Raw genomic sequence first — 144179 nt, 5'->3', positions numbered from 1 at the left:
GGAAGGGGATGCAGGCAGCCCTGATGAGAATTGATAGGCAGGGGCCAGTTGGTAGGGAAGAAGGGTTCCCCACTTCTGAGGGCTAGGGGAAGAGAATGGGGGGGCAGAAGGGTGGGACCAGAAAAAGATGAGGGAGGGTGGATAAATTTTTAAAAATTTAAATCACACACACACACACACACACACACACACACACACACACACGAAAGAAAGTAAAGCAAGTCCCCTGGCAGTGTGCCTCTGTCACGCAGGCTCCCCGGCCCTTCTGCCTTCAGCCATGAAGCAGTGGGCTCTCTCCAGAAGCAGACAAGATGCTGTCAGCCTGCTCCCAACTCCCCAGGCTGCAGAAGTGTGGGCCGAAGCTACTGCTTTGTTTACAAATTATAATTGTATTTATTCTCAGAAAAGCTAAGCAACCGTACAGAAGTCCCTCCCTACCCTAGGCTGCAGCCCAGTGAGGCATCATCGGCACTTGGATCTGAAGACTCTTTTTCTGCTGCTGCTGGTTCTGAAGGTTACCCTGATCTCACATTCACCTCATTCCTGAGGGGAGACTCAGGGCTCGGGGCATCACTCCTGACTAGCTCTTTGACCAACACTGAGCCAGTGAAGAACAATCATTCTAGCTCTTGTCTGCACTGCACTGTGGTGCTTCTCCAGCAGAGTGTAGGAGGAGGAAAGGTGAATGTGCCCTCTAGTTTCACTCTGAAACACTCTGCCCAAAACCAACTCAGCGGTAGAAAAGGTTTATTTTGGCTTCTGTGTTAGAGTCCATCACTGAGGGAAGTCAGGACAGGCACTTAGGCAGGAACTTGAAACAGGAACACTGCTTGCTGGCTTGCTCACCAGCTCACTCTTACATAATCCAGAACTACTTACTTGCCTAGGGATGGTGCTGCCCACAGTGGGCTGGACTCTCCTACATCAGTTAATATTCAAGACAGTCCCCCTTCTCCCAGACATGCCCACAGGCCAACCCGATCTAGGCAATTCCTCAACTGAGGCCTTCCTATCAAATGACCATAGCTGTGTCAAGTTGACCATTAAAGCTAACTAGGATGGAGAGCAATTTGGGATTTCTTTTTAATGGCCCTTCAGGTACCTGGATATTAAAATAATAGCATCTGTAGCTGGGTGGTGGTGGCCCACACCTTTAATCCCAGCACTTGGGAGGCAGAGGCAGGCGAATTGTTGTGAGTTCAAGGCCAGCCTGGTCTACAAAGCAAGTCCAGGATAGTCAAGGCTACACAGAGAAACCCTGTCTCAAAACACAAACAAACAAAAAATAATAATAGCATCTGTTACCACTGTCACACAGACTTTTTCTCTTAATACCAGGTGTTCATGGGAAGCTGCTGGTGTGTCTCCTTTGGCAGTGTACAGTGTGGCCAAGAAGACAGACTGTCAGAGTAAGACATCCACACTTGTGGTTGGGGACACCGTGTCTCTCAAGCCGTAGGCATGAGGTGAAGCACTGGCAGAAGTGGCTGAGGATCTGAGTGAGATGACGAACTCTCCACCCAGTGCTGTTGTGCAGACAATAACATTTGGAGAAACTACTGGACGCATAAACTTTGTGATGCTGTAAAAACAGAGCTAAACTTGGAGCCGCCTTTTCAGAAGCGATCAGCCTGCCAGACCCAAGGCTTTTCAAAATATTAGGCTATCTGTTCCCCCAACAGGTAGCCAAACCTGCCTGGATGGATGACACATAATCTCTGAACAGGACACTGTTGATTAAATATGTCGTTGTGTATAGGTCAGGGATCTTGCTCCAATAATGGGACATGAAGATTTTTGTTTTGGGACTGGGTGAGCCTTTCCTCAAAGCCCTGCCCCTTCCCCTCCATGGTACCTCGTGGGTATCTTAGCACCAAGGCAATACTTTGAGGTAACACCCGTGTGACCTCTCCCATTTCCTCCTCCACCCTCTCCCCTCTCCCCTGGCTGTGCCTGCCTCCTGTGGTCCTCAGGCCTCCTGACTCTGCTTTCCATGGCCACTACTGGGCATCCTGCTTTCTCCCCGCCCCTCCTCAAGCACCCCAGGAAACAGCTTCTAACACTCTGAGAGTCACTTGAGGAATTAACTTTCCTCCCAAGCTCTCTATTCTCTTTCCCCCTAATATTTTTCTATTGTAATACTAATGGTGGCAGGGGTGTGTGTGTGTGTGTGTGTATGTGTGTGTGTGTGTATGTGTGTATGTGTGTGTGTGTCCGTGTTCAAAGCTGTGTCCAGGACAGGCCTGGCTTGCAGTGAAAGCCCATCAAGAAGTTTGCTGAATAAACAAGGAGCAAAAAGATGGATGAGCAGACAGATGGTGCTGTGTGCTGTGGTGAGGTGAACTGAGACCCACACTCAGTGGAGCCTTGAGAACTATTCCACCGACCTAGTCAGGAAGGAGTCCATCTCCTCAGTTCAGGAATGGCGTCTGACTTCGAATGGAAGGGCCAGTGCCTGCTCAAACGAGGCAACGCTCTCCTCACAGGCCACAGGCTGCCTTCTGAAAAACAAAACAAAACAAAACAAAACAAAACACATCCTGCTGACAAGACAGCTTCTCTTTCAGAGATCTCTGAGGAAAGCAGCAATGGTTCCTTCATAGGAGAGGAAATTTGGGGCTTCTGCTTGGCCCTGTGTCTCTTGTTCCATAACTCTGTATGTCAGGGTCAAGATGAGACCGGCTGGTCGGCAAGTGTGTCTGCCCATTCGGGAACCCTGGAGGTCGCTACAGAGTGGAGGCCCTGTGATCTGAACTGGTACAGGTGCCATCAGCCCTACCGGACTGCAGCTCACCGCGGCAGATAGACCATCTGAGCCCTGGGGGGGGGGGGGGGGCGGGGGGAAGCAGGCACCGCTTCAAACAAAGGCTCTGTGTATAGGTGAAGTGTGAAGACTGGGTGGGAGGGAGAGCAGGGCTCTTCACTGCGCTAACTCTAATCCACTTTGGGACATTAGACAGGAGGTTTCTACATTCTGTGGAGCAGGGCTTTGCCTACGGCCATACCACCCTGAACTCACCGGATCTCGTCTGGTCTTGTAAGGAAAGCAGGGTCGGGCCTGGTCAGTACATGGAGCGGAGGGCTTCAACTTTCTCCTCACAATGCCTTGTCCCCAAAGAGAGTTATACACAAGTAAACAGGTAAATAAGATAGGTGCACAAATCGAACATTTACTGATAATGACTCAGAGAGAAATTTGTTTTAAAGCAATTCTTCGGCATACATACGGCTTTATCTTTTATTAAAGATTAAAGCAAATCTGCGTAGCAATGGGGCGATGTGTGTGTGTGCTCGGTTTTTACATACAAAGTTGACCTTGGCTGAATACCTGGTGCTGCAGTGTGTTCGTACAGCAGCTGCGACATTTTTCAAACTCAATCTATATTTAAGTCATTGATATTTTGATTTTATATTCACCAGTGCTAAGCACACTCCTCTGCATAGATGATGTGTGATACAAAATGCAGAAATATAGGCCCGTTCAGATATTGTTGGAACTTTTTTGTTGTTGTTGTTCTGAGGGATCTCATTATACCACCATGACTGGCCTGACCTGGAACCTAGGCTACCTAGAACACTGCCAGACCTAGTTTACTTAATTGTTTTAATGAAACTTAAGTCAGCAACTCAAACAGCAAATTTTAAAAATCAAACATTCTAATACAAGACAGTCCAAAAATATGTACTAATTTGATACTTCCATGCTAAAGAACGATGGCAGGAAAAATATTAATAGTAGCCTTTGCTTTCCATAGTGAAACCATCGGGTTTCTATGAGAGCAGAAAGGGCTGGAGAGGTGGCTCAGCGATTAAAGGCTAGGCTCACAACCAAAAATATAAGAGAGCAGAAAACATTGTGTGTACAGGAAAAGCTTGGCAGCTCATCACCAACTGTCACAGCTTGCCAGTGCTGGGCCACTGAGCCGCTGCCTTGGTTCCTGTTCCGCTGCTGGGATTGATTACATACCCTACAAAGGCAGCACAGACATGGCCACTTGGGCTCGCAGTTTGAGATGACAGTCCACCATTGCTGGGAAGTCACAGCAGCTGGTCACATTGCATCCACAGACAAGAAACAGCAAGCAGCAGGTGTGTGGGTGCCACTGCTCAGCCCATTTTCTCTGCTTTGTACAACCCCCTCCCCAGGGAATGGTCCCAGCACACCAGATCTATTGCAATAGATCAATTCGTGGACTGGTGATAACCCCCCGGAGGTGCGCTCAGAGGCCCATCTCCCGGGTGGGCTAGGCTTAGTGAGGTTGACAGCACTAGTCATCGCAGACACCCACTCATCCTGATGCCTGTTGTGGGTATCTGTCTGGTAGTTAAAGGCTCGTCTTCTTCTGTCCTGGGAACCTGCCCAACTGTACTAGAATTCAAGAAGCCACCTCCATGGCTGAATCTCCTATTATCACATGTGGATGACAAAGGAGTACCAAAAACAACAACAAACAAACAAACAAACAAAAAAACCAAACCAAAACAAAACAAAAAAAACTTTCAAGGATACTTGTGCTCCCCCCAATAGTGACTCATGCGCACATGTGAGCAAATGCACATGTGTGTGCATGCATAGTGCCTTGACTTTGACATGTGACATTATCGGGGCTGTGGATTTGGCTTAGGTCGTGATTATACAATCCACACCATTAAACTGCATCAGCCCTTTTCAGCAATGCTGGCCCTGCAGCTAAGAAATATATTTCTTGTTATTTTCATAAATAATGTAAGTGATTATTGGAGCTTATTTCTAGGAAAGCTCTCTGGCTGTATGATTGCGAGCTGTCTTCGAGAGCTGTTTCCTGGGACCACTTCCTGTACTGGTTACTATTTAATGGAAGAAATTGTTAGCTAGGTGAGTCAGAGGTGGCAACTGCAGGAAGCGGCTGCTACCTTCCCGGCTAGAACAAAGGAAGATTGGAATAATTCCAGCTTAGAATCCCAGAAGAGGGGACCCTTGATGCTGAACCTCACACCTCTGCAAGCTCATGCTGCTCAGCTGATCGGAGTGTCACTGACCTTGCAGAAGGGACCCAGTGAGGCTGGGGACGTCCACTCAGACCTGAGCTGGACTGCAGCCTCACAACAGTACAAGAGGAGCTCCGGGATCTTTGCCCCAGCAGCAGCACTGAGCCAGGCCATAGTCTTGCTCTGTATAGACTCAGCCAAAGGTCTGAGAATTTGGGGGTTCCCTCTCTGCAGCTCCTTCCTCATTCACGTCCCCTCCTCCCCTAATGTCCTGTTACCTCAACTCTAAACTCTGAGCTCTTCCTCTCCTGTCCAGCCAGAACTCTTGGGCCTACCTGGCCTACCTCTCTGAACTGTGGCCTGGGACAGATGCCTAGAGAGAAAGCTGTGTGCCTCCTTGCCCTGATGCAGCCTTGTCCAGTGCCCATCTCAACATTTTACTCAACTTTCCAGCCAGAAGAAGACTCCTCTGTGCTTCTTCTGTTCTGCTGCTCAGCATCTGAACGCCTGTCTTTGCAGAAGTCAGCATCTTGCTGTGCTCGGTGTATACGCTGTATCACTATATATGCCATCAAAGCCAATCCTGTCCCTTGATACACACCCCACATCTGGAAAGCACCTCTTCCTGTACTCTGGAGTGGTCCACTAGGGGTCCTGAAAACAAAGAAAGGCCTTCCAGGAGCCGCCTAATGTTGGGCTATTCGTGAGAGGCCTCTCTTGCTTGGGCTCCCCTGGGATAGGGATGAATAAACATGAATGCATGTGCCCACTTCGAGGCATTAATTGGTCTTCCCTTGTGTTTGTGCCCAGGCCCTGTGTGTGGCAGAAAGTCACACTCATTCTTGCTGCTTACTCACTACTCAGCTGTTCACTCACTCTGAGCAGACTGCTCTGTGCTTGGACAACGATGAGCCATTGGAGAGCATGGAGTTACCAGAAGGTTGGCTCTGAAAGGTTCTGTACGGTTTATTGCTTTTGTTTCCAAGTCCTGCTTTGTTGCATGAATATCGTTTCTCCTTTACATCATTAACTGGTCCATCCCTGGCCACCCCCACCCCCCCCCCGCCCTCTCTCAGCATTATCTACATTCACATGAGCATGTGCCATTACACAGATGTACACGTTATAATGGTCATCTCACTCAGCAATACACTATGAACATCTTTGCATTTCCAAGGGCCTACATCTTGTTCATTTTAATGTCTGCCTAGTCCTCTACTGTTAGATGGACCACAACTACTCAATCATTGCCTGTCCATGGGCAGTTAGATTGTTTCCAAGTCTTTGATACAGTGGCCAACTCCAGTGAAACTTCAAATGGAGCTATTCTTTTCTTTCTTTCTTTCTTTCTTTCTTTCTTTCTTTCTTTCTGTTAAACCATGTCTTATTTATTTAATCATTTATTTTTATTTTATGTGCATTGGTCGTTTGCCTGTATGTGTGTCTGTGTGAAGATGTTGAATCCTGGAGTTATAGACTGTTGTGAGCTGCCATGTGATTGCTGGGAATTGAACTTGGGTCCTCTGAAAAGATCAGTCAGTGTTCTTAACTGCTGAGCCATCTCTCTAGCCCAAGAGCAATTATTTTCTTAGGAAAGAGTCACAGATAGGATCAGGGGGTCAAGAGGTGTGAAGAGGTTAAGAGGCCATTCCAGGAAAAGGCAAGGGTCTTGGCCAAAGCTGAATGGAATCTTAGTACTGAGCATGCACTGAGAGCTTTCCCAAGGTTCTCTTTATTCCTCACTGTCCCCCGCCCTCGTGCCCCATTCCCCAAGGCTCCTGACAATCTCTGCTCCACGTGGCCCATTTTAAGGTAAGTGCTAGGATGGATCGGCTAGGATGATACAGCTCTGCTCTGCACACCACGTCAAGTGGCCTCCACGGGGGCTTCTCTCCAGGACAAGGACCTCCCCTAGAAAACTGCAAATGGGGCAGGAACTGGGCTAAGAAAGGAAATGGGATGTGGCTCGTGAGGTGCGCAGCAGCTTGTCCCAGGCACCCAGAGGCTTTCGCCATCTCCAGGCAGAAGCCAACAATATACAGGAGAGGGAACTCGGAGCAGTAGGTGACTGGTTGGTAAGTTCTTCTCTCCTTCAGGTGTATTCCCCCAGCCACACAACAACATCCAGCCACAGGGCTCCCTTTGTCAGGGATGACGTGCACACGGCATAGCTGGGAGTCTGCATGCATCACCCATAGCCAGACCCTCTCAACATGCTTTACCAGCCGTAGCATAGGTACACTGACCTGTGGGTTCTGGGACCCCACTCCAGCATTCTTAGTAGCCAAAGGACAGAACACAAGTGGTTATACAATTCCCCTGTGTGTGTCTGAGTACTGTGCACAAAGTGTAACAGTCATACAAAGTCCAAAATGCATCACTATATCTAGTTACTTCAAGGCCCTTGTCAACCATAAGATGCATGGCACGCCTTTGAGTTCGAGGCCAGCCTGGTCTACAGGGTGAGCTCCAGGACAGCCAGGGCTGTTATATAGAAAAACCCTGTCTGAGAGAACACAGCCTTTTCATCTATGTTCCCATTGTTTAGGTGAGAGACTGGATTTTCAAGATAATAAAAGGCAAGAAACCTGAAATTCTATAGGTAGAAAAAACTCAAGTCTTGTATGACAGTCGGCAGTGCCATGTCTATGGGTGTTTTATATGAGGGGACTGTGCTATGTGCTCACCCATGGTTGTACGGGCAGAGAAAATCCTTGAAAACATACCCTGACAGTTGGAGTGGCCTCTGGAAGCACAGAGCTGGGGAGCTGGAAGGAAATTTTATCCATCCATTTGTCAAATCTAAAATTTTAAACTAGAGATTCCCTTTACCAAACAAAACTGAAAAGACAGCAAACTGAAATAGGCATCCTGGTGGGAGGGTTGAAAGTCATAGCATTTGGGGCCAGCAGACAAGTTGCCCTTAGGACCAGGAGCAGTATTTCGCATCTTACTCAGTGTTGGGGGGAGACTGGGGTAGAAATCTACACCCTGCCTGCCGCCTTACCCACTTCATGAAGACTCTGACCCTAGAGCAAACAGAACTGTAGATACTTAAGAACCTGCTGTTGCAGCTGTTTGAACATGTATCTGAGTCCAGGGCCAGGTGGGTGGATTGTTTGAACTGGAGAGGAGGGTGAAGTGAGGATTCTCAGAGAACAGGAGTCCCACATGGGATTCGAGAGTCACCGAGACAGAGCACCGGGATCCTGGGTATTCAGTGAGACCCCAACTAAGGTCCTCAGGGGGCCTCCATCCACAAAGGGTGAGACTTTTGGAAACTTGAGCTCTGGAAAGATTATGGGACCATAGAGGTTGATCTGATTTACAGTACACATAATTTGAAGAGTCCTGATGTAAGGAGTGAACAGGAAACTATCAGCCTAACCACTCTTAACACCATACTGCAAGCCTCCCTGGTGCCCTAAACTGATCACTGTCCAAAACATCAGTGTCTATGGATGTCCAGAAAAGCTAGCCTACTTTGCCTGTGTGTGGGATTGACCTGGCCAGGGGTTTTCAGAGAACAGTTCATCTATTCTGTCTAGAAAGGATAGTGTGTGGGGGGGGAGAGAACAGGGGGCAGGGGGATGGAGCGGGGGAGCTCAGGGTGGTAAGAGTGATGGTTGGACAGTCCCCAGGATGCTGTCATGTAGTCTGTGAGCTGGGAGAGGAGGTCTGAGCCAAGTGCCCAAGTTAGTGCTTCAAGAAAGACACCTGGGGGCTCTTTTTCCCAGCCCTCAAATAATACTTGGTATTGGGTTATTCTCCTGTCCCTCCAGATAGTCCCTGGAAATGTGCTCAAACCAGGATTCTGGTGGGTCATTGGAAACGGGGCAGGAAGTCCAGCATACAGGGAAATGATGCTTTGTAATCCAGTCAAGGGCTGAAGTAAGCTGAGTAACACGGAAAAGTCACCATGGCTTTCTCCTAGTCCAGGCTTGTGCTGGCTGGGGGTACTCCTGGGTAGTAGCTCCTGGCTTCCCCTGTGGTACTACTGAACCAGGCCCATCAGCGGAGCCATTGTTGATGCCCCCTCTGCTTAGAATGCTTGTTGTCTGTCCGAGGCACGGGTACAGTCCTGTCTTTCCATCTTACAGTTCTGTCACTGTTTTTACAATCTGCCTTCTCAGCAGTTGGTTCACAGGCAGTTCCCTTTGTCGGAGACAGGTAGCACTAATGGTACCACACAGGATGCAGAAGAAATGCTGACCAGGTCCCCCCCCCCCTGCCGCCCCAGCTTCCCAGTGCTGATAGGCCTGGGTAATTTTTCCCCAGAGTGGCATATTTTTTTCCCTAGGAGAAAGGCCCCTTCCGGGCATGTGGCTCAAAGCTGCTGCTGTGCAGAGAAGACCCAGACCCCAAAAAAGCTAGGGGTTCATCCAAGATGTCCACGAAAGGCTGCTACCTCCCAGATCCCAACCCCTTGTCCAGCACTTTTTCAAAACTGTTCTTGATAACACTAAGTCAGGCAGATGGTGGTTGCTATGGTTACCAGAGTACAAGCAGATGGCAGATGGAAAATGGACACCCATAATTAACCCCAAATTACCAAATGACAAGGAAATGTGCCAGCCCCTCCACTCTGACCTATGGGCTCTGAGACATGTTCTGGGCTCAGAGGCCCTTGGGGGCAAAGGGAACAATTTGGAAGCTGCTTTCCAGGCCTTCATTAGTGGCAGACCTCGGCACTCCTGAGTTCAGCTGCCCTTTGCACCAGGCTCTGTGTCACCCACTCAGACCTGAGGATGTCACCTTGTCACCTTGTCCTCACAGGCCCATGTGGCCCTTGTTCTTGTGTCTCAGGGAGATGTGGGTATTAAAGCTTCTGTCCCCAGCTGTGGTACTACTGGAGTGGTGAAGTCTTCAGGAGGCGGGGCTGAACTAGAGGAAGTACCTGGGCATGCATGCCTTTGGAGTTGGGGGGGAGGGGGATCATGTCCCAGGAACTATCTCTATTCCCCCATCTGCTTCCTGGTGGCCATTAGGTGGACAGCTTCCTTACACTCTGTGGTTTCTGTCATGCCACAGACCTGAGCCACAGACCCAGCCAGCCACGGACTGACTCAGGATACCTGTGTGCATTCTGAAGCGGCCACAGCTGAGACTGAAGCTTGGCACTAGATACACAGCATAGATAGAACTTGATGTGGGTTTCCTGTCTCCGTGCCCATCATATCATCTCTCCTGCCTCTGGCAGACACTGGGCACTCTGCTGCCACACTTGAGTAGCGTGAAGACTGGAGTTGTCTGTCTGGCTAGGGTTAGGGGCATCACCGGGAGGTGAGGTGTGGGATGTCCCCGCCTCATGAAGAATACAGCTCAAATAACTGGCCTGAGACTGGCACTTCAGAACCATCAGCTGGCAAGGTTGGCCTGCGGCTGGCTCCTGAGGACCATCTCCAGAAGTGAGGAAAGTGGCTGTGGTCCATGCTTGAGTTGACATTCCATCACCATGAAGTACCTGCGGTGACCGCAACAGATGGCTTTGTTTTAGCTCATGGGTCTGGGGGTTCCCATCCAGAATCTTACAGCTCCATTTCTCTTTTAGCCCCAGAGAAGAACAGCACAGTTTGACAGCGGGGTGGGGGGAGAGCACACTGCTCACCTCCCAAGCCAGAAAGCAGAAAAGAGACTAGGACCTTATGATCACACTTCTGGTGACCTCTTGCTGGCCTCTGCTTCCTGAAGGAGCTGCTCTTCCCATCCCCCCCCCCCTCCATAACACCATCCTGGGAACTCAGCACCAGCACCTGAGCTTTAGGGGCCACTTTGGTTCTTAATTCAGTACCCGTGTGATCAGCCCCCACTAAAAAACCCTAGCACCAGGCCTCTCATGAGCATCCCAATTAGACAGCATTTCACAGTTGTGTCTCCACCCATGGCTGTGCCCTGTGTAGTTCCCCCCAGGAGCTGGTGCCTGGCTCCCCTAGCTGACTTTCCCTCTCTGTTGGGTTTGCTCTGTACCCTTGACTTGACATTGGTCGTGATTGTATGACTATACCCTGCAGGCTGTGAGGCCCTCCCCTAGCAAACCGTGTGACTTGACATTGGTCATGACTGTGTGACTGTACCCTGCAGGCTGTGAGGCCCTCCCCTAGCAAACGGTATGCCTGGGAACCCTTCACACGATCTCTAAAGAACTACTGTCTTCTTCTAGGATGGAGCTGCCAAAAAACCAGTTGTCTCCATTTTAAAATAGCATGGGAGCCAAGCGTGGTGGCACACACCTGTAATCCCAGCACTTGGGAGGCAGAGGCAGGCGGATCGCTGTGAGTTCAAGGCCAGCCTGGTCTACAAAGTGAATCCAGGACAGCCAAGGCTACACAGAGAAACCCTGTCTCGAAAAACCAAAAAAATAAAAATAAAAATAAATAAAATAGCATGGGATGGTGTGAATTTGAGTCCCTGTTCCTCCAGGCCTTTTGCCTTTCTAAGCTTTAGTCTCCTGCACTGTAAAACGGGAGTTAAAACACCTACCTTTTGGGGCTGATGTGAGGGTACAGAGGAGTCCTCCTGGGGGAAAGGCAAGATGGTGTTGGGATAAAGGTTAAGTAGAGTTTGATCTCTACCACCTGAAGGAGGAGAGCCTGTCTCCGCCTCCATTGAGGTTGGCCTACCTGGGTAGCGCCCCTACTAGCATTGGATAAGATGGCTGGAAAGGAAGGCACTGACAGCTGTAGACAGCCCACAGATGTGCCTTAGCTGCAGCATTATAACTATGGCCGTGATTGTTACTGACTGTGCAGAGCTGTTATGGATAAGAGTGCAAATTTAATGCCAGATTTATTCAAATTAAAAGAAGAGGACCTGCAACCCGCAGCCTGAGGAAATCCTTCAAGGCCACAGCACTGGCCAAAGGTGTGTACTAGTCCACCATGAGTCTGCGCACCAGAATGAGTCATGCAGCATGCAAATTTATAGATAAATAAGTGCACTGGGAAAGGTCGCTTTAACTCTTTTGTAAAAAGAAATGACATCTCCTGCCATGAAAGCAGTGCCAAAGACAGCCTTCCCTAGACAGCCCTTCTTAATTGTAGTTATTGAAAGAGGGAGCGGGAGACCCAAGGAGAGCACGCAGGAAATGTGATTTACTGGTTTATTCATTTAGGCTTGAAAGGGAGTGATGAAGTCTCATTTAAGATTTATGATTTTACTTGAAGGAAAGTGAAGCACGCTGACAGAGCGCCCCTCTGGAACCTATTGAAGGCCCTGGAATTGAGGGAAGGGGTGCACGTATGACTGACTGTACCACAGCCGGTTGAGGGCAGGCTTGCTGGTGGAAGCATCCGTGTGGCTGAGGAGGTGCTGGCAGGAGGATGTGACTGAATCAGCCCCTCTTTGTGGTGGCAGAAGGGGCATCTGCCAGACAACCCTGTTGTGCGGGTCCCTGGCTGCAGGGTGTGTTAGAAGTTTGGGGGCTCTTTCAGGTCATGTTGGATATGGGGGCTTCACTGGAGCGCAGGCTGCACCCCAGTGTGGCTTTGGACATCCCTTTAGAGAGCAGTCATGTGGGCAGAGGTGAAAGCGTGGCTGATTGGCAGGGGAAGGTGGCCTGGCGTGGGCCAGGCAGTCTGAACTCGGTGGAGAGCCGTCGAGCCAAGGGCTGCAGCCCTGGCATCATCAGGTGACTGTGAGACAGACAGGAAGCAGCTCCAGTGACAATGTGCTTACCACAGAGCCCCTCCCCCAGGGGCCCAGAGCTCTCCATTCTTGGAGGTGGGCTAATGAGGCTGGATGCAGATGTCACATGCTCAGGCACTGGGTTGACAAGGTCTGCCTCTCACTGTGCCTGGAGGGGCCACACCAATCTCCTTTCTGTTTCAGCTCAGCAGTTAGGAGCCCTGGCTGGTCTTCCAGAAGACCTGGGTTTGATTCCAGCACCCACAGGGCAACCCACACCATCTGTAATTCTTCTTTGTGGCCTCCCGCCGCTGAACCCTGCAGTGTGATCAGCCATGTCCCTCTCTGGTCTCACTCCTTTTGTTCTCTTATTTTATTGCCACTGCATCCTAGTGGGTACAGGCGCTTCCACACTGTCTGGTTTGCTGGCCCCAGAATGGAGGTGTTTCTCTTTTTATGTGCTGTGTTTTCTTCATCTGGCTGTCTGTCTGCCACACCTGTCCCTGACTTGTGCTCACGTGTCATGCTACCACAGTAATTGCTTTCTCCTTCTGTGGCTGGTCCACTCTACAGCCCGGGGAAAGCAGAGGTCTTCTCCCACAAGTCACCAGGGAAGAGGCGAGAGCTGATAGTTTTGCTCAGGGTCAGAAACACTCCATCTATCAGGGAAACTCAGTAAGCAAGAAGGTAAACAACTCACAATAGCTTCAGGAAGTTCCTGAAACTGACCAGACTCACTGGACCCCAGCTCCACAGAAACCATGCACGGCAGCATGGGCCTCTCATCCCACCACTCTGGAAGTGCTGTTGGGTGCGGGGAGAGGATAAAGCCAGCGATGACTGAAGTCTTTGCTTTATTCACAGGCCTCATTGGGTTCAGCCCTAGGCAGGACCACGCTTCTTATCTTCACACCTTTGGGTTCTTGGTTAATCCTAGTCTATTTGCTCTTTAGGTTGTTAGCAATTTTTCTCCCAAACTTCGTGTTTGGCCTGGGATAATTTCACACATCCAGTCCCCTTCCTCTCAGTCAGTGCATTCAGCTATAAGGTTCTCTCTCTCTCAGCCTAAGCCTGGGAACGTGACCCAGACAAGCTTGGGAAAGTGACCCAGAAAGAATTGAAGGCCAGTTTCAGTTTCTGAGATCAAGGTGGCCAACCGAGATAAACAATTTCAACTAAGGTAAACAATTCTCAGAAAAATACCATCTGGAAATTCTCTGGAAACTCCCCAATACCCCTCCCTGACAAGAATAGCCCCCAAGACCAATGACCCCCGCAATAGCCAATAACATTTAGACAAGGACTCTTAGCGACCACCAGAGCCAATCCTAACATAGGGCACGCAGCCCCTCCTAACCTTTGCGGTTTTAGCCTTTAAGAGCAGCCTGTAACAGGGACTCGGGGTGCCTCCCTCCCGAGTGAGTGCTGAGGCCCCCTGATGCGCGTCAGCAATAAACCTTGTGCTTTTGCATCAATACTGTGGTCCTCGACTGGTCTCTCGCGACGACCCCTACCCGAGTGGACTCTAGGGTCCAACACAGCCATGGGAGAAGGCCAGGGGACAGTGCCTCATCTTCATCACACAGCTCTGAGCATCGCTCTGCACAGCCACGTCAGCTGCCGCTTTGCCAGCTCTCCCAGCCCTCGAGAGAGCTGGGTCTGTGCTCCTCACTGTTGGTACCACAGCTGCGCTTTCTCCTAAGGACTGAGTGAAGCACTGAATGTCCATGCTTCCCCACAGTGAGCCAGGCCGACTGCCCAGGCCCAGTGGATTTTACTGCTGTGGTAGAGTGTTTAGTTTTCTGTAGCAGTTCTCTGAGCCCAGAGTCACCGTGTCTCAACAAGGAGGAGTGCGATAGATAGGAACGCCTGATATGGATCTCTGGCTGTTGGCTTGCACTCACCCTCGCATGCCTGTGTTCCTGACGTGGACTCACATATATAAACCAGTCCTTATGCCTTAAGTAACATGTAATTTAAATTGGATAAATAACACATGAGGCTAGGTAGAGCATTGCAATGGGCTTTACTGTTGGGTCTCGGCCTTCAGTTATGCTATGGAGAAACCATGGGCACAAACGACAAGATGGCAGCTGTGAAGGAGCAAAGGCCCTCAGCAGCTCCAGACAACAGAACTCTGCGAAGCACCTCTTACCTGCCCTGGACTCTAGAGGCTTCCAAAGCTGACATTTGCTCCTAGATGGAGGCAGAACAGCAAGGCTCATTTGGTTTCATTAGCAAGAGCATGAACATACCATCAACCTGTCTTTAAAAAAAAAAAAAAAAAAAAAAAAAAAAGTGTGTGCCGATGCAGCAGGAAGACGTGACATCATTGAATGGCGTCTACACGGTGACATCATTGAATGGCGTCTACATGCACTTTCACATATATTGACATGTAGACAGGAGCCCATCTATGAACACCCAAAATGGTAACATATAAACAACTAGGAAGTTAATGGGAAGAGAGATGCTGTGCTGGTGTTTTCTGTTAGTGACACTGACGGTCACTCCTATATTGGGACAACCCCCTGAGCCAAAAAGATGGCCGCTGCTAGAGATAAGGTCATCAGGAAGCCCTGACAGCTGGACCCACAGGCGCTTTGCCCACTTGCCCTGGTCAAGCTATGAGTGACGGTCAAACGTAGGCACGGAAAGAGCATCCTTCCAGGTCTGGAGGCTATGGTCCAGGTCTAGGTAAGTCTCTCTCCCCATCCTCGCTCCCCTTCTCCCCTCCCCACCCAAGGCCTTCCTCCATGGCAAGTAGTTTTCTCTAACCTTGTTCTTCAGTGGCGTGTCGCTTACGTGGCAGCCTCTGATCCCTGCCATCTCCAGCTGGACCCTCAGCAGCCTCAGTGCCTCCACTTAAGGTCCCACACAGGAAGTGCCTTGTACTGAGAGGGAGTCACTCAGATGACCAATGTCCAACCCACAAAACAGCCAAACCCCACCAAGACGCACAGCCCTGCTTCGAAACTCAGCCCTCCCCAGCAGTGTCTGCCTTGCTCTCAAGCAAAGACCACAGATGCTGCCATGTCAGGCGGGTGACCTCCTGGTCCTCAACCTGAGGATTTCTCTGCCTTCCAGTTTGCAAGCGTCCTCAGAAGCACTTCGCATGCTTAGGTCACTCCGCTGGGATCACATCCAGGTGCTCTCGCTGCTCCCTGCATCTTCTCATCCCAGGGAGGAGGAAGGCACACAACAGTGCTGCAACCCTGGTTCCAATGTCTGAGCCTCACACTCTGCCTCGTCGCCTCAGATATTCCACAGCCTTCATGGTTTCACTGGTGAGAGTGAGTAAGTGGGGTGCCATATTCTGCACTTTGACATCCGGATATGGAAGTGAAGAAACCCTTACTTCCTGTCTCGTCCTCTGTGCACCATTAGGCAGAAGCACTGGGCTTTAGAGTGGGCACCACCAAAACTCGTAGGTGAATAGTGGGTAAGTACTCAATAAACATAAATAAACAGCCGGGCGGTGGTGGCGCATGACTTTAATCCCAGCACTTGGGAGGCAGAGGCTGGGGGATTGTTGTGAGTTCCAGGCCAGCCTGGTCTACAAAGTTAGTCCAGGACAGCCAAGACTGTTACACAGAGAAACCTTGTCTCAAAAAGAAATAAAGCCATTTCACATTTGTTCAAGTTTCCTATCTTTGTTATGTGCTATATTATTCTCCTATTTAAAAATTTTTAAATATCCAAAATAAAAATAGCCCTTTTTTCATAATTCTTGGGGTCAGAATTCCAAAATGAGGGGCCTGGAGAAATGGTTCAGAGATTAAGAGCACCGGTTGCCCTTCCAGAGGTGCTGAGTTCAATTCCCAGCAACCACATGATGGCTCATGGCCATCTATAATGAGATCTGATGCCCTTCTCTGGTGTGTAGGCAGAACACTATACACAATAAATAAATAAATCTAAAAAAAAAAAAAAAAAAAGAAGGCATGCAATGGTGGCACACGCCTTTAATCCCAGCACTCGGGAGGCAGAGGCAGGTGGATCGCTGTGAGTTCAAGGCCAGCCTGGTCTACAAAGCGAGTCTAGGACAGCCAAGGCTACACAGAGAAACTCTGTCTCGAAAAAACAAAAACAAACAAACAAACAAAAAAAGAAGTGACACAAGTCTAGGGAAATGAATCTTACAGTTACCTGGGAGCTGATCACTCCCAACGCATGCATGAACCAAACCTGGAAGTACGCCTGACATACACGTACATCAACCGGAAATGAGTTATTTTAAGATGAAGAAAGGTATTTCTTCTTCATTATTTTTAACCTTTGCATCTGCATGCGTGTGAACCTGGGTGCAGGTGTCTAAGGAAGCCAGAGAAGTTGAAGTCCCTGGAGCTGGAGTTACAGGCAGCTGTGAGCCACCCAACATGGGTGCTAGGAATTCGTCTCTGGTCCTCTAGAAGAGCAGTACATGCTCTTAATTGCTGGGCCATGTCTTCTGCACAAAAGGTCATATTTCAATTATGAGGTAATATATTAATAGACATATAGAAAAAGATTTTGCGTGGCTTCCAAAACAGAAGGCTTCAAGGTCCACTGATCATTTGAGGGGTCAAAGCATTGCAAAGTTCCTGAGTTCAATTCCCAGCAACCACATTGTGGCTCACAACCATCTGTAATGTCATCTGACGCCCTCTTCTGGCCTGTTGGTGTACAGGCAAATAGAGCACTAATATACATAAAATAAATAAATAAATCATGTCATGTCATGTCAAAAAAAAAACCATGTTCAAATCAGTATAAAATATGATTATTTGACCTCAATTCTACCCTAACCCTAACCCTCACCTACTGACTCTAATCCTGACACTAATTCATTACCCTAACCCTAAATTTCTATAAAGCTAACTCTAACCTCAAAACTAACCCACAACCCTGTAGATAACTTCATGCAATCCACTTCGTTGTTTCTCTGTTTAACCCAAACCCTAAACCCTAATCCTATCATTAACCTCCAAACCTAACCTTCTAACTCCAACCCCAAGCTTAATCCAACTCTAACCCTAACAGCTCTCCCTTAACAACTGTAACCTAGGATTTTGTCAAGAGTACAAGAGTTTAGATCACGCAAATACTTTCAGGTTGATAACTATCACATAGAAAGCAGCTGGAAGACCTGATGGCAGCTTATCTCCAAACACTTCTCCTTTTTCAAAACCTTGTTTCGGGCACGTTTGTGTGTGTGTCTGTATGTGTGTCTCTGTGTCTGTATGTGTGTCTCTGTGTCTGTATGTGTGTCTCTGTGTGTATCTGTGTGTGTGTGTCTGTGTCTGTATGTGTGTCTCTGTGTGTGTGTGTCTGTGTCTGTGTGTGTGTCTGTCTATGTGTGTCTGTGTCTCTGTGTGCGTGTGTATCTGTCGTCTGTGTGTGTCTGTGTCTGTATGTGTGTCTCTGTGTCTGTATGTGTGTCTCTGTGTGTATCTGTGTGTCTGTGTCTGTGTCTGTATGTGTGTCTCTGTGTGTGTGTCTGTGTCTGTGTGTGTGTCTGTGTCTATGTGTGTCTGTGTCTCTGTGTGCGTGTGTATCTGTCTGTGTGTGTGTGTGTGTCTGTATGTGTGTCTCTGTGTGTATCTGTCTATGTGTGTGTGTCTGTGTCTATGTGTATGTGTGTATCTGTCTGTGTGTGTGTCTGTGTCTGTATGTGTGTCTGTGTGTGTGTGTGTGTGTGTGTGTGTGTGTGTGTGTGTGTGTGTGTGCCTTTCCTGAATAGTAGCCTGTCTAGGGAACACACATCTTGGCTCAGTTTTCTGTGTTGCTTCTGGATCACCTTTCTCTGCCTTTCCCACGAGACCCTCTTCTCTCCCACTGAGTCTCGGGATTGATTACCCTGCGAGTGTGAGAAGGCCCAGCAGAATGCGTGACCAATCCCCCATATGCCGTTTCCTAGGCCATTGATGAAGTTCCTTCTGACCCAGGGACAGGATAAGTATGCTGTGCTTTCCTGTGAGACCTCTACAGGTCCTGTGGTGTTCCCCTGACACATCCACACTTTTGCATGGGAGAGAACAAGTTTTTCTTGTCTTCGGTGTCACTATCATCAGTGGCTCATATAATCCCAAAGGTAAAAGCTTGGCAATGTCACAGGAGAAATAGCTGAAAAATACATTAGAGGTGTATAGGAAGCAAAGGCCAAATAATAACAAATCAAACCATTTCAAGCACACAGACACACACACACAAAAAAAAAAAAACCACTGAAAACAAGCAAAACAGATTTTTGAAAATGGCTGTAGAGATCTGAAAGCAAGCAGACAAACAACACCAAATGTCTAGACCAAAATGAGTTCAAAGCCAACAGACTAGATACATTAAACGAAATACTTTGAAAGCAGACAAATGTGTGTGTGTGTGTGTGTGTGTGTGTGTGTGTGTGTGTGTAGGGTCTTTGTTAACCAGCTCAGAATGCACAAATGGACATCAGACCAAACCAACAGAGACCTGAATCCCAAGAAGAACTCACCAGCACTCCATCTGCGGGAGCGACAGAAGATGGTCTAGACTCAGTGGATCCATTCCTGGCTTCCGTTCTCCTGGTTCCACCGGTGAAAAGTGGATAGTTCTGTAAACCCCATCTTGTGGCATCATAATTGTCAATGCAAAAACCACTGCTCTCATTGTAAAGAGCCCCCAGATCTTAGCACAACTGACTCCATGATGGCCATACCACCCAGGTTGTAGCACCATCAGAACTCGGGGAGGCAGAGGCAGGAGAATCTCTGTGAGTTCGAGGTCAGCCTGGTCTACAGAGTGAGTTCCAGGACAGCCAGGACTGCACAGAGAAACCCTGTCTCGGGGTGTGGGCGTGGCGGAGTGGGAGGGAAATAGTATCACCAGCCATAACAAAAACAAAAACCTAATCCATCTAAGTCCGTAGTTCTGGGAATGTCTCTAAGTGTACTAACCTTGCTTTTGGCTTTTGCAGTTCTCCGTCTGCCTGACTGTTCTTGTTAACTGAAGCAAGTCAATTCAGAATGTGGTTTTTGTGCTTAAGAGCTCATCTTGAGAAAGGCTGGGGCTGCACTGAGATCCCAACCACAATCTAGTTACCTGCTGGCTAATAAAGACTTCCTATTTTTTAAGGCCATGTCTAAGCAGTCTTCTCTGGCGGATACCCCACAACACTCATCTTAAAAGGGAATAAGAGATAGTTTGATCTGGAGCCATTTTGAGTGGCCACAGCCTGGGAGCATGGATTCCGTGTTCCCACACGCATTTATCTAAGAGAGGGGGGTCCCTATTTTTCTTTGGTAGGCATTGAGCCAATATTCAGAAACCCAATTCATAATTGTTGCATACAGTGAACACAGGGGGGCGCAAACTCCCCTCAAATCTGGAAAGAGGACAAAGAAGCACAGCAACATCGATTGTTTCTCATCAACACATTCTCCTTCCTTCCTTCCTTCCTTCCTTCCTTCCTTCCTTCCTTCCTTCCTTCCCTCTTCCTCTTCTTTTCCAGTTCCCTAAATTTCCTATACACTATATACTTTCTGTAACTTTTAAGCAAGCCCTAAGAGTGACATCCTGCCTAAGAAAGAAAGAAAGAAAAAAAAGAAAGAAAGAAAGAAAGAAAGAAAAAGATAGTAATAGCAATTTTGTTGTTGCTGCTGATGCTTATTTGTTTCTTGAGACAGGGTTTCTTCGTGTAGCCCTGGCTGTCCTGGAACTTGCTCTGTAAACCAAGCTGGCCTCTAACTCAGAGATCCACCTGCCTCTGCCTCCCAAGTAAGATAATTAAAAGCCTTCACCACCACTGCCTGGCTATAATGGCAAATTTTAAACACCATACCAGATGCCTGGTGTGTAGGAAAGTCACTGACCTTGAAGGAAAATGGTGTTACCCCATTATGACGGCCTCATATTCATCCAGGAAGAAACTGCTGCAATGTGTTTTGGGGTTTTTTTGTTTGTTTGGTTTGTTTTGGTTTGGTTTGGTTTGGTTTTGGTTTTTCGAGACAGGGTTTCTCTGTGTAGCCTTGGCTGTCCTGGCCCACTTTGTAGACCAGGCTGGCCTCGAACTCACAGCGATCCACCTGCCCCTGCCTTCCCGAGTGCTGGGATTATAGGTGTGCGCCACCACACCCAGCTGCTTTTTTTTTTTAACTGTTTTAATTGGATTTTACAGAAACCTGATTGAAGTACATAAGCACTGTAATAAATTCTACAAAATGTACATACAATACACATTTTTTGCACTAAATATGCTTTAATATCAACTGCTACATATTGACCTAAATCATGTCTTCTAGAAGAGACAGTAAGAAAACTAGTTTGGGGGCGGGGGCGTCTTTTTGTTTTCTGGTTTGGGTTTTGTTTGTTTATTTGTTTGTTTTTTGAGACAGGGTTTCTTTCTTTCTTTTGTTGTTTGTTTTGTTTTGTTTTTTGAGACAAGGTTTCTCTGTGTATCCCTAGCTGTCCTAAACTTGCTTTGTAGACCAGGCTGGCCTCGAACTCACAGCGATCCACCTGCCTCTGCCTCCCGAGTGCTGGGATTAAAGGTGCACGCCACCATGCTCAGCAAAAAACTAGTTGTAAACAGGTTCAAAATGAGGATTTCTGGTTAACACGGAGGAGTGCCTTGGTTGGACAAGCCCTTCTGCACTGGGCGTTTCTGTTCTCGCTGCTCACTAACACAGCCACTGAGCCTCAGTTCTGCCTGTCACAGGCAGACTGCAGGGTCTTGGTAGTTAAATCAGACATCTGGGAAGATACAAACTTTGAGGACATGATGGTACATGGAAAGTACAACTTTCAAATTCAAAATGTCCTGCGCTTGGAAGATACCCAAGCTGTAGGCACTTGAGGTTTTTAACGGAGCCCTCTCCAGGAAGCCAGCTCGGTGTATCCAGGCATTGCCTGCATCTGTGGAGACTTCCAGCTCTGCACCTCACTCTGCACGTCACTCTTCCCAGGCTCCGTCATTAGGAGGCAAGAGGCTACAGCACAGGAGCCATGCCTTCTTCCTAGGCTGCTTCATCTTCTTCAAGAATTGATGAGAAGTCATGCACACACATAAGAATATCCACACTATGGGCTGGAGAGATGGCTCAGAGGTTAAGAGCACTGGCGGATCTTCCAAAGGTCCTGAGTTCAATTCCCAGCAGCCACATGGTGGCTCACAATCACCTGTAATGAGATCTGGTGCCCTTTTCTGGTGTCCAGAAACACATGCTGGCAGAACACTGTATACATAATAAATAAAAAAATCTTTAAAGAGAGCCAGGTGTGGTGGCACACACCTTAAAAAAAAAAAAAAAAAAAAAGAATATCCATACCAACATGTGGTCTAAAATGGCTTTAATGTACCTAACATTGTGCTATGGAGAACCTTGTTTCTCCCACGAATACAGCTTGGGACTCTGTGGATTAAGAGGTATTTTCTGCATAGACTGAGGCAGTGTTAGAGATCTCACACCATCCGAGGACTTCCCTCAATGCAGGACTTTACACGACATCCCTTGAGGGTCTTCAGCAGACTTTAGCAAGGAGAGGAGTGTGCAGTTTACACATAGAAACAACACCTGTGCAGCTGAGGGCTTTCTCTGGAATCTTCAGCCTCTCTTCCAGGGCACTCACTGCTGCTAAGTGAGTTAGTATCTTCACCTTCAGCACAGATTCAAGGGGAAAAATAACTTGCTGGGTTCCATTTTCATAACATTTCTGTAGCAGTTTCTTAACAGAACAATATCAAATAGGTCCATTTTAAGACAGGTGTGATGGAGCATGTCTTTAATCCCAGCACTCAGGAGGGCAGAGGCAGAGGCAGAGGCAGACAGATCTCTATGAGTTCGAGGCCAGCCTGGTCTACAAAGTCCAGGACAGCCAGGGCTACACAGAGAAGCCCTGTCTTGAAAAAACAAAAACAAAAAACAAAAAAAAAAGGGGGGGGAAGGGGATGGCGCTGGAGAGATGGCTCAGAGGTTAAGAGTACTGGTGGATCTTCCAGAGGTCCTGAGTTCGATTCCCAGCAACTACATGGTGGTTTACAACCATCTATAATGAGATCTGGTGCTCTCTTCTGGTGGGTAGGCGCATATTAAGTATACATATTAAGTAAATAAATCTTTAAAAAAAAGAAAAAGAAAAATCAAAAAAAGAATGTGAGTTTATACATATCCCTAATAATGTAAAATGCCAGACCCTGTAGAACAGCATGTGTCACCGAATGGGATCTGGTCACTTTCAGGCAGCCCAAAGGGGCTCATATACAGTTGGTTTCCCCGACAGCCCAGGGAGCATCATAGTAATAACGCTGATGTGTGAACACAGCAAGAACAGTGGTGAAATGTCACTTTAAATTCACCAGTGAAACCCAGAACAAAGGCTTGCTTCCTCAACCCAGCTGTGAGTCAGCTTCCCTGTCTACAACCAGACATCAACATCAGAACATCAGGCCTAGCTACCCTGAAGACTGGTCCAGAGAACAGTCTCCAAAGCTCTTCTGAGCCACGATCAAACCTCAGAAAGCAGAAAACAGAGCAGGATTGATGCATCTTTGACCCAAGGCACTGTGATTATGGGGAGCAGAGGGGATAGTCCTCCACGGGGGTTTGGATCGACAGGAAGAAAACCTGCAAGACACAGAGGGCTCAGAAGACAACAGCTCTGTGGGCACACATTTGGGAGCCATGGAACAAACTGCTAAAATAATATTAAGCCAGGCGTGGTGGTGCACGCCTTTAATCCTAGCACTGGGGAGGCAGAGGCAAGGTGGATCGCTGTGGGTTCGAGGCCAGCCTGGTCTACAAAGCAAGTCCAGGACAGCCAAGGCTACACAGAGAAACCCTGTCTTGAAAAAAAAAAAAATCAAATCAAACTTCTTAAAACGTAAGCAACGCCCCCCCCACCCCACCCCCCAGTATCCTGGACAGGCAATCTGAAGTCTGTGGAACAATGTTCATCTATGTAGCTGAGCCATGCTTGCTGAGAGACCAGCATAAACACGGTGGCAGCTGCTAAGGAGGAGGAAGCAAGCTTGAGGCCAAAGGAGAATGGAAAAGGGACCAAGTGTGACGTGGGTTTCTTTATTTCACAAGAGTGGCGTTTTCGTGGACCTGAATGAGGAAGTGTGGCACCCCACCCCAGCTGCAGTACAGTAACCCATCAGCTCTCCTTTTTTTTTTTTTTTTTAATAGAAATTCTGCAAAGAACTGTTGGATGTCCCTAACAACGGTGCCTTTACTAGCGCCTATCTTCAGACAGCCTTTTAAGTTCAAGACACTGTATTCACAGACCAGCTCCGTCTGATGGACTGGACTCGTGCTGCTAAGGGTGTGGTCAGGTTATGCTTACTCGTGTTCTCATAAGCCAAGGGTGTATCTTACTGATCTTGGACAGGAACAGGACAGCTCTCCATACATTTTCATACAGTCTTGACCGGTTCACAGCCTGCTGCGACAGTTCAGGGGCCGATAGGTGGCAGCACGGTTCTTTACAAACTGCTTAGCTTGGAGCTCCTAAAGTCTGTACTTGGTTTCAGCTGTTTCCTTGCTGCTGTTGTTGGTGTAGTTGGTTGTTTGTGGGTTTTGTTTGTTCGTATGTTTATTTTTTGTTTTTCGACACAGAGTTTCTCTGTGTATCCTTGGCTGTCCTGGACTCGCACTGTAGACCAGGCTGGCCTCGAACTCAGAGGGATCTCACTTTAGGTCCTGAACACACCCTTTCCTCCTCTCCTCCCCGCCCCCTTCTCCCTCCCCGCTTCTTCTCAAAAAAGAAGACCCCCCTCCTTGAGGGTGGACTCGCTTTGTAGACCAGGCTGGCCTTGAACTCACAGTGATCCACCTGCCTCTGCCTCCTGAGTGCTGGGATTAAAGGCATGAGCCACCACTGCCCGGCTAGCCAGGTGGTAGTGGTGGCACACACCATTAATCCCAGCGCTTGGGAGGCAGAAGCAGGTGGATCTCTGAGCTGGGATTAAAGGCATGAGCCACCACTGCCCGGCTAGCCAGGTGGTAGTGGTGGTGCACACCATTAATCCCAGCGCTTGGGAGGCAGAAGCAGGTGGATCTCTGAGTTCAAGGTCAGCCTGGTCTACAGAGTGAGTTCCAAGACAGCCATAGCTACACAGAGAAACCCTGTCTTGAAGGGGGGGGGGAACGGAATGCAAAATATTTCCTGACAAATAGAAGGTAAATTTTTGCAATAAGCATATGCCTACTCTTTTGGGTTACACTGCATTTTTAAGAGCCCTACCCTGATCCTGAGACGAGGTTCCAGGGGAGATGATTGAGCAGCGTGTAGCCTGGTTTCACGTTGAGATCCTTGCTCCACTTGAACCTGAGTTTTGTGCAGGGTGATAAGTATGGATCTATTTGCGTTTTCTACATGCAGATATCCAGTTTAGCCAGCACTGTTTGTTGATGAGGCTGTCTTTTTTCCAGTGTGCATTTCTGGCTTCTTTATTAAAAAAAAAAAATCACGCTGGGCAGCGGTTGCGCACGTCTTTAATCCCAGCACTCAGGAGGCAGAGGCAGGTGGATCTCTGTAAATTCAAGGCCAACCTGGTCTACAAAGTGAGTCCAGAACAGCCAAGGCTACACAGAGAGACCCTGTCTCAAAAAACAAACAAACAAAAACACGTATCGCTAGGTGTGTAGATGTATGTCTCGGTTTTCAATTTGATTCCATTCATCAACATGTCTGCTTTTATGCCAATACCATGTGGTTTTCGTTACTATAGCTAGGAGGTACAACTTGAAATTTTGCATTCAACAGTTCTTTTATTGTACAAGATTGTTTTGTCTATCCTGGATCTGTTTGTTGGTTTGTTTCAGATTCATTTATTTATTTATTTTTATATACATGAGTGCTCTATCTGCATGTACACCTGCAGGCCAGAAGAGGGCACAAGATCAAATTATAGCTGGCTGTGAGCCACCAAGTGGTTGCTGAGAATTGAACTCAAGACCTCTGGGAGAGCAGACAGTGCTCTTACCACTGAGCTCTCCAGCACCCTATCCTGAGGTTTTTGTTTTTCTGTATAAAGTTGAAAACTGTCCTTTTAAGGTCTGTGAAGAATTTTGTTGTAATTTTGATAGGGATTGCATTGAATCTATAGGTTGATTTTGGTAGGGAAAATATACATATATTACATATAATATATGTATTTGTAATATATATATATATAGTGTGTGTGTGTGTGTGTGTGTGTGTGTGTGTGTGTGTGTGTCTGTGTGTAAAATTACTCTTTGGCTTTTTTTTTTTGGTTTTTCGAGACAGGGTCTCTCTGTGTTAGCCTTGGCTGTCCTGGACTCATTCTGTAGACCAGGCTGGCCTCGAACTCACAGCGATCCACCGGCCTCTGCCTCCCGAGTGCTGGGATTAAAGGCGTGCCACCATGCCCGGCTTACTTTTGGCTTTATGTGTAAAATCATTCTACTGATTGTCTCTTTGGCTTTGTAGAAGCTTTCTAATGCTCTGAGTTCCAGCTTCAGAAAGTCCCTTCTCACATCTTTGCTCTGTAGGGTTCTGCTATATTTTCTTCTAATACTTTTCAGCATCTCAAGTTTCACATTCAGGTTTGATTCATCTAGATTTGCTTTTTGTGCCAGGTGATACATGCACGTCCAATTTAGTGTTTCTCTACTAGGGACCCTAGTTTTCACAGCACCACAAATGGCGGTCTTTTATGTATACAGCATTCTTGTAATGCCTGTAGGCCAGAAGAGGGCACCAGATCTCATTATAGATGGTTGTGAGCCACCACGTGGTTTCTGGGAATTGAACTCAGGACCTTTGGAAGAACAGCCAGAGCTTTTAACCTCTGAGCCATCTCTCAACTCCCTATTTTAACTTTTACCATGACAATTGAAATGCTTACCAGTTTGCTAAGGAACTGATAGGTCACTCAGTGACAAAGTGATATGTTTGTGATGGTTGAGATTTATATTAATTTATTTTGCTTTTATTTATTTATTTGTTTGTCTGTCTTGCTTTTGAGGCAGCGTCTCATGTGGTCCCAGTTAGCCTTGAACTCCTGTATCTCCACCTACCAAGTGCCACAGGTACTGAGAGCAGATGCACATTCCACCACGACCAGCTTAGAATGATTTTAAATGTTGCCTTTGTTTTTTCAGGACAGGGTTTCTCTATGTAGTCTTGGCTATCCTGGATTTGCTTTGTAGAACAAGTTGGCCTTGAACTCACAGAGATCCACTTTCCTCTGCCTCCTCGAGTGCTGTGATTACCGGCACGTGCCACTGTGCCCGACTTTTTTTTTTTTTTAAATCTTATCTGTGATGGGTATTTACCTGTAACGTATATGCAACGTATTACCATGATACTATATCTCTATTTTGATACAATGTATTAAAAATAGAGGTGTAAAGGGGACATAAAAATGAGTAAAAATTCAGGCATGGTGGTGCACTCCTTTAATCCTAGCACTCACTCGGGAGGCAGAGGCAGGGGGATCTCTGTGAGTTCGAGGCCAGCCGGGTCTACAAAGTGAGTCCAGGACAACCAGGGATACACAGAGAAACCCTGTCTCAAAAAACCAAAAATAAATAAAATATAATAAAAAGAGTAAAAATAGAATTTTCATACCTTTGTCTCCCACCCCAGTGAATTATCTGATAAATAGCTACTGGCTGACAGACGCACAACTTGCTTCCACAAGGTCAACTGGAAGCCGGATTCTCCAGTGTCGGGTCACTAAGTGTATTTGGTCCCGATTTAACCATTTGATAGATCTTGTCAAAAGTAAATAGCTTTATTTTTAAAGAAGAGGACAGTTCTGTGCTTGATGACTTAAGAGGCTTTATTTCTGGTGGAACCAACTTTTTTGAGCATGCTAAATGCTATATTTTTCCCTAATAAAAAGAGACTGCTGGTGAAACTGAAGTATAAGGAAGTGACAATAAAGCTGCAGTGCACAGCTGAGTCACATCCAAGGTCTGGTAAGGAGCAGGAGGTGGCATCACTTGGTGCCATGCCACAGGTGGGGAGCATCAGCGTGGACCTTTGCAACAAAGTTACGACTTGTGATAGTAACAAGTACTGCAGTGGCACTCCGTGTGGTTCTCCACTCTGGCGTTTCCCAGGACGGTGGCCTGGCAGGAAGACAAACAGATAGGTAGGTAGACAGACACAATTGCAAAATGTCAAATAAGATAGTAGCCAGCATAATTTAATAAATGTCTGGTATTTTTACATTTTCACTTTCAGGAGATGTATTCACTCTTAACAGTGAAATTCAGTTGCGAAATAAGCTATGGTTTTTTATTTAGCTCTGTTTCTCTCTCTCTCTCTCTCTCTCTCTCTCTCTCTCTCTCTCTCTCTCTCTCTCTCTCAAAAACCTATTTCAGTATTTCTTAGGCAAAGCACACAGTCATTAAACTATATCCTCTACCCTTAAAAAAAAAATAGCTATTTATGGTATTCCGCCCCTACCTCTTAAGAATCAAACCTCAGGCAGGGGCGGTGGTGCACGCCTTTATTCCCAGCACTCAGGAGGCAGAGGCAGACGGATCACTGTGAGTTTGAGGCCAGCCTGGTCTACAAAGTGAGTCCAGGACAGCCAAGTCTACACAGAGAAACCCTGCCTTGAAAAAAACAAACAAACAAACAAACAAAAACCAACCAAACAAACAAGCAACAAAAAAGCAAAGAATATTCTTTCACATGTTCCTCATGTTATTTGGAAACTTTGTTTTGTTTTGTATTTTGCTTGTTTGTTTTGTTTTGTTTTTACTCTTATTCTTTTGAGACATATTAAACTAGCCCAGCTAACCCACGTGAAGACTAGGTAGCTCTTCCCTTTTCCACTTTTTAGTGTGTGTGTGTGTGTGTGTGTGTGTGTAGGGGGTGGTCAGAGGACACTTTGAAGGAATCTGTTGTCTCCTTCCACCATTTGGGTCTTGGGGATCTAACTCAGATCACTAGGCTTGTCGGCAAACTCTGCTACCCACTGAGCCATCTCACCAGCTCCAACCAGGTAGGCGTAGATCACACAGAATGCCTTCACCCCTGAATGAGGAGGTTACAGGCATGCACCACTACATCCAGATGCTTTATTTTAGAATATATTAATTGCATATATTTATGGGGTATAGTTTGATAATTTTATTTTATTGTTATTTTTTTTTCCAGACAGGGTTTCTCTGTGTAGCCTTGGCTGTCCTAGACTCCCTTTGTAGACCTGGTTGGCCTCGAACTCACAGCGATCCGCCTGCCTCTGCCTCCCGAGTGCTGGGATTATAGGCGTGCGCCGCCACTGCCCAGCATAGTTTGATAATTTGATACCCACATACAAAATATTATGATCAAACCAGGGTGATAGCCCGGTTTCATTCCTCTAACATATTGTATCATTTCTTCGTGCTGCCAACCTTTGAACTCTTCCAGTTCTCCGCAGTCCATGTAATAAATTGTGGCAAGCTGTCACTGCCGAGCTGCACGGCAAAACTTGAAAACTTGCTTTGCCTATGTTACGTTTTGTTATCCTCATCAAACCTCCCTTTGTGCGCCTCCCACTGGCTTCTTAGACTGTGGCAACCACTGTTCTCTCTGTTTCCGTGTCATTGACATTTTCCATTTCGTTTATTTTTCTAATTAGAGAGGACAAATACACCTGTTGTTGGCACAAAGGAGCAACAAATAAGGTCACTAGGCAGCTTGACTGGTAAGCCCTGCGAGTACCGACTGTTTCCGGATGGGCTGCTGGGAAGCGCTTACCTTAGTGAACGCTTTGGCCACACAGCACGTGGCCTCCGAGGTGATATTCTTGGGGACCAGCATCGTCCTCTTGGACCTTGCCGGCGTGGGGTATGCCCTGGAGAAGCAGCAGCCCATACATTGATAGATGGGGGCCCCCAGCTTAGAGAAGTATTTGTTTTCCTTGAGTTTGCATTCCGGGCAGCCTAGCCAGTGGAAGAGAGGAGGAGGAGATCACCCAGAAAGGACTCAGAGACAAACCAACTCTTTCCTGAGTACAACCTGAATAAATGCTTCTTGCATTGGCAACAACAACAAAAAGGAAATAAATATTTTTGTCTACATGTTAGTTTTCACGTATAGTATTTCTTTATAATTGTTGTAGCTATGGTCACAGAGAAACCACTTTTGCATATCTACATAGGTAGTTTGTTGTAGTGGATTCCCACTTTCCCAGCACACAAAAGCTTGACAGATATAAATGACACATTCCTTTGAAAGGAAAGTTTTTCTGGAGGCAAGTCTGCTATTGTTTTCCTCATAGAAACTCCAAATATTGGCAGAAAAAAAAAATCATTGGAATTAAGAAAGCGCGGTGAGCATAGATAGCCTGATACTACAAAAGGCATCTGTGCTTAGAATTTCATATTCAAATATTGCCATTTAGCAAGAGAAAAACCATAACAAATAATAATTCCCAATTTCAAAGCTGATGGTTATGTCAGTTACTGTAAGAGCTGGGTCAAACGATATAGGAAAGCTAATTTAATGTACAAAACTGATTTTTGTTTTCCTCACTTGTTAACTGATATAAAAATTTATATGCAAGAACAATGTTAAATTTTTCTGACATCTGGAAGAAATGTGAAAAACAAGCGAGCTGAGTACAGATGTTTTTCTCCTTTAAAACTCAGATATGGGAGCCCGGCGGGGTGGCGCATGCCTTTAATCCCAGCACTGTGGAGGCAGAGGCAGGCGGATCGCTGTGAGTTAGAGGCCAGCCTGGTCTACAAAGTGAGTCCAGGATGGCCAAGGCTCCACAGAGAAACCCTGTCTCCAAAAAAAAAAAAACCAAAAAACAAAAACTCAGATATGGAATAATAAGGAATGTACTTCAGATGACCATGCCAGGACACTGCTAAAATAAATGTGGAATATAACATTTCCATTGTATATTTTCTGAACCTAATTTAATTTTGTATTCACAGTCTACAGGTGTCCGGATATGTATCCAGAAGTGAATGTTTATCACATGTGAAAGGTACTAGAAATTAATTAAGGATTGCTGATGCACATCTATTAAAAAACAAACAAACAAACAAACAAACAAACATGTTTTTCTTTTTGTTGCAAGCCGAAGTTTGGCCACATACCCTGAATAAGAAAGTCTCCATCCGGAAGAGAATGAAGAATATGCAGGAACACGGACAACATGACCAGAATGACAGCTGTGTATTTTCTGTCGTAATCCATAGCTCCCCTGCAAACCACACATGCCAAAAGCAAAACAAACAAACAAACAAACACAGTCTAATGTTAGCTCATCAGTCATAACACACACCCGTGGTTTCAGGACGATTGTTCTTTCAGCTGCCAGTGCTGGCTTCAGTCATGCTAAGTAAGTGCTCTACCACTGAGCTATTTCTCTTGTACCATCAGCCAGCCAATTTAACATTATTGTTCATAATAGTCATTAATGCCGTGCCCCCTCTGCTTTCAGCTCCCACCACAGCCTGAACATACATAAACCATGTAAATAAAAGCACCAGATCCCTTTAGGAAAGAGGAGGGCCATTTCTTTCTTTCTTTCTTTCTTTCTTTCTTTCTTTCTTTCTTTCTTTCCTTCCTTCCTTCCCTCCTTCCTCCTCCTCCTTCTTCTTCCTCTTCTTCTTCTTTTTGGTTTTTTTTGAGGCAGGGTTTCTCTGTGTAACCCTTGTTGCTGGGACTCACTTTGTAGACCAGGCTGGCCTCGAACTCACAGAGATCCACCTGTCTCTCTCTCTCTCTCCCAAGTGCTGTGTGCCACCACCACCTGGCTTACCTCCCCATTTCTGACATAACAACTCTGTCTCTCTGTCTCTGTCTCTGTCTCACTGTCTGTCTGTCTCTCTCTCTCTGTCTCTCTGTCTCTCTCTCTCTCTCTCTGTCTCTTTCTCTCTATCTCTCTCTGTCTCTGTCGCCCTTCCTCCCTCCCTCTCTCCCTCCTTCCTTCCCTCCCACCTTGAGCGGTGAGTTCTCAGCAATCCTTCAGCCTCCCCAGTGTAGTTAATGGTATGAATATGTAAATTAAAACAGTAATCACCAGAAGAAATATAATTGAAGAAATGCCAAGTACTGGTCTGAAAACATGAACGTGTATAAGAGAGACATCACCAGTGGAAATGTTAAGAGAGTACAGGCACTCTGGAAAATAGCTTGTGAGCTTTTCTTGTTTTTCAGTTGGGGTTTGGGATGGGGTGTATACTTTTTTTTTTTTTTTTTTTTTTCCGAGACAGGGTCTCTCTGTGTATCCTTGGCTGTCCTGGACTCACTTTGTAGACCAGGCTGGCCTCGAACTCACAGTGATCTGCCTGCCTGCTGGGATTAAAGGTGTGCACCATCATCGCCAGGCTGGGTGTGTACTTTTCTTGGGTTTTTTCTGTTTGGTTGTTTGGTTGGCTTCTGTTTTTTGTTTGGTTGTTTGTTTTCAGTAAATAGGGTTCACGTAAGCCAGAGTGTCCTAAAATTCACACTGTAACTGAGGATGACCTTGAACTTCTGATTCTGCCTCATCTCCTTAGCACTAGCATTCCTGGTATGTGCTAACTCACACAACTTTGCATGTCATTACTTCTACCGTGTGTGTGTGTGTGTGTGTGTGTGTGTGTGTGTATGTATGTATGTATATATGTATGTATGTTTGTATGTGTATTTAACTACAGGTAACCACTGTTCTAAGTCAGTTATTCTTGACTTAAGTGGGAAGACACTAGAAAGTTTCAGTGGGTCTGTGAGAGGGAAACAATTAGCAACAATCCCACGTGTTCTTTGCATTATCCCTACAGCCCCTGATGTGATTCTGACCCACAAGTACATCAGACCCAGGGGCCTTCCTCAGCCAGACACCAGAGGGATTTTAAAAAGCATCAAGCCGTGCCACTTTCGTCACTGGTGTTTTCTGTTTAGGACACGGTCATCTGTTTGCTGGTGGCATGAAATCCCAATCCCAGGACTTCGGGAGGCTGAGGCAAGGGGACCATCACATTTCTATGCCAGCCTGTTCTAAAGAGCAAGGCTCTGTGTCCCCACAAAATCAAGACACCCATCACGTTATACGCTGACTTTTCCTTTCCAGCTTTTTGTTTCTGTTTATTTTGTTTTCGGACACAGGGTCTTGCTTTGTGCTGTAGCCCTCTGACTTCAGCCTCTCAAACGCTGGGATCATTGGCATGTGCTACCATGCTCAGCTTATTGCTGCTGTTTAAAGGAACCATTTTGAAACTTAAAAACAAAAACAAAAAACCTTCCTGCTGGGCGTGGTGGCGCTCGCCTTTAATCCCAGCACTGGGGTGGGGGTGGGGGCAGAAGCAGGTGGATCGTTGTGAGTTCGAGGCCAGCCTGGTCTACAAAGTGAGTCCAGGACAGTTAAGGCTACACAGCGAAACCCTGTCTCAAAAACAAAAACAAACGAACAAAAGAGCACTGGCTGCTCTTCCAAAGGTCCTGAGTTCAATTCCCAACAGCCACATGGTGGCTCATAACTATCTATAATGAGATCTTGTGTCCTTTTCAGACAAAACACTGTATACATAATAAATAAATAAATCTTAAAAAACAAAAACAAAACCCAACGTCTCCAAGATGGCCGGGTAGAAAAGGAGGTCTCTTGGTCCGGCCCGGGTGTCAGATCCCCAGAGAGTGTTAGCCTGTTAGCCACGGACTGCTTATGTAGTGCATGGACTCTACAGCGGCGAGAACGCCCAGGACCAGCTTTGCATACGACCTGGAGCAGGCACCGGAAGCCCAGTACAAGTACATTGTGATAGACCCCATCCATATCTGAGAAGAGCCAGCACACTGGATCATTGAGGGCGATTGCCTGCACAGGACTGAGGTGTCGGTGGGCACTGCCTGCCTCTCCACCGCATTGGCGCTGCCCCTGGATTACTCGCATTACATCTCCCTGCCTGCTGACCTGCTGAGCATAGCCTGCTGTACCCGTTATGAGATCTGGCAGTTTGACGCTTGCTGCAAGTACCAGGTGAAGTATGACGCCTATAAACTACCCCACCCCTTGCCTCCACACATGCGCGCTTCCTCCACACCAGGTGGTGCTGCTTCGGAAGAACGACATGCACAGAAAGGGAATGCTCAGCACAGGAGCCCTGGCTGCCCTGGTGTGCTGTGTAAAGGTTTATAACTGCAGGAGGGTGGGACACGGAGCAGAACCACGGGGCCCACAGGGCTCAGGTCCCTACAGCAACACTGTGGGTTTTCTCCGTGAGGCAACAGCACCTGGGAAAGTATTTGGTTTAATATTTGTTATTTTAAAAGAAAAAAATAACAGATCATGGGTATGCCAGGGGTTATTCAGCTCACTACACTAAGAGGTCTATTTCCATAACCCAGGAGTGGGTCCCAGGCTGTGGAAGTCTGACTGGGCGGTGGAAGATGGCTGGGAGCCAACGCTACTTTCTGAGGGGTGTGAACTCCCTGTGGGGGTGTCTTAAGTATACTGCTTAGGGCCGGGCGTGGTGGCGCACGCCTTTAATCCCAGCACTTGGGAGGCAGAGGCAGGTGGATCGCTGTGAGTTCGAGACCAGCCTGGTCTACAAAGTGAGTCTAGGACAGCCAAAGCTATCACAGAGAAACCTTGTCTCGAAAAACCAAAAAAAAAAAAAAAAAAAAAAAAAAAAAAAAGTATACTGCTTAATTATGCCATTCAGAAGCCGATTAGAAGGTATTGATCATTAAAGTTATGAGAAAAAAAAAAAAAGTTCAAGGGACAGCCAGATGGCTCACGAGCACTTGGGCACTTGGGGCTAAAGCTTGACATCCTGAGTTCCATCGCTAAAACCCACACAGAGGTAAAAAGAGAAAACTGACTTCAAAAAGTTGTCCTCTGGTTTCCACACACACACCTTGTCATGCACATGCCGAACACACACACATACAAAATAATAATAATAATAATAATAATAATAATAATAATAATAATAATAATAATAATAGTAGTAGTAGTAGTAGCAGTAGCAGTAGTAGTAGTAGTAGCAATACTAAATGACAAATATTTTGAATAATTTAATTAGTATTAAATCAGAGAATTTTGCCATCTGTAATATCAGCACTCAAGAGCTGAGGTATGAGTTCAAGGCCAGCCTGGGCTAGAGAATGAGACCTTGCTCCAAAAAAAAAAAAAAAAAAAAAATTAAGAAAAATAGTTTTCAACTAACATTTATTTATTTTGTGTGGTAGAGCATGATTATACCACCCTGTATAAACACAGAGGTTAGAGGGGAATCTCTGGCAGTCAGTTCTCTCTTTCCATCAAGCAGGTTCCATGGATCAAGGTCAGGTAGTCAGGCTTTGATGGCCAACACCCTTCTTGATGTGCTGAGCCACCTTCCTGGCCCCAAAGTAATTATTCGTTTTGTCTTGGTCTTACCCCCCCCCATCCTACCCCACCCCCCTACCCCACCCCCCGCCCCCAGCCCGAGACAGAGTTTCTTTGTATAGCCTTGGCTGTCCTGGACTCACTTTGTAGATGAGGCTGGCCTAGAACTCACAGAGCTCTGCCAGCCTCTGCCTCCCCAGTGCTGGGATGAAAGGCATGCGCCACCACACCTGGCAGTCTTTGGTTTTGAGATAAGGTCTTGGTTTGTAGCTTGGGCTGGCTACATGATAATGGAAGTACATTACCACAGTCAGATGTATATCAAGCGATTATCTTGTGTGTGTGTGTGTGTGTGTGTGTGTGTGTGTGTGTGTGTGTGTGTGTACCCTGTTGTCTCTGTGTGCACCAATACTTGCAGGTGACCTCAAAGTCCAGAAGAGGGTGTCACATTCCCTAGAAAGAGCCTACCCTGAATCCTTTGCAAGAGCAGTAAGTGCTCTTTACTGCTGAGCCATTGCACTAATTCCTCAAGTAATTACTTAAGAGAAATCTTCAGAAACTTAAAAGGATTCTCTTGTCTTCAGGCTGGAGAGATGGCTCAGAGGTTAAGAGCACTGGATGTTCTTCCAAAGATCCTGAGTTCAATTCCCAGCAACCACATGGTGGCTCACAACCATCTGTAATGAGATATGGTGAGATACTGACATGCAGGCACACTTGAGGGCAGACTACTGTGTAAATAACAAATAAATCTTTAAAAAATATTTCACTCTACCTGTAACCCTAGCATATGAAAGGTAGAGAAAAGATTATCAGGAGTCCAAGGCTGTCTGGCTGTGTGGCAAGTTCCAGTCTAGTCTGAACAACATTAACTAATCTGTGTCCAAAAACCAAATTTCTCTTTTAATGTTAAATATATTGAAACAAAAAGTCATATCGAAGCCGGGCGTGGTGTTGCACACCTTTAATCCCAGCACTCGGGAGGCAGAGGCAGGCAGATCGCTGTGAGTTCGAGGCCAGCCTGGTCTACAAAGTGAGTCCAGGACAGCCAAGGCTACATAGAGAAACCCTGTTTGGAAAACCAAACAAAGAGTCTTACTGAGATGCAATAGCTCTTTTGCATACCCAACTCACTCTTCACTGCCTTTAGGTCTGCCACCCCTCACTGGTACCTAAATCCTATTTGAGCAAGAAGAACAAGAATGCTCATTTTATTTTCTACTTTCAGTTTACCAACCAATCACTAGTTCAATAATGCTAACACAAATAAAACTACAACCATTCCTTAGTATCTGTGTGGGGTTGGTTCCCAGGGCCTCCTCTGATACCAAATCATTGGATGTTCAAGAAGCTTCTACAACAACATATCTGTACACAACCTATACACCTCTTCCTTTGTACTTTATCTCTTGATTACTGACAACGTTTAAAAGAATGAAAGTGTTATGTAAATGCCTGCTATACTTTATTGCTCAAGGAATAACTGAATTGACAAATTTTAACTTCTTTTGAATTTGAGGGTGGTTGGATCCGAGAATGTGTAGTACTCACACAATATGCCAATTAGAAGGTAGCTGGGGAAAAGTTTCCAAAAGCTCATCAGAACCACCCGCTCAGACTTCGAAAGTAATTTATTTCTACAAGGTCATCATTAGTGACTGGCAAATGCTACCAATTATCATTTTTATAGAATTTTATGAAAAAGAAAATTAAAATGCTCAAGTTCCAGCGATATAATTAAAAATACTAAATAATTTATTCCAAATATATTAGAAGGTGTGGTTAGTTTACTGAGCACGTGAGCTTTTTTGTTGATAGCTAATTTGAAAGGTCAGTTACACATCATCTAAAATGACAATAAATAGTATCAGCCTACTTATATAATGTCTACTTGCTCTGTCTGGTCTCTGAAAGCCACTCAAAATGAATGCCCTTCCAATGTCATGCAATGGTCCTTGAGAAAGCATTTCAGATTTTGACAGGCACTCCAACATCTTGTTTTTCTGGCTTCTGCCAGGTAGGATCTTGTTTAGCTTATGATCATATACTACAATTTTACAGACCTCCTCCCAGCTCAAGCATGAGCGCCCTAAAGAAAACTAATGAATGCCTAATTCTTTTCCTACTAAAAGTTATGCAGAAAAGTCCTCCCTGTGGCCTCAAGTATTTTTACTCCTTAAGTAAAATCCCCCAAATGACTTCATCCCATTACCTTCTTCTGGGCGTTTTTGAGGGATGTGTTGTGGGCAGTTGACTGCAGATCTGGAGAGGAACTGTAGCTCTGTCTCCTGGCCGCTCAGTAACTGCATTTCGCCAAGGCTCCCTCTGTCCTTTATACCAGCAGAGTGATTCACAGGGCACGTTCCCACCTGCACCTGAGCCCAGGGATCAACAGGAAAGTCTGCCCAGTGACTGGATGGCACTTCACATAATTACTATGACATCAATTTGACCTTATCATGTTGCACTCCTCAGATAAGTTTTGTTTTTAGCCATTTTCAGGTAGCGGTGACCTCAAGGACAGCTTATGAGAAGAGAACATTTGGTTGTTTTCTACGTAATTTTACTGAGACTTACACAAAACATCCTGAAAGTTGACACTTTTAAAATAAATAGGGCTCTAAGAGTAACACATTTAATTAGCTAAGTGCCTACTATTTTCATAAAGCAGGAGGAAGGCACTCTCAGGATTACATTATTACAACAGGAAATAGAAAGACAAAGCAATTGCTTCAATTTTTAAAATTGGATTTAATAAAGATATATATGGAAAGGGATGAGGTGACCCTGAGAAGGACTGACTAGTACTCAGTACACATGTTGGGTGTGTGTGTGTGTGTGTGTGTGTGTGTGTGTGTGTGTGTGTGTATGCGCTGTACAGTCCCATAAAGCAGCCTAAGAATTATTTTTTAATTAATTTATTTATTGTATATGAGTATTTTATCTGCAGAAGAGGGCATCAGATCTCATTATAGATGGTTATGAACCACCATGTGGTTGCTCTGGAAAAGCAGGTGGCGCTCTTAACCACTGAGCCATCTCTCCAGCTCAGCAGCCTAAGAATTATTTAAAAACAAAACAGTTTTTATCAGGGGGCTAGAGAGGTGGCTCAGTGGTTAAGAACATGTACTGAGGGCTGGAGAGATGGCTCAGAGGTTAAGAACACTGACTGCTCTCCCAGAGGTCCTGAGTTCAACTCCCAGCAACCACATGGTAGCTCACAACCATCTATAATGAGGTCTGATGCCCTCTTCTGGCTTGCCAGTGTACGTGCAGGCAGAGCACTGTATACATAATTATAAATAAATAAATCTTAAAAAAAAAAAAAAGAGAGAGAACATGTACTGATCTTTCAGAGGACCCCAATTTCATGCCAGATTGAGAGGCTCACATATAACTCTAGCAACATGAGGGGTCAACATGCATGACTGCCACAGGCACCTGCACTCACGCACGTTACCCAAAGACATTACATAATTTAAATTTTTTTTTAAAAAATTAAATTTTGGGAACAAAATAAGTGAAGCCACTGGGCAGTGGTGGCTTTAATGCCAGCATTTGGGAGGCAGAGGCAGGCAAATCACTGTGAGTTCAAGGCCAGCCTGGTCTACAAAGTGAGTCGGGGACAGCTGAGACTGCACAAAGAAAACCCTGTCTCAAAAAAAAGTGAGTCCAGGATAGTCAATGCTACACAGAGAAACCCTGTCTTGAAAAACCAAAAAAAAAAAAAACAAAACAAAACAAAACAAAAACAAAAAACTAGCAAAACTTCATTTTACTTTGTTGAATGGATTCAGAATCTTAGAATTTATTTTAAAATTAACTTTTGAAACCCAGTCTATAAATAAATAAATAAATAATACAAATACACTTAACTGTGTGTGCGTGTGTGTGCGCGCACGCGTGTGTGTATGTGTGTATGACAAGTTCCACTGTGTGTGTGGAGGTCAGAGAATAACTTTGTGAAGTCAGGTCTTCCACTTTCTGTAGGTCCTGACTTTGGGGCATCGAGCTCAGGTTGTCCTGTTTGTGGGGCAGGTACTTTTAAACTCACTGAGCCATCTCACCAGCCCAAGGCTGTGTTTCTTAGTGGTGTCATAGAAAAGAAGTCCAAACAAAACCAGGCCAAAGCCAAGATATCTTATTAAGAAAGGATCCCAGCTTCGGATTGAGGCAGGGCAAGCACAGAGAATAAAAAGCTTAGCAACCTGGATCCACTTAGCTCAGGTTACATACATGTTCCTCTTCTAACTGTGATTTTTGTCAACACATAGCCCTCACCTACACGTACTGGACAGGTGCATCTCTATCCTAAGAATGCACCTAGCACCCCAGGCCTCCAGCCTCTGAATAATTTAGTAAGTTTATATGCCTCTGACAACTATCAACGGCACCCCTTCCATGGCCAGTTCCTATTCCAACAAATTCCCAGACACACACAGATGTATCAGGAACTTACTGCTGCTGTGATAGCACCATGACCAAACGCAGCTTGAAGGAAGAGTTTATTTTGTCCTATGGCCCCAGAGGAAGAGTCCATGACTGTATGGACAAAATTAATACCATATTCTGTATGTAATTTATATTCTACAATTAATGCCATGGTCTGTGAGAAAGTTGTCCTCCAGGTGATTCCACTACTTCCTGCATTCTGGGAAAGAGCACGCACTGCCATAAACTAAACCTGCCCGCACTCTCCAGAAGATACAATTAACACCCAATAATCTGGAGATTCAGCCTCCTGGACCCCACCTGCTGGAAGGTCTGCATTCTGGAGACTCACAACTTTCCCTGGAGACCCGGTCCCCATCCAGCCTGCCTAAAGGACTGCATTCCTGAGACTCACGACCTACCCACCCCTCGCCCCCTGCCATGGTATGGTTTGGTCCTTGCTTCCCTGTGACCCCAACCCCTAATCACAGTTTTTCCTTATAAACCCATTGCCCTTGAAGCTCCGGTATCACTCTCCTATCCTGCTGCGTCAGGAAGGACGGTGATCCGAAGCTCTGAGCCCGTAATACAGGGCCCTGTGTTTGTTGCATCGGTATCGAGTCCTGGTGGTCTTTTTTGGGGGGAGGTGGTCTCGCGATCTGAATGATCTCCACATAACATGGCAAGAAAGGCGCACAGCAGCAGCAGCAGCCAGCCTGCACCTGAAGACAGCTGAACACACTTTAACACACATGAAGGAAGCAGAAAGAGTGCACTAGATTGTGGAGAGAGGCTACAGATTCTCAAAGCTTACCCTCAGCCAGGAGCTCTCTTCAGTGAGGTTCCATATCCTAAAACTTCCAAAATCTCTCCAGGTAACATGGCCGACGGAGGAAAAGGCGTTAGAACCCATGAGCTTATGAAGGGCATTAATCTCCTGAATAGCCATGAACAACTGTATTCCACGTCCCGCCTTCAAAATCTTATGGCTATACCAGAATTGCAGAATGAATTTAGTCCAACTTCAAAAGCTCTCATAGGCTTTCACATTCTCCACCCTGTTCAAAAGTCCCAAGTTCAAACTTGCTTTTGAGGCTCAAAGCAACTTCTTACCTATGGCTGCCTATTAAAAAAAACAAAAAAAAAAAACAAAAATTATATACTGTTAGATATAAGTTTGAGGTCACAAAGAAAAGACCCTGTGGCCAGGTGTGGTGGTACACGCCTTTAATCCTAGCACTTGGGAGACAGAGGCAGCGGATCTCTGTGAGTTCGAGGCCAGCCTGGTCTACAAGGCAAGTCCAGGACAGCAAGGCTACAAGAGAAACCTTTTCTCATAGGAACCAAAAAAAGAAAAAGAAAAATAGTGACAGCTCTGAGTAACAATCACAATAACCACAACAACCTGATCTACAAAGTAAGTCCAGGACAGACAGGGCTACCAGAGAAACCCTGTCTCGAAAAAGAAAAAAACAAAACAAAACAAAAACAAAATTGAGGTCATGGCCTGGAGGGATGAGTCATTAAATAAGAGTGCTTCCTGCTCTTGCAGAGGACCTGGATCAGTTCCTAACATCCCTGTCAGGCACCTCACTAGCACCTGAAGCTTCATCTTCAGGGAATCCTGCCACTTCCAGTCTCTGGACAACTGCACACCTCTCTCTTGTCTGTCTGTCTCTGTCTCTGTCTCCCTTTTTTCCCCTCCCTCCGTCTGTCCGTCCCTCCCTCTCCCTGCCCCTCCCCTGCCCCCCTCTGAGAAAGATGTTATCCTTTAACATGAACTACAGTGTAAGAGGCAGTGTCAAACAGAAGCTGGAGAGATGGCGCGGCAGTCAAGGGCATTTGCTGCTCTGGCAGAGGAATGAAGTTCCAGAATATATCAAACTGAGCAGCTATCCTGTCTTTGGAAAACACTTGTGAGCCAGGCGTGGTACACGCCTTTAGTCCCAGCACTTGGGAGGCAGAGGGAGGTGGATCATTGTGAGTTCGAGGCCAGCCTGGTCTAAAAAACAAAAAACAACACACACACACACACACACACACACACACACACACTAAAACAAAACAAAAAGCAACAGAATAATTGAGTACTTGGGGATCACCACAACATAAAGAACTGTATTTGAAGAGTCACAACATTAGGGAGATTGAGAACCAACTGGTCTAAAAGATTCAGGTAAATCAACAAAATCTGATTTTCTAAAATGAGAAGAGAGACCTGTGCATGTCTAAGTTTATTTCATCCCAACATTACTATTTTTATTTTTAAAAACCCAAATGCTACAACACTGATATTATATATTCCTGATGAGACAAATGATGTCAAATTAGAATTTAGACTATAAGGCTGGGAGTGTAGCTCCTACTTAGTAGAGCATGTGCACAGGGCAAACAGGATGGGCAGAGCAAAGAGGGTAGAAGGAAAGGAAAAAATATTTCCCATATTTCCCTTTGCTTCTTTGGAGAAATGCTGCACATCACTTCAAAGACACTTTATAGAGCCTGTTTCCAAGGCTGTTTTGCTTTATTTTATGATTACGTTCATTTTGGTTAAGAAGGTACAGCAACAAGAGTATGGTTGGTTGACAGATCCTTAGTACTGCACACAGTACGTGTGATGGGGAAGAGCTGTAGGGAAAGTAATAAAATCATTTTCTGTCAGTGGGTTTGTAATCAAGCATGGGCTACAAAGTGAGCCGACCTCAAAAAAACTCCAGGATTCATTCTTTTTAATTTTCCTTTAAATAATTGTTACTCCTCGTTTTCCATTTGGCTTTTTCTTCATAAGGAAAAAAAGAAAAAGAATCTAGATATATAACAAAAATCTATCTTCCCTCTCTTTCACCCCATGAAAGAAAAAATCTAAGGACTAAAAATGTCTTCTTTGAAAAAGTGTCATGCGGTTTTTTGTTTTTTTTTTTTTTTTTTTTTTTTTGTTGTTGTTTGTTTTTGTTTTTTTAGCAGATGGGTCTCAGCATAGACCCCATACTTTTTCTTGTGTCCACTCTAGACAGACGCTAATCCTTCACGTCCACAAGGCTGCGGGTCCGTGCGTCTGGGTGCAGCTCAGATCTTTGGAGGAAGGTCAGGTCCTGCCGGGTCAGCATCCCAGCCGGCCGGGCCTCCGCTGCGCCTCCGGGCGGGCTCCGGGAGGCCGCGCGCCCTGCGGGCGACAGTCTCGGGAGCCCCACGGCCACCGGGCCACTCCACCCTGCGGCAGCTAGAGTCTCTCCGAGGTGCAGACGCAGCTGGGGAGCAGCGAGACCGCGGCCGGAGCCAGGCGACCTGCGCTACCCGCGCGCAGCAGGCACCATAGGTCTTCAGGCCTGCAGTCTAGGAATTCCTGGAGTGTGTGTGTGTGCATGTGTGTTGGCTAGACCAGGGAAGCAGCCCGCAGACCCCGGCAAGCTGGCTCGGCCATGGGAAGCAGGACGGACCCTTCCGCCCAAGTGCCGGAAGTGTAACTGGTGGCGCCTAGGGTGTCGCTCTTGGGAGTCTCTCTTGTTACATCACGCCCTTAAACAGCATTGCTGGGTCGAAATACTGTAGCGCTTCCCCCCAGAAACCTGGCCTTGAACCTGCTGTGTAGCGGAGGGTGACTTAACGCTCCTAATCTTTTTGCTTCCATCTCTTGAGTGGTGAGCCTATTGGCCTCTGCAACCAAACCCAGAAATCTACATGCATTTTCATAGAAGACCACTTGTTACATTGTAGGTATTGCAAGTGCCAGTTACTCTTCAAGCATGAAACTGTCTCTTCAAGATGGATACTTTTTATCCTGCTCTAATTTTCTCACAGCAGCTACTGCCTGCTAAATTTTGAGTGCTAATACTGCTCACCCCTTTCCGGAAATGACATCTTTTTGCATACATAAACTGAGGAAGGGATGCAGAACTAGGGAGAAAGGAGTTATAAGGGCTAAAGTTAACCTGGAAGCCCCACCTGCCAAAGGACAGATAAAGCTGCCTGGAGTGCTGGGGGCGGCTGTTCATGTTAGATAACAAGTCACATGTTTTCACTTCTGTAAACAAGCTTGGTTGCCCCAACAGCACAAAATGTGCTTGGCCATGTGTAGGCAGAAGATAGGCTGGCCAGGAAGAGCCTCAGGATGTGTGCCCCGTGGGTGCTGGAAGTTGAAACTGGCTCCTCTGGAAAAGTAGTCAGTGCTCTTAGCCAGAGTCTATCTCTCCAGCCCTGAAACCCAGCATCTTTAGCTATAAGGGAATCACGGCCTGAAAACGAGAATGATATTTTTAGGTAATCCCTCCTCCCCCATTACCAGGGTCTCAGGCATGCGCTCCACCGCTGATCTACACTCCAGCCCTAAGTAATCATTTAAAATCCCTCATTCAGCCGGGCGTGGTGGTGGCGCATGCCTTTAATCCCAGCACTCAGGAGGCAGAGGCAGGCGGATCTCTATGAGTTCGAGGCCAGCCTGGTCTACAAAGCAAGTCCAGGACAGCCAGGGCTACAAGAGAAACCCTGTCTTGAACCCCCCCCCTCAAAAAAAAGAAAAAGAAAAAAGGAAAACCACCATCACCACTACTAAATAAATAAATATCTGTCATTCAAGCATATTTTACTTTGGCATATCCCTCCCAGCACACACACATTTTTTTCCTTCCAGTACAAGAATTAGGAGAAAAAAAAAAAAAGAATTCCCCTCATCTTTGATATCTTACAGTCCTTGGAGTTACTGTTGAGTTGACTAATCACATATTTTTATATTTTTTTTTCCACTGGAATCCTACAACTTGACTTCGATACCTGAAATATACAACCTGGGCAAGCAAACTGCAAAGTTAAAATCATCATCAAGGAGGGTACAGTGTCTACAGGCACCAAGCAAAGACAAGACAGCTGCCTTCCTTTTGTTTTTTCAAGTCTTTTGAACTGTTAAAACCTAAAGGGGAAATCCTCTCGCCTTCAGTGTGCTCCCCGGGGCTCTTGCATAAGTAAACATTAGAAGAACAGATGTTGGCCAGGCGCGGTGGCCCAAGGCTCTACTAGGGAGGCAGAGACAGGTGGATCTCTGTGAGTTAGAGGCCAGCCTGGTCTACAGAGTGAGTCCAGTAAAGCCAAGGCTATACAGAAAAACCCTGTCTCGAAAAACAAAAAAACAGGAGAGAGAGAGAGAGAGAAAGAGAGAACACAGTATTTAAAGAACCTTTTCCACTTATTGTCCTTCTGCCCCCACCACCCCAGTACTAGAATTGCAGATTTATGGCACATCTGGCTTTATTATGTTTCCTGAAAAGGACACTGTACATATTAGAAATTGTTTTTTGTTCTTGGTTTTTTTTTTTGTTTGTTTGTTTTGTTTTGTTTTTGAGACAGGGTATTACAATGCAGTGCAGACTGTATTGGACCAGGAGACCCTCAGCTTTAGCTTCCTGTCAGGCAGAATTTGTTTTGTTTTTGTTTTTGGTTTTTCAAGACAGGGTCTCTCTGTGTAGTCTTGACTGTCCTGGACTCACTTTGTAGTCCAGGCTGGCCTTGAACCCACAGTGATCCGCCTGCCTCTGCCTCCCAAGTGCTTGTGTTTTGTTTTTTATGAGAAAAGGTTTCACTGTTACACAGAGCCCTGGCTGTCCTGGACTCTTTCTGTAGACCAGGTTGGCTTCGAACTCAGAGATCGGTCTGCCTCTGCCTCCTGAGTGCTGGGAATAAACATATGCGCCACCATGTCTGGTTCACCAGGCTGAATTTTTACTTTAGATAATTATACTTAGAAAAACACCAGTCAGAACATAATAGTAAAAAGACTATCTCAGCCAGGCGTGGTGGCGCACGCCTGTAATACTAACACTCAGGAGGCAGAGGCAGGCGGATCGCTGTGAGTTCGAGCGCAGTTGGCTGTCTTGGACTCGCTTTGTAGACCAGGCTGGCCTCAAACTCAGAGATTTGCCTTCCTTAGCCTCCCAAGTGCTGGGATTAAAGGCCTGTGCCACCACCGCCTGGCTACTATTGGTTTCTTTGTTTCTTTTGTAAAAGATTCAGTTTAAGATAGACTTCTTGCCTCTCTTCTTTCTTTCTTTTTTTTTTTTCAAGACAGGGTTTCTCTGTGTAGCCTTGGCTGTCCTGGACTCACTTTGTAGACCATGCTGGCCTCGAATTTACAGAGATCAGCCGGCCTCTGCCTCCGGGCTGTGGGTTTTGTTTGTTTGTTTGTTTTTGCTTGCCTGAAACTGGCTATGTAGCACAGCTGAATTTCTGACACTCCGGCTTCTACCTGGGCAGTGCTGAGGTTAAACAGCCAGCTGCGTGTCTTTTGCCTGGTTTATGCAGTACGGTGGACTGGCTGCTCCTTACCAAACACGTGTCTTGCTATTAGCTTATGAAATTTATGGTTAAGCATTTTGATTTTCCGAGCCCAACCACCCGACCTTTGAAATTTTGTTTCTTTTAGGGACTCATATGTCATGGGCTGGAGGAGAAAATACTATGTAGCCAACGATGAACTTTTGAACCTCCCGCCTCCGCACCCACGCCTCCACCAAGTGCTCCTGAGATTCCGACGGTGCACACAACACAGAGCCCTCTTCTACAATCCTAACGTCTTCCAGAATAAAATACGGTTTCGAAGGCCACTGGTTTGCAGCACCAAGGGTGGAGGAGAGGATGCTATTGGTATTTACTTATTGACATTCGTGTTTTTTTCACTTCAGCATCCTTAATAGTGTCTTTTCCTTGACCTACTTTCAAGAACCTGCATTAGGTGTTGATTCTTGTAGCCGTCTTAAACTATGGCGAAACAGATTTATTTTTAGAAAAGCTTTTGCGCCTTGAAAACACCACCACCACCAACCCCTCGGAGCTTGGCCAACTCATCATTTCGGTCTGTTCGAATCCTCGCCAAACTATTATTCTCTTGTGTTCGCTTAGCGGGTTTTCCAGAATGAGAACCAAACCTCGTTCTCTTCTGACCCGATTGTTTGCTTTGTGGCCTCCAACACCTAGGGTGCTTGCTTCCAGGGGGCGACATTCTTGGGAAGGTTGCAGAGACCCAGGGCGAGCACCCCGGCACGCTCAGCTGTGCACTCGTCCCCGGGACCGCGGGCGCTGGCGAAGCCTCAGCTCGCCGCAGCACCCCGGCCACCGGGGCCTTTTGTACGTGCGCCCAGGCGTGCCAGCGCGCCCGGCACGTGACCCCGCCGAACGTGGCATTGTGTTATCACGTGACCCAGGTGCGTACGCGACGGAGCGGGCTGCGAAGATGGCGGACGACGAGGCCGAGCAGGAGCGCCTGAGCGGCGGCGGCGGCGGAGGCGGCGGCGGCGGCGGCTGCGCGGCGGAGCTGCGGCGCCTGGGCGAGCGGCTGCAGGAGCTGGAGCGGCGGCTGTGCGAGAGCCGGGAGCCCGCGGTGGAGGCCGCCGCCGCCTACTGCCGGCAGCTGTGCCAGGTGAGCCCCTCCCCCCTCCGCGGGGCCTCGGCGCCGGAGCGCGGGCGGTCCGCGCCTTTGTGTTCCGCGGCCCCGGGGCTGGGCCGGACGGCCTCGGGCGGGATCCGTGCACGCTCCCCTCCCCCGCCCCTCCGCCCCTCCCGGGAGCTGCGCCGCGAGCACGGGGGCTGGCGGTCGCGCGGCGGGCCCCGGGTCCTGGCCGGTGCGCGCAGTCGCCCAGCCTTTGTTGCTGGGTTAGGCTCCGACCGGAGGGTCTTTGTTGATGTTTCCGAGCCAATCCCGCCGGACCTGCGAGCTGGGAGTGGCGGCGTACGCCGCTGCGGCCGTTGCTGGTGGCTGCTCGCTGGTGCAGAGGAGCTGTCACCGTTCCATGGTCGGCTGTCCCCTGGGGGCGGCTTTTCCAGTGCGGGTTTCTCCTTTACGTTCCGCAAGAGTGGGATTTCCGGCCCCCCGCACCCCCCACCCTTCAACCCCCACCCCCACATTTCTTGGGTTCTTTTCCTGTTGGGTGTCTTAGTTGACAAGGGATTGGTGCGTGGGTCAGTCTCAGACCTTTCCATTCTTTTTCTTGCCCAAGGACGTTGCTTTTCAGCAGCATGTTCTAACTAGGGTTTTGGATGTTAGTAGCAATTCGCTTATGATAGAAATCAGAGTTTGAGTCCACAGGTCTTAACCACGACTCCCCAGTTAACGTGTGAAACTCCCAAGGCGCTGCTGCTTGCTATGGAGAAAATTGATAACATTGCCTAGTTGAGGAGGAAATGGGCGTGTTTTTTTTTTTTTTTTTTTTAAACCTTAAGGGTGAACCTAATGGATGTGTCATTGTTGAGGTTTTTGTTTTAGAAACACTGAGGTTTGAACAATGGTGGAACATTTTAAGATTTCAGAGTTGCACTTTCACTTGCTAGTCTCCAGATTCTGAAATCTATCTTCCTAGTGTATCTGATCGCATACAGTAGAATCTCTTGCTGTATGCACTTTATGTCCATGTTTTATTTGGTGGTTGTTCATTTAAAAAGAATTTTCTAGGATCTAGGGTGACTTGTCAGAAAGTTCATCAGGCACAGTGTCATAGGTCTGGAGGCAACCTAATAGAGTCATTGTTTTAAACCTTAGTAGTAAACACTTTTTGAAATTTGCTATTTCCTCTGCCCTGAAAGTACCCACTCATCCTTATTTGATCCTTATATTGAAAAACTCATATTAAACCCGAGAAATTATTTTAGTATAACCTACAAATAAGAAGGCTTTCATTTATAAGTGGAATCCACTTTTTGGGATTTGTTTGTTAAGTGGAGCCCACTTTGGGGGGGAGGTGATGTTTGTTTTGACAGTCTTACTGTGTAATCCTGGCTGGCATTGAATTTTGGGTAGTCCTACCTCTCCATCCCAAGTGCTGGGCTTACAGAATTGTACCACCACAGCCTTTTAACCTGTGGGGGAAAATAATAAAGTCTACTTTAGTTTGGGAGAATTTCTTAGTAGAGCCCAGCGATGGTTTTAAGGATTCATAATACTGGGGAAAAGTGAAGTCTCAAGCAATAAAGACTATGGGGCTCTTTTTCTTTTTGGTAATTGATATAAAAGTATCAGTGTGTGTGTGTGTGTGTGTGTGTGTGTGTGTGTGTGTGTGTGTGTAAAATGGTACTAGGGATTTAGCTGAGGGCATCTAGTGTGCTAGGTAACATCACCGGTTTTTAAGTTACTCTTTTTTACTTTTTTGGCTTTTCAAGACAAGGTTTCTTTGTCTAGGAACTCACTCTGTAGGCCAGGCTGGCCTTGAACTCAGAGATCTCCCAGATTCTGCCTCTTCCAGTCAGTGCTGGGATGAAAGGCATGCACCACCACTGCCCAGCCTTAAAGGTACTTTTTATTTTATTTTACGGCTTTTCAAGGCAGGGTTTCTCTGTGTAGCCTTGGCTATCCTAGACTCTCTTTGCAGACCAATTTTCTGTATTGGTTTTATTAAGTGATAAATCTTTTGTTTTGTTTTGTTTTTTTATTTTTTGAGACAGGGTTTCTCTGTGTAGCCTTGGCCATCCTGGACTCACTTTGTAGACCAGGCTGGCCTCGAACTCACAGCGATCCGCCTGCCTCTGCCTCCCGAGTGCTGGGATTAAAGGCGTGCGCCACCATTCCTGGCTTGATAAATCTTAAAGTACATAAATCATTTATTATTTTGCCAACAAAAATCAAATAATAACAAAATAATTGCTAGTGGTTTGCAAAAATCCAAAATTATAATAATAATAAATTATAATTCATATTGAGGACAGTTTTATGTAGCTTCAAACTCAGTGGAAGATGACCTTAAATCTTTGCTTTTCCTGTCACCGTCTCACCAGTACTGGATTACAAGTGTGTCCCATGATACTGGGTTTTATCCCAGGGTCAAACCTCGTGTCTCCGGGTGCTAGGCATGTACCATAAAGGCTGATTTGTGCTCCCCACCCCCAAATGATTAAGTATAAAAGTGACCTATTGAATTGGTGCACAGCTCTAATCCTGAATTTGAGGGGCTGAGGCAGGCAGGTGGGATTTGAGGCCACGTAGGGCTACACAGTGATGAGTTCCAGATTATAGCTAAGGCAGAAGAGAGGGCTGGCGGCTGGGCTCCAACTCAGATGTGTCTGGACATCTACCTTAGTTAGCATGGGATTTAACGTTAGAAGTAGGAGAAGCTAGAAACTGCGTGTTGTTTTCTAAATCTGGATCACAATTCTACCTTATCTACATCTTACTCCTGTAGAACTGGGCTGTTCACATGGTTCAAAAAAGGCAGGATAATTAAACTTCTCTCAGTCACTGGATCTCAGAGCTAATACTCTGTCAGCATTGAGGCTCATTGTTGTAAAGTTCTCACTTTTTGTTTATTTATTTAGAGATTGTTCTGTTAAGTGTGTGTGTGTGTGTGTGTGTGTGTGTGTGTGTGTGTGACTGTGCATGTGCCACAGCACTCAGAGGGGAGGTGAGCTTGTAGGAGTCAGTTCTCTCCTACCTTGTGAGTTCTTGTGAGATCAAACTCAGCCTTTTACTGGCTGAGCCATCTTGCTAGTCCTATTTTTATTTATATATTATTTAAAAATACTTTTAAAGGCCTCTCTTTACCTTACATGTATTTGCTTTGCCTGCGTTTATGTGTGTGTATCAGTGTGTGTCCGATGCCCTCAGAAGCCTGAGGAAAGTGTTAAATCCTTTGGATTTTCCGAGGGTCTCTTATGGCCAGCTGAGTAACAATCCAAGGGAGGCAGGAAATTATTTTGGTTCAGCAGGACTAAATAGCTGGTATTGGTTTAAACTTTGGGACTGACTCCAAGTAGTTTATTTTAGACATATTTAAGCACAGCACAGTTTTATGAAAAGTTTCCTGGTGGTGCTCAGTTTAATTCCATGTATACAGTAAAGTTTAAGATGAGGTTGCATTTAAACTCTTTGTACATAGGACACCTTTCGTAAAGATAGGCTCTATAGATTGGCAAGCTCACTGGAGGACTCTGGGAAGGCGGGCAGGCGTGGTGATGCATTCTTTTAATCTCAGCGCTTGGGAGGCAGAGGCAGGCTTATCTCTGTGAGTTTGAGTACAGCCTGGTCTACAAAGTGAGTTAACAGGGGAGGATTTGGTGTGGTCTTGGTACACAGATAGTGCAAAGATCACCTGACATTACCCCTCTTCCTTCTGGGTAGGTGACAGGTTGTGTATGCAGCATCTCTTCCACTGAAGGACCAACCCTGTGTGTTTAACACTCCTTCCCTTGGTGCTTGTCTGTGATGATAAGGACCTACAGGACCTGAGTTGCAGACAGTTGTTAACCCGTATGTGGTTGCTGGGAGTCTACCACAGGCCTTCACGAGCAACAGGAGTCCATTTCTGCAGCCATGTTGTAATCTTTAAGTTGCTGTTGTTGTTGTAGTATGTTTGTGTGTGCGTGTGTATGATGGTCAGGCGACTGCCTTCAAGATTGGACTGTACCTCCCAGTGGGATCTAGGATCAGTTTCATATCATCAGGTTGGTACGGCAAGAAGCATCTTTACCTGTAGAGCAATACTGACAGCCCTACATTCTAAGCTAAGCCAGGTCCTCACATTCTAGAATCTGAGGCAAGAAGATTGACACTAGGCCAGCCTGGTGAACCTGTCTCAGAACAACAACAAAACCTAGTAATGAAGCCGGGCGTGGTGGCGCACGCCTTTAATCCCAGCGCTCGGGAGGCAGAGGCAGGCGGATCGCTGTGAGTTCCAGGCCAGCCTGGTCTACAAAGTGAGTCCAGGACAGCCAAGGCTACACAGAGAAACTCTGTCTTGAAAACCAAAACCAAAACCAAAACCAAACCCCAATAATAAAATGCAATTACCATTTTTCCTTTTCTTTTCCCTTTCTCTTTTTTTCTTCCTTTTCCTTTCATCTTTAAACAAACAAACCTTTAATCCCAGCACTGGGGAGGCAGAGGCAGGCAGATCGATGTCAGTTCGAGGCCAGCCTGGTCTACAAAGTGAGTCCAGGACAGTCAAGGCTACACAGAGAAACTCTGTTTCGGAAAACAAAACAACAACAAAAAAATAAAAATGTACTCAGGCTGGCCTTGATCTTCCTGTCTCTGCCTGCTCTAAGTGCTGGAATGTACATAGGTACCAGCATGGTTGGCTTTCTTTCTGTCTTGACTCTAAGTAATTGCACATGTGTTTGGGACAGTATGTTACTGTTGTGCTTGTGTGCATTCTGTAATGATTGAGTCGGGGTAATTGACAGCTCTATTCAAAACACCAATAATTTCTTTGTGATGAAGCTATTCTATATTTCTGATTCTAGCTAGCTATCTTTCAAAAACACTTAGACAATTCCTGTTACTCTAACATGTAATGGAGCATTCTATTCCTAATTGTAACTTTGCAGTATTAAAAAAAATATTTATTTATTATTATGTATACAGTGCTATGCGTGCATGTATGTCTGCGTGCCGGAAGAGGGCACTAGATCTCATTATAGGTGGTTGTGAGCCACTGTGTGGGTGCGGAAATTGAACTCAGGACCTCTGGAAGAGCAGACAGTGCTCTTAACTGCTGAGCCATCTCTCCAGCCCCAACTTTGCACTATTAAATACGTTCTGTTTGTCCTCTCTTTCCCCAGTCTCTGGTTCCACAGTTCTGATTCTGTATGCCTGAAGTTATTTTATGTTTCCGCGTTGGGTGTGTTTAACTGAACTTCATGTCTCTAGTCAGCCCATGTTTTTGCATTATCATCCAGCTGAATTCCCAGCGTTCTCATTGTGGATTTACTTGTTATTTTCCTGATAATTACTGAAGCTCAGATTTTTTTTGTCGTTGTGTTTTTTGTTTGTTTGTTTTCAGTGTTTTGAGACAGGGTTTCTCTATGTAACAGAACCCTGGCTGCCCCGGACTGTTTTGTAGACTCAGCTGGCCTCGAGATCCACCTGTCTCTGCCTGCCAAGTGGAAGGATTAAAGGTGTCGCTACACCCAGCTTCAGGATTTTTTGTTTTTAATATGCATCCTTCTGAGAAGATTCTGGGTTCTTTGTTTGTTTTTTGACCATTTATTTTTAATTCTTTTTAAAAAACTTACTTAATTTTACTTTATGTGCATTGGTATGAGGGTGTCAGATCCCCTGGAACTAGAGTTACAGACAATTAGTTGCGAGCGGCCATGTGGTTGCTGGGAATTGAACCCAGGTCCTTTAGGAAGAACAGACAGTGCTCTTAACCACTGAGCCATCTCTCCACCCCCTTTTTGATCATTTATGAGTTAGATTATTTTTAGTTGTTGTTTTTTCTTTTTTTTTTTCTTTTTTGTTTGAATTGCTTATATTCTGGATCTGAACCCCTTGTTAGAAGTATAGCTTGTAAACCTCTTCCCTCTTCATCCAGCAGGCTCTTCATCTTGTTCCTCTCCTGTACAGAAGGTCTGCAAAGGCTCTTAGCTCACTGGATCACCAGGCACCTAATTTTGCTTTTAGGTTATATCCAAAATGGCCTTGCCCAGTCTTGTTGTTGTTGTCGTTGTCGTCGTTGTTGTTGTTGTTGTTCTTCTTCTTCTTCAAGGCAGGGTTTCTCTGGACTCACTTTGTAGACCAGGCTGGCCTCGAACTCACAGCAATCTGCCTGCCTCTGCCTCCTGAGTGCTGGGATTAAAGGTGTGCACCACCACGCCCGGCTTTGCCCAGTCTTTTTTATACTGAAATCTTTAATCGGTTTTGAGTTCTTTCGTATATAGTGAGAGTAAGGAGCCGGCTTGGCTTTTCTCCTTACGGATGTTGGATTGCCCTGCTTCCTGTGCTGAAGACAGTGTTCTTTCCTAGGGTCTTTTTTTCTCCTTACGGATGTTGGGTTGCCCTGCTTCCTGTGCTGAAGACAGTGTTCTTTCCTAGGGTCTTTTTTTCTCCTTACGGATGTTGGGTTACCCTGCTTCCTGTGCTGAAGACAGTGTTCTTTCCTAGGGTCTTTTTTTCTCCTTACGGATGTTGGGTTGCCCTGCTTCCTGTGCTGAAGACAGTGTTCTTTCCTAGGGTCTTTTTTTCTCCTTACGGATGTTGGGTTGCCCTGCTTCCTGTGCTGAAGACAGTGTTCTTTCCTAGGGTCTTTTTTTCTCCTTACGGATGTTGGATTGCCCTGCTTCCTGTGCTGAAGACAGTGTTCTTTCCTAGGGTCTTTTTTTGACTCCTTATAGAACATCAGTTAACTGTAGATGTGAGAGCTAAAAGTGAATTTGTTTAAATTTTGAATTCTTAGCTCAGTGGGAGGTGGGCTGGGGAATACAGAGAACACACAGCTGAGGCCTTGCTTGTGACCCCTAGTTGACCTGGAAGGCCCTGGCCACTGTGCCATTCTCCCTGCTGTGCAGGTGTGGAGAGGCAGACCCTCAAGGTTCACTTGCTGGGAGGACCGCAGAGTAGTGGACTGTGGGCAAATGAGAGCCTGTTGCAGATATTTATGTTTCCTGTTTTTTGAAAGTTAGCTTAAAATAATTTTTATGCAACTGTATAATTTAATTATATTACATATTTTTCTTAACACTGCCTTACAATGAGATCATGAGATTTCCAGGCATAATCTCTTGATGTTGTTTTTGCATAATTTTTCTAGTTACTAACGTAAAACGCTGTCTAGATGGTTCCTTTTGAGTGCTTTGCTCTGCTGAGCTAGTACAGACTGTACTCTTGCTGATTGCTTATATTATGGGTCAGGTGACAATGGGTATGCTTCCTTGTTTCAAGTACTTACAGTCTCTGAAAGACAGATAAGTGATTTTAAATGCGATTTGTATTTTTAATTTCTTTCTTTCTTTTTTTTCTTTTTTCTTTTCTTTTTTGGTTTTTCGAGACAGGGTTTTTCTGCGTAGCCTTGGCTGTCCCGGACTCACTTTGTAGACCAGGCTGGCCTTGAACTCACAGTGATCTACCTGCTTCTGCCTCCTGAGTGTTGGGATTAAAGGAGTGCATGCCCATGCATGGCCTGTATTTTTAATTTCTAAGATGAATACAGTATAATGGAAAGTTATTTGCTTGGAAATTTAAATAGAAACATTCCAGCAGGGTTCTTAAAGGCACTTTAAGATAATTATTCCCAAAAAAGAAGCGAATTTAGTAGTTCAGCGGCGGTTTGTCTGTGTATGTTTGCTAACAACAGTGCATCACTGAGCTACAACCCCTCCTAACCTCTGTTTTAAAGGTTGAATTGGAGTTTTAAATTTGTGTCATTCAAATACACACACACACACACACCGTTTTCCTCATTCTAATGACTTGGGCTTTGTTTTTATTTTTTGTTTTGCTGAGACAGGGTTTCTCTTGTGTATCCCTGGCTGTCCTATACTCACTTTGTAGACCAGGCTGACCTTAAACTCACAGCGATCCACCTGCCTCTGCCAGCTTAAATAAGCACTTAAAAAAAAGATTTATTATTATGTATACAGTGTTCTACCTGCATGTACACCTGCAGCTTAGAAGGGGCATCAGATCACATTATGTTGTGAGCCACCATGTGGTTGCTGAGAATTGCTCTCAGGACCTCTGGAAGAGCCACTTCATTGTGACTGTCAGATGTCAGGACATTGTGTACCATTAAATAACAAAATACTCAGAATTGAAACTAGGGCCTCCTGCCATCTAAGCCAGCATTCTACCGCTGAGCCATGTCCCTAGTCCTTTCCTTTTGTATTTTAAAAAATTAATTAATTTATTATTATGTATTCAGTGCTCTGTCTGCGTGTACACCTACCTGCTTGCCAGAAGAGGGCATCAGATCACATTACAGATGGTGTGAGCCACCATGTAGTTGCTGGGAATTGAACTCAGGACCTCTGGAAGAGCAGTCAGCGCTCTTAACCTCTGAGCCATCTCTCCAGTTCTCTCCTTTTGTCTTTTGTGAGAAAGTCTTGCTAAATCGGCCTCTGGGGCCTAGAACTGTGCTTGCTTTCTTTTAAAGATTACCTCCGTGGGGTGTGGGGTGGGTAGAGAGCAGGCGTGCGTGCAGAGCTTGAGGACAGCTTGTGATAGGAGTCTCCTTTTGCCCTGTGGCTTCCAGTAGTGAACTAAGGTGTCAGGCTTGAAAGTAAGCTCCTTTACCACTGGACTAGACCTTGAACTTTTAATCCTGTTTCACACCCTTCACCCAACTCCCCAGCAACTGTGGTTTCAAACCTGTGTCACCAGGCCTACCAAAGATTCGTTTTATCATTAGCTCGCTGTTTTTTATTGAAAACGTCTACTATGTATGTAAGTATCGCAAAGGACTACCTGAAGTATGAAATAAGCTGTACCAACAGCAACAAAACTGCCTTGTGATGCATTTCTCAGGATGGATTCTTGTTATTAAGCAACACATGATTGTGCATGGAAATGGATAACACAAATATTCAGACCCCAAAAGATACATAAAAACTTGATCTTTCAGTTTGTCTCCTTCGTGTGTGTGTGTGTGTGTGTGTGTGTGTGTGTGTGTGTGTGTGATGTACACACATGTATCTGTTCATTTTTGTGCAGATCTTCGTTAAAGGTAACACACTCTGCCTTGTGCCTTGCTTTTGTTTCTGTTGTTTTGCTGTGCTTGCAAGCACTTTACCACTGAGCTACCCCCAGCCTTGTGTTGTTTTCTGTGTCTTCATTTCACTCAGAAACTATATTGTCTAGATAATTTCATAGCAAATCATATAAGTCTTTGGGTTTGTGTTTTAAAACTACACAGGAATTGGGTATAATGATTAACCTTTGTAGTCTCAACACTCAGTGTAAACTATGATGTGAAATCCTGCCCCCCAACTCCCCCCCCCAAAAAAAAAAACCCAAAGAGCCGGGCGTGGTGGCACACGCCTTTAATCCCAGCACTCAGGAGGCAGAGGCTGGCAGATCTCTGAGTTTGAGGGCAAACTGGCCTACAAAGTGAGTTCAAGACAGCCAGGGCTACACAGGGAAACCCTGTCTCAAACCCACCGCCAAACAAGAACAACAAAACAAAAACAAAAATCTCAACAACAAACAACAAAACTCTGCCTGATAATTGTGGCCTGGGATTGTGTCTAATTAGGTAATTATTGGTAGATATTTTGGAGACTAAGCTATTACTTATTAAATTTGTTTTGATTATTTCTGTGTGTTTGGGTGTTCTGCGTGCATGTGTGTATGTGTATCGCGTGCTTCCCTGGTACCTGTGGAGCCCGGAAGAGAGCACTGGACTCCTGGGATGTAACTCAGTTGCAGAGTACTTAACTAGCAGGACCAAAGCTTTACTCTGTAATTTCTAGAAATGTAAGGGCAACATGTTTGAAACTGCATAAGCATGTTCCTTAAAAAGCCAGCCTAATTTTGATGATTAGAGGCTGTTTCAATTCGAAGAACACATTAAATCAGAATATAAGATGGCTTCCTTCTTAATTAGTGATAATTACTTTAGGTATTGAGGGAGTAATAGGCCATTTAAATTTTAAAAACTTAAATAATGCTCATGGGAAATGCTTTAAATGTTCATAATTAGTGTGGTTTTGCATGCTGAAGACATTGAGTCCCACTTTCTATGTTATTTTTTACATTCTTTAAGTTTGTTTGTACCTTTGTGACCTCTTTCTTTAGTCTTCCTCTTACCCGATGAACATACACAGCAAATTGAGCTACTATTGATACTTTCAAGGGATATTTGACTGTTTAAGATGTTTTGAGAGAGATTTTAGAGACTAACTGTGGTGGCGCAGGCCTTTAATCCCAGCACAGGGGAGGCAAAGGCAAGTGGATCCCTGAGTTTGAGGCCAACCTAGGCTACAAAGCAAGTCCAGGACAGCCAAGGCTATGCAGAGAAACCCTGTCTTGGAGAGATTCCCTGCATTCTCATCCATGCTTTTATCTTGTCTTGCCTGGTTGGTCTGTTCTCACCTTCCCTCCTTCCTGCCCTCTATCCCCTGCCGCAGCTCAGCCCTGGCGCTCAGCTCTCTGCTCTGCCCCAAAGCTACATTCCAGTCTGAACCAGTCAGTAGCAGAACAACACCCGATTCATTTCTGTGTTGCTGCTACCCACTTTGACAGAAAGCACTCTTCCTGGAAACATCCTCATCGACAGAGCCAGGACAGCCTGTCATAGCAAAATACCACACCCCTCACTTTACAGCCATTTGCACTGCTACTCCTCAAGTCAAGAAGCCACAGGCAGCCGTGTGCTGCAGCCCACAACTTTTTAAAAAAAATTTTTTATTAATTTATTCTTGTTACATCTCAATGTTTATCCCATCCCTTGTATCCTCCCATTCTTCCCGCCCCCCCCCATTTTCCTATTATTCCCCTCCCCTATGACTGTTCCTGAGGGGGATTACCTCCCCCTGTATATGCTCATAGGGTATCAAGTCTCTTCTTGGCAACCTGCTGTCCTTCCTCTGAGTGCCACCAGGTCTCCCCCTCCAGGGGACATGGTCAAATGTGAGGCACCAGAGTATGTGAGAAAGTCATATCCCATTCTCCACTCAAGTGTGGAGACTGTTCTGACTGTTGGCTAGATCTGTGTAGGGGCTTAAAGTTTACCGCCTGTATTGTCCTTGGCTGGTGCCTTAGTTTGAGCGGGACCCCTGGGCCCCAGCTCACAACTTTTAATCCTAGCACTTAGGAGGCAGAGGTAGGCAGATCTCTGTAGGCCAGCCTGATCTATAGAGCTAGTTCAAGGACAGCCAGGACTACACAGATAAACTCTGGGGGTGGAGTGGGGCGTGGAGAAGAAGCCACAGGCACAGGTCTTGTGATGGCTAATATTGTCAACTTGTAGAATCACCAGTGAAATAAATAAATACCTGCAGGGCTTATCTTGATTAGGTGGGAAGACCTGCTTGTCAGTTCATTTTATCCCAGCAGAAGAAACAAAGATTTCTCATGTGATGATGTGAAGGTTGTGAGGTGTAAGGCCAGCTTTAAGAAATACCAAGTGAAATTTAGAAGCTGACCATATATGGTACTTGGAAACACTGGCTGCTTTGAGGCAAGAGTAGTTACCATCTCTCCATCCCCAGTAAAGGACGGTAGTTTGTGTGACTCTATGGAAGAGGAGAACCATCTGTGTGCATATGCACACAAACTCCCAAAACAGAGTTGTGAAGGTCAGCCTCTGGTTTATGGTACAGCCGTGTTGTTAGGCGCTTGATAGGTTTAACATTGACAAAATCTGGGAAAGCCAAGTGGAAATGTCTGGAGATGAAGGCAACGTAGAATGCGTTGGAGGTCAACCTCGTGTCAGCTCTGATACTCTATCAGAAGTAAAACTGGCTATAATAGTTTGGGGAGACCCTGAAGGGAAATGTGGGTGGAGGCTCTTCTATCTATCATAGAACCAGACAGTTTTCTGGTTATGATTCTGAAAGCGAGAAGTTTGATGGAGAACTGCATTTTGGATTAGTGTGTTGCTGATTATATGTGATATGTAATGGAAGATGAAAAAGCACTTATAAGAAATAGTTCAGCATATAAAACAAGTAACTCCTGACGTGGAGGCGATGTAAGGACATTCTGTGCTGCCCGTCAAGGGAGTCCGGTCTGTGAGACGCCTAAAAGAGAAGTTAAAAGAAGTGCAGCTCTCTCCAAACGTGTCTTTCCCAAAAGAAGTATTGGGTAGCTCAAAGAAGGCAAGTGTCCTAGAATGCAGGAATGGGCTACTGGGAGCTAAACCAATTCCCATGAATTTTCTTCAGATAAAAATAATAAATCCAGGCCAAGTGTGATGGTGCACGCCTGTAATCCCAGCACTCTGGAGGCAGAGGCAGACGGATCACTGTGAGTTTGAGGCCAGCCTGGTCTACAAAGGGAGTCCAGGACAGCCAAGGCTACACAGAGAAACCTTGTCTGGAACAACAAAACAAGAAGCAAAAAAAAGATAAATCATTGGTCAAGCCGACATGGGGAAGAAAGGGAGGAAGTAGTTTATGGCTAGGCATAGTGGCGCATCCTTGGAGGTTGAGGCAGAAGGGCTAGTAACCCTAAAGACCCTTTTTACATATTTATAGCAACTTGTAATTAATGGTTTTGTGAAACTTTCCCACCTAAGTTTCTTTGTTGTTGTTGTTGGACCTAGATACAGTGAGCTAAAATGAATTATATTGTCTTTATTCACAAAAGCAAATACCGTTCCACATCACCGTGCCCTATACATGATATTTGTAGTTCATGGAACCCAGCCTTAATGTTAAGGAGAGGAAACTACCATGGTGCTTTTTCCTCACTTTAGTAGGTTTACAGTTATGCAGAATGGTTCTTAGTCATCAACGCCTAAAATTGTCAATGAGATATGAAATGAAATATTTCCATAACAGTTAATGTCTATTATGTTTTAGTGGGACCAGCCAGAAAGCAAAAACCAGTTAGTCTAAACTGACAGCCATACTTCAGCTCTTGAGGGTTGGGATCACAGGTGTGTGTCACTACACCCTTCTTGACATGCCTTTTTTTGTTTTTTTGTTTTGTTTTTTGAGACAGGGTTTCTGTGTGTAGCCTTGGCTATCCTGGACTTGCTTTGTAGATCAGGCTGGCCTTGAACTCACAGTGATCCGCCTGCCTCTTTTGCCTCCCGAGTGCTGGGATTACAGGTGTGCGCTACCACGCCCAGCCCTTTGACATGTCTTAGTAGTTCTCAGAGACAATAAAAATGAGAATATGTGTGTTTGTCTGTCCTTTTTTTTTTTTAAAGATAGGGTTTTGTTGTTGTTGTTTTGGTTTGTATATAGCTTTTTGTCCTGGAACCACTCTATAGATCAGGCTGACCCCGAACTCACAAATCCTCCTGCATGTGCCTGTGCCTGTACCTCCTGAGTGCTGGGATTGGATTAAAGGCGTGCACCACCACAGCCTTGCCAGCATGGCCTCCTTTGTGTTACTCTGTCATTGTCCTCTCTACTTAAGCCCTGACATTCCCCCCTTTCTTCCTTTATAGCACTTCCTTTCTCTGCTGCCCCTCTTTCCTTCCCCCTTTCCCAATGGTCTCTTTCTACTCTTCTGGCCTCTACATTTCCTTCAGGTATATTCCCTGAAACCTAACGATTAAGAGCTAGGATAGAGCTATGAGAGCGATCAGGTGACATTTGTCTTTCTGGGTCTGAGTTATGTCACTCAGTATATTGTATATTATTTTCCAGTGATATCTATTTATCAGCAGATTTCATTTTTCTTTACAGCTGAATAGAGTTTCATTGTGTACGTATGCCGCATTTTTATTACCCATTCATCAGTTGCTGGACACCTAGGCTCCTTCTCCAACTCACACTGTCTGTGCTATCATGCAAGCTGCCAAGAGAAAAAAGGTCTCACCAGTCCTGCCCAGCTATAGATCCTGGGGACTACTCAACTGCCTGGCAAGGTATGCCCAATAGTGCAATAGTGGCAGTAATATCTTGGGGTAACCAACAGATATCTGCTTGGACTTAAGGCCTGCTGAGTGATACACTTGGAACTGTACATGTACCCAAGACCAGCTCGAGAGGAGAACTTACTACTACCATTTACTTACGTTGATAAAGTACCGCTTTAATAAACTGCCTTCTAAGTACACACCTTGACACACGTAGATAATGGCACATCTCATATATCTAGAAGCTTCTTTTTTGTAAGAGATAAAGACTTATTACAGAAAACCTCCTAATAGGTGCACAACTGGAAGATCTATAAAAGTCTCTTAACTGTCTTAAGTACTAAAATTATGTATTAGCCTCTTGGTTTTGTTTTTTTTTTCTTTTGGTTTTTTTTGAGACTGAGTTTCTCTGTGTAGCCCTGGCTGTCCTGGACTCCCTTTGTAGACCAGGCTGGCCTCGAATTCATATCAATCTGCCTGCCTCTGCCTCCCAAGTGCTAGGATTAAAGGCGTGCGCCAGCACGCGCTATCTTCTGTGTTTTAACTTAAAGTCTCATAGATTTAAAAAACAAGAAGCGGCCGGATGTGGTGGCACATGCCTTTAATCCCAGCATTGGGGAGGCAAAGGCAGGCGGATCTTTGTGAGGTGAAGGCCAACTTGGTTTACAAAGCGAGTCTAGGACAGCCAGGGCTGTTACATAGAGAAAACTTGTCTGGAAAAATCAAAACTAAACCAACCAACCAAACAAACAAACATAAACTGAAAGTCAGTATCATTCTCACAATAAACATAGTGTATTCATAGGTAAATAAGTATTTCAGGAAAAAGATAAGAGAACAGAGCTAACAGTAGTTTGCAGCTGTTAACCCAAAAGTGAGATGATTAAACATTAAAAAAAATTTTTTTTTGTTGGAGACAAGCCTTGAACTTAGTTCATAATCTTGTTTCTATATCCTAAGTGCTTACCTGGTACAAACACTTAAAAATTTTTTTATTTAATGTACATTTGTGTTGTTGTTGTTGTTGTTGTGTGTGTGTGTGGGAAGATGGGGAGAGATCTCCTGGAACTGGAGTTAAAGACAGTTGTGAGCTGTGAGTTGTGGCAATATGGGTACTGGGAATTGAACCCAGGTCTTTTGGAAGAGCAGCCAGTGCTCTTAACCACTGAACCATCTATCCAGTCCCTGCTGTAAATATTTTTAAATTCTTTTATTAAAATTAGCTGTTAGAATGGCAGTTTTGTCTTCATTTAACCTTTTTAATATTATGATCAGAATTTAAGTTTAATACATGAGTAGGCTATTAACATTGATTATTTTGGGAAGTTTACTTTGTTTTAAAGCAAATGAAATATATGATTTATACATGAACTTAATAAGGAGCTTTTAAACATACTATTGGTGCTATAACTAAGGTATGGGGTATTTCCCTAGCATGTGTAAAGCCTTGGATTTAATCCCCAGTATAACAAAGAGAAAACTAGTTGTGGTTGTTTGAAGGAGCATGGCTCTTATGGGCCCCTGTGTCTGAGTACTTGGTCCTAAGTGGAAGTGTCGAGGAAGGATTTAGGAGGTGTGGACTCACTCTTGGTTTGAGGTTTCAACTGACTCAGGCTGTTTTGAAGTAGCTCTCTACTTTCTTGTTTGTGGTTCCTGTTGCTATGCCTTCTCTCTGCCATCATGGACTCTAATCCTCTCTTACCATAAGCAAAATTAAATTAATGCTTCCTTTATAAGATGCATTGATCGTGGAATTTTAATAGAACAGTAGAAAATAAGCCAAGATAGTACTCTGTCAGACTGATAATCTAGGAATCAAAGCATGAAATCATGTCTTTTGACAGGTGCTTTTCCACCAAGGTGTAACCCCTGCTCTTTATGAGTGCTCTATTTGCATGTACACCTGCAGGCCAGAAGAGGGCACCAAATCTCAGTATAGATGATTGTGAGCCACCATGTAGTTGCTGGGAATTGAACTCAGGATCTCTGGAAGAGCAGCCAGTGCTCTTAGCCACTGAGCCATCTCTTCAGCGTGCTGCTTTTATTTTTGAGACAGGGTCTCTCCGTGTAACTTGCTTGTCCAGGACTTCCTTTGTAGACCAGGCTGGCCTTGAGCTCAGAGATTCGCTTGCCTCTGTCTCCCGAGTGCTGGGATTAAAGGAGGGAGGGTGCAACCGTGCCTGGCTTCCCTGCTCTTATTTTAAAACAACAATTTTGTTACTTCTAAATTTGAAAAAAAAAAAAAAAAAAAAGGTGATGCTCTATGGCACCGTGAGTTCCCGTATGTTTGTAGGTCCAGTTTCCCTCTTTTCCTTCTTTGTGTGATAGAATCTTACTTCATAGCCCAACTAAGCTGGAACCCACTGTGTAATCCACAGAGCCTCAAATCCTGAAAAATTCTTCTTTAGCCACCATGTCTGGAAATCTTTCTGGTTTTTTTGAGATAGGGTTTCTCTGTGTAGCCATTGACTGTCCTGGACTTGCTTTGTAGACCAGACTGGCCTTGAACTCACAGCGACCCACCTACCTGCCTTTGTTTCCCTAGTGCTGGGATTAAAAGTGTGCACCACCACACTTGGCTAATGTGTGGCTTTTTAAGTGCACACACCCACCCCACCATCACCTCCTCCTCCGTTTATTTGTTTATTTATTTTTTTGTGCGTGTGTGTTTAATTGTCTGTATGTGCACTACATGCATTCAGGTGCTAGTGGAGGCCAGAAGAGGGCATCAGACCCCTAGAACTGGAATTAGGGGTGCTTGTGAACCCACTTGGTGTGGGTTCTGGGAACCAAACCAGAATCCTCTGCAAGGGCAGAAAGTTTTCTTTCTGGTTTTTCCAGACAGGGTTTCACTGTGTATCCTTGGCTGTCCTGGACTTGCTTTGTAGACCAGGCTGGCCTCGAACTCACAGAGATCCGCCTGCCTCTGCCTCCCTAGTGCTGGGATTAAAGGTGTGCCCCAGCACTGCCTGTTTTAGAAAGTACTTTCAACCATTAAGCTCCTTATTAGATTATTATTACTACTATTATTGTTGTTTTAAACAAGAGTGTCATGTAGTCCAGGCTCTAGCTCACTATGTAGCAGACGATGGCTTTGAACTCCTGTTTCTCCTGCATCCACCAGTGTGTGTGTGTGTGTGTGTGTGTGCGCGCGCGCGCATGTTACTACACCCAGTTTTCCATATTTTGTGTATATGTTTATCTGTATGTGTATTCAGACTATAGATTGATATTGGATGTCTTCAGTTACTTACCTACCTTTTTTTTTTTTTTTTTTTTTTTTTGACATTTCAGAAAGATTTTATTTCCAAATTAAGACTTGTAAGAAACAGAGCCATGTGCCCCCCCTTGCTTCTAGCTTCTGGCTGAGACTGAAAAGTCTGGTACAACAAGCCATACTGAACTCATTTAGAAACAGTCACAAGAACAAAAAGCAACCATAAAGACCTCAGGGAGGAAAGAAAAGAGCGTGGGTCTTTGACAACATCTCTGCTGCTGCTACACAGGCACCGGATCACCTAGAATCTTAAATGGAACTTACAAATTGTTCAGTGGCTTCTTAGATCCTCCCCGGAGCTTAACTACAAATCTGATTCCATGATTTCCATGAACAGGACAACACCAGAATGTGGCCACCGTTCAGTGACACATTCTCTCACGCCTAAGACAAAGCGTTCATTAGACTGTTCTTAAATTATATGGTGTTAAGCTTTATCATTTGCCATGAAGTTCATAGCACAGTTTAATTATCCATTTCCATGGGAGGACATTAAGTTCAGTTACCACCAAGACAGGACAGTCTTTGGTTATGTAGAAACAGGTAAGTGTAAACTGGCACCATTCTCAACAGTTTTTTTTTTTTTTTTTTTTTTTTTTTTTTTTAAGATTTATTTATTATGTATACAGTGCTCTGCTTGCATTACACCTGCCTGCCAGAAGAGGGCATCAGATCACTGATGGTTGTGAGCCACCATGTGGTTGCTGGGACTTGAACTCAGGACCTCCAGAGGAGCAGTCAGTGCTTAACCCCTGAGTCCCTCAACATACTTTTTTTGTAACCTGTGTAGTAGGTATTACCAAATAGAATGTAACAGGACCAGTAATCAACACTGTAACACTTACACTGCATCAAAGAAGAATGGTTTTATACACACACACACACACACACACACACACACACACACACACACATTCTTATAGCTGGATTCTAGATTATTCTAATAAATTTAATATACTACACTGCTCCGCTTATAAACTGATCAGTAATGAAAGATATGTATGCACATGTAAAGTTTATATATATATATATACACACACACGTGGTGTGTGCGCATAATATTTAGTATACACACTAGATCACAGTAACCTCAACTAGGTGGCTTCGGGGAAACACAGGTGGAATATGAGACACAGACTAAAACATGTAATAAGGACTTGGTTGGTTAAGATTTAAATTTGAGCACACTGTATTATTTAGTACATCTCTAGCCATATGAATTTCTCTGTGACTTTTAGGACTCAGGTTTATATAATCAACTTAAACCCAATGAAAAAGAAAACAATTGAACCAGCAATGGTTCAAATCGCTTTTTTTTTTCCTGGAAAAAAAATTAAACAAAATTCCAACGTACTTGTTACAAAGACATTTAAAATATCTTAAAATAGTAGTACTTTAAACTTTTAATTTTTGTACCCTCATAATATAGAACCAAAGATAGAAAACATTCAATATTGAATTCTAAAATGAATATTTATGAAATATAACTAATAAGCAATAATTAAAAGCTAGCCATAACTCTATGCTTTAAAAGAAAGATTTGTTTTATGTGTATGAATTTCCCCTACGTGTATGTATGTAAACCATGTACACGCCCTGTGCCCTCAAGTCAAAAGCATCACATCCATCCTCTGAACTGGAGTGATGGATAGCTGTGAGCCATCCTGTAGGTGCTGGGAACTGAATCTAGGTCTTCTGTAATAGCAGACCCATGCTCTTAACAGGTGAGCCGTCTCTTCTACTTAATGTTTCAAAGAGATAAAAAAGAGCTGTAGCTGAGGCAGATAGCTTCTGAGTGTAATACCAGCACACAGAAGGCTGAGGCAGGATCACAGACTCCAGCTAGTCTGGAGTCCAATGACCCTGTCTCCAAAGTAAATAAAAGGAAGTGAAGCCAGGCGGTGGTGGCGCACACCTTTAATCTCAGCACTCAGGAGGCAGAGACAGATGGATTGCTGTGAGTTCGAGGCCAGCCTGGTCTACAAAGCAAATCCAGATCAGCCAAGGCTACACAGAGAAACCCTGTATGGAAAACAAACAAACAAACAAACAAAAAAACAAAAACAAAAAAACAAAAAAGAAAGAAAGAAAGAAAATGAGAGAGAGGGCAGGGAGGTGGTAGCCAATGCTAAAAATCTGAAATCCTTAAGTTATGTAAGGCTTTCAAAGACAACCATGCTATTGCTTCCTTTTTACTGTAGTCAATTGAAATATTCTAACACAGGATAAACTCCCAGATAAACAGAAATCACTAGGATAAACAAACAGATATGTAATTTTACTGACATATATTGGTCAAATTGCTTTCCCAAAGTGGTTTCTCATTTCATCAAAGCTTGAGGTCATCTTTCTAGCAAAAAGCGGTCTATACTGAAGGGTGACCTTGCACTTCTGCCTCCACTTCCTGAGTGCATGCTGAGTGCTGCGGATCAAATGCAGCTCCCCCATGACAGTGAGCTCTACACCAGCTGAGCTGTGTGTCCACCCCTATATCTCCTTTGCTGACAATTGGAAAGTTTGTTTAATATTATCAAATTTACCTTTTGTTCATTACCAACTTTTTGGTTTGCTGTTGTTGAGACAGATTGTGCTATGCTGCCCAGGCTGGGTTCAAATTCCCTATCACCCTGCCACAGAGTAGCTGGAATGACAGCTCATATTGAATATCACTGCATCTAGATCCATCACCAGCTTTATACTTACCTGGGTTGCTAAGTCTCCACTAGCAACAGTCTCAGACTCCAACACCTTTGTTCAAAACTTTACTGTGTATGTGAGCAAGCATATACAGAGTCAGGTATTGCCTTTTACATGGTTTGCTTTGCCTTAATTCTGTATTTTTCTATTTTAAGTTAGCTAGACAATTTAACAACTGGTGATGTATTTATGGGAAAAAAAAGTTTGCCTATCCCATATAAGGTTTTGACTTTGCTCTGTACCATAAATACAATAAAATAATTTCAAATAATTTAAAGTATTAAATTTATAATTTTGGCATATGAGTGTATAATTTTAATTATTACCCATTTGTTTACCCATTCACACTAGTGGTAAGGATAAGGAAGTTTTGTTTTGTTTTGGTTTTGGTTTTTCGAAACAGGGTTTCTCTTTAGTCCTGACTGTCCTGGACCAGGCTAGCCTCGAACTCACAGAGATCCACCTCCATCCTTCACAGGCGTGCACCACCATGCCCAGCTAACAGCTTTCTTATCCATCCAACCACACCACTGTTGGACTAAGACTTCTTCTCTATTAGCCTACCCCACGCCCCAGTCTCTGCCTCTGAAGTGTGGCCATGATTAAAACCCCTTTCCTGGTTTTTACCATTTGGTCTTTGGGACTGGTGTACCTGCTTTTTGGAGCCCCCCAGAGTCAAAACTCTAGCCTAGGACACTAGTAACAGTTCCAGTCATATTTACCAAGTACTTTGGACTTTCCTTGTGATTTTCATTTTAAAGATTTATTTATTTTATTTTGTGTGTATTTTGCCTGATATATGTATGTATGTGTACCATATGCACACAGTGGTACTGGAGTTACAGATGGTTGTGAGCTGCCCTGTGGGTGCCGAGAACCAAACCTAGGTCTTCCTCAAGAGCAGCTTTGCTCTTAACTGATGAGCCATCTATCTGTTTTGAACTTAGCTCATAGCTCAGTTTTAGCTCCTCTGTCGTCTATGCCAGTGTCACATTGTCTTAGTTCCTGCCTGTAGCTATCAATTGATTCTTGGTATCTGTTTACGTCAAGTGTTCTTACTTGGCTCTTCAAAATTGTTTTAACTTGTTTGTGTGGAATTAACAAGCAGCTGTCAAATTCTGTTTTTAAAAAAAATCCCAGGAGAGTTTCATTAGCAATACTTTGAATTTTTTGTTTTGTTTTGTTTTCTTGATTTTGTTTTTTGTTTTTTTATGTTCAATTATTACAGTTCATCTGGTAGGAAGATACTCTAATGATTCTCTTCTGTTCTCTTCAGTAATAACAGGAAAGACTATGACTTGAGTTTCATACCTGGGCTGGAGAGATGGCTCAGCAGTTAAGAACACTGTCTGCTCTTCAAGAGGTTCTGAGTTCAATTCCTGACAACTACATATTGATTGACTCAACCATCTAGACTGGGATCTGATGTCCTCTTCTGGTGTGCAGGTGTACATGCAGACAGAGCACTCATATACATAAAATAAATCTTTAAAAAAGTATCATACCTATTAAAAAGTTGTTATTTAGTGTATGAATATTGCAGTAAATATGCTAGCTTGTGAAAGTGGACATTACAAGTGAAGTGTGTATCAGAGGAATGCAGTTTAAGTTTGATGGTAGAAGGAGTGCTTTGAAATGGATCCAAAAATGTATGGACAAGTATCTTAATTACTTCTCTAATGCCATGAATAAACACAGTCACTAAGACAGTTTATAATGTAAAGCATTTAATTGGAGCCTTGCTCACAGAGGGTGAGTCCATCAGCATCATTGTGTGGACCATGGCAGCAGGCAGGCATGGCGCTGTAGCAGTAGCTGAGAGTTCACATCTGATGTCAGGGCATAAAGAAGAGAGGAGGCTTGTTGTAAATGGCACCCTCAGTGACACCCCTCCTCCAAGACCACACCTCCTAATCCTTAGCAAGTAGTTCCACCAAACTGAGGCCCAAGCATTAAACAAGAGGGCCCCTGCGACTGCATGACTATGGATCTAGACATGTCCCTCAGCAGCAGCACAGCCTGGGACTTCACCATGGCCTCAGGGGCAGGGCTGGTTACTCACAACAGGCTGCTCCTCTCCACCCTTGCGTCTCCAGTTCCATCTCTTCATCCTACCCAAACTATTCTGCTTCTCTTCCTCCCATCTCTCCAGCTCGCACTTGTACCTTGCAGTGGTTCCTGCTACAGTGGACTATGTGGCTGGCAGTCCTCGGGTGCCCTCCTCTGCTGGCACTATGTGGCATGGCAGCAAGTGTGCCTCTAGGTGTCTACAGCCCTGTGTCGGCAGGCAGATCCCGGGATGTCTTCTTTTTCCTGTGCTGTGTTGCCTGGCTGGCAGCAGGCCTCTAGGTGTCTACAGCTCCCCTCCTCTCTCAATTAAAGTTCGAATTCTTGTTAGGATTTCATTTTTACTATTTAAAGTTTTTATTCCTTTGTTACACTGAGTTGTTTTTTGCCATCTTGTTTGAATTCTCCATGTTGGAAGGTTTTTGTTTGTTTTGTTTTTTGGCTTTTCCAGGCAGGGTTTCTTTGTGTAGCCCTGGCTGTCCTGGATTCACTTTGTGGACCAGACTAGCCTCAAACATAGGGATACACATGCCTCTGCCTGGGATTATAGGCGTGTACTATCATGCCCGTCTTAGAAGCTTTTCTTAAATGTCAAGTGGTCCCTGGGTGTCCACATTTAAAGGTACATCAACACTAACGAGCTTATTCTGAGCTGCAAGCCTGGCTGTGGGTTCTTTTTTTGTTTTTGTTCTGTAAGTTTTACCAAAACAGGATCCAGTGGTCCTGGCCCCCTTCAGTCTTTCTTTGAGTCCCAGGAAAGGCCCAAGAATTACAAGTTCTGCAGTGAGATTGGAGCTGTTTCTCTTTGTCGTGGAATGTTGACTTAATACTGGGAAAATAAGAGGTGCTTCCTTTCAGCCTTGTCCAAACACATGTTAGACTCCCTGCTGGGGATGACAGGAGCCCTGTCCTGCCTGGTCTCTTCACTGTAGAAGATGAGGAACAAAATAAGGGCGACTTGGCTGATGAGTAAACTCTTTAGATTCCTTTCACTTAACTCTTCTCCACCCTTATTTCCAGAGGTACTTAGTGCTCCCAGTTCTTGAGTCCTTTGGTGATTTTACAGCCAGCGCTTTCTGTTTGGTGTTGTGTTTTGAAACAGGTTCTTACTTTATAGCCCAAGCTGGTCTCAAACTTACTCAGTTCCTGCCTCTACTTTTGAGTCCCAGTTGTTGGTTTGACAAGTACACATCACCATAGTGATTTCACTTTTTGTTCTTATTACATACTGTCTCTCTGTCTGTCTGTCTGTCTGTCTGCTGTCTGTCTTGTGTGTATGCCACATGTACAGAGGAAAACTTTCAGGAGCTTCTCTCCTTCCATCATTGGGTCCCAGGGATCAAACTCAGGTTGTCAGGCCTGAGCCATCTCACCAGTTCCTGTTTTTTTAGACCTAAAATTTCCTGAGAAGTCATATTTTTTCCTTTGAGTGTTAATATTCCATATACTGTCTTAGTCACTCTATTGTTGGGAGACACAATTAAATGATTAGGGCATTTAATTGAGGGCTGGCTTAGTCCATTGTCATGGTGGGGAGCATGGTGGTGGCACACAAGCAGACATGGTGGTGGTGAAGTAGCTGAGCGTTTACATCCCGATCCACAGGCAGCAGTAAGGGAGAGAACTGGCCTTAGCATGGACTTCTGAAACCTCAAGGCCCACCCCAGAGACACACTTCTTCCAAGGCTGTACCTCCCAGCCTTCACAAATAGTGTCACTCAAAAATATGACCCTATGTGGGGCATTCTTATTCAAACCACCGCATATGCTTGCTTTCTTTCTTTCTGCCTTCCTTCCTTCTTTTCCTTCCTTCCCTTCCCTTCTTTCCCTCCCTCCCTTTCTTTCTTTCTTTTGTTTCTCTGTGTAGCCTTGGCTGTCCTGGACTCCCTTTGTAGACCAAGCTGGCCTCGAACTAACAGTGATTCTCCTGCTTCCGCCTCCCAAGTACCAGGATTTAAGGCGTGCGCCACCATCCGAATGTTATTAAAATGTATAAGGTGAAGTAAAATAAACATGTAAGACTGTCTTTTCAGATAAATTTCAGGTACTATGCCTATGTTAGTTAGCCAGGTAAAAATGTTTAAAAAGTAGACAAAAATTGTGAAATTGCCTCATTTCTTGATTGAATTATGAAGAACTGATGTAATTCTGCAGCTCATTGTATTCTTCTGAATGACCACCCATGGTGGTCTCCTGTTTGCTGTAGGCAGGCCTGATGAACAGAAGCTTGCAGCCTGATGGAAAGGCCAGCCAGGAATCCAAACTGACCTTGGGTCACCCTTGTCATGTGACTAAGTGTAGCTGCAGCAGCATGTTCAACCTACCATCTGTACAGAAGGGTAGGGGGTGGGCCGCCTGAGGAGGTGGGGTAGTGGTAGTCCTAATTCTGTCTGTCTTTGGGGACAGAAATGCTAGTTAGTTAACCTTGTTTCAGAATTTACCTTTCCCCCTAAATATATCAATGCTTATTCCAAAAAAAGTTAGTATATACAAAAATTTAATTCAACTATGAACATATTAAGGGTATATTTTCAAAAAAATGTTTATTCAAAATCCCAAATACAAAGTAATACTTAGTTTTCCGTATATTTCTTACTGTCTTATCTAATATGATTATTTGTGTATTTAAAAATAAGTAATGTTTAGCTATCTTAGTATAAACCTCCAAGAAAATGTGTTACTTAGTGCTAAATAAGTTATATTCATCATAGCAATTAATCTTTCCTAATCTGGGTTATTTATGGGACTTGTCACCAGCTCACAACTTTTAAAATGAAACTTCATTATTTGTAAAGATTTACCTGAACATTTTACTGTTGATAAAGACAACATATAGTTTGTGGAAGAATATATGAGTTATTACACATTAATAATGTTGTGTCTTCAAGTAAAAATGAAATATTCTACTAATTTTGAGTAGAGTTAGGAGTGCATTTAATATACAACCTTGATGGCATCCAGAAAAGTGCCTGTTCTGTTAGAAAGACAGGCCTGTTCTTTTTAATATACATTCACAAATGATAGCAAAATCTATTACATAATTTATACGTTGTCCAATATTATGTAAAATTTTATTAGTATACTTAAGCTAGATGTTGTATCATCAATTACTTCTGTTTTTGCTTTAGTAAATGTACAACTGTCAACTTTCAGCCTTGAAGTATTTTTATTTTGTATCTGTAATTGTATCACACATTGAAGAATATCTAGAAGACTAAAATATTTGTTTTACATTAAAGTAAATGAAAAAACAATTTGTGGCATAAATGACACCTAGATTATTTATTAACAAACAGATATTTAATATAACTGTGTTATAAGGTTAAGTTTCTTCAAACTCAGCTGTTTAACATGGTAGCTAAGAAACAATGAACTGCATTAATTTCTCAAATTGCTTAATAAAAACATGAACTATACAGACTACTTTGTAAATTAATGTGTCCTTGAGTTTTATTCATTCTGCGTTATGTGACCTTCCCTTGAATCTGGGAAGTGCTTTTGAGTCAGACATCTGAACACTCATCTAAGGAGAACAGTGGGTCCTATGTTGTAGTTGTTACCAAATTAATCACAAGTGAGCTTACTGTAAACATTTTTCATTTTCTTTTGGTCCTAGAAATAAATTTAGTAAAAAAAAAAAAAAAAACAAAACTGTCAGAATGCTTAATAAAAGCAGTAAACTATAAAACTGTAAACTATAAAACAGCTGTGAAGGACCATGGAAGAACACGCAGTCCCGGGAAAGAGCAGCAGAGCTGCACTTTAAAAATGCTTTCTTAATAAAGTTACGAGAAATTTTATATCATTTCTACCCTTCTCTCTCCTCTCCAGTTCAGTTGTCCATTCCACTCCTCAAATTTATGTCCTCCTCCTTAATGACATTGTTCTACACAGCACACATGTGTAGGTAACTACAGCCTGTTCGTCTAGTGTTGCTAATGTATATGTGTTTAGGGGTTGACCACTTGTCAGGGCGCTCCCCTTCTCAGCAGCCATTCAGAGCCTGTAGCTCTGTCTAAGGGTAGAGCTTTTGCAGTTTCTCCCATCTATTTTGGCGTGTCAACTGCTACTGTCATTGTGCTGGTCTTGTTTAGGCAGCCATATTGCTGAGACATTGAATGGGTATAGTTTCCTGTCATTTGTAGAAGAGTCTCATAGCAGACAGTGTGGTTCTCTGGCTGCTAAAATCTCTCACAGAGTTCCTTGAGCCTTAGGTGTAGGGATTATTACTGTATTTTGACCAGATGTGAATTAGCTTCTTTGTGTGGTGAGAGAGGGTAAGTATTTAGAATACCGTAGATTCCACTCTAGGGTACATGCCCTTACCAGCCACAGCATTTGGCTAGGTTTACAGTAACCAACATGAATTTACTCCCGCTGAGTGGTTCTTAACTTTAATTGTGCAGCTGTTGATAACAGCCAAGATTATATGTGGCACTCTTGTACCCTTGGGGATATCTTGCCTTGGTGGTCATTGTGGTTCATAGGCCTTATAGCTAGGTGAGAAGATTGTTTCTTTCTTCGCTGGCAGCTTGCGTAGCATCTTCAGATACTGTGAGCCTACTCTTCAGGGAGGAGGCTTCCAGGCCAATTTCAGCTTCATTTCCTCCAAGTACTGTGTTCAAAATGTGTGGTGTCTTCAGCAATAGATTCTTAGCTTCAAGCTGTAGGAGACAAGCAAGAATAGCCATAACTTATATTGCTTTGGGAGTGTCTTGGACTCCTGATCAACAACTCAAGAGGCACTTGGGTTTTTATTAGGTAGTCTTTGGCTCGTGGGGCACCATTATCACCCTGAGTAGTGCACCATCATTTAAACTGTGTGTACATAGTCATATGTATGTATACACACGTTATGTGCATTATTAAGTAAACGCTAGCTGTTCCATACATCCCGAGTGTTGGGTACTCCTCCACCCTGCTCTCACTCCCCCTTCACAGTGCCTGTGTTCACTACCTCTAATTTAGAGCGCCTTCGCCCCATCTCCCTTGGTCCCCTTCCCCTTAGTGATTTCTGTGGTTGCTCCAAGTTACATGCATGCTTTTAAAGATTTAGAGCTGGGACCTACAAATGAGAAACAAGATGTGCATTTGTCTTTCTGGATTTGAGTAACCTCACGTTGTGTATTCTAGTTCTGTTCATTTACCTACAAATTTCATTTTCTTTACAACTGAATGAGTACTCCATTTTGTTTATGTATTACATCTTTATTCATTCCTTTGATGAAGGACATTTATTGTTTTTCATTTCTGGGCTATTATAAATAGAACAGCAGTGGCCAAGCAAGTACATGTGGAATAAGATGTAGAGTCATTTGGACCCTTTGTGGAACAGTATATATATAGCTGGATCATATATGCTAGATATGCTGATTTTCTTGTCAGTTTTCTTTCTTTCTTTCTTTTGTTTTGATTTTTTTGAGACAGGATTTCCCTATGTAACCTTGGCTGTCCTGGAACTTCCTCTGTAGTCCATGCTGGCCTCCAACTCATGGAAATCCACCTGCCTCTGCCTCCCAAGTGCTGGGATTAAAGGCGTGTGCCACCACCACCTGGCAAAGATTTTTTTATTATGTATACAGTGTTCTGCTTGCATGTATACCTGCACACCAGAAGAGGGCATCAGATCACATTACAGATGGTTGTGAGCCACCATGTGGTTCCTGGGAATTGAACTCAGGACCTCTGAAAGAGCTGACAGTGCTCTTAACCTCTGAGCCATCTCTCCAGCCCCTTGTCAGTTTTCTTGATCTTGGCCATTCTGACTGGGGTAAGATGAAATAGCAATGTAGTTTTAAATTGCTTTCCCCTAATTAGTTGCTGGTGATGTTGAACACTTTTTTTTTCCCTTAAAGAAAGATAGTTCTTAATTTATTTCTTTTCAGAACTCTGTTCAGATTGGGAGCGGCCTCCTCCCCCAGGTTTTTGTCATTTGTTTTCTTGAATTTGTTTTTCAAGTTTTTTGACTATCTTGGATATCAGTTCTTTGTCAGATGTATAGTTGACAAAGATTCTCTCATTACCTAGTTAACTGTCCTTGGCTTTTAGTTTAATGACGTCCCCATTTGTCTTTTGTTGGCCTTAATTCCTGGGCAGTGTAGTTTTGTGCAGGAAGTCCTTCTCTGCACTACATCTTGTAAGGTGCTGCCTGTCTTCTGGCAGACTCAGTTTCAGGTACCACATTGGGATCTTTGGTCATTTTGGAGTTGACTTTTGTGCTGCGTGATAGATAGAGGTCTAATTTCATTCCTCTGCGGTGGCCATCCAGTTTCCCAGCACCATTTGTTGGAGATAACTGTCTTTCCCAGCACACATAGTTGTCCATCTTGGTCAGCTATCAGTGGCTACAGTTACATGTGCCCACATTCACGTCTTCTGTTTTGTTCCATTGATTGACCCGTTCTTGTGCCACTGCCATGTTGTTTTTATTACCATTGCTCTGTAATATATCTTGAATCTGAAATTGTGATTCCTCCAGCATTATTCTTTTTGCTTAGTGTTACTTTGGCCAACCTCAGTCTTTTTTGTTACGTTATGAATTTTGGGGATCCCCTCATTTCTTGTAAAAAATATAGGGATTTTGGTTTGAATTGCAGTCTAGTCTTAAAATGCTTTTGGAAGGATGCTTGTTTTCACAACATTCTGTTTTGGTTTGTTTTGTTTTTTTCGAGACAGGCTTTCTCTGTGTAGCCTTAGCTGTCCTGGACTCCCTTTGTAGACCAGGCTGGTCTTGAACTCACAGAGATCCGCCTGCCTCTGCTTCCTGAGTGCTGGGATTAAAGGTGTACGCCACCATGCCTGGCTGGTTTCACAATATTCTGTAAGTCTATAAGCATGGGATGTCTTTCCATTGTTTACTCTTTTCCCCCGTCTCTCTCCATAGTTGTAAAGTTTTCGCTGTAGAGGTCCTTGCCGTCCTTAGTCAGACTGACTGCTGCCCCTTTAGAGGTTGTTCTGAAAGAGAACATGCTCTGACCCTCTTCTCAGTGTGTTTGCTGTTGGGGTATAGAAAGCCCACTGGTTCCCCCCCCCCCCCCCCCTGTTTTTCCAGTTCTTCTAGGCAGGGTTTCTGTGTACAGCTCTGTCTATCCTAGACTTGCTTTTGTAGACAGGCTGGCCTCGAACTCACAGAGGTCCACCTGCCTCTGCCTCCTGAGTGCTAGGATTAAAGGCAGCCTACTGGTTCTTATAAGTTGATTTTGTTTCCTACAAATTTGCTAAAAAGTGTTGGACATTTCTAGAAGTTTTCTGGTGGAATTTTTAGTCTCTCTTATGCGTAATGAGTGTCTGTTATGTCATCTGGAAATGGGGATAATTTGACTTCTTTCCTATCTGTATCCCATTGCTTTCTTTCTCTTGCCTTATCGGTCCAGTTTGCGTGCTGAGCAGCACTACATCAAAAAGAAGTGTGGCCGGACGTGGTGGTGCACGCCTTTAATCCCCGCACTCGGGAGACAGAGGCAGGTGGAGCACTGTGAGTTCGAGGTCAGCCTGGTCTACAAAGCGAGTCCAGGACAGCCAAGGCTACACAGAGAAACCCTGTCTCAAATAACAAACAAACAAAAGAAGTGTGGACAGTTCTGTCTGATCCTTAATTGTAATGGGATTGTTTCAAGTTTTTCTTTCTTTGTGATGATGTTGGCTGTGGGTTTGTCATACATAGCCTTTATTTTTTATGTAGAAGATTTCCTCAAGTTCTACCTTCTTTGGGACCTTCATTTGCTTTGATGGTGGTATGTATACAACTGATGCCAGGATAGGGCAGCAAACGCACATTGGACACAACTAGCAGACAAGTTCTGAGTGAGCAAAAGTTCACACTGCTCCCATGTTTTAGGTGCTAGTACAGTTCTAGGCTACTTCCTCCCCCTCCACCTGCCGTATCCTGGTACCTAGGAGAGCTCCATCTCGTCTGTACCTTCATCTGTCACTGCATGAAGCCCTTGTACTGGAACATGGCTGTGAACTGCTCTGAGGTGCACTAGAACAGTTCCTGGATGGTGGTACATTTGCCACTGAAGGTGAATGACATGTGTAGTCCCTGAGGTGTAATGTCACAGACAGCTATGTTCACGTTGTTGGGGATCCACTGCATCAGGTTACTTTGTGTGTGTTTGGATGTTAAGCATCTGCTGCACCTCCTTCATGGACATGTGGACATGAACATGGTAGCTGTTGTCAGTTAGAACCCATGGCAGTGGGAGACATAGATGGCCATCGTGGTCTTGCCTCAGACATCTGCTGGGTGAGCTCAGGCACTGTCAAGGTGGGGTACTGCTGGCTGCCCAGTTGGTGAAGGGGACAAATCTAGGCATAAAGAAGGGTAGGCAGGGAGAGGATCCCATATTTGCAGGTATGTGGTTACCCCACTTGTAGTGGCAAATAAGAGGTGGTTCATAAGTGGGTGTGTCAACTTTAGACTTTGAAGCAGGTGTGATAAACGAGTCACAAGTCCTTATCAGTGCAACAAGTCTCACTATCTGTTTTCAACAAGCTGATGGACTGAAAGGGTGGCGTTATAGAACTCACCCACTGTGACCGACACCCTGGAGGAAGGTAATACACTGAAAGTGTTCATGATTCTTCCTAGGCACTCCTCTCTGATAAGGATACCTATCTCAGACTGCCACCCCCATCACACCAGGGACTGGGTCCCTGCAAGCAGTGCAACTCTTAGCTTCCTTCATCACAATGTCCAACACCAACTGAAGTACCTCTGTAGCTTATGGGTAATGCCTTGGCCCATTTGTTCCTAGACTAGCCTAAGAAGTTACCAGGCCTGATGATCTGCCAGAAGAGCCCTGAGCTAACTCCACAAGCACAGTGTGGGACACAAACTTGTGGCCTATTGTTTTTTTGATGCACTCTAGCTGGAGGGTACTCTCTCTGTAGTGTGTGGAGTTGGGGTCCCGGCATACTCGTCAGTAATCACTTGACACCAATCTGATTGGTGCACAGCAAGGCAACTGCACACTAGCTCGAAAGAAGGCAGGAGGCAGGGTGCTCCTCTGGGACTTGTATTATGAAGGCAGATGCCTTTTCTGCATCTGTTGAAGTGATCACATGATTTTATTGCTTTTACTGATTTATGTCAGTACTGCTGAATCAGCCCTTTATCTCTGGGATAGAGCCAACTTGATCAAGGTAGATGATCTTTTTGATAATGCCTATATTTTTATAGTTTGTAAGTATTTTGAGGATTTTTGCGTCTGTGTTCATCAGGGATATTGACCTGTTGTTTTCTGTTGTTGTTTGTCTTTGCCTGAATTTGGTTATTAGTGTAATACAGTCTTCAGAGAAGGGGCTTGAAAATGCTCTTTCTGTTTTTCCTTTGATAACCTTAGAAGTACTGTTTGTAGTTCTTTGTAGGAGTTCTAGTACAATTCTGTGAATTCATCTGGGCCTGGGCTTTTTTAGTGAGAAATCTTTAAAAAAAAAATTTTTTTTTTATGTGTTCATGTGTTTCTGTTTGTGTGTTCCATCCACCAAGATGTGTATATATGGGCACCAGAATATTGAGGACCTGCTTTATTATCTGGGAAACTGAGGTCAGTGTAGATCCTGAGGCTGGCTGGTGATCCTGCAGACTTTCACTGAGGGCAACCTTCTAGGCCGGAACTGATTGTAACTGACAATGGCTTCCACTGATTGCAAGAGGATGGTAGGGTTGATGGCTCCTAGCTGGGGCTTCCACTGATGGTGGCAAGCATCTAAGAAAGAAAGGGAGCTGGGCGGTGGTGGCGCACACCTTTAATCCCAGCACTTGTGAGGCAGAGGCAGGTGGATTGCTGTGAGTTCAAGGCCAGCTTGGTCTACAAAGCGAGTCCAGGATGGACAGCCAGGGCTACACAGAGAAACCCTGTCATGGAAAACAAAAACAAAAACAGGAAAAAAAAAAAAAGGAGGAGAGAAAAGAATCTCTCTCTCTCTCTCTCTCTCTCTCTCTCTCTCTCTCTCACCTTGATGATGAAGTAAGACAGACTCCAGCAGGTAGATTTCAACAAGCTTCTTCCAAGTTTCTCTTACTTTACACAATCATATACCTACCTACCTACCTACCTACCTACCTACCTACCTACCTACCTACCTACCTACTACGTGGGACAAGATTCCAATGAGCGAGTTCCAACAAAAGATTCCTTATTATTTCTCCCACAGTTTATATATCCCAGCAAGATCTTTGAAGCTGTATAAAAACCACAATGTGGTTCCATCTTATTTCTCTTTAAGTGAATGATTACAATGAGTATATGTAGAAAAACATGTTCCTCATAACCTTCACACGAGCAAATGTTTTACAGATCATGGGTGAGAAACAAACAAGTTATTTCCAAAAACCCACATACATTTGTAACTAAGCAACTTGTTATATATTAACAGAGAATAAGCAAGCAAGACGATTTCTCAGCCAGCTTCTCTTTCCTGCCAGGCTCCAGTTTGTGATTACAAAGAAAGAATCATCTTCAAAAGTAATCTTATAAACATCTTAAAGGAATCACACATCTAAACTTTTGTGTAAAAAACAGTCAGCCATTTCTACTTAAAATCCTAAAGGTACTCAGCTATCTACTCATTAATAATTGTATTAAATCATATCAGGAAGCTGAGGGCAAAAAAAAAAAAAAAATAGAATAGGGAAATAAATCCTCATCTCAGCCCAACTTGAAAGAATCACATCAGCCACTGCTTCAATGGGCCACTGTTCTTGCTTTGCCAACCTCAGAAAGTCCCTAGGTTACTAATAAGGTTGTACTTTTTCTTAATTTCAGTTGTTCCCTAAGGTTTCCTGCATCAGGGCCAGTAGCAAAAATATCTTTACCTAACTTTGCTAAACAATCGATTTTTCCAAATTCTTTCTAAGGGTGGTGGTCTCTGTTAACAATCTACATCTGCAGGTTCTTTTCAAGGGTGGTGGTTGAATCATTAATCTGCTGAAGGAGATCAAGCATGTTACTGTGTGTGCAATGATTCTGCCCAGTGAGGGCTGGAAGCTCTCCATATAGCACTCACACAATTCTTATATTAGGAATATTATAAAGACTGCAGAGGCAACAAGCTGAGCTATGCTCCATAACAGCATGAAGTCCTCAGGACACGTAGTTATGGGGTTCTGCCTCGCTGAGACACGCCCATCATGGATATGCTAATCTGTGGGCCATATTCCATGGGCTCTAGAGCTGTTTTGCTGTTCCTCCTGCATGGCCCCCAACAAATGGGGTATTAAAACCACCTCTAGTACTGAATTGGAGCTAATCCCTATCTTTAATTCCAGGAGTATTTATTTTATGATCTAGGGTATGACAGAGTTTAGTGTATGTTTCTTTAGTATTGTAAAGTCTTCTCTTAATTGTCCCATTGACTGGAATGAAGTACCTTCTTTATCTCTTCTGATTAGTTTTGGTTTGAAGCCTGTTTTGCCAGAAATGAAGACAGTGACAACTGTTTTTTTCCTGGTCCTATTTTCTGGGTCCTCTGAAGAGCAGCCAGTACTCTTAACTGCTGAGCCATCTCTCCAGCCCCTCTGGTCTAGGTATTCTCCCTCTCCTCTCCTCTCCTCTCCTCCCCTCCCCTCTCCTCTCCTCCTTCCCCCTCCCCCTTCCCTCTCCTCTCCTCTCCTCCTTCCCCCTCCCCTTCCCTCTCCTCTCCTCTTCTCCCCTCTTCCCTCCCCTCCCATTCTCCCTCCCCTCCTCCCCTCCCCTTCCCCTCCCCTCCTCTCCTCCCTTCCCCTCCCTTCCCCTCCCCTCCCCTCGTCTTGTGTCCTCTCCTCTCCCCGCCCCACTCCCTCATTTTTTGGAGACAGGGTTTCTCTGTGGTGCCTTGGCTGTCCTGGACTTGCTTTGTGGACCACCGAGATCCTGCTCGCCGCTGCCTCCTCAGTGCTGGGACTGCCTTGCCTGGCTTGCTGGTCTCTCCTCAACATGGCTGATTCTTCAGTCCCAGCTGAGCAGAAGTACAGATTTCAATTCAGAATATTGAAGAACACTGATAATATTTAAGGGACCCTCAAAATGTCCCTCTGAAATTTCATAAGCCAAGGCTTTAATCTTTTTTTTAAATGTTATTTTATTAATTTATTCATATTACATCTCAATGGTTTTCCCATCCCTTGTATCCTCCCATTTCTCCCTCCCTCCCATTTTTCCCTTACTCTCCTCCCCTATGACTGTGACTGAGGGGGAATTCCTCCACCTGTATATGCTCATAGGGTATCAAGTCTCTTCTTGGTAGCCTCCTATCCTTCCTCTGAGTGCCACCAGGTCTCCCCATCCAGGGGACATGGTCAAATATGAGGCACCAGAGTTCGTGTGAAAGTCATACCCCACTCTCCACTCAACTGTGGAGAATGTCCTGTCCATTGGCTAGATCTAGGTAGGGGTTTGCAAGACTTTAATCTTGTGTACTGCTTCTTATCATTATGGTCTTCTGAGTTCCCATAATAGTTTAGGAAGCTCTGAGCACTTGATGGCTTTTCTAGCCCAAACTTCCAAAGTCCTTCCATAAGCCTCCCCAAAACATGGTCAGGCATGTCATGGGCCATGTCCCACAGTCCTAGTATCAGTTTCTATCTTTGTTAGGTTTTCTATTGTTGTGATAAAGGATCATGACCAAAAACAACACACTTCATCACCCAGGGCATCCAAGACAAGAACGCAAACAGAGCCCATGGAGAAGCACTTCTTACTGGCTTGTTCCTAGTGGCTGACTTAAGACTGCTTTCTTATCTACCCAGGACCACCTGCTCAGGGATGGCACCACCCACAAATGGCTGGGTTCTTGCTTATCAGTCAGTCAGTCAATCGATCAACCAACCAACCAATCAAGATGCCTCATAGGTTTGTCCACAGGCAAATCTGATGGAGGCAATTTCCTACCCGTGGTTCCCTCTTCTCAAATAACTCTAGCTTGTGTCAACTTGTTAAAAAACAAAACCAGAACAAGGTCCCACTAGTCTCTGTATTTGAATCATTTTACTAACTTAAGTTTTCAGATCTTATGTTTTCTTCATTTCATTCTGTTTGTATGTTTGTTTTCTTGGCCATCACTCAACTTATGGATAATCTCCTTAAGTTCATTGAGCTGTATGTGTCTTGTTATATACTTTGAATTCTCTGGTAAGGTTATAGTTTGAGATTGTCCTAGGGTTCACCTAGCTAGTTCTCATTGGAGGGGACACATACTGTTGGCCTTCTCTGTTGTTTGTTTTTGGGGTGTGACTTTGGCATGTTGATTTTTTTTCATTGGTTGTTTCTGATGTGGTGTTCTAGGCTGCCTCAGCACCTGACCTGGAGCTAGGCCTAGAAGATGACCTTGTAGGACATGATTCTCCAGGGTACTCACCAAAGAAAGCCAGTGTAGGAGTTTCTGGACAGGAGCTAGGCCCAGGAATGGCTGTGACATGCTTGACTTGGTTCTGTATTGTCCAGTTTAAACCAGCGGTAAGGAAACGATGCTGTTGCTTAGTGAGTGGTTATGCATCTTTCATCTCTTAGAAACAGGACTACATCTTTAATATTCAATGCAAACTGCTTTGCTGTTGTTGAGAACTGTTGGAAGCATTTTACTTAAAAATGGTAGAGAAAAAAAACACTATTGATTAGTAGTCAATGTATATTTTTAGATTTGAATATGTTTTATTATTCCTTCCAAAACAGACACTCCTTGAATATGCAGAGAAATGGAAAACTTCAGAAGACCCTTTACCTTTACTGGAGGTATACACAGTGGCCATCCAAAGTTATGTCAAAGCTCGACCATACCTTACCTCTGAATGTGAAAGTGTAGCCTTGGTTCTGGAACGCTTGGCATTGTGAGTAGAATTTTGAAAAGTGAATTGAAGACCATAGTTAATTTATTCTTTTGCATTATTTCTCAGTCCTTAATAGTTACTTAATTTAAAATAGATTTTACTTAAAATAGTTAATAAAGACTCTACTGGAAGAATTACTGGTTTTGTTTTATTTTCAATAATCATTTGTATCCTTTTCTTTTTTAGAAGCTGTGTTGAACTTTTACTGTGTCTACCTGTTGAGTTATCAGATAAACAGTGGGAACAATTTCAGACATTGGTGCAGGTGAGATTACTTACCTATTTAATATGGATGTAGCTTAATCAGTTTTGCTTATTTGACTAAACTTTAAGGCATCTAAACGATGTTGTTTATTTACTCTTTGTAGGTGGCTCACGAAACGCTGATGGAGAGCGGCAGCTGTGAGCTGCGTTTCTTAGCAACTCTAGCTCAGGAGACTGGAGTGTGGAAAAATGCAGTACTGTCCACTATTCTGTCCCAAGAACCACTGGATAAAGATAAAGGTAAATGAGAGAGAGAGAGAGAGAGAGAGAGAGAGAGAGAGAGAGAGAGAAGCAAATAAATCATTAGCTTAGGAAATACATACTTAAATTTGTTTGAGTATAACTCACTTTAAGATGTATCAAAGGAGGGCCATATAATTAAATTTTGGGTGAAGGACTTAAAGCCTTTCACGTTTATTTGGGAGAAGATGTATTTATAAGAATTTAGAATGACCAAAACTGCAATTTTTCACCTCAATCTTTTCTCATCAGACGAGTTCTTTGTGCAGTGCCCTGGCAGATATCAGTGCCCTTTGTATGTAATGATGAACTCATTTAACAGATGAAGAGCAGAAATAAGGTAGTAAATAATTTTCTTCAAAACAGTAAGCCGTCTCTGCCGGAACTCTTATGCTGTTTCTAAGATTAATCCTCTCAGGTTATTCTTCAGTCTTGCTGTATTTAATTGTTTTATGAGCTCAGACAATAAATTCCCCAGTTAAATTCAAACTGACAGGCATTTCATTGATGTAAATAGCTAAGTACTAATATCAGACAGCAGTCAGAGTGCTAAGGTGCTTACACCGTGAAGAACAGTGTCACAAATGTCTCCTGTGTATTTTCTCATTAAATTACTTAAAATTACTTTGGCAAGCAGAGGTGCAGAGCTCAGTGTAAGGCCAGACTAGCCTAGATAGATAGATAGATAGATAGATAGATAGATAGATAGATAGTTAGTTAGTTTCAGGCTAGCTAGGGCTACATCCTGAGATATTATTTAGCTGACTAATAAGAAATTAGTATGTCCAGTAGGGAAGGGCATATAGTTACCACTATTAGCTTCCTTCATTATTGCTGCTTTTCTTATTGACTGTTGGCAAAGTCTGGGTAATTTTGTTCTGCACAGTAAAGGCCATGAGATAGAGGTTTAAGCCAGTGTTAATGAACTCACTGGCACTTTGAAAATTTCCAGGTTTTCCTGTTCATCTCTTAACTATTTCTTCAGACAAGTGGTTACTCTTGTCCTCTCTCCTGACATCTTCACCATGCTTCCTTGGTTGTTCCAGTGTCACCCATGTTCAGTTCTGAACTTCCTCTAGTATTATATGCTATTAAAAGTTGCCGAATAAAAGTACAGTTATGGGCTGGAGAGGCGGCTCAGCGGTTAAGAGCACTGGCTGCTCTTCCAGAGGTCCTGAGTTCAATTTTCAGCAACCACATGGTGGCTCACAACCATCTATAATGAGATCTGGTGCCCTCTTCTGGCCTGCAGGTGTACATGCAGATAGAGTACTCACATAAAATAAATCAATCTTTTTTAAAGAGTACAATTATAGCCAACCTAAAAGGATTGACTTCTCTTTCTATTTTCTTCTCAATAAAAAATTTCCAATTTCATATTCTTAGTAGCATTTTCCTATTTTTCCTTTACTGTGCTTTTTAATCCAGATCCAATCTTTTTTCGTTGGGGGTGGGGTGTTGAGAAAAGGTTTTTCTGTGTAGCCTTGGCTGTCCTTGAACTCACTTTGTAGATCAGGCTGTCCTCAAACTCACAGAGATCCTCCTGCCTCTGCCTCCCAAGTGCTGAGATTACAGATGTGTGCCACCTTGCCCGGCCCGCAGCATTTTCCTAAACTAACACTTTTTATTAAGTCAGAAAAAAAGGAGTCTCAACTTTATCAGAGGTTTAACGTAATTTAAAAAGATAATGTGCTCTGTTGTCTTGCTTGGTTGGATGGGTTTGACACTGTGGCTGCTAACAAATGGCCCTGTTTGTCAGTCTCTTGGCTGCTTTATTTCTTATCCTAAGCTCGCACAGCCACTGGAGTGATTTGGACTGTGCATGCAGCAAGAATTTCTACCATCGTACCGAGTCAGGAGAAAGGTGAAGGAGTTAGATTTTGGCCTCTGCGTACTAATCTACTTACCTTCTCAGATTTAGTGATGCTCAGGCATCTTTTAGGTCTAATAGGCTATCCTTTCACTCAGCCTAAGTTAGCCTCTGCTAAGTGTTAAGAGGCAAGGCTTTGAAGGCTGTCCTTGTTAGTCTGTTTATAGTGAGGCACTTGAAATTGTGATGGAGTATTTGAACAGGGGTAATCTATTTAATCCTGAGTTTAGTTGACTGTTATTTTACTGAATCTGCTAAATTCAAGCTAAACAGCAGCAACAAACTGCTCTTTGATTTGAAAGCATGTCCATAGACAGGGGTGGCCTCACTTTGGGATCTCAGCCTCCAAGAGTGAAGTCACTAGTCATTCAGGCAAGGAGATGGTTTGCTTTGGCTTCTTGACAGGGTCTCACTGCGTAAACCATGCTAGCCTCACACTTGTCTTAACTTCTCCAGTAAAGGTCTGAGCCAGAGCCCCCATGCCTGGCTTCAGGTGAATGGTTTCTGATGTCAAAGGAGAGGCAGGTGTGCCAATCAAGCTGCCTTGTGCCTTTCTCTAGTTGTAACTGAATTGGAAAGCTACTTAGTGCTCACTTCCTTGTGATCCTGTTTGAATGCCCTTTGAAACATCACTGGAAAATGAAATCACTCCAAACCCTTGTAAAGAATGGAATCGATAATTCAGTTCATTCTTAGCCTATTAAGAGAATCTTGATTGTAAGAATTACATTTGGGAAGTTTTTGTCTTTTAGAAAGCCACTGTTTCTAAGCTGGCCTTAAAACTACAGAGTGAAGGAGGACTGGTCCTCTAACTCACACCTCCTAAATGCTGGGGTTATAGGCTGGCCCTGGTGATGCTGGGGTTATAGGCTGGCCCTGGTGATGCTGAGGTTGTAGGCTGGCCCTGGTGATGCTGGCGTTATAGGCTGGCCCTGGTGATGCTGGGGTTATAGGCTGGCCCTGGTGATGCTGGCGTTGTAGGCTGGCCCTGGTGATGCTGAGGTTGTAGGCTGGCCCTGGTGATGCTGGCGTTGTAGGCTGGCCCTGGTGATGCTGAGGTTATAGGCTGGCCCTGGTGATGCTGGCGTTGTAGGCTGGCCCTGGTGATGCTGGGGTTATAGGCTGGCCCTGGTGATGCTGGCGTTGTAGGCTGGCCCTGGTGATGCTGGCGTTATAGGCTGGCCCTGGTGATGCTGGGGTTGTAGGCTGGCCCTGGTGATGCTGGGGTTGTAGGCTGGCCCTGGTGATGCTGGGGTTGTAGGCTGGCCCTGGTGATGCTGGGGTTATAGGCTGGCCCTGGTGATGCTGGGGTTGTAGGCTGGCCCTGGTGATGCTGGGGTTGTAGGCTGGCCCTGGTGATGCTGGGGTTGTAGGCTGGCCCTGGTGATGCTGGGGTTGTAGGCTGGCCCTGGTGATGCTGGGGTTGTAGGCTGGCCCTGGTGATGCTGGGGTTGTAGGCTGGCCCTGGTGATGCTGGGGTTGTAGGCTGGCCCTGGTGATGCTGGGGTTGTAGGCTGGCCCTGGTGATGCTGGGGTTGTAGGCTGGCCCTGGTGATGCTGGGGTTGTAGGCTGGCCCTGGTGATGCTGGGGTTGTAGGCTGGCCCTGGTGATGCTGAGGTTGTAGGCTGGCCCTGGTGATGCTGGGGTTGTAGGCTGGCCCTGGTGATGCTGGGGTTGTAGGCTGGCCCTGGTGATGCTGAGGTTGTAGGCTGGCCCTGGTGATGCTGAGGTTGTAGGCTGGCCCTGGTGATGCTGGGGTTGTAGGCTGGCCCTGGTGATGCTGGCGTTATAGGCTGGCCCTGGTGATGCTGGGGTTGTAGGCTGGCCCTGGTGATGCTGGGGTTGTAGGCTGGCCCTGGTGATGCTGGGGTTGTAGGCTGGCCCTGGTGATGCTGGCGTTATAGGCTGGCCCTGGTGATGCTGGGGTTGTAGGCTGGCCCTGGTGATGCTGAGGTTGTAGGCTGGCCCTGGTGATGCTGGGGTTGTAGGCTGGCCCTGGTGATGCTGAGGTTGTAGGCTGGCCCTGGTGATGCTGGGGTTGTAGGCTGGCCCTGGTGATGCTGGGGTTGTAGGCTGGCCCTGGTGATGCTGGGGTTGTAGGCTGGCCCTGGTGATGCTGGGGTTGTAGGCTGGCCCTGGTGATGTAGTGCTGGAGATCAAACAAGGCCCTAGTGCACGCTAGGCACTCGACCATTTCAGCATCATCCAAAGTCCGCAATTCAGGCGCACATGCGCTTGCGTGTTCACAAATCACATACATTGTATAGGTGTCAATGGCCATGTGTGTCAGTTCCTGTGGAAGCAAGAGAATAATTTTGAATGTCATGCCTTAGGAGCAGGTGCATCTACTTTATTTTTTGAGGCAGGTTCTCTTATTGCGACTTTTAGGTCATCCTTCGCTAGACTGATGGTGGCCAGTGAGACTCTGTCTCTTCCCTAGCACTGAGATTACAAGTGTGCACCTTCATGCCCAACTCTTTATGTAGGTACTGAAGACCAAACTCAAGTCCTCCAGGCTTGAACAGCAATTACTTTACATCTTTCTATCCCCCACAACTGAGCCTCCTAAAGGCCACTATAATTGTTGTGCTTAGTTTTGTTTTTCATATAGTCTGAAGATCTTGCTGGTATTGCATGAACATATGCTGTCATGATTCCTTGTCTATAGAGAATATGCTTTTTGTTCTATTGAATCGTTCTGTGAACATCTAGTCTGTATCCCAAATATGATTTTTATATAATTTATATTAATTATAATAATTTGTGCTTAAGTTACTGTAATAACAGTTATATTTTTGGTAAGTTCATTGAAGTCACTACAGTCAAACATTTTGGTTTTCTTTTTAAAACTTATTTTGAATTGTATGTGTATGTATGTGTGCATATGAATATGTACACATGTGTGGGTGCCCCAGGAGGTCAGGGGTTTTATTGGAGCTAGAGTTACAGACAGTTATGTGCCACCCAGTGTGGGTGCTGGGAACTGAACTCAGGCACTCTCCGAGAGTGCGTGCTCAGGACTGTGCAGAGCGGTGCGTGCTCAGGACTGTGCAGAGCGGTGCGTGCTCAGGACTGTGCAGAGCGGTGCGTGCTCAGGACTGTGCAGAGCGGTGCGTGCTCAGGACTGTGCAGAGCGGTGCGTGCTCAGGACTGTGCAGAGCGGTGCGTGCTCAGGACTGTGCAGAGCGGTGCGTGCTCAGGACTGTGCAGAGCGGTGCGTGCTCAGGACTGTGCAGAGCGGTGCGTGCTCAGGACTGTGCAGAGCGGTGCGTGCTCAGGACTGTGCAGAGCGGTGCGTGCTCAGGACTGTGCAGTGCAGTCTTGAGCCCACTCACTCACTGTTGCTTGTGGAGTGTTTTGTCTCCAGCCTGCATTTTTATATATATATTTTTTTATTACAGAAATGATGTTTTAAAGATTCTTTTTAATTTCATTTGTGTGTGTGTGTGACTATGGAGACAAGAAGCAGCCCATTAGATCCCTGGAGGTGGAGTTAGAGCTTTTCTGAGGGTGGTGAGGGTGCTGGGTTACAAACTTGGGCCATCTGGAAGAGCAACAAGGCTCTTAAGTGCTGAGCCATTTCTTCAGTCCCACATAAATGGTTTTTAAAGCCAACTTCACTACTCCTTTCATTGTCTCCCACACTTATCAAGATCCTTTGGATTTTGTATTTTTCTTTCTCAGCTTTATCAATAGCAGATCTACTGTTAAATAGCTTTACAATCAAGGTCCTTAATTATAATAATAAAAAGACTACTTAAAGCCAACCACATAGTATATGTCTGTAATTCTAGTAGTTTAGAGGCAGAACAATCTTATATTTGAAAACAGCATGGGCTGCATACTGAATTGAAGACCATTCTGAGCTCTGTCCTGAAATTCTGTCTCAAAAACAACCCCGGGGCTGGTTCGTAAGTTCCTACTGATCTGTACAAGACTCTGTATGACCTAGCGCTCCTGGGGATGGGGTGGGGAAGGTCGCATTCAGAAACTGAGGCCCTCATGTGCTCCTAGCTTCTTAGCTGCCCTCAGTTAGTGTTGCTTTACTCAGCAAACAGACATATTTCTTCTTATTTCTGGCCCATGAACCTCTACTTTTTGTTTTAAGTATTTGATGAAAGACCATAATCATTGTTCAGCATTCTCTTAAGCAAGCAAGAATTGTGCAGTAGTGAAATAAGTTTGACCTCATTTATTATTTTTTGTACTGTCTTACTTTTCTGAGATACACTGGCCTCCAGCTTGGTGCAGTCCCGCTTTGCCTCCTGGGTGCTGGGATTATCCTTGTGAGCCTCAGTGCCCACCCTCATTTACTGTTTTTTATTATACCTGATTATAACCATTAATGTCTTATGTTAGTATATTATATTGACCAAAATTAATAAGCCATTATAAATATTGTACCACTCCTGAAGTCCAGTGCTTCCTGCAGAGTTCTGTAGTCTTTACTTACATTCTGTCCCAGGATCCAACACAGTTTATCACTACATTAGTCATCCTTTTAAGTTCCTCACTGGTATAATAGTTTTTCAGATCTCACCTTTTTTGACAGTTTTGATGGGTACTAGTTCAGATATTTTGTGCAGTGTCCTCATTTGAAATTTGGGGGAAGGGACCACAGTGGGAAAATGCCATTGCCATCACATCCTGTCAGCATGACTTAACCGTTGCCGAGCTGCACAGTGTGCCAGTGTTCTAGACGCTGAGCCTGATCTTCTTCCCATGCTGTGCAGCCCTGGCTGTCCTGGGCTCGCTTTGTAGACCAGGCTGGCCTCCAACTCACAGGGATCCTCCTGCCTCTGCCTCCCTGAGTGCTGGGATGACAGGCGTGTGCCACCACACCCGGGGCTATGTTGTGTTCTTTGAAGGATGTTTCTGTGTACATCCTACACCTAAGAGGGAGGACATTATCCTCTACCTCCTTGAGAGAGCACAATCAATATATCTTCTCTTGAGAATTCTGCATATCTATGTCTTTTCCATTGAGTATTTGCTCATTTATTTAATAGTAATGTGTACTCATGGACAGTTTAAAAATACTTTGATCAGAGTCTAATACTACTTACTGTATTTTACTGCTCAAATTACTGTGGTCTTTGGTTAGAGCTTGTTTAATTTTTCCTGGTTACATTGCCACAGTCCTATCATCATTGTTTTTGTTTTTTAAGACAGGATTTCTCTGAGTAGCCTTGTCTGCCCTGGACTCCCTTTGTAGGCCAGGCTGACCTCGAACTCATAGTGACCCACCTGCCTCTGCCTCCCAAGTCCTGGGATTAAAGGCGTGCGCCACCATGCCCAGCTTGGGTTTTGTTTTTTGTATGAGTTACATCCTTGTTTTCTCCTACTACAAGATGTTCCAGGATTGCCTTGCGTATTTTCCTGGTTCCTTTTATTGGAGAAAGTACCAGAAACCAATGTATGAGTCACTGGGCACATGCATACATATACATAAATCTAATATTTATACAGTACATTTATGTATATATTATGCTGTTAGTTTATATGATATGTGCTAGTGCATCACTACTCTCTTAATTATTATTTCTCCATCTCTTAGTGTGGCATCTTTAGACATTTGTCCTGTAGTTGACTCCCTCCCCAAGGTTTGTGTCAATAGTGGAACTCATGCCCCAGCCTCATGTAAGGCAGAGAAGCTGTAGTTGGGCTCCACTATTAGATTTGTTCTACTGGACTATTATGCCTCTAAATTTTTGGAATCCATATACCTTAACACTCATTCTTTTTGCTGTAAAGTTCTATAGTTTTGACAAAAACTTTGTTATATATCCATCCATAATAGTTGCACTGTCCTAAACAATATCATCACAAAATCTATATATCATCTTTGTCCCCAAAACCTAAAAACTACTGAACCACTTGCTGTGTATAATTTTGCCTTTTCCATTTGACATAACAGAATACATTTAAAATGTCTCCATGTCTTTGTGTGACTTAGTTAACTCCTTTTTATTATTGGTTATTGTATCATTGTACATATATACGAGGATTTGTTTATTCAGTGGCCATCCTCATTTTTAGTAGTGTGAACAAAGCTACTGTAAATGTTTATATGTAGATTTCTGTGAGTTTCTATGTGAATTGGGTAAATGTTTAAGAGTTTGGTTACAGTATCAAGGTGCAAAACACTGTTTAGCTAAGAGACGGCCAAACTGCCCAATGAGATGCTTATATAGAATTTTGTATTTCTGTCTGGGTGATATTGTTGTTTAGTTTGGTTGTTTTAGTCATCTGATAGGTGTGGTGGAGATATCACACCACTTTAGTTTGTATTTCTGCAGTCACAGATGATTCTCAATATCTTTTCAGATGCACATTTGTCATCTGCATATCTTTGATGAAGAATCTGTACATATCATTGCCTAGTTTTTGAACTATATTGTTTTCTTGTTGGGTTTTAACAGTTGTGCCATCAGACCCTGTGTTCTTTTACACTGTCTTAGCCTTCCTCCTAACAGCCACTGATGGAGCAGGTCTCCTCTTTGATAGGCCCCACTTCTCAATAGCCCCTTTTATGAATCATGATTTTGTTATGTTCATCTAAAAACTTCATCCCCATTTTTTTAAACATTGTATATATTTTTCTTTTGTGTTTTTCTTTAGGTACTGTACTTTCATATCTTATGTATATTTTTTTTAATCTGTTTTGAGATAATTTATTTGAAAAGTCTATTCTATTTGTTTTGTGTAAATTCTGTTTTGGTTCTCAGTAGTCATTTATGTTTCTGAGAAGTCACAAGCTGTCTTCAGACTTGTATTCAGGAAAACATTCTCTGCTACTTTGCAAATGTATCATTGGTTTCATTTTATTTTGTTTTGTTTTTTGAGACAGGGTCTCTCAGTGTAGCCTTGACTGTCCTGGATTCACTTTGTAGGCCAGGCTGGCCTCGAACTCACAGCTATCCGCCTGCCTCTGCCTCCAAGCGCTGGGATTAAAGGCGTGCGCCACCACCTCCTGGCCCATTGGTTGCGTTTTGAACATTAGAGTTTTCATCAGTTTCAAAGTCTGTTGTTCTCTTTGTTGTTCTTGTTCTTTTAAAGTCTTTTTTCTTTTATCTTTCTGCTTTTTAAAAATAAATTATTATTTTTTTACATATACATTTACATTATTACATGTATACAAAATAAACTACATAGAGCAAGAAGAACCATGAAACAGTCAGGAATTATATAAATGTTATATTCATAATGTTTTGGCTGTTTGTATCTGGTAACCTTGAAGAAAACATTTTCCTATCTTGGTGAGTCTTCTTTTAAAGTCTTCACCACAATTCATGAGAAGTGAATTCTTCTTTTTATCATAACCAATGCCTGGTTATAAGCAATAGGCCCTTCCCTGGAGACCACCGTCTTCAGCTTTAGTGTTCTAACACTTTGATGAGTTTTGGGTTAGTTTGAGGTTTTAATTTTACTAACATTTCATGTGTTAATACTGAGCGTCTGAACACCTGTTGCACAGTTTTTTTCACACTGAATTCTTAGCACTTCCCCCTCTGCTTCTCTATTGAAATAATTTAGTTATTTTTTTAAATTTTTTAAAAAATTTTATCTTTTTGTCAGCCTTTTATTGAGTCTTGAGCCCAGAAATCCTTTCTCTTTCTTCTTCAAAGGAGAGTTTTCAAGCGTCAAGCTTGCCCAGATACTACTTCCATCCCTGAGCCCCATGGGTAATACTGTGCCCTGATGAGGCTCCTTCTGATGGGATGAAATACGAGGAACAAAATCAACTTGACAAGAAAAAACTTTATTTCTTCTTAGAGTTTGTAGTCCATCATCCTGGGAAGTCATGGCAGGAACCTGGAGCAGGAACTGATGCGGAGGCCATGGAAGAGTGCTCCCTGACTGCCTTCCTCCTCCTCACTAGCTCAGCTTGCTTTCTTACAGCAGCAGCCGCACAAGCTCAGGCGTGACATCCTCTACCGTGAGCTGCCCTCCTATGGCAGTCCATCAGTCAAGACAATGCCCTGGACCACACAGCAGTGTCGTGGAGGCATTCTCAATTGAGTTTCCCTTTTTCAGAATGACTCCAGCTTAACTCAAGGTGACATAAATTTAGACTTTCTGCTGTAAGCCAGGTATTGTCATTTCTGAGGCCGTGCTTTCAGTTCTTTTAAGGTACTATCCAGAAGTGGCATGTATGAATTGTATAATGGCTCTGTTGTAAACTGTTAACTCTAGAGGTTGTTGATTTTACAGTCCTACCAGTAATGCACGTGGCTCCTGGGTTTTCCATATTGTCACTAGCACTTTTCTTTCTTTCTTTTTTCCTAGTTCCTTCTTTTAATTAACTCACATACAACTACTTGTCTTCTGGGTTGTGGAGCAGTAAGTCAGATAGCACTTGCCACTGTAATGTCTGTCCAAGTGGCTAGCCATGAACACTCCAGCACACATTCACCAGGACACTCTCCACAAAGTCGGCTAATTTTGCCATTTTCATCCACCTTATGGTATTTCAGCACAGCCAACTTAACCTCCTTCCTCCTTTGCTTATTCTTGTTGGGGGTGGAGTAAGACTTCTTCCTTTTCTCAGCACCTCCACAACACCCCAACACAAGGTGAAGAGTGGACTCCTTTTGAATGTTGTAGTCTGACAAAGTGCGGCCATCTTCCAGTGGCTTACCAGCGAAGATGAGCCTCGTTGATCAGGAGGAATTCCTTCCTTATCTTGGATCCTGACCTTTACATTCTCTGTAGTGTCCAAGGGGTCAACCTCGAGCGTGTTGGTCGTCCCCATAAGGGTCTTCACACAAATCTGCATCTTGGTGGTGGCATCACGTAGATGGGGGATTGGACGGCACAGCTTTATTCCTTGATTAGCCTACTCTAATGGTTTCAAGTGGCATATTGTCATTTTGACTTCCATTTCTCTTAAACTTTTGATGTTCTATATGCTTATTTGTTGTTTTTATATCATCTTTTGAGAAAGTGCTGCGTACTGCAAAGCCATTTTAAGTATAATTTATTTGAATTATAAGTGTTTTTAATCTGGATATTAGTCCTTTATCACAAATGATTTGCAAATGTTTTCTCCCATCAGCTGCCTTTTTACTTTTTTGACTTAGTTCTTTGATGCACAGAAGTGAGAGAAACTCTTGTTGGGCTTGTGTTTTCACTGCCTGCCCCTCTGGTGTAATAGCTAAGAAATAACTTCAAAGAATAATATAATTTAATATTTTTCCTATGGTTTGTTATAGCAGTCTATAGTTTTAAGTCTTATGTTCAGATCTTTAATCCTTTTAAAGTTAATTTTCAGAAATCAAGGGTCTAGCGGCATCCATTTGCATGTCCATACCCAGTTTTCCCAGCACTGTTTGATAAAGAGACTTTTTTTGTCCATTGAGTTACCTTAGGAACACTTTTTGATGATAGGTGGTAGAATCTCTCCTGATCCCCCCCTCCCTCCCCCAAGACAGAATTTCTTTGTGTAGCTTTGACTGTTCTGGTCTCACTTTGTAGATCAGGCTGGCCTTGAACTAACATCAATCCACCTGCCTCTGCCTCCCAAGTGCTGGGATTAGAGGCGTGTGCCACCATGCCCAGTTGATTTCCTGATCTATTCTATTGCATGATCTGTGTGCTGCTTTTATGTCCGTATCACACTGGGGTTTTGTTGGGATTGGGGGAGATCAACGAGTGGCCATACTTAAAAAAAAAAAAAAAAAAAAAAAAGCCAGGCGGTGGTGGAGCACACCTTTAATCCTAGTACTTAGGGAGGCAGAGGCAGGTGGATCATTGTAAGTTTGAGGCCAGCCTGGTCTACAAAGCGAGTCTAGGATAGTCAAGGATACACAGAGAAATCCTTTCTTGAAAAACAAACAAACAAATAAATAAAAAAGGAACAGCATTTTTCCTCTGCCAAGAGCTGTTCAGCTTCCAGTAACTCATCAGTAAAGGATGGAGATCACCTCCTCCATCTGTGTGCCCGTGTGTGTGTTTGTGTGTGTGTGTGTGTGCTTGCACGCACGCAGGGGCACACACATGTGAAGGTCAGAGAACAACTTTGTGAAGTCAGATTTTTCTCCTACCTTTATGGAAGCTAAGGGTATTAAACTCAGATCTTGCCAAACTTCTATAGCAAATATCTTGACCTTCTGAGCTATCTTGCCTGAGCCTGAGCCTTGTACTCTCTTTGTTATGTATGTTTGCTTCTTCAATGATACAGCCCTGAGAAGTTGCCCATATTCCAGTGAATGGCCACAGCCATGCACATTCATGCAACCCTAGTTAAACACAGAAACTTTGTTTTTGCTTTACTTTTGTTGTCTTTTTTTTTTTTTTTTTAAAGACATAAAAGTAGAAAGAAGACTTGTTGGAAAAGATTCTACTTGGAGTTAGGGGTGATGATTATATAAGGAGTGAATATGATCAAAATATTATATGTTCTATATATGTATAAAATTGCCAGAATAAATAAATTAAAAAGCAGGGACAACCAAAGCACTTCAGTTTCCTAGGTTCCTGGATGAGAATGGGTTGAGGCGGCAAGAACAGGGTTGAAGACCAGGCCCTTGACAGTTGTCCGGTGACCTGGGCTGGGACTGAGCCAGTGGTGGGAGTGGGAAGTGAATGACAAGTGAGCGGAAAGAATGGAGATATTGGTAACTTTTTCAGAGAACAGCATTGTGAAGCTGCCTCTTAAGTTCTTGACTTGAGCACAGCTAAGCAGATGCAGGTATGGGTATGTTACATGTTGTATGGAATAGAATGGTTTTCCTCTTTGGGGAGTTTCTCTTTGCTTTTTTGAGACAGGGTGTCACTATGTAGCCCGGATGGGCCTAGAACTTACTGTGTAGCTCAGGCGGACCTTAAACACATGCTCTCTGCTTCATCCTTTCAAGTGCTAGGCTTCCAGTGTTACCATCGCGTTCAGCAGGAGGTTCCTTTGTATGCCCTCAGGTGTCCTTGGAAGCAGCGCATCAAACATGCAGCAAAAACAGCGCCTAACCCTGGGCAAATAAGTTGGCTCCACTTTTTTGTGGGGAACCCAAGACCACTGGGACAAATTGTTTTACATAGAACAGTATGTGTGCTATGGTTTATTTATCACTTATAAAACTATATTTCTTCTTCCTCTTCCTCCTCTTCCTCCTCTTCCTCTTTTGCCTCTCTTACTTCTCCATTTCTCCCCAACCCCTACCCCGTTTTTTTCTTTTGAGATAAGGTCTTGCTCTATAATCCTGTCTGGACTTTAACTCAGATAGAGATCCCCTGCTCCTGCCTCCCAAGTGTGGATTAAAAGTTTGTCACCACACCTGGATAATTATGGAAAGAAGCCAATTTTTTAATTAAACTGGCTAAATACCGTACACTTAGGTTGCAGCTTTGTTACTCAGCTGTATTGATAGCTTAGCCCACCTTTTCCCTGTGAGGTGGATGTGGGGAAAGTAGGCAGACCATGCATGACTACAACTTAACATATTTTGTTTTTATGGTGTGTATGAAAAGCATAAAGTAAAGCAAAACTTGGTGCCTTATCTAGATATTCAGAGATGAAGGCCATAAAGCTCCTAAGTCAGTGAGCACCGACGCATGCTGCCTCTGCCGTAATGTCAGTCCTGTGCGGAGAGCCGTGTTGGAGATTGGAGACAGTGAGAAACGCAGAGAGGTGAGGGAAGGGCTAGTGAGGAGCTGGGAGAAGTGGCCTTAGCAGACCAGGCTGGTGCCATCTGAAGGGTGGCCTTTGGGGGTGCAGTTTTATGCTACTTCACATTCAAACTAGAAGTAGGTACAGTGAGCAAAGATTTTTTTTTTTCCTGGTCTTACAGAAAATGATAAATCTAGGAGTCAGAAAACACATTCTAGTCTTGGTTCTATCATGATAGTTTTATGACTTAAAGAAGTCATTCACTTTCTGTGTGCCTTAGTTTATACATTTGTTTTTGGAGATTTATTTTGTTTTATGTATCTTATGCTTGCATGTATGCATGTGCTCCACGTGCCTGTCACCTGGGAAGGTCAGAAAAGGATAGCAGATTCCCTGGGACTGAGTGGTTGTGAGCTGCAGTGTGGGTGTTGGGAATAGGATGCAGATCTTCTCAAGGAACAGCAAGTGTGATTACCTGCTGGACCAAATCTCTTGGCCTAATATTTATTTTTTAATACACTAATCTAACAAACTATTCTGTACAGGTTATCATTCTAATTTATGTACTCTGTTTCAAAAAAAAAAAAAAATAGGGATTATTTGAAATTGGCCTTTTAAGAAATGCCATCATTTTTATTAGATACCTGTCACTTTGAAATTTTTTTATTATGATCTTTATTTTCTTTGTTTTGTTTTGTTTCAGACAGGGTTTCTCTGTGTAACAGCCCTGGCTGTCTTGGACTCACTTTGTAGACCAGGCTGGCCTTGAACACACAGAAATCCACTTGCCTCTGCCCCCGAGTGCTGGGGTCACAGGCGCCACCACACAGCCTGGGTGCTGCCCAAGAGTGCTGGGGTCACAGGCGCCACCATATGGCCTGGGTTTACTATTGTTTTTCAGCTCCTGTTGTTTGAGTCTCCATGAGACAATTTGTAAAAATCCCCAGACTTTGTGTCTTTGGAATTTCCCTTTTTAAAAAAAGAGAAGCTCTTTTTTTTCTTAATGTCAATCACTCATAAATAATCAGAATAACCTTATTTAAATAGTTATTTAAAACTTTTAGAATTTGCTTTGATGGTGAACTCAGTGGAAAATACATTGAAGTATAAATGTCCTAACAGGCTCACGTAGAATTAAAAAAAGAGATGTAATGTGTTACATTTATGTCGGGTAGAGATACCAGATACTCACACATTTATTTATCTGTGTCCATTTTGATGATTTTTTTTTTTTTTTCAGTGAAAAGGGACTAATAGGTAGGGAGATCTAGACTAAAGTAAAGGTTGAAATTTGGAATTCTGTGCTATTGCTTAAATATTTGTGACTTTAATGCTGAAGAGTCACGGTGATTTATAGACATGACTTTTCCTAAAAGAGCAGAGAGATTAAAAGTGAAGGTTCTAGAAGGGAACACAGGATGCTGAAAAGGAAGGACCATCTCATAAGCTACTTACTAGACACATCTCCCATGAATCCGTAATTTGAGAATATAGTGTTCATCTACAGGACATTTCAGTTATTGGTTAGTAGAGGTTTTCTAAAGGCTTCAAGCTAGCCATCAAGAAATAAGTGTTTAAACATGGGTTTTATCTAGGTACAGAAAACTAATGAAAGTGTTTAAATTCATACTTGGTAGAACATGAATTCTCTTTCACGGGTGCAAAATGACTTCATATTGTAGAGAACTCAAAGAGCACAGACTTGCAAGAGTAGAAGTATATTAGCCATTTATATTGAAATAAATACAATTTCAATTACATTTAAGGGATTTGTCTTTTGGCAGATTTCCTCCTTCCTTACTATTTTTTTCTGTGCAAAGTTGTATTTATTTTAAAACATCTTTTAAAAAGACAGGTTTTCCCCTTGTAAAAAGTAAGTAATTATCAATGTAGAAGCAAGTATTAGTTAAATTTCTTATTCTGCACTGTCCAAATACCCTTTGCTCCTACTCAGATGATTATGTGGTGTTCTGAGTTAAGGATAACCACATGAGTCTGAGTAGTGGCCCATGCCTTTAATCCAGAGCCAGAGGCAGGCGGATCTCTGAGTCTGAGGCCAGCCTGGTCTTCAGAGTGAGTTCCAGGACAGCCAGGACCACACAGAGAAACCCTGTCTGGAAAAACCAGAGGTGGGGTGGGGCGGGGGCAGGGGCGGTGGGAGGGTGGGAGAGAGAGTGGGAGCAGGAGAATAACTGCATTTGGAAAACTAATTTATTGTAATTTTAAAAGAATTTGATGCAGAAATATTTGAATAATCAAGTTTATTCAAGCTCGGTATAGTTGTACACACCTTTAACACGGAGGCAGAGGCAGGAGTATCTCCATGAATTGAAGGGCAGCCTGGTTTAATAGTAAGTTCCGAACTTGCCAGGGCTACGTAGTGTCTCCAAAAGGGGAAATAAAAATTTCTTCAGTCCATTCTAAATTATGCCTTCCTTAAGAATAAACACATTTACTATAACTTTAAAAGTTGGCAAGCCTGGTATGGCATCACATGTCTGTAACTTGTAACATTTGGGAAACTGAGGCAGGTGGGTCACATTTTAAGCCAGCCTGAGCTACAGAGAGAGTTCAGGGCAGCCTGAGCTGTAAAGTAAGACGTTGTTTCAAGGACGGTGGGATGGGCAGTATGATCTCCTCCTGTGTATAAAAATCAAACATTATGTGATGTTATATCCTTACTGACAGTAATAGGAATACATTTTTATGTTTTTAAAAAAATTCCTTCTAAGTATTTTTATTGCCGATGGATTGCCAAAATGTTAATAATATATTATGTCTTGTTTTTTCAAGTGAATGAATTTTTAGCTTTTGAGGGTCCCATCTTGTTGGATATGAGAATTAAACATCTAATAAAAACGAATCAGTTAAGTCAAGCAACTGCGCTAGCAAAGCTGTGTTCTGACCATCCAGAGATCGGCACAAAAGGGAGTTTTCAGCAGACTTACCTTGTCTGTCTTTGCACATCATCACCAAATGAAAAGCTAATCGAAGAGGTGAGTATGTTCTTGTTTTAAATGTGGTTAAATAATCTTTTAATTAAATTTAGGTGAGGATGCTTTGGACTTCCTTGCTGTAGCAAATGGAGCCCGTTTGCCTTTCTTATAGTACGGTGTGCTCCTGGCTGAGGGCAACTGGGATCCCAGCTGCGTTCGGAATCACGCGACAGCTTGGGCCTTCCAGTTTAAATAATGTGGATTGTTTGTTTTGACTCCATTAAAGGAAATAAGATGGTGTCTTAACAGTGTCATGGCAGCTTTTTTGGTGATATTTATGCCATAACTTCCTTTTTATCTGACATCAGGATGCCTAAGAATATTTTTAGCTAACTTATTTAATGAAAGTAATCCTAGGTAGAAGTCATAAATTATCTCTCTATATAGATCATATGTAAACAAACTCATAGTGGTATATAACAATATACCATTCAAAGAACTAAATGCTATTTACATGCTTAATGTAAATGTTTTGTTGCTTTATAACATTCTGCTTATGCTTCATTTGGTACAGCGTGTAGACTTTGTGCAGAATCCTGGAGCTCTAATCATTACCCAAAAGGAATGTATTTTTGTGCATTCAATTTTACAATTAAAAGTTGATGTATTAGTCTGTGTTAAAGAATTTAAATGAAAACGAACAATGTATTGATTGTAAGTGTTCAATAGTATAGTACTCTGTGAGCACTGTTTTCAAGGGCCTCACTCTCTGCTACGTATCTGACTCTAGAGCAGTAAACAGACAATAAAGGAATTGTGGGTATCGAGGAGCTGTTAGCAGCGGATGGTTGCTGAAAGGGAGATTCTTCGTATGGGGGTCACTGATAGAGTCCCATGCTCTAGTGAATGGCGACACACACACACGCACCGTACACACACACTCTGCACTCACTCCCTAGACTCTGGGTTGGTTGGTTGGTTGGTTTGCTTTTTAAGACATGAGAAAATAGAGAAGGGAAATGAGTGAAGCCATATCATATTTCACTGCATAGCAGCAGAAAATTCTCAGGAGTAAAGGAACTTTCTATGGGATGGACTTGATATAAGATGAAAGCACAATTATCTTATCCCATATACAATCCCTAGTAGACAGAGAAGCATGTAATTAGAATCCAGAGCCATGATTGCCGCAGGTGAGTGTCCACATGACGGTAAAGATCGTATGTAATATCTATGTGCTTTTTTTCCCTTGAGAATACAAAATTAGAAGCTAGATGATAGAAATCTGGACTAAGTCAATAAATAATCTTGGGTGTGGTGAGGTTATTAGAAAAATTAGAGTGACCAGGTGTGGTGGCACACGCCTTTAATCCCAGCACCCGGGAGGCAGAGGCAGGCGGATCACTGTGAGTTCGAGGCCAGCCTGGTCTACAAAGCGAATCCAGGACAGCCAAGGCTATACAGAGAAACCCTGTCTCGAAAAACAAACAAAAAAGACATTACCCGTATTTAGGGATTGTGGTCACAAATATATGCTATTCCTTTTCTCTCCCTCCACTTCCCCTGCCCCTCCTTCCCTTCTTTTCTTTTCTTTCTTTTTCTTTTTTAAGTTTTTTTGAGACAAGGTTTCTCTGTATAGCCTTAGCTGTTCATGACTTGCTTTGTAGACCAGGCTGGCCCGGAACTCAGAGATCTACCTGTCTTTGCCTCCCAAGTACTGGGATTATAGGCGTGCCGGTTAGTCCCTCAGTCCTCCTTCCTTCCTTCCTTCCTTCCTTCCTTCCTTCCTTCCTTCCTCCCTCCCTCCCTCCCTCCATCCCTCCTTCCCCCGTCTCCCTTTTTTCTCTCTCTCTCTCTCTTTCTCTCTTCCCCCTTTTGGTGCAAGATTTGCATTTTAAAAGCATGTTCCTTTAGAGACTATGGGGATAGAGTCAGACATGGCCTGGATTGATAGTCCTGAATAAATTCTTGTCTGTGTAACTCAATGGGCAAGAAGTCAAAACTATTTCCCAGTAGTAACAGCAGCTGTTCCTGTTAAGTGTCAGACTTATGAGACTATAGGAAAGGGATGTTCACCTGACATCTCTTGAAATAATGAATGAGCTTTTCTTGGATTCTTGGCATAGGTAATATAACATAACAGTGGTGGCATTAGTTTGCATCCATATTTTCAGTTGTTGTTGTTATTTTTTTTGTTTTGTTTTGTTTTGTTTTTTTTTTTTGAGACAGGGTTTCTCTGTGTAACAGCTCTGTTGATTTTTATCTTTAGAACGAACATCTAAGGATTTGTTTTAATGCCCTCTTGGTTTCCCTTTAGTCATCATTTTGCCACTTCCACATTCTCTGGGATGAGGAGTGTGAGTGAGGTGCTTGGATGCGCGCGTGAGAACCTCATTTCAGGCCCCGCCCCCCATGTAAAGCCAATAGAGCATGGACCCAGCACATGCGTGTAGTCCCAGTGCTGCGCCTATGATGAGATGGGCAGTGGAGACAGTAGCATCACCTGAAGCTTGCAGCCCCGGTTAGACTGTACACAGCAGCACACAAGAAAGCCTGGCTCAAGGTGTGAGGTGAAGGCAGCTAGCCAGGAGAGACAGGCACCACTTCCTCATCACAGCTGCCCATTTCATGCCAGCACACGCAACATGGCTTCACTGACACCGCTTTCCCTTCCTTGACTGACATCTTTCCTGTCCATTCTGTTTATATTTAATAACTGCATTATGGATTTGTGGTATATTTAGCCAGATGGGTAGATATTTAGATTGTTGTCTTATAAGTGAAGATCCATGTATCCCTGCAAGTATACTGATACATTGAGTTTACAGAAGTAGACTTGAATCTAAGAACCTACATATTTAGACATGGGAATGGTGGCACAGACCGTTAGTCCAACACTGGTGGTTGAAGCAGGAGGGTTACAGGTTAAAGGGCAGCCTGAGCTGTGCCTTGTCTTGAAACAAAAATACAAAATAAATAAAAAAAAAATCAAGAATTAAAGAATCTACACATTTTAAATGGGTAGGGGCAAGTTATTCAGAAAAACAAAACAAAAACCATGGCAAAGAATGTGCACTCTGAAAACAGTAAGGAAATTTCTTCTTTCCTGACCCTAGAGATTGCTGATTTAGAAATATTTGCTAGTTGTATGATTTTCACAGTCTTTTAGGTATGAGAAAAAGTTCTTTCTGTATGAAAACATAATCTTATTTTGCTGAGCAAACTGTGTAGTCTTGAGACTGTTTACTTATAATTAGTACTAATATATTTTAAAATATAATTGGTAAACATGAAGAACTACTTAAATGTTTTATACTTTGATTAAGCAGCACAAAGAACCATATGAAAATGCAAAATCATGATTTATTCTGAAATTACGTTTCTCCTTTATAAGAGGGTTTAGCATGGTGTATCATTAACACATAGGTCACTTTGTTTGGTCTTATATTTTTTTTCTGGCATTTGAAATTTTGCTTATGATTATTTTAAAAATTAGAACATAGTCCCTACATGTACAGTATATTGATAGTTTCTGAATTATGCTGCTTTGGAGTTTTAAAACAATTATTGTTTGCTGAGTGGTGGCGGCGGCAGTGGCACGCACCTTTAATCCCAGCACTCGGAGAGGCAGAAGAGTTCAAGGCCAGCCTGGTGTACAGAGTGAGTTCCAGGACAGCCAAAGCTGCACAGAGAAACCTGTCTCAAAAAACCAAAATAAAAACAAACCCAATATTGTTCAAATGTTTATATTTTATCCACACAATTTTAATCCATTAGTTTAATCATTAGTTTAAATATAGTTTTGTTGTCCTTTTATTGTCTTTATTATTTGTTTAAGAGGCAAATAAGGGAAATTAAATATTTTAAAGTTTAAAATTTAACTAACAACTACAACAAAAAATAAGTTTGAGCAAAGATGTATTCCACAAAAGCCTGGAAACCTGACTTCAATCCCTGGGACCTATAAAAAGCGAGAGGAGAGAAGTGATATCACAAATTTGTTTTCTTATATCACTAGTGCATAGCATAAGCTTCCACTACATAATAATAATAGTAGTAATAACAAGGTCTTTTAGTTGGAGCTTTTCTATATTTTCAGGAAACCAGATGTTTCAGTTGGTATTTTATGTACACACACACACAAACACACAGGCAGGCAGACACAGGCATACTACAGACGCTGCGTGGAGTGGTGATCCTCAGGCAGTGTGTAGGGTGAGAAAAGAACGTGAATGTCCACATTTGGATCTCACACCCAGAATCTCATTGTATATATGCAAATAATTTAAAAACCTGAAAGGCAAAGCATATCTGATTCCAAGCAATTTAGGTAAGTGACACTCAGCCTGGGGTAGTGTCTTCCCAGCAAACTCTTGTGTTGATTATTTTATGCTAATTCTGAAGAAGCTGGCCCTAAGAAATAGTTTGTTCGTGTTACTGTTAACATGTTATAAAAAAGCTTTTAAAAACTTTGCAGTTCATCTGAGTGACATTTGTCATTCGAATGTATTAATTAAAATGAACAAACCTCTTATAAAAGACAATGTAATAAAATGATAAGAGTTAGGTCTTTGCCAGATTTGGTTTGCTTTGATTTGTGGGCCTAGTTCTTTATTGTTGTAAGCAAATTACATAATTTTTTTCTTATCTATAAAATATTACACTTTCTGCCCACTGGTAAAATTATAAGTAATACACATGCAACGTCTGAACGTTCTGTTCAGCATATTGTAGATATTTTAAAATATTGGCTGTATAAGCATCCATCTTGTAGTCTTTTGCTGTTGTTTCTGGACTGTGTAAATAGGATTACTTAGAGATAAAGCTGTGTTTACGGCATGTCTCACAGATGAATGGTGGGAGTGCTCTTGATGTATGGAAATACCAAGTGGTGCTCCACAGACACTCAGACCTCATTCAGCCCCTGGTGAGGCTTCAGTCAGAACCCAGCTACTAATTTCATGCTTATTTTATAAATTGTTGTTGGCCAGGCATGGTGGTACATGCCTGTAATCCCAGCACTTGTGAGGCAGAGGCAGGTGGATCTCTGAGAGTTCAAGGCCTGTCTGGTCTACATAGCGAGTCTAAGACAGCCAAGACTACACAGAGAAGCCCTGTCTCGGGGGGGGGGGGGGGGGTGGGTGGGAGGGGCTAACAACCAACAACAGCAAAAACCATTGTTGGCTGAAGAAGTAGCTAAGCGTTTAGGAGCAAAGGACCTGGTTGGTTCCCGGCATCCACATGATGGTTTACAACCATCTACAATTCCAGTTCTGAGGAGTGAGATTCCCTCTTCTGGTCTCTGACACTAGGCACACATGGTATACATACATACATGTAGGGACTCATCCAGACACATAAAAATAAAATCTTTAAAAAAATCTTTAAAATATGTCATTGTTAAATCACAAGAATGGAAATTGATGTTTTTCTTAGTGTGTGTTCTGGTTTGTTTTCTGTTGTAACCTAGCCTGGCCTAAAACTTGTGACCTTCCTGCCCTTCTGCCTCCTGAGTGCTGGGATTTATCTGCAAGTACCACCATGCCCAACCTCTCCTAAATGTTTTCCAGTCCAGTTTCATAAAGTAAAGCCTCTCAAATGAGTTGTCACTCAGCCTTCAGCCTTCCTTAGTATTACTGATCAACCTTAAAACCACACATTAGTGTCCTTCATTTAAACACTTGTTCAATCATAAACACACCACACATAACCTTTTGCTTAACTTGTATTTGATGAGGTGTGTGAGATTATCAGCTAGGAGAGTGAAACACACAGCTCTGTGGTATATGGAAGCTAATGATCTTTGTTTAGTCTTCAGTTCTCCTTACCAACTCATTGTGCCACGAATTAAATCTTCATATGTCATGAAACAAGATGATTTGTGGTTGTCTAATGTTTGTTATAACTAAGTGTAGAAGTCATTGATTAATTCTGCCTTATATGTATAAATATTAAGGTGGTACACTTTAAATTTAATAGGTTAAATGATGCAGGTTGCGTGTAGATTATATGAACTTCTAGGAAAGCTTTGAGATAAAATAAGTGTATATGAAAAGCAAAGGTAGAGATGAGTGAGCTTATTTATAAAGTGTTACAGCTATATACAGTATTGTGGATTGTTTCTTCCCCTAGGGTTCATAGACAGTTTGTCAATCTCCGTCCAATACATTCTCTATGTCTTCTGTTTTAATAGTGATTTAAATCAGTGAGTCAAAGGGAAATAGTAAAAGTGCTGTGGTTTTCTTTTCTGGGAAGTGGACGCAGTGTAAAGGATAAAAGGTGCTTATGATTTACACCTGTTCCTTACTGAGCAGTCAGACATCTCTGAAAGGAATTGGTATCCTGTGTTTAATATTTTTAGAATACTATGTTAATATTTATTAATTATAAAGAAAGGTTATTATTTAAAAACTATGGCCAAATATTTATCTCAGTTATAATTTGATAGTATAGAAGTTAATATATTTTACTGATGGAAGATATTTATCAAAGGGAAAAGTTAAATATTTTGTTATGTATATATCCTAAAGCCATTTCATGGCCTATTTCTGTTTCCTTTTTCTGTAGATTTCAGAAGTTGATTGCAAAGATGCATTAGAAATGATCTGTAATTTAGAATCTGAGGGTGATGAGAAAAGCGCCCTTGTTTTATGTACCGCCTTTCTGTCACGGCAGCTCCAGCAAGGAGATATGTACTGTGCTTGGTGAGTTGCTTTTCTTTTTTTAAAGGAGATTCTGTTAAGTAAGAACACAAAGGTCAGGTGAGTGCCACATACTTTTAATTGCAGCACTCTGGTCGCAGAAGCAAGCCGAGCTCTTTGATTTCCAGTCTAGCCTGGTCTGTATATTAAGTTGCAGGCCAGCCAAGGCCATACACTCTTGAGACCCTGGCTAAAACAGAAACAAACAAAAATTTTTAAAAAATATAAAGTAGATTTTAAGAATTCACTTAATTCTTACAACTCTCTGTAATTCCAGTTCCATGGGTCTGACACCCTCACACCGGCATACATGAAATAAATAGGCATGCACCTCACGCCTGGTGGGAGCACACCCCCCCCCCCCCCCCCCAATAACAAAAATCATTTAACCAAGTCGGCCTCCTGCAGCAGCAAGGATCACAAACATCAACATGGACTTTGGCAGTAACACTGGACCACTATCATCAACACTGCCACTTGTGGCAGCAGAGACCACCAGCACCAAATGGCCCCTGGGCTGCAGCGTGGGTCTTGGAAAACCATGTTGGTTTTTTATTCTGTGCTGCTGCCGGAGGTCATGTTGATGTCCGTGGTCTGTGCTGCCACTGGAAACCAAGCATACGATCCATGCTGCCACTCGTTGCTATGGGCAAAGAGTGATGACTGCAGACTCCATTAAGAGAGAATGAGGAACATTGAAGACTTGTGTGACAACAGCTTCCCCCTCCCCACGGGAAGAACATGCATGCGCCTGCGTGTGCACGCATGGACACACACACACACAGACAAGAGCATTCGGGGTTTTTTTGTTGTTGTTGTGTCATGTCACCCCACCCCCCACCCCAAGCCAGGGTTTCTCTGTGTATCCTTGGCTGTCCTGGACTCACTTTGTAGACCAGGCTGGCCTCTTCAGGGACACTCAGTTTTATTTAAGGGGCTTGCCACAGGAGTTTGACTATATGAGTCACACAAATTGAACTTGGTGTCTCTACCACCACCACCACACAACACCTCCTCCTCTTCCTCCTCCCGCTCTTTCTTTCTTTCTTTCTTTCTTTCTTTCTTTCTTTCTTTCTTCTTTTTCCTCTTTTCTTTTTTTAGGGAGGGCAGAAGGGTAGACCTAGGAGGGATGTAAAGTGAATGTGATTGGGGTGTATTTTATTAAATTCTTAAATAAATTATAAAAATATATCTGGAACACAAAAGAATTTATATAATCTAGGGATTTTAAAAAGTCAATTTCTCTACAAAGTGAGACCAGGGCAGCCAAGGCTACACAGAGAAACCCTGTCTTGAAAAAAACAAAACAACAACAACAACTACTACTACTAGTAGTAGTAATAGTAATAATAATAATAAATAATTAAAAAATCAGTTTATCTTACCAAGACAAAAAGTGTATTTTCAGGTATTCCAGTCTTTGCAATCTGATTATATAATAGTTCATATTTTAGTTTTAGAAACTCTTTGTGTTAAGGACAATGCAATTCGAAGGGTTTATTTTTTTCATATGCTGCTAAATTTATTTTTAGCTATTTTTTTAAATAGCCTGTGATTCAATTGTTTATTTTTTACTTGTGTATTATATATTTTGAATTACTTAACCCTTATATGTAGAGACATAGTTTCTTTCATAGCTGGAGAGACAGTTCCTTTGAACTGACTTCTTCAGTGTTCTCCAGTCATGTGTGCCTCCTGCCTCAGCACATCTCAAACCTGCTGTAGCGTCCCTTTTGGGAGGCTGCAGCTTATACTGACTTCCATTAACTTAAGAACTCGATGCCGGCCCTGGATTAGTTGCTCAGTGGTGGCGGCAGGTTCTGTAGCACTCTGCAGGTCAGACTGTTGCCAGGCGGCACGGCACGTGCATGTGGATGACTAGAAACATAAATAAGTGGCCATGTCAACAAGTCAGGGTCACAGCTACCAAGCTTTCCTGAGCAGTTGATTCTTGTGAATAAAAGTTGAATTTTTAATAGAGGGGCTTGCTGTAAAAGTCATGGATAACTAGCGTATTTATCAAGGATAAGTGGGTTTTGTGGGCATAACATAATGTGAGAGTCGGTGGTACTGAGGGAATTGTTGGTACGTTGTGTTAAGACATGGAAATAATTTTCTATGGTACACAGGAGAAGCCTCTTACCAACCCTGAAGGGCAACATTAAAAACTTAGGTTTAAAAAATAGTTTCAAATGTGCTGTTAGGTGAGGGTTGTTTAGTGAATGAATAGAGAGGACATGGGGGCGGTAGAAAGTGGACTCACAGAGCTTAGGTGGCTGCTAGGATGTCTCTGAGGAATCCAGCTGGCTCTAGGGCCTTCTGTACGTGTACAGCATGAGGTGAAAGAGGTGAAATAAACTCAAGTATCTGTCTCAAGGATAGTAAGACGCCCAGGCTACCCGTGGTAGTGATGCATTCAGCTAGAAAGAGGGTAAAGGGGGATGGATGGCAGACGCCCTTTTCATGCACAGGCGCACACTGCTTAGAGACAGTCTCTGAGACGTGTGTGGTTTGAAATAATTTGTCATTGAGTGGCTGCAGTGGTACACTTCACTAAGATGGATGGTGTTATGGAGCCAGTCAAACTGTATTTGGCCTATTGTTAATTGAAATGCTGCTAGATGATTCATCACTCTGCTAAAGTTCAGATTTTAGAAGAATCAGATTGGATGAGGGTTCTAAAGAACTAGGAAGGTGAATGGGATCAAAAGTTTATAAATAGATCTTGAGGCCCCTGGAGATGTTAAAATCCAGTACCTGGGCAGTTAAGACAACAGGGGTTCTAAAAGCTGGAAACCAAAGAAAACACTAGCAAAGCTGGTATTGCTGAACATGTTGAAGCTGGGGAGTTAATGAAGGATGGAAGAGAAGTTGAACATGGTGGGCACTTTTACCATTTTAGCTATTTTCTCTGAAAACATTGTTACTACACCAGATAAGCGTAAAATGTAATTTTTTATTTTTTAACCATTTGTATCACAAATGCATGTTTTCCTTTGAGGGTCTTTGTCATCATCGGTTCTTTTGCTCATTTAATAATAACAACCATATGGATAGATCTTAATATAGAAGATACTTGCTTTATGGGGCTGTTTGGGGGGGGCTAGAATTGAAGGCATGCTAGATGAGGCTCTGTCACCGAGGTACCCCTCTAATCCTAGAGAAGTATGTTCTTAATCCTTATGCCCTGTTAGATATTGTGCATACATACACTTTGTATTTTTATATTATGTAGTTTAAAGTCTGAATGTGACTCAGATGTTTTTATTACATGATTTAAGTGTTAGATATTTTCTTATTAAAGGAATGCTGCTCTGAGATTCGAAAATACTGATCAATAAGTAAGAAACTGCATCTGATTTTTATTTTAGAAACTCAGGGTGCAGATTTATCCTGTATTTAGGCATAATTCTACCCAAAGAATTGGACTCTAAAGTCAATTTAATTTCAAATGTAGTGGCTGGACATGATTATTCTATGATTAGCACATGCGCCTTCTGTTAATCCTTCACATTTTTCTTTTTAAAGGGAACTCACTCTGTTTTGGAGTAAACTGCAGCAAAGGGTAGAACCATCAGTACAAGTGTACCTTGAAAGGTGTCGTCAGCTCTCTTTGCTAACCAAGACTGTATATCACATTTTCTTCCTGATTAAAGTTATTAATTCAGAGGTAAGAATAATTGTTACCTTTCCTTAATTTAAATTGTGTAAATCATTTTTAATATGATTTTAACTTTGGGGGCTGGAGAGATAAGAGTGCTGTCTGCTCTTTCTGAGGTCCTGAGTTCAATTCCCAGCAACCATGCATGGTGGCTCACAGCCATCATAATGAGATCTAGTGCCCTCTTCTGGCCTGCTGGCACACATGCAGGCACAATACTACATACATAATAAATACACCAATCTTTTTTTTGAAAAAGGATTTTACCTTTTATTATTTTCATACTTTCTTCAGTGGTTTTTTTCTTCTACTACTTTTGGCCTTGATTCTTTTCGGGACATATTAATCCTTTGAAATATTTGATTCAGAGAAACCTAAAAGTTAATTTATAAACAAAAGGCTTTGGGGAGGAAGAGGTTGGTGGAGCTCTGTGAGTTTGAGGCCAGTTTGGTCTACAGAGTGAGTGCTAGGACAGCCAAGGCTACACAGAGAAACCCTGTCTCGAAAAAACCAAACCAAGCCAAGCAAACAACCACAGGGCTTCCTCCTACAATCTGGGTAAAATTTGCCAGTTTTTGTTCTCTAGCGTTCCAAGTATGTATTGTACTATTTTGGTAATTTGACTCTTTGAAAGTTTAGAAACTGTAAAGAGGAATACAAAAATTATTTTGCTGCTGGTAGTAGGCCAGAAAGACCCTAAAAAAATTCCTTCTACTACAAAATTGCCACAAAAACTTGATAAAATAGAACAATACTTTCATAGCAGCCAGAGGCTGCCAGAACAGTAGGAAAATACCCCTCCCAACCTAGAATTCAGCATAAGAAAACAAAAACAAAAAAACCTAATACCTGAATCAAAAGCTTGAACTAGGCCTAGGCCAAGAGCACCAGGCACCACGTGGTGAAGACGTAATTCTACCAAAACATTCATACATATAAAAATAAATGGAAAACACTACCAAAGAGAATAACAGGATTAATTTGTCTAATAGTATGGATAGTGTAAATGTGAGTAAATTATACAAAAAACAAAAAGGAGAACTCTATGAATTAGAGGCCAGCCTGATCTGGCCATTGTAAAGCAAGTGCAGAAAAGCAAAGTACACAGAGAAACCCTGTCTCTAGAAACAAAAAACAAAAAACCCCAAAAAGACAGAGCTGAAGAGATACCTCAGAGGTTAAGAGCACACTGGCTGTTCTTCCAAAGGTCTTGAGTTCAAGTTTAACAACCACATGGTGGCTCATAACCATCTATAATGAGGTCTGCTGCCCTCTTCTGGCCTGCAGGCACACGTGCAGGCAGAGTACTGTATAAATATTAAATAAATAAATAAATAAATAATTTTAAAAAGATATAAAATAATAAAGCATGAAAAACAATGACACTATTAAAATGCCCAAACTGATTTTAAAAGAGTCAGAACTTTTGGAATCATTAAAACAGGGTCTCATATGGCCCTGGCTGGCCTGGGACTTGATAAGTAGCTAATGACGTTGATCTCTGCTCAAACTCATCCTGCCTCTACCCCCCACCGTTCAGATTTCAGGGATGGCCCCAGCAGGGTAGCTCAGTGCATCTTCACTCGTGTAATACAGTTCTTCTCATACTCCTTGAAGTTAGACTTGAAGTATAGCCCTGTCCTTGCAGGTTGCATAATTTGTTGATGGAGGGAGACACATGAATAACTGTAGATCTTTCTACTACATTGTAATGCTGAGACTCCTACTACATTGATTAAACTAGTGGCTTATCAAGTAGCTACTAAGCAGTTGACACAGTGAATTGTTTAACCCACTTGTGAGAGATTTCATAGTTACAGAAAACATATAGAAAGTGGTGTCGAGGCAAGTGACAGAATGGAGTATTTGAGTATGGATAGCTGCGGATTTCGGGTTCCCATTGCTGTGGAAATCCCACAAGCAAAAGCACAGCTGAAGTTACAGGTCATGGTGGACACATACAATCCCGTTGCTTGTGAGTCTGATGCAGACGGTTATGAAGTCAGGCCAAACATGGGCTACAGAGCGTGCCCTGTCTCTGAAATCGAAAGTACTGGTGGTTAGTGAGTTGAAATGAATCCTTGTTAGCATTCACTTACGTTACAAGACTCGTTGGGATTTCTCTCAAGAATAACTTTAGTTGTACTTCATGGTTTTGAATGAGCTTTTGGAATTTTTTTTAGAGAAAGTTGACATTCAAATGATAGAAAAGTTACTTAGCCCCAAGATAAATTCCCTTTACCCATAAATTCTCTGACCCCTGGATACTTTCTAAAATTCATTACCTTCCCCCCATCATTTTTTTTGTTTTGTTTTGTTTTGTTTTTCGAGACAGGGTTTCTCTGTGTAGCCTTGACTGTCCTGGACTCGCTTTGTAGACCAGGCTGGCCTCGAGCTCACAGAGATCCCCCTGCCTCTGCTTCCCACATTCTGGGATTAAAGGCGTGCGCCACCACCACGCGGCGCCCCCCCCCCCCATCATTTTGTGAGTCTTGTAAATATTACAAGCTTTTCCCCTGCCCCTGAGCCCGCCCTCCAGGCAGTGTGCTCTCAGGCCATGGTGACGTTGTCCTTTGATTTGTATCTGTGATTCCTCTTTGTGGCCTCTTAGGCAGCTTCACCTACTCCTGTCTTTTCTTTCTTGTGAGTTAGCAGAGGAGTGGCTCAGCGGTCCGCTGATTACTCATAGCCCTAGGCATTTTAACAGATGTTTCACTGGAAAGTTTTAGTTATGTTTAGCTACTCATTTATCTTGTATGTGCACACACAATGCATGCCGTGTGACAAAGGGAGGCCAGGGAACAGTTTGCAGAGTCAGTTCTCTTTTCTACATGTGGGTCCTGAGGATAGAGCTCTGTGTGTCAGGTGTGGTGGGACACATCTTTAGCTGATAAGCCACGTGTCTCACTGTTTTATGTGAAAAGGTCACATAGCTCCAGCTCTTTTCCAGGGACAGCTTCTTCCTCAGATGTGTGCTCTTGTGTCTTCCTGAAATCGAGGCTACTGCAGGAGAATACTTACCCTTAGCTTTGCTTTGCCGTGTGACTCTAACTTCTCTTTCAGAATACTACTTTATTTTCCCCTTGGCTTTTGATCCTCTGCTGGCCGTCCATGCTCCTTTCCGTGGATGTGACCGTATCCTCTGGCTGCTCTGTTCCACTTGTCCATAGGGCTCCTCTTACCCTTTCCCTCCATGTATTCTTCCAAGAGGCTCTTGCTCAGTTGGTTTTATAACTGCTACTAATTCATTGTGCTAATTTTTTTTTTAAATAGAAAGTTGAATTTGCTTTTTATTTTTTTCTTTCATTATTATGTGTACAGCATTTTTCCTGCATGTTGACCTGCAGGACAGAAGAGGGCACCAGATCTCATTAAATATGGTTATGAGCCACCATGTGGTTGCTAGGAATTGAACTCAGAACCTTTGGAAGAGCAGCCAGTGCTCTTAGCCTCTGAGCTATCTTTCCAGCCGAATTGTGCTAATTTTTAGGAGAAACTTTGTCTTCTCTCTTAAGATAGTCTAAATATACCATAAGTGAGTAGACATTTTCGTTTATGATAGCACTAGAAAGCCTACTATTAATACTCAACTGTTTTTCATTACTAGCAGTTTTGGGGGTCTGAGGAAAATTAGTTTTGTAACTGCGTTAAGAAGGTTGTATTTTTTTTTTAATTGCAAAGACAAACTTAAAGCAAACCATATATGAAAAAGATAATTAAAGACCATTTACTAAGCTACACTAGGGACCTTAGATACCCACTTCATTTTATAGCTCACACCTAACGTGAAGTCTTAGTGCTGTTCGACCTGGGAGTTGTTGTCTTCTTTAGCATTGCTAAGAGATTTGTGTTCACTTTCATTTGTGTGTGTGTGTATGTGTGTACGCACACACTCATGCTCACAAACATGAGGGCCATAGAGGCCAGAAGTTAGACTCTCTGGCTGTGAGCTTCCTGCTGTGGGTGCTGGGGCCTCAGAGCAACAAGCACTCTTAATCTGAGCTGCCTCCCCAGCCCCTTGACCTCTGCTTTATAAAAAGGATCTGAAAAGTTAGAAAAGTGAAATAATTTTCATGTTTGCCTATATTAGGTTTTGTTTTGTTTTGTTGGACAGGTCTTTGCTTAGGTTTCACGACTTGTGCTTTTAATAATTTCTTTCTGGTCTCTTGTCCACCCATATCCACGCCAACCTCATTTTAGAAGGAATATATTTTCCCATGTTGCTGTTTTAAGATTCAAGAACAATACATGTCAGTCTTGAAAATCCAATTTGAAAGAAAGAAAGAAGAAAGAATATATGATTAACCTTCCCTTTTTTGTTTGTTTGTTTCACAGACTGAAGGGGCTGGACTTGCTACCTGCATAGAGTTATGTGTTAAAGCTCTTCGTTTGGAATCTACAGAAAATACTGAAGTGAAAATATCAATTTGCAAGACCATTTCCTGTTTGTTGCCTGATGACCTGGAAGTTAAACGTGCTTGTCAATTGAGTGAATTTCTTATTGAGCCTACGGTAGATGCATATTATGCCGTGGAAATGTTATACAACCAGCCAGACCAGAAATATGATGAAGAGAACCTTCCTATTCCAAACTCTCTGCGCTGTGAGCTCTTACTAGTTCTGAAAACTCAGTGGCCCTTTGATCCAGAATTTTGGGACTGGAAAACCTTAAAACGACAATGTCTTGCACTAATGGGAGAAGAAGCATCTATTGTGTCCTCAATTGATGAATTGAATGACAGTGAAGTCTATGAAAAAGTAGATTACCAGGGTGAAGGCAGAGACACGGCTGTGAACGGTCCTTCTGGGGGAGCTGGGGCTGATTCCGGCCTGCTGGCCGATACGGCTGAGGAGAAGCAGAAGAAGAAGGAGATGAAACAGCTAAAGGAAAGGGGCTTCATCTCTGCTAGGTTCAGGAATTGGCAAGCCTACATGCAGTACTGCGTGCTGTGTGACAAAGAGTTCCTTGGACACAGAATTGTGCGGCACGCTCAGAAACATTACAAAGATGGGGTTTACAGCTGTCCCATATGTGCAAAGAATTTTAATTCTAAAGAAACTTTTGTCCCTCATGTCACACTGCATGTTAAGCAGTCTAGTAAAGAGAGACTGGCAGCTATGAAACCATTAAGAAGATTGGGAAGGCCTCCTAAGATCACAGCCACCCATGAAAATCAAAAGACTAATACAAATACTGTGGCTAAGCAGGAACAACGGCCCATAAAAAAGAATAGTCTTTATTCGACAGATTTCATAGTATTTAATGACAATGATGGTTCAGATGATGAGAATGATGACAAAGATAAATCTTACGAGCCAGAAGTGATCCCTGTCCAGAAACCTGTACCTGTTAATGAATTCAATTGCCCGGTAACTTTCTGTAAAAAGGGCTTTAAGTACTTCAAAAACTTAATAGCTCATGTAAAGGGACATAAGGATAATGAAGATGCCAAACGCTTTCTTGAAATGCAAAGCAAAAAAGTCATTTGCCAGTACTGCAGAAGGCATTTCGTGAGTGTCACTCATCTCAATGATCATTTACAAATGCACTGTGGCAGTAAGCCATATATATGTATACAAATGAAATGTAAGGCTGGGTTTAATAGTTATGCAGAGCTGTTGGCCCACCGAAAGGAGCATCAAGTCTTTAGAGCAAAGTGCTTATTTCCTAAATGTGGCAGAATTTTTTCACAAGCTTACTTACTGTATGATCATGAAGCACAGCATTATAACACCTATACCTGTAAGGTCATGGGTTGTGGTAAAGTTTACCGTTCTCAGAGTGAGATGGAAAAGCACCTGGATGACCACAGTGCTCCTGAAGACCAGCTCGGCTCCTCCATAAACAGCGTGAACCAGAACACAGGAGGGGGCACTGGGGAGGGAAGGCCAGTGCTTCCTGCAGAGAACAGTGTTGAAAAGAGCCTGGGAACAGACAGAGGTGGTGACTGGGATAAAAGCAAAGCAGAGGCAGCTGTGACTAACCATGGCCAAGTCTCTGCCTCTGAACTCAGGCATGCTAACATCCCATTGTCAAATGGTCTGGGAAGCCCTGGTAATGCCACTGTGCTTCAGACCAATGAAGTCGCTGTGTCCATCAAGGTGTCTGTCAAACATGGCCTTGAGGACAGCTTTGGGAAGCAAGGAAGCCCAGCCGTGAGAGGCACCGGCGGGCCGCTCATCACAGATGTGCATAAAGCAGGAGAGGGCGCTGGCGCTGGCTTGTGCCACCCAGGTTTCCAGGAACAGGAGCACCAGGGCCTAAAGGAGGCCCAGAGTGCTCAGAATTCTCTAGCAAACTCAGAATCCCTGAAGATGGCTGACCTTAATCCGCAAAGCTTAGAGAGACAGGTGAACACTCTGATGACTTTCTCTGTACAAAATGTGTCAGGACTTGAAGACAATTCACAGACTCCCAAGTTTGAATGTGGAGGTAATGTTAAAACCTCATCCAGCCTTTACGATTTACCTCTTAAGACACTAGAAAGTATCTCATTTGCTCCATCGCAGCCCAACTTGAGCACTTCATCAGGAGCTCCAGCCGTGCCCCCCACAGCCCCAGTTCAGAAATTCAGCTGTCAGATTGAGGGATGCACTCGAACATACAATTCCTCACAGAGTATTGGGAAACACATGAAGACAGCACACCCTGACCAATATGCTGCTTTTAAAATGCAGCGCAAAACTAAAAAAGGTCAGAAATCTAACAACTTAAATACACCAAATCATGGAAAGTGTGTTTATTTTTTACCATCACAAGTGAGCGGCTCTAATCATGCTTTTTTTGCACCACAGAGCAAAGCCAATGGAAACCCTGCCTGTTCAGCCCAGTCGCAGCATGTCTCGCCTTCCATTTTCTCAGCTCATTTAGCAAGTGTATCAGCTCCATTGTTGCCCTCAGTGGACAGTGTCCTAAGTCCAACCATACCTTCTCAGGATAAACATGTACAGGATGGTATATTGTGTTCACAAATGGAAAATTTGTCTAATGCTACCTTGCCGTCACAGATGGAAGATCTAACCAAAACAGGTTTGCCTTTGACGATTGACAGCGGCTCAGATCCTTTCCTTCCTTTACCCGCAGAAAACAGCTCTCTCTTCCCTTCCCCAGCACACAGTGAGAATAATTCTGTTTTTTCCCAACTGGAAAATAGTACAAATCATTATCCTTCACAGACGGAAGGAAACATGAACTCCTTTCCAAAAGGAGGCAGCAGTGAAGATGGACTTCTTTCTTCACAAGTGAGTGTTGCTGATGACTTCAGCAGCACCAGCGCTGAGCAGTCTGCGTCTAAGAAAGCCAAGAAAGACCGAGGCCGAGGCCCAAATGGGAAGGAAAGAAAACCCAAGCACAACAAAAGGGCTAAATGGCCTGCGATTATCAGAGATGGGAAATTCATCTGTAGCAGGTGTTACAGGGCGTTCACTAACCCCAGGTCCTTGGGTGGACACCTGTCTAAAAGGTCATACTGCAAACCACTGGATGGAGCAGAGATTGCGCAGGAACTAGTACAGAGCAGCAGAGAGCCTTCCCTCCTGGCCAGTATGATTCTCTCCACAAGTGCAGCAAATGTGCAACAGCCACACCAGTCTACCTTTAATCCAGAAGCATGTTTTAAAGATCCATCCTTCCTACAACTTCTTTCTGTGGAAAATCGCCCAGCGTTTTTACCAAGTACATTTCCTAGATGCGATGTGAGTAACTTTAACCCAAGTGTTAGTCAGGAAGGGAGTGAAATTATTAAGCAGGCATTGGAAACCGCTGGCATTCCCAGCACGTTTGAGAGTGCTGAAATGCTTTCTCAGGTGGTTCCAATAGGCAGCGTTCCTGATGCAGCACAGGTAAATGCAGCGGGGATGCCAGGTCCCACTGTGATGCCCTTGTTACAGACTGCTTGCCACCAAAACACCTCACCAACAAACCAGAATAGAACACCAAATTCCCAAACCTCCACCATCAAGGAATGTAGCAGCTTGCCTATCTTTACCACAAATGATTTACTGCTAAAGACTATTGAGAATGGTTTGTGCCCCAGTTCATTCAGTGCTTCTCCTGAGCCGCCACAGAACTTCAGCAGCAGCAGTGCACACATTTCTGTTATAAGTGGTCCTCAAAATACAAGACCCAGTCATTTGAATAAAAAAGGAAGTAGTGCATCTAAGAAAAGAAAAAAAGCTGTTTCTCCAGCAGTCCTATCTAATGCTTCCCAAAATGTGGTACCAGCTGAATTAACAATGGCACTTACAGCGAAGTCTCTTACAGTCCCTGGATCTAACACACGCTCAGATGTAATTCCAGACTGTGAACCTCAGGTGGTAGTGGAGAATCTCACACAGAAGTTAAATAACATTGACAATCATTTGTTTATAACTGATGTAAAAGAGAACTTTAAAGCCAGTCTCGAGCCCCATACGATGTTAACCCCTGTAACATTAAAAACTGAAGATGGCGATTCCCGAATGATGGCTTTGAGTTCATGCACCCCAGTGAATTCTGACTTGCAGGTTTCTGAAGATAATGTTATACAGAACTTTGAAAAGACTCTTGAAATTATTAAAACTGCTATGAATTCTCAAATACTTGAGGTAAAAAGTGGATCTCAGGGTACTGGTGAGACACCACAGAATGCTCAGATAAATTACAGCGTGCAGCTTCCTTCGGTAAACTGTATCCCAGATAACAAATTACCTGATTCTTCTCAGTGTTCCTCTTTCGTAACTGTAATGCCAACAAAAAGTACCATTCCTCAGCCTGAAGCCTTACATAAGGAGGATCAAATCCAGGACATTTTAGAAGGCTTGCGAAACTTAACATTAGAACCCGACCTCTCCATTCCAGCTTCCCAGTGTACGGCAACACACACAGCAGCAGCACTTCCCCCTACTCCTGCTAAGTCAGCTCCAGATACTGTAGTCCAGCCAGTTTCCGAAATCATGCATATTCAGCTCAATGACAGAGTTAATAAGCCCTTCGTGTGTCAAAATCAAGACTGTAACTACAGTGCCATGACTAAGGATGCTCTGTTTAAACACTATGGTAAAATCCATCAGTATACTCCAGAGATGATTCTTGAAATTAAAAAGAATCAGTTAAAATTTGCTCCATTTAAATGTGTAGTACCTACATGTACCAAAACATTTACAAGAAATTCTAATCTCCGGGCACACTGTCAGTTGGTGCATCATTTTACAACAGAAGAAATGGTGAAGTTAAAAATAAAAAGGCCATATGGAAGAAAATCTCAAAGTGAGAATTTGTCAGCTCCACAAAATAATCAAGTGAAAAAACAACCACTCACAGCAGAGGAAACGAAAACAGAATTACAGCCAGCCTTAGAGTCACCAGCAGTGACAGATGATGCCCTTGAGAATGTAGCAGTAATCGCAGAGAAACAACTTACAGAAAAAAAAAGCCCTGAGAAACCAGAAAGTTCTTCACAACCTCTCACAGTCACTGTTGAGCAATATCATACTAATCTTGCAAACCTAAAAACCAAAGGAAGGAAAAATAAGAGACATAGAAAAGAAAAGGAAGAAAAGAGAGAAAAGAACCCTGTTTCCCAGTCCCTTGAGTTTCCAACAAGATACAGACCTTACTGCTGTGTTCACCAGGGATGCTTTGCTGCGTTTACAATACAGCAGAACTTGATTCTTCATTATCAGGCTGTACATAAATCAAATCTTCCTACGTTTTCTGCAGAGGTTGAAGAGGAGTGTGAGGCCGCTAAAGAAAGTGAAGAAACTGAATCTAAACAATCAATGAAAGAGTTTCGGTGTCAGGTGAGTGACTGTTCGAGGATTTTCCAAGCAATTACTGGCCTAATACAACACTACATGAAACTTCATGAAATGACCCCTGAGGAAATTGAAAGCATGACTGCTGCTGTTGATGTTGGCAAATTTCCATGCGATCAGTTGGAGTGTAAATCTTCTTTTACAACATACTTGAGTTATGTTGTTCATCTTGAGGTTGACCATGGAATTGGAACAAGGACAAGTAAAACAGAAGAAGATGGCATATTTAAGTGTGACTGTGAAGGCTGTGACCGGATATATGCAACTCGGTCTAACCTTCTCCGGCACATTTTTAACAAGCATAATGACAAACATAAGGCTCATCTGATTCGGCCAAGAAAATTAACTGGCCAGGAAAATATATCAAGTAAGGCAAACCAAGAAAAATCAAAGTCTAAGCATCGGGCAACCAAACACAGCAGATCTGGAAGAGAAGGAATGAAAATGTCAAAGACAAAGCGAAAGAAAAAAAGCAATTTGGAAAACAAGAGTGCAAAAATTGTGCAGATAGAAGAAAATAAGCCTTATTCCCTAAAACGTGGAAAGCATGTATATTCCATAAAGGCTAGAAATGATGCCCTGTCTGAATGTACAAGCAAATTTGTGACACAGTATCCATGTATGATAAAGGGGTGTACTTCTGTTGTTACAAGTGAAAGCAATATCATCAGACATTATAAGTGCCATAAATTGTCCAAGGCATTTACATCACAACACCGCAACATTCTTATTGTCTTTAAGCAATATGGCAGCCCACAGGGAAAGGAAACCTCTGACCAAGAAGATGGTAGGGATGACACAAAAGATCCTGACACATTTGTGTTAGAGGAAAATGATAGCTCACAGCCAGATACCATTCCACAGGAGGAAGGTATTAAAGGTGAAAAAGATGAAGTGGATGAGCTAACAGAATTATTTATTGCAAAATTAATAAATGAAGATAGCACAAATGTAGAAACCCAAGTCAGTACTATAAAGGTAAAAAATGATTTCCAGGAAGATAATTCCTGCCTGTCAGAAAGACAAAAGGCTGGTAATTTGAAGAGAGTTCATAAAGAAAAAAATGCAGTGCAAAATAAAAAAAGGAGAGTTGATAAAACTGAGCCAGAGTTACCGTTGGAGGTAAAGAGTCCGCATAAGGAGGAGGAGACTGCTGTAGCAGTTCAAACCACCGAGGAACATCCTGCGTCATTTGACTGGAGCTCCTTCAAACCAATGGGATTTGAAGCGTCCTTTCTCAAGTTTCTTGAAGAGTCTGCAGTGAAGCAGAAGAAAAATGCTGACAGAGACCATTCAAACAGTGGAACTAAGAGAGGATCCCACTCAAATTCAAGAAAAAACGTCGACAAGACTGCTGTGACTGGTGGGAATCACACGTGTTCTTGTAAAGAAAGTGAACTCTTTGTACAGTTCGCCAATCCCTCCAAGCTTCAGTGCAGCGAGAATGTAAAAATTGTTTTAGACAAGACTCTTAAAGCTTGCTCTGAGCTTGTTCTAAAGCAGCTTCAGGAAATGAAACCTACTGTCAGTCTAGACAAGCTTGAAGTGCTGTCGAGGGATCCAGGTAGGACTGTCTTAAAAGGAGTCAGCATAGGTAAAACCACAGTCAGAGGGCAGTACTGACGACTCATGTACTATAAATGCAGACCATTTGTAGTTTTACTTTAAATAGAAAGCCATCAAGCATGCTGTAATTGTGAGCTTTTTTGTTGAGATAACCTAGCTTTAAGAAAAAATGAGGAAAAAAAAAAGCCATGACATTTGTCATGTAGAACTTTATTTTATCCCTATGGGACTTGATCATAATCAATACTTCAGTTATTGTAAATAATTGAGTTAAGCCTCAAATTTCTGTCACCCAGTTGTCCTTTCCATAAACTATACTGACTTATCTGTGTGATTGGTATCTTTTCAGCAGATCACTTATGTATAGCAGCAGTACTCTTTATTTGTAGATAGTGTTTTGTATATATTTATTATTGTAAATCATTTGCTGCCACCAGCAGTCTGTACGTCTAAATGAGTAAATGATACATTTATATTTGCAATTTTAGTTTTAACGAAGTGATCGTTTTTAAACTTTTATTGTTTTAAATCAAGAACTTTTTGAACTAAAACTAGAAACTGCCATAGTTAATTTTTTTAACATAAAACATTTACAAGATGATGTCAAGGTGTTTCACATGGTAGGCACATTCAACACTGTTTTGTGAATTTGCCATCCTCCACTCTCGGATGGTGTTCATGTGAAATTAGAGCAGATTCTTTAGTTTCATATAGCTACAGTTTTTTTCCCCCCTTTTCCATTGCTTCTAATCAGATATAGTTGCCACGAGTCCGTGAAATGTAACGGAAATGTGAATAAAGACTTTACTACATTGAAGATTTCAAACATTGGTATTTTAAGATGCCCTTTGTCAGTGTGATAGAGACTAGTAGTGAGCAGTGGAAATGCTGAAGGAGGCGGTTGTGAAGTAGCCAGTACTGCCTTAAATAAAACCACATTTCAGTTCTCCTTTTGTACGTGATCTTATAAAGATGTTCTCCTCCCATTTTCTGAGACTTATGGATGGTGTATAGCTTTAAACTGTATAAACTTTTGTGGAAAGAATTTTTTAGACATTTTTATAAATTTTAAAATTGGTATCATCAAAATGAGCTCATCTTGTGTTTATAAAATACAAGAATTCTTAACATTTATAGTTACATAGATGAAACACTTTCTATAAGGAAGTCATATGTTTTGATTTTACTATTTATAGTCATTAGGTTGTGCAGAATTGTCTGTATTCACTTTATCTAATGATACGATGTGCATTAGATTAGTCTTCAAGAACAGTATTAGTCATGATTGATTATTTGATCATTCGGTAACTAGTTCTTCTAGCCTAGCTTGATCCACCATATCTGTGCTGGGAGGTGGAGGTTCCTTCTGGATCCCTGACAGCCCTCATGGACAGCACAGCCGAAGTCAGTGCTGGAAACACGGCAGCCTTTGGACATGTACTTTCATGTTTGCCATAAATAGCATTGTTTTGTTTCTTTTGGCTTTTTGTTTGTGTTTTGTTTGTTTGTTTTTTGTTTGTTTGTTTTTTGACATGTTATAAAGCAGTTAACATTCACAGTGTTGGCCTGAGCTGTGGTGTTGTGGTCACGTGGATGTGTGTTTCCCCTGTGCAGTGTCAGACTTGCAGGAGAATAAGTCACTTGACTGAAATCACTGGTACTCTGAATAAATAAGCATGGTGAAGGAATGACTCCTTTTGGAAACTTTAAAGTTTTATTATTAAAGTACTACAGTTTTATTTGGGGGACCTAATGCATTGTGTTGAGTAGTTGGTTTCACCTTGAGATTTTTTTCAGTATGCATAAAACTTGACACATTAAAATCCTTACCATTTGGTAAGCCCACTGTTATTTATTAATGTTAAAATAAAGGTGGTTTTCATGGTGATTTATATTTTTTTTAACTGAATAATTTCAAGTTTTTGTTCATGCACGCTTCCACATAGTTTCCTTAGATGCTCTCCTAACTCTTAAAGATGAGCATTTAGCAAAAATGTCTGCTAGGATATGTGAAGAGGTTCCTTGCCAATCATTGTAACATAGCCACTGTAAAGTGAAAATGCCAGTGCAGAACCAGGCTTTTTGGCACACACATATAATTCTAGTTCTCAGAATCGCCTCAAACCCAGGCCGGTGCTTCAGAATGAGATCCTGTCTGAAAAACGAGAAAGGGTGGAGCTCATATGGAAGAGAATACCAATGTGGTGTGCACTTTCCTTTATTAGAAAATTGGCCACTGGACATTTTTCCACTCTATTTTGAAGAGAAGAATTGGCAACATTGAGTGGTATTGGTTTATTTTATAGGTAGTCAACACTAAAGCAATTATGGAAGTGAGCTTTTCTGGCGTGAAACTGATGAAGGTGTAAAATAAGAATAGCGTGCTGGGGAAGCTGACACGATCGAGTGCCGTGGTCATAAATAATCAAATTATATATGTCTTCAAATATAGTCTTCCTCAATCTATTCTTAAAATATCTTCTTGCAGCCTACATTTGCCCAAGGTTTCATCCTTCGTGGGCTGCTTCTTCCTTCTCTCCATCTCTCACAGCATTTTTATATTACAGCTCAGAGCCTTATTACGCAAAATATATCTTTGCCCTAAGTTAGGCATAACAGCTTTTCACCAAGTGTTAAATTTAGTTAGGTTTTTAAAGGACTAGACAGATACTTTTTAATGAAGGAAAAGCTGGCCATTGAGTGTCTTTGGGTTGAAGAACTCATTTTAGACACTGTCTAGCGAGGAGTCTGGATAAATTGGAGATTAACGGGAAGGCATGTCCTTAGTTTAGAAAAACTGATGGGAACAGTACAACTTCGGAGAGAAACTAGTGTTTTAGAAAGACTTTGTGGTCATGAGTAATGTGTTGTGAGCAGAGATTTCCGGTGTGTATAGCAGCCTCTCTGAAAGAGAATGCATTAACATTAGATACTAAAATCTTGCAGAAAGCAAGATGATTGTTAATGAGAGACTTTTCCAGGCTTAGTTCATCAGGGTTTTAAAAGTGTGTCTCATTGTGTTGGTGGCTGAGGGACAGAAAGAGCTATCTTAGCTGTGCTGTAGAGTGTCTGCCTGAGACCCTGAGCTCCATCCCTAGCAATACTTATTGAATATTGACTTTTCTATTTTCAGCCAAATCCAGTTGTCCGGTCAAGGTCCCTTCTAAGCTGTGCAGACACTCTTCAGTTGTAAGTGTACGTCCCCATCTGTGGGACTCCAAAGCACAGAGACTGAGAACTTTCAGTTAACTTTTCCTGTCACGCTCTTCTTTTGCTGGGTTCTTTTTAATAAACATAGGTGTGTCATACTACTGCTTGGCATCCATTCAAGTAAATATAGCGGAGACAGACTTGATCTATTCAATTATAACTCTTCTGGATCCAGTCATAGCTCACTTGCTTGCACAGTTCATTTCCTCACTTGCTATTTACTACACCCTTATCTTAGTTGTTCCCTTCAAAACGCACCCACCCACCCCGTCGCTCCTCTGTGTTGTCATACCTCCTAGTTCTTGTTCTGCCATTGCTTACTCCCTTGAGAGCATTGAGTAGGCCTGACACACCTTAAAATTCTCTTTTCCTTATGACATTTTATTTCTTTCTTTTTCTTTTCTCTCTTCTTGTGCATGGGAGGCGAGTTTGTCTACTCTTTAGATGTCTGTATCACCTGTGTACTTCAAGGAGCAAACATCACTATTCCAGTTCTGTACAAAGCTATCTACTTCAGAGCTAAGCAGCACACACCCAGACCATTTAACTCCTCCTCATCTTTGGTCTTTTCTTCCAGTGTTTCTTATCTGGAAAGGTAAACTCTGTGCCTGTGGTCTTCAAACCTGAATTCCTGGATGCTTCCTGGTAAGGGCTAGTGGTGTGGTCATTTCTACTTCCAACGTAGAAGAAGCCTCTCTGCTCAGGATTGGTATAGCTGGGTCTTGAGGTAGCACTATTCCCATTTTTTTTTTTTTTTTTTTAAAGAAAGTGCCAGAATGATTTCCAAAGTGGTTGTACAAGTTGGCACTCCCACCAGCAATGGAAGAGTGTTCCCCTTTCTCCACATGTGCTGTCATTTGAGTTTTTTATCTTAGCCATTTCGATGGGTGTAAGATGGAATCTCAGAGTCGTTTTGATTTGCTTTTCTCTGGTGACTAAGGACATTGAGCATTTCTTTACATGTTTCTCAGCCATTCTGTTTTCTTCTGTTGAGAATTCTGTTTAGCTGTGTACCTTATTTTTAATTGAGATATTTGGTTTGGTGGTGTTTAATTTCTTGAGTTCTTTATATATTTTAGATATTAGCCCTCGGTTGGGTATTAGCCCCTTGGTTGGATGTAGGGTTTTCCCAGTCTGTGCATTAACGATCTCTACATAAAACCACACACACAAAATCTGTTAGAAGAGAAAACAGGGAAGAGCCTTGAACTCATTGGCACAGGAGACAACTTCCTGAGCAGAACACCAACAGCCCAGGCATAAGATCAGCAGTTAATAAATGGACCTTATGAAAAGCTGCTGTAAGGCAAAGGACACCATCACCAGAACAAAATGGCAGCATGTTAACATTTTCAGTAAGGAAACAGTGCAGTGAGTAATTAAAGAAGTCTCTGTTCATAAGAGAAAATACTGACTGGGTAGAACATTAGCAAAAATGTGAGAGAAAAATTAGATAGATGTGAATAATCTAGAATATTTGCTGTCATTTATGGGTTATGGAAAAGGAGGGAGATGCATGCAATAAGAAAATAAAATTATGAGGAAACTGTTTCAACTAAGAATGCCACTAACCAAAGTCAGTAGGACTGGACCAAAAGTTTTATAAGTGGATGGTTGTAAAAGGAAGAATATAGAAAGAAAAACATTTGGAGGTAGGTGCTGTGGAACTCCAAAGCTTAAAAGAAGTTATAATTTACTTAGTTGTGGAAGTCAGTTGGAACTGGTAAGCGGGGGGGCGAGTGTTATCTTGGATTCCTGTCCAAGTTCTTGGAAGTGAGAGGCCAAAAGAGTTACCAACCTGTGAGGGATTTGGCAGAGGTTAAAATGTGAGACATAGTATGTGTTGAGTTGTAGGGTTTGGCCTTGGATAGACAAGCTCATACAGGAGTAAGGTTGAAAGGATCCGGGTTGAATTTGATGATCCTGTAGGTTATCAAGGCAAAGAAGTACAGTGTTCCAACTGGAGCAGCTCTGAGCTTCAAACAACTTACAGTTAAACATTCGTTCAACTCAGGCATTTAATGGAATTAAGGAACAACTGCAAGTAACAGTTTGGGCATTTACCATTTGTAACATAGGATGGAGATTTGGAGATGACCTCCATGTTTAATAAAAAGTAGTCAAGCAGCTAGACCAGAGGTACACCGATACTTTGTTAGAAGAAGAAAGTGAACCAGCAGTGTCTTGGAAAAGAAGAGACAAATAAGACCCCAGAAAGACCCGAGCGATGTGTATGGCCATGCCAAGTGCCATTGGGAGACTAACTAGTAAGAATGGAATCTATTAAGACTAATTGTTGGTAGTCATTTTAATTTAGAGAAGATTAAGTGGTTTGGTTGTTTTTTTTTTTCCTAGTTAAGCATAGTGAATAATTGTTTCTAAAGACATAAAAGTTGGGGTAGTAGACGAAATCTGTTTCCACAAACAAAGTTTGTAATGTTAAGATTATGACAGAGAACACAGTTTAGACATGTTTTAAAAGTATTGTTAGCTGGGCAGTAATGGTGCATACCTTTAATCCCAGCACTCACGAAGCAGATCTCTGTGATTTTGAGGCTAGCCTGGTCTACAGATCGAGTTCCAGGGCAGCCAGAACTAACCAGAGAAGCCCTGTCTAGAAATACACACACACACACACACACGCACACACACGCACACACACACCACATATTTAAGCTCCAGAGTTGGAATAGAAGAAAAATTCTTAGCAAAAGAAAATGTAAATCAGAATAGTTTCCTTCTTTCTTTTGAGACCCTGTTTCTTTCTTTATCCTTTGACTGTCTTGGCTGGCCTTGAACTTACAGAGATCTGCCTACCTCTGCCTCCCTGAGTTTTGGGATTACAGGCATGTGCCACCTCACCTGGTGACGAAAATCAGAACTGTTCAAAACACCTGACATGATCGGTAGGATATCCATAATGAGTAGTCATCAGGGGATGTATTCAATTTCTCACTTTGAAGGCCGTGTGGAGTCATCTGCTTGATCTTGTGGTAGTCTGTAGCAGCCGTTGGCTGTATAGACAGTCCTGGGGGGTAATGCAACAATGTGTGTGGGCAGGGTTTGTCAACAAAGCCAAGCAATGGAAGAAAAGGGCTGGTGGCTGGTGGAGGGTGTGTCTTAGCTTGCGCTGGAGAGAGGACATGAATATGAATATGCATTGAGTTGTACGAGTAATCCAGCTAGCAGTATCTAAAGGTTTTTAAAATTAGAATGGAGATGAATAAGTTTTATTGGATAGGTTTTATTGGTATTTCATAAGAGATATGTGAGAAGGCCTGATGTCCTAAATTAGGAATGGTAGAAATAGCCCTTCTAGAGAGCAGCTGCCTGCGCACAGCTCTGTTGTCCTAGGCGAGCCAGACAGAGTAAGTTAAGATAAAGTTGTAGTGTATAAATCTGTGAAGCAAAAGTGAACGCTGACCACAGGAAACCCATCCTAGAGCACATAACGGAGAAGCAAATAGAATACTCTGAGTAAAACCATAGTAATTGAGAACTTTTTTTTTTAAGTGGCCATCGAAGGGGTGGAGGAAGAAAGAAAAGAGGGCTTTCTAACTGAGTCCTTCCAAGTATAATGTTAGAGTCCAACAGCACTGTGCTCTACCTTTTCTTCCCATATATCAGATTAGCCAACAACAACACATTATAAGTCAAGTTTGTTTTAGAGACTAGCTCTCACTATGTAGCCCTCTGACTGACCTAGGGCTCAGCGATCTGCCTGCCTCCGTCCCTCCCACAACTACATCCACCCTGTAAAAACTTCTGTCAACTGCAGGAGTATGCTTATTATGAACTTAATTATTTTCTACTGCCCATAACACCAACTCTAACCCCTATTTTAAAATTAAACTCTAAGGACATCGTGTTTCCCCCTCCCTCCCTCCAGCTCGTCTCATGTTCCCTCCTCAAGTTCATGGCCGTTCGTTACGTAACAACTCACTGTTACATGTAGACCTGAGTGTCTAGACGTGTGTGTGTATGTGGTTACGTGGCTAACCACTTGATATTTTATATTGAATTACGGGGCTCATCCCTAGAAAAGACTCAATTCACCCAGCATTCCTCATTTGCCTGTAGTCTGGGTAAGACCTGGGAGGATTTTTCTTTCCCTTTCCACTTAGCAAGTCTATTGTGCCCTTGGCCCAGACTTGGTTAGGCAGCCTCATTGTTGAAATATCAGGAGCGGAGCCTCCTTCGGTTCTGGGAGATAACGACCTCACAGCTGACTGCCTCTCTGACTCTTATAGTCTGCCCCGTTCACACCATTGCCCGAGACTGAGGTTCAGGCACTGGGTTGGGGGCATGCCTGCTGGGCTGGGCACCCCACAGTCAGCTGTCCCTCTGCATTCCTAAGCATTGTAGGTTTCTGTAATTGTCTCCATCTGCTGCAAAGAGAAGCTGCTCTGATGAGGGGTGAGTTGCACTGGGAGCAGTTCAGAATTACACTGATTTAACAAAATGGCAGGTGTAGGTTCTCTAAGATCCAGGACCTGACTAGCCCCATGTAGTTGGTTAGATTGCCAGTACGAGGCATAATTTCCAGCTGAGTGCTTGAGAGCCACCACTGCACACTTATGGATATCTAGTGCCAGGCATTGATTCCTAGGCATCACAACCGGGTAGTCTGATCCCTAATTTATATTTTTTTCGGGGCTGGAGAGATGGCTCAGTGGTTAAGAGTGCCTCCTGCTCTTCCAGAGGTCCTGAGTTCAATTCCCAGCAATCACATGGTGGCTCACAACCATCAATAATGTAATCTGATACCCTCTTCTGCAGATAAAGCACTCATGCAATAAATAAAATAAATAAATCTTAAAATTTTTTCATGTGTAAATGTGCACACGCACCTGAACATGCCAGTGTCACGGTGCATATGTAGAAGTCTTCATCTTCTCTTGACTGAGAATAAGGTGTCTTGCTCACTGCTGTGTTTGCCAGGCTAGCTGGCCAGCAAGCTTCTCAAGATGTTTCTCAGTCTCCCATCTCACCATAGGAGCATTGGGATTACAGACAGACCCTACCATGCTGGTGCTCCTACCATGCTGGTACTCCTGCCGTGCTGGTGCTCCTGCCGTGCTGGTGCTCCTGCCTTGCTGGTACTGGGATTCAATTTCAGGTTCTCACGCTTGCAAAGCAAGCACTTTTGCCCACTGGGCTACTTTGCCAATCCCCACTCTCACCCCGATCCCATTTTAAGGTGCAAAAATTGAGTGAGGCGCTTTCCTATATTTATGTAGACAGTGCATAGCAGAAGGGGTTGAAATCAGCAAACTTGCTTCCCATCTGCTTTCTGTGGGTTGTGCTTTGCAGACATAAGCAGTGAAACAGAAGGTGTTAACATCATCCTCATCTGAAGATTTTTCTCTCGGTGATTAGGAAGCAATATTAAGAGCTAATGGATGGGGATGTGTAACATAAATAAACAAATTAATAATATTTTTTAAAAAGAGCTAAAATGTGGTCTCTTAAAGGCCATGTTGTATTTCTTTTTTCTTGGTTGGTTGGTTTGTGTTAAGGAAACTGGGACCTGTCCAGGACTTGATGAGAAGCAAGGAATGTGGGTGAGCAAAGGGCATCTGCACTGCAGCTGGGAGCCATTAAGTGCAAAATGCCCAAGAGAGAGGGAGAGAGGGAGAGAGAAGGGGCGGGGGGGGGGGGAGAGGGAGGGAGAGAAGCTCTTGTGCAGGAGCTGAGCAGACCCAGGCATGCACTTGCCTCTGCTGGAGAATGGGATGGCTTAAATCAAAGTAGCTACACATTCTGTTTGCTGTCCTTGGACCTGGCAAGTTCTTTTTGTTCCCCCAAATACCTTTGAACTTGACAAAAGAATGTTTGCGTTGTATGTTGCATATACACAGATTAGCTACTCTTGGTCCTCTGAGTGGGCATATTGGATAAAAACAGGTGGCAGTGGTCTCGTCCCGTGTTCCCACTATAAACAGGTGTTCAAGCAGTTACTGGACTTTTGAGGAAGTGTGGTGGGTCATGAACTGCTCAGCAGATCATGCCAGAAAGCTCTTCACTGGAAGAGGTGTAGGGACAGCCCACTTCTTACAAGCCAAATGAGCCCCTTTGTGTGGAGGATTTAAGAGGTTAACATAGTGTGGACACTTAGGTTCACAGTGATGCTGTCTAAGAGGCTCCTGGCACAATACAGTCCCTGTGCTCAGCAGTTGTCCTGGCAGCCCTCGTCTGCTGCCCCCAAATCTAACAGCGGGTAAAGTCATTATAGTTACGTCCTGGAAGAGGCTTACCTCACACTGAGAGTTAGTGATCTCCAGCATTTTCAAAATGAAAACCGTGTCATTAACCACACTTGACACAAACCATCTCCAACTGTGTCATTATTCAACATTCTCGAGGATTTTCTAGTCGGATAATTTTCTAATCTGGCAATTGGGTGTTGATTGAAACTCCAATCCTCACAAAAACCCCTAGCTCATGAGAACAGAGAGGTTAGCATTCTGACATAAAAGGAGAAAAGCTGAACCTAATGTGTCCTCTGCTGAGCTGAGATGTGATGCTAAGGTGTGACTCTCCCTGTGGCATTGCACATGCACCCCCTGGGCAGAGTGCAGGCTCAGACACTGAAAAGGACGCTACAGGGGCAAGCGCCATCTTTGTTTTTTTTCCATGGGTCTGCAAATATTTGGAACTTTTCTGTTCAAGGGAACATGTTCACTAAATCCTTTAGGAAGCCAATAGCTTTATTGATCCTGTCTAGATTACAAGTTCTTTGGGGATAGTTTTGCCAAAGTTCGTTTTAACTTCAAACTAGGATATCACAGTGGGTTCTCTTTAGGAATGTGGGGGGGAAAAAACCTCATATAGAAAATTGCAGTCTTTTCATTTTTGTAGTTTATCCTTTTTTAATGGTATAATTGTAAAATAAAATGTGCAACTTGAAAAAATAGAAAAAACCCTGTGATATGGGCATTATTACTGATCTGTAATAGAGGTCTACAAAAAAGCAGCCTCCTGCCGCCTGGGGCAGACTTTACTGTCTTGCTTAGCCACGGTCACATGGGGAAAGTTTTTATTTTTCATTTTGAATATGTGAAGCAAACAATGGAGCATTCTTATTTTGACAAACCAAACAAAGTTGGAAGTTATGTCAAACATTATGTGAACTGTTTTCTTAAATTTAAAAGGATTTATTGTCTATGTTATTCAGAGAAAATAAGACTGAATTGATATTTTTTCCAGCAAAATCTTGATTCCACAGTAGCTCCCACTCACGGTAATTGAGCCAGTGGCATAAAAGGAAAACGCTCTCCCAGAAGCAAAGGACAGAGCAATCTAACGAACTCTCTGGTTATGGCATGGCTGCTCCTGACATCAAAGCGTGTGGTGTGATTAATCTCTGAACTTCAGTCCGTTCTTGGGCTCCCTTCTGCCCCACCGTTCTCCAAACCAGATCTCCCTGGTAGTGAAGAGGATAATCTGAAATTTGAATTTTAATCAGTAAGCTAGGAGTTAGGGATGCCCAGTGGTAGAAATGCGTATGGCCCTAAGGTAATACCCACCTTCTTCTGAGAGTCAGAGCATTGGAGCAGTGTGCACACGTGCTGCAAAGATGGCCAGTGCCTCACTCAAAGATCCAAAGAGGCTTGGGAAGCCCAAGGCGAAGGCCTGGCTACATGTGGGGAGTGAGAACATTCAGTGGAAGTTAATACTCACGGGCCAGGTATTAGGTCGTCTTTACACATCAGCTCATTTAGTCATAGATGCCAGGCATAGCTGATGTAGGAGATAACTGCTTTTGTTCATGTTTACTCAACTTTATTCAACATTTCTAAGAGACCTGGGCTGCTTGGTAGATTTATATAGTAACCAATAGCTATCTACACTCCTGTCAGAGTAGAAAGAAACTATTTCTGTTGACAAAAATCTACATCCAAATACTGTTACTACCTTGTTTTTCCATCTTTACAGGTGATGTTTATATTAGCCCAATCAAAAAATTCACGTTCCTATTATCTGTTTATTTTGTTTTGTTTCTTAGTCATTTTACGTAGCCCAAGCTGGCCTGGGACTTAAGCCTCCCAAATGTTTGGATTACAGGTGTGTGTACCACAATGTCCACCAGGACATTCATTTTTAGCTAATGTATGTGCACAATTCATTCAGTAAATATTCAGATGGTTTTGAGTGCTTATCTCAGAGAAGTTTTTATGTATCTATTTGGACACAGAGTCTTGGTATGTATCCCAGATGGCCTTGAAATCACCATTTCCTACCTCAGCGGCCTGAGTGCTGGTATAGCATGCACTACCATGTATTTATGTATGACTTGCTTCCCTTGTAGCAGCTACCAGAGATCTAAGCTTTGCGTTCTTTTTCTTGAATGAAGTTTGTTTGGTTCTGAAACCACATGCTACATGGATCAGTTTGGGAGAAGAGTTGTTGCCTCTTGGCATGAGTTCAATCACCAGAAGTCAGTGGTGGAAGGAAAGTTGTCCTCTGACTTTTTAAAAAACTTTCATGTGTGTGAGAGAGAGAGAGAGAGAGAGAGGGAGGGAGAGAGAGAGAGTCAGTCTTCATCTGGTTTACAGGCCTTACTGGTAGATGGTGACTGGATGCTAAGTTGAATAAGAAGAGGGGGCCACAAGATGGCAGGCTAATATTGGAAATGTGGAGTTCGGGTCTGGAAATTAAACCAGAATTACCTTTGCATTTTTATTTGTCCATAATAAGGAATAGAGGCTGACATGAGGCAGTCACATTCTTTGAGTGCGTATGATAAAGTTGAATAGTTAGCTGTCTTTAAAATTGAAAGATGACTATGAGCCACTAGCTACTTACCCATTTGGGGGTAAGGAGGCGACCCTTCATAATGGAAATAAAAAGAAAACTATTTTACACTGGGCACATATATTTAGTTGTTTGGTGAGAGAAAAGCAGCAGTAACTCACTACGTGATGCCACTGTTAGAAACGTTGGAATGGTTCTGCATGGGAAACCTGCAAAATGCTAGATTTCAGAATCAAGATGGTTCTTGTCTTCCTACAGCATTAGGCAAGTCACTGTCGACCTGGGTGGCCTCATTAGTACTCTTTAAAGATTTATCTGATTTATTTTTAGGTGTGTGTGTGTGTGTGTGTGTGTGTGTGTGTGTGTGTGTGTGTGTGTGTGTGTGTGTGTGTGTGTGTTGGTGTGTGTGCCCGGTGCAGATCCCTGCAGAGGCAAAAGGTGTCGGGCCCCCTGGAGCTGGACTTAGGCACTTCTGTGAGCTGCCTGGTGTGTTCCTGGAAACTGAACTCAGATCCTACATGAGAGGAGCAAGTGCTCATGACAACAGAGCTCATTTATTGTTTTAAATCTTCGTGGTGCTGAGAGACGTGTCCTCAGTTAGGAGCACTGGCTGCTCTCCTGGAGGACCCAGTTTAGATTCGCAGGACCCACCCTGTGGTTCCAACTTTGGGGAATCTGAAGCCCTCTTCTGTCCTCCAGCATGCATGTGATGAACCTACATATATGTGCAGACAAAACACCACACACAAAAATAACAGTAAAAAATATTCATCCAGTAATAACATGTTAAACTTTCTAGTTTATCTAATAAACTTCAGGAGTACGCATTGTTGCTAACCAACAAGTGTGGCCTCCTCCCTGAAGGCAAATACACTAGAGATGCCATTCTGAATTAGATCCCAGAGTCTGACACTCCAGAGGGACATAGAGATGTGTGAGCAGATGGTAGGGAGATGTGAGGTAGAAAAGTACCCACTACCTAACATTTGAGAGACACCGAGACAGCTTGGATGTCCTGGTCAGTCTGCACAGTAGGTCTAACACGTAGGTGTTCCTACATCTCCCCACGTACACGTCTTGCTCTCCTGAAGAAATAGTCATTCCTAGCCTTGAAACAGTTTCTCCAGGTGAAGGAAAAAATAAAACAAAATGAATAAAGTCAAAGGAAATTTTGAATAAGCCCTTTACATGCCATGACTTTAAGGATGCAGAGTCTGTTATAACTAGCTGTGCATGGCTGACCCTTGTGTGTGTCCGTGTGGCTTTGTTGCACAAGGATTTCTTTTGTGGCTCAGGCTGACCTCAAATGTGCAGTTATCTTCCTGTCTCTGCCCCCAAGTGCTAGGACTACAGAATTTGTTCTTTGGAGATAGTTTTACTAGTTAAAAGATCTTGCCGTGGGCTTAGAATTGTACAGTAAAAGGCTTATTTTAGCATTGCCAAATGTGTATATACTATGTTCTAGAACCATGGATGAAGGGAATTTGGAAATCGTCTGTGCCTCTGCAATACACACTGTGTTAGTAAGTCATCATGCGCTGCTGAAGCTGACAGAGAAGCCGGCTGCGGTAGGGCACTTAGCCCCCTTCAGACCCTTGTGTGTTTGTGTCAAAAGTGTTGTCCAGGGCTGGGTGGGTTCTCCGGGGCCTGTGGTAAGGGGAACAGACGACAGCAAACAGCCTTAGTAGAAACGCCATGGCCTTGAAAATGGGTATAAACCTCTTGAAAATACTGTGCCCATGAAATACTGCTGAGAGGTAAAATCAAAGCACTTCCCCAAAGCTGAAGACCAGGTGGCTGTTTACCCTGTGATAGTAAAGTGTCATGTTGGCGATGTCTAGTCAGTTGCATCCCGCCTGGGCTTCTCTTGCTTGATCCCAGGACCTCCAGCTGACTTCTTCGGGAGGTGGGGGAGCCTTCCTCAAAAGTTCCTGCTGGATGATGTGTCTGATATTTTACTACCTATCTGCTGCTTGCTGATTTATTTACTCCTGTTTGCTATATGCCTAATAAACTCACGTGAAACCAAAAGTGTGGCTATCGTAGCTCATTCTCCTGATAGCACAGATAACCAAACCCCTGTGCAATTCAGAACTCTTCCTTAACATCATCCTTCCATGCTACAGAATTGACCGTTTCATCAGGTGACTGCTAAAGTGCAAATTAGTACGTTTTCAGTGTCATGTTGTAAAAGCACTTTGTCTCTTTGCTCTTCACCCAGTGTGCATTGTGACTTCAGACCACACACTAATGCCTTTTGGTCCTGGAGAAACTAGTTTCTCATACAAGTATCTGTTAATACAAGTTTCAGTTGAACTTGTCTTATGAGACAGGGCATCCCTGTGTCACCCAGGCTACCCACAACATCTCGATCCTCCTGCTCCCACCTCCCGAGTGCTGGAATTACAGGCATGGCTCAACATAGTAGGCTAGCTTCTTTCTCGTGGTGGTGTTTTGTTATTTGAGGCAGTGTCACTCTGTAGCCCAGGCTGACCTGGAACTCACTCCATGGCCTAGACTAGCCTCAGTTCTTCCTACTTAACCTCCTACAAGCCAGATAGGTTTACAGGTTTGAGGCATGGAAGTCTCATTCTACGTTTTGCTCTGATTAAGCTGGTTTGCAATGAAAACTCCAAATATACTGTGTAGTGAAATAAGTTCTGGCCTCAAACCCACCATCTGTTTCCCACACTACTGAAACGTATCAAAGTCATGTTTCATTCTGCAAGCAACACAGCAGTGGTTTCTTGTGTCTTCGGTAGGTGTGAGGTGCCTTCCACATTCCAGTCACGTTACAATGTCGATGTAGTGAACTGGTAAAGTGGCCACTCAGATGAGAGTTTTCTCTCATTCAGTTGCCACAAAAGCAGGAGCTTAGGCAGGTCAGCGCTGATGCTGTTAATTGGATGTCTCCAGTGTCCCAAGCGTCTGCTCCTTCACAGACTCGCTTCCATCTGAAAAGCCATGATGGAAGCACATTTGCTGTGTCACCAGCTGTGGGCAGTGAGTAAATAGACACCAGGCTAAGTCAGTACCCCATCTTAAGTAACTCCCCAAAGTGCCAACCTCTCCAGCCCGGCCCTCCTCCAAAAAATCAGTTTTGATAATGTAGGCTTAGCTCTATATTCAAACAAACAAAGAAAAATCTTCGAAATGCAATTTTCCCCAGGACAAATAGTCAGGCTCAGTAAAATCAGGAAACTTTCCTGTGAACAGAAATAAATACTGTAGAGGTGGAAGAGGTGAGGGGAACACCACCAAGTCTTTTTATGAGAAATGTTGGGCTTTAAAGCAACGTGTCCCTCCATTTCGCGGACAGGGGGACATAAGGGTGACTATGACTGAGTCTTTGATCTTGGACACAGGTGGTAGTTTTTACAAATGAATTAGGGGCAGTCTGCTCTAGAAGAGTAGTTTATTGGGCTAGCTTATCTCCACCAGAAGTCAACTCTCAGTTTGCTGCGCTCCTTTAAGATGAATTCAGATGAAAGTACTTGACTATCTCAGTGATCAATATTTGTTTAGAAACAGGATCAAGGGACAGCAACCTAGTTTATGGCAGTTGATAGCAAATATATAACACTTGAATTGATTGTTCGTCACCTGCAGCCCTTATCTGCATCAAAGAATTTGATGGTGAACATTTCCTGGAAAGGAGGAATCTGCAGTCTATACCATCAATTTATTCTGTAGACTTGTCCCCAGATTCACACCAATTACCTCCATTTTTAACAGGAGATATATCTGAAAAATAATTTTAAAATATTAATGGAAATTATAAATGTGTCACTCTTCTCCTGATATTTACTTAGAAAATTACATGTGTCTTCTGGGTAACTGTTTAATACCTCACCTTTGTCTGTCTGTCTGTCTGTGTGTGTGTGTGCGTGCGCGCGTGCACGCGCACACACATGTTAACTATTACCTCAGTTCATATAACGCTACCTGTATGATTTCAGGGATGACTGGCATTGGAAAATCAATTGGTATGCTCTTCCCTAAGCAGGGCCACCTCCCCTGTCCCTCAGTTATCCATAGTTCTTTGAATAGGCTTGAGACCTCATGGGCCTTTCTCCAGCCAGTTTGGCATGTCCTTTGGTGTCATCCTTCTTCAGCTCATATTTGGGCAGTCATATTGATGAGACTTTCCAGGTGTAATCTCTGATATTGTTGTGAGGTGTCCACCAGAGAAGACTACACAAGCCATGGTTGCACAGAGTCCCTGGCTCCCTGGCACTCTGGCCCCATGTTGGAGCGATGGTTTTGTGCACTGTGTAACGATTACCCTTGTGCCACTCAAATGCTGGTTTCTGTGCATCTTCAGATCTGACCACAGCCAGGCTTTGGCATTGTCATTTTTATGAAGCATCTCCTGTCTATCTTCTGGGTGGAGAGAAAGGGACACAGATGAAGTAGCAGGTGCCGGAGCAAGACTAAGATGACAGGTGAGAGGCCACATGGCTAGGACATAGGCCAGGCCAGTATTACCAGGTTAGACTAACTGAGTGTCTGCCCAGAGATAGTGCCTGGAGCTTTTAATAAATATAAAGGTCTCCATGTCATTATTCAGAGCAAGGGTGGGCACAGACAGCAATATGGTTGCGTTTTACAGGTCACCGCACACTTAGAGGGTGGGAGTCCTGTCCCTGTCTCTGCTGGCCTTGCTAAGGATCTGCATGGTGACAAACAAGTATCTATGCCCCATCAGGTCTCGACTCCAGAGTATTGCCCACCTTCAAGTATATTTTCTGTTTTTAGTCCTTCATTTCTACACATTGGGTCAAGTAGACTGATCAGTTTAATTGTGGCTTACCCTTTCCTGCTGGGTGTTTCATATCAAGTCAGTGTCCAAAGTTAGAAACTTGTTTTTACTGTTAAGGCCAGATGAGGATCTGGTTCTTGGGGTCTCTAGGACCTGGAGGAAGCTGTGGCTCACTTAGACCACCTTTATCAGTTGTTCCATCTCTGTGAGGATGTCAAAGGCCTTGCTTGACCAAGGCTTCTCTTGGAGACATTAAGGAAATTCTCTCTCTGTGTTGACCTTTCTTGTAGACAAGACAGTAGTTAGTATTCACTGAATGGGGTCTTTATGGCCTTCCTAAGCAAGAGAAACAGTGACTTCCAAGAATTCTTTGGGTGCTCTTTTACCTTAGAGGGCAAGTAGAATATATTTTCCCTTTTAAGTGCTCTGACCTCATTAGTATAACTGCTGAGTGTGGTTATTGAACACCCAGAAGATAGTAAAACCAATCCGATTCTTTTTTTAAAAAAAAGATTTATTTATGTGTTATTATGTATACAGTGTTGTGCCTACATGTATACCTGCAGGCCAGTAGAGAGCATAAGATCACATTATAGATGGTTGTAAGGCACCATGTGGTTGCTGGGAATTGAACTCAGGACATCTGGAAGAGCAGCCAGTCAGTGCTCTTAACTTCTGAGCCATCTCTTCAACCCCCAATCTGATTTTTGTAACCACTGTGTAGTACTTGATAAAACTTCAACAAAACCCAAGCACTTCAAGTCAGGCACGGTGGTGCATGCTTGTGATCCCAGCACTCTGGGAGGCAGAGGCAGGTAGATATCTGTGAGTTAGAGGCCAGCCTGGTCTACAAAGTGAGTTCAGAACAACCAAGGCTACACAGAGAAACCCAGTCTGGAAACACCCCCAAAAATAACCCCAAGCCCCCAAACCTTTCAAAATAAATGTTAATTAGACACACACTTTAGTCAGTCCTTCGTGTTATCATGAGCAAGTCAGTAGTTCCATTAGTTAAGCAGAGGTTGACCATCACTATTAAACTTTGACCTTAGACATTTTAACACATCTTATCCCCATTTGAGGTGATAACTGTGTTTTTGCATTGTGCTAGTGACTTAAAATAGTTCTTTATAGTGTATCAATATACCAACATCATGGACATACATGTCATACTTTAAGGCATGCTAGGCATGTTTAATCGAGAATGTTTTTGGTTCCATTATGGTCAGAGGCAGAGATGCCAGAAATGGGGTCTGGTTATCTCTTTTTCCTTGAAGGACTTTCCAACTCTAGGAAACAGTAGCAAGGACATGATTGAAACTGCACATGAATACCTGGACTGACCAACCCCTCCCTTCCTCCATCCAATAAAGCCTCAATAACTCCAATGCAAGGGCTCAATGGTACCTCATTTCCTGGGACCCCTCCTACTGTACAGGAGCTCTGTTCTCCCCCTCTCCCTCTTAGATTCTCCACTATGAATTCATAATAAGCCCTCTGAGGTCTCTGGATCTCATTCTTTAAATCTGAGAGACAAGGATCCCTAAGCCACTGCTCAGGGCAGCTTTGTGGCCTCTGAACTTCCAGGATTCCATCTCTCTGAGAAAGGCTGTGTTGTTCTTAAAGACAGTATCATTTAGGCATGGATGCTCTTGATCACCATCCAGTCTCAAGATAGGTGACGAAGTGCAGGATTTCATCAGAGAACTAAAACACACCTCAAAGCCAACCAGAAACTCTAGTCACTGGTCAATAACCAACCTTAAGAAGGAAATAGGAAGTTTCCCCAGCAGACTAGTTGAACAGAATGTGTCATCATCAAAAACAGCCATTTTGAAGCACAGAGAGAAGGTAGCATTGAAATATATTTTCAAAGAAAAAAAAAAAGAAAACATTTAGAAAAGAAACATTTAGAAAAGAAAAGTTTAACAAGCAAGTGGAATCCTGAAAGCATAAAAAGGGAAATGGAAGCCGGAACATTCATGACTGGTTAGGAATTGTTTAAACTTTAATCCCAGCATGTGGGAGGCAGAGGCAGGTGTAGAGTTCAAGACCAGCCTGGTCTACAGAAAAGTGAGTCCAGGACAAAGAGGGCTACACAGAGAAACTCTGCCTTGAAAAGCAAAACAAAACAAAACAATGAGTTGTTCTAACTAAGTGAAAGACACAGATTTAAGAAGCTTTGTAAGTACTAAGAAGGATGATTACAAAGAAAATTATACTTAGCATAGTCCAGTAATACTATTAAAAACTAAAGGTGGCGCATGTCTTTAATCCTGTCATCTAGTTTAAAAATAAAAATTAACAGCCAGGTGGTTGTGCCTCACACCTTTAACGCCAGCACTTGGACAGCAGAGACAGGTGGATCTCTGTGAATTTGAGGCTAGCCTGGTCTATGAAGCAAGTCCAGTACAACCAAGGCTACACAGAGAAATCCTGTCTCAAGGAAAAAAAAAAAGGAATTTAAATGGAATCACCATATAATGGGGGAGAAATGCTCCAACTAGACATCTGATGCCACCAAGTGAACCCCCAGTGTCAGAAGTGGGTTACATCTTCTTTAGTCATTGGCCAAAGTGGTCCCATAGACCAGCTCCAAGAACACTGTAGGCCATTTATTGAAAATGTTGGCTACTCTTCATAACCTGATGGTAATTCTCTATCACTAAAGACATAACTTACTTATGTCATTTAACACAGAGAAGTTTAGCTGTTACCCAACTAGAAATTTCACCCCTACAAAGTAGTGTTTATGGTATTTTGCATACCAACAGAAGAGAAAAGTAATCACAAATTGTAAGAATGTCTTTTATTCACCTGAGGCAGTTGTAGTCTTGGGGCTTACTGCCTCCATCCGCTAACCTAGGCCTAGTCCAGTAAGCTTTTAGCCTTCATACAATCTAATCTAGACCTAGAAAGTTTTCAGCCTCTGAGACTTACTGGAGAATAAGCTTACCCTTTCTATCTCTTTCTGAACTCTGGCTGGCTGGTTCAAATCAGCTGTTCCAGCTCAAATTCCTTTCCAAGCTGACTAATTCAAGCTGGCTTCTCTCAGCTTCTGACTGACTTGCTCTCCTTGGCCTCAAACTAACCCTAGCAATCTGTTTTAATCTTCTGGCTCCTTCTCATTCTCCGGCTCTTTCTGTCTTCACCTGTGTCTAGCTTGTTCTTTCTTCAACCTGTCTCTATAAAACATTCCTGGTAAAACTCCCCCGCCCCAATCCAGTGCTGTTCTCACTTAAGTAGCCTCTTTTTCCTCTCTCTTCTCAATAGAGTTGGGGTTATCTGATTCTGTCAAATCTTTCTCTGATTTGTCACTTTGTCAGCCTCTCATTTAGTTGTCACTTTCAAACATGGCTTCTTCCTTCCACAAAACTAACTTTACCTTCATTGTTTGGGATTAGAGGTATGTACTAGGAGCATGTCTGCATTTCAGCCAGATTTCACAGACCTAAAAGGTGTTTGCATGTGATCAGAGCAACCATATTGCTGGATTAAAATTTCTCAACAGCCAATTTCACCCAGATACAAAATCCTGTGACCTACAACAAAGACCTGACAGCAAGATATACTCCTGAAATATTGGTAGAAATGTTATATGAATAGCCAACCACTTTTTGATTGGATTTAAGGCACACTCCATGAAATGGAACCCATATCTGACACTGCTATGGTTGTCAAGAACCTGAAACCAAACAGACCATAGGCTTAGGGGAAAACACACTGATACCCTGCTAATGGATCATAGCTGATATGATGACTGCTAAGGTATTGCTGTACACGTAGAGCTTCATCTTGCAGTAGATGGTTATTAGCACAGAAATCTACAACTGAAGGTGCCAGTCTTCTGAGCACTTAGCCATAGATGGGATGTCTTTTTCAAACACCTGTTCCTGAGATTCAGAGTTCTGTGAAAAAGAGGGGGCAGAAGGGTTGTAGAGGTATAAAAATCTAGAGGCAGTAGATGATTCCAAGGAAATAGTGTTTTCCAGACACAGCAGAGTGGATTAGCACACGAACTCAGAGAGACTGTGACAGCATACACAAAAAATGCAGAGGCTCAAATGGGGGCGGGGGAATCTGAGCGCCGAGAAAGGGAAGTGGACAGAGTCCCACACTGACTAAGAAGGCATTTGTAATTGATCCCTGATGAGAAAGGGAAATCTGTTTGTCTCAGTTGGGGTTTTATTGCTGTGAAGAGACACCATGAAAAGCATTTAATTGGGGCTGGCTTATAGTTTCAGAGGTTTAGTCCATTGTCATCATGGCAGGAAGCATGGTGGCACACAGGCAGACCTGGGGCTGGGGAAGGAGCTGAGAGTTCTGCATCTGGATCTGCAGGCAGCAGGAGATTATCTTACACTTGCCAGACCTGACCGTGCACCAGCCCCCCAGGCCTGCCCTCACAGTGACACACCTCCTTCGGCAAGACCACATCTCCTGATAGCGCCACTCCTTAGGGGACTATGGGGGGCCAAGTATACTCCAGCTACCACACTGTTTTCTTTCTTTCCTTTTTTTTCTTGTTTGATTGTTGGTATTGAGTTTTTGTTTGTTTGTTTGTTTGTCTTGAGGGTTTTTGTTATTTTTCCTGATTTTCTTGGGAAAACATATCAAGTTGGGTGAGTAGAGAGGTGGGGGATATGTGGGAGGGGTTGGGGATTGGAAATAATATGATCAAATATATTTTTAAAATAAAAAATGTTAAAGTAGTAATAGTGGCACAAGTGGTTCCATCAGTTAAATGTATGTCATTGTATGTGACCTCAGTTCTCACTACGCTGGAATACTATATAGAAATGGAAAGTGGTGACTGACTGAAATACATAAAAACAAAGTTGAAAAGCACTAACATGTGGTAAAATAAATAGCTGCACCTACGATATGTGTTCCTTAGCATGGCATTACGCTTGGCCACTGGTCCAAATATCATAGACACGGACCAACGTCTTTGGAACTGGAATACGAAGCCTACCTTTCCTCCTTACAAGTTGCTTGCTCTAGTTATTGTTACAATAATGGAAAGCTCACTGTCATACCAGAGGATGGCGTGGCCAGTCTGAGGAAATTGGAAAAGTTTCTAGTGAGTTTTTAGTTCCTATCATGAATGCTGTTGATAACCTGAGTATGTTCAGGTTGTGAAAATCTATCAATATATACATTTAGGATTTGTATGTATATTTTGACATTTATACATCATACTTTAACTAAAACCATTCCTTAATCCCAGCACTGTGGAGGCAGAGGCAGGCAGATCGATGGGAGTTCAAGGCCAGGCTGGTCTACAAAGCAAGTCCAGGATAGCCAAGGCTACACCGAGAAACTCTGTCTCAAAAAAACCAAAACCAAACCAAAGCAAAACAAACAAAACCAAAACTATTCCTTAAAATATGGAGGTGGACAGTCTTAACCTAGAATTTGAACCAGAACTTCAGGTTAGAAGTCCTGGAGGTAGTTGACCAAATCCTCCCCACTACTGTAAACTACCCCACCCAACTCTGGGACTACATGGAGCTGGTCCCAAAACCCAAATTATAAACCTCTTGAGTTAGTCCTCTTCTACCACCTGCTCCCCTGTCAGCCATCCCGCCCACCCACCCACTCACTGTGCATGTCTGAGAATGCTTGGAGTTCAAACCACAACTTTAGGTAGCAATTTCAGAGCCAGTTCACCCCCGGCCCCATTGTCATCCATGCAACCTACTGGGGTGATCTGGGACAGCGTGGATCTAAGCCTGGGGTCCTAAGCAGAAATTCAGAAAGGAGCTCCCAGAGCCTGTTCATCACTCTGCCTGACTCTCTGCCACGCCACTTACTGCTAGTACGAAGGGCTTGATGGAGCCCAACTCAGAAGTTAGGGACATCCATAGACAGACACCTCCCCAACACACACATGTTCTCTTATTAGCCACAGAACCCTTACACCATACTGATCCAGGATCACTGGAAATTTGATCCTAGAGCCCAGAGTAACCACAATAGTAAACAAAACTAGGAATTAAACAGAGAGTTCTCAAAAGAAATGCTCAACATCCTCAGTCATCAGGGAAGTGCAAATCAAAACAACTCTGAAATTCCATCTGTCAGAATGGCTAAGATCAAAAACACAAGTGACAGCTCATGCTATCAAGGATGTGGAGCAAGGCAATTACTTCTCCATTGCTGGTGAAAGTGCAAACTTGTACAGCCACTTTGGGAAACAATATGATGATTTCTCAGAAAACTGGGAATCATTCTACCTCAAGACCCAGGTATACCATTCCTGGGCATACACCCAAAGGACACTCCCTCCTACAACATGAACAGTTGCTCGACTATGTTCATAGCAGGTTCGTTCATTATACCTGGAAACTAGAAACAACCTAGATGTCCCTAAACCAAAGAATGGATAAAGAAATTGTGGTACATTTAAACAATGGAGTATTTCTCAGCTGTTAAAAACAATGACATCATGAAAATTTCAGGCAA

At 43.3% G+C, this 144179-nt stretch overlaps 2 protein-coding genes and 2 pseudogenes across 4 annotated transcripts; 2 read left to right on the top strand and 2 right to left on the bottom strand.

Moving 5' to 3' along the window:
* Positions 1-27526: 27526 nt before the first annotated feature.
* Positions 27527-30740, bottom strand: Cga (glycoprotein hormones, alpha polypeptide). The gene is made up of 3 exons (XM_051166257.1): positions 30627-30740; positions 29275-29459; positions 27527-27650 (listed from the first exon to the last, which is right to left on the bottom strand). The coding sequence occupies exons 1-3, from the start codon at positions 30724-30726 to the stop codon at positions 27573-27575; spliced, it is 363 nt and encodes a 120-aa protein (XP_051022214.1). The 5' UTR covers positions 30727-30740; the 3' UTR covers positions 27527-27572.
* A 124-nt stretch (positions 30741-30864) lies between these two features.
* On the top strand, positions 30865-42593 carry LOC127198289 (transmembrane protein 11, mitochondrial-like; annotated as a pseudogene).
* Positions 42594-46493: 3900 nt separating this feature from the next.
* On the top strand, positions 46494-121613 carry Znf292 (zinc finger protein 292). Of its 3 annotated transcripts, none has more exons than XM_051161533.1 (8): positions 46494-46679; positions 82189-82343; positions 82530-82608; positions 82712-82847; positions 99117-99319; positions 105827-105963; positions 109489-109630; positions 113957-121613. In XM_051161533.1, the coding sequence occupies exons 1-8, from the start codon at positions 46494-46496 to the stop codon at positions 121037-121039; spliced, it is 8121 nt and encodes a 2706-aa protein (XP_051017490.1). In that variant the 3' UTR covers positions 121040-121613. The 3 variants fall into 3 exon arrangements, with proteins under 3 accessions (XP_051017490.1, XP_051017498.1, XP_051017505.1); XM_051161541.1 differs by lacking the exon at positions 46494-46679 and adding an exon at positions 60233-60504; XM_051161548.1 differs by lacking the exon at positions 46494-46679 and adding an exon at positions 70744-70899.
* Positions 93026-93497, bottom strand: LOC127205684 (ubiquitin-40S ribosomal protein S27a-like; annotated as a pseudogene).
* Positions 121614-144179: the final 22566 nt, after the last annotated feature.

Source organism: Acomys russatus, chromosome 2, assembly GCF_903995435.1.
Source record: "Acomys russatus chromosome 2, mAcoRus1.1, whole genome shotgun sequence".
Classification (NCBI taxonomy): Eukaryota; Metazoa; Chordata; class Mammalia; order Rodentia; family Muridae; genus Acomys; species Acomys russatus.
The sequence above is the reverse complement of the archived record's forward strand: the minus strand, read 5'-3'. Positions and strand labels throughout refer to the sequence as shown.

Coding starts and splice junctions, on each gene's coding strand:
- Cga (XM_051166257.1), bottom strand. CDS start 30,726: ATGGATTACGACAGAAAATACACAGCTGTCATTCTGGTCATGTTGTCC. Junction 29,460..30,626: donor TGGAGACTTTCTTATTCAGG/GTATGTGGCCAA, acceptor TCCACTGGCTAG/GCTGCCCGGAATGCAAACTC. Junction 27,651..29,274: donor TGGCCAAAGCGTTCACTAAG/GTAAGCGCTTCC, acceptor TCTTCCTGCCAG/GCCACCGTCCTGGGAAACGC.
- Znf292 (XM_051161533.1), top strand. CDS start 46,494: ATGGCGGACGACGAGGCCGAGCAGGAGCGCCTGAGCGGCGGCGGCGGC. Junction 46,680..82,188: donor ACTGCCGGCAGCTGTGCCAG/GTGAGCCCCTCC, acceptor CTTCCAAAACAG/ACACTCCTTGAATATGCAGA. Junction 82,609..82,711: donor AATTTCAGACATTGGTGCAG/GTGAGATTACTT, acceptor TACTCTTTGTAG/GTGGCTCACGAAACGCTGAT.